The sequence below is a fragment of the Gallinula chloropus genome (genome assembly GCF_964237585.1).
Source record: "Gallinula chloropus genome assembly, chromosome: Z".
NCBI lineage: Eukaryota > Metazoa > Chordata > Aves > Gruiformes > Rallidae > Gallinula > Gallinula chloropus.
Genome location: NC_140089.1, coordinates 53190020 through 53317653, shown reverse-complemented (window position 1 = coordinate 53317653; position 127634 = coordinate 53190020). Strand labels below are relative to the sequence as shown.

The following is a 127634-nucleotide window of genomic DNA, read 5'->3' as shown; positions in this document are numbered from 1 at the left end:
CATTGATCCCTCTGAGATGCTCCTGGACCACCCCCACCTCAAGCAGAGGGAAGCTCAGACAACTGAAAAGAGGCTGGTCATTTCCCACTGTCCCCCACACTTCAGATATTTATAAACATTGATCAGATCCCCTCTCAGTCTTCTTTTCGCAAGACTGAACAGCCCCAGTTCATTCAGGATTTCCTCATAGGGGAGATGCTCCAGGCCCTTCATCATCGTTGTAGCCTGCTGCTGGACTCCTTCCAGGAGATCCCTGTCTTTTTTATACAGTATATTCCTTCATACTTTTAGAAGTTTTTATCATTTGTACTTTTACCATGCTTGCTTCCTCATCAGGAATGATCACACAAGCCAGGATTTGAAATTAGTGGTCCTAAAAAGCAGGTTTTGTTCTTTTTAACCTGAATAGTTAATAAGAAGCTTTGGTTTTATATTTATTTTGTGTGGTAAGGGAATAGAAAAGTGAACATGATTTTCCTATCTGTGCAAAACAATTCAACACAGTTCAGAGCTAAAATGTACGACAAACTGCACTGTAGCTCAGCAAAGACCCGAAATGACTTGCTGAAACAATTCAGCAAATCATTTTATACAGCAAGTAAACTTGAAAAAAACTGCTTATGTGAGCAGCTAAGGAAGTGGCTAAGATAAAATTCATTGAGAAGGCTGTACTTTCAGTTCTGCGTTTTTAGTTGGAATTTGAATTCACCATACCTCCTGGTATTTTCTTACTCATATTCTTCTAGAAGTCCAGGGGTATATTCTTTTTTCCATGTGGATGTGGCAGAGCCAGTGATGAAGCTAGAGGATTTTACCTCCAAGTCTTGCCTGCCACTCGCAGGTCTGTCTGCCAACATATGGAATGGTAAGTAGGACCTGCATTTCATAGGCATAGCTTTCACAACTCAAAGATGGCAGTGGACACCTGGGAATGACACTGTTGATCTTGTGGAAGAGATGATAGTGGATAGTATCTGTTACAGATGCTTTTTGATGGGAAGTTTTAATTTTGGTACTGAATTGGTGAATCACATTAAATTTTCAATTTATGTGGCTGTGACTGCCATAGCTGCCCGAGTTGAAATGGTTTATTAAGAGCTTTTATTGCAGAAGGAAGCCAAAACCTCATGGAGGCAAAGCGAAAGAAGACAATTTGTGTGAGCACTTACATGTTGTACTTCTGCATGCAACATTTTCAGCCATTTTCAGTTTCCCATGGACCAGGAAACACTTCATCTGACCTGTATGTGATTTATGAATGTGGGCACGCACTGGTTCACATTATTTTATTTCCTTTGTACTCTTAAGTGGAGATGGTGATAGAGGACTTAATGCTTTCAGGAGCAGTGTAATTTTTATTTTGTGATGTTTGTTTAAACACGGAGAAAGTTTCTGAGAGTTTTGGAAAATCAAACAGCACAGTACCTGCTCCTTTGCTACAGGGGGCATTTCCCTTGATGAATCACAGCTTTTAGTATCCTTTGGGATGAAGAATGAAACAAGCAAATTTCCTTCTATTTCTGCCTTAAGTCTTTCAGCGTAAATTCCTTCCTCAGAATAGCAGTTTTCAAAAGCACAGGCAAGTGTAAACCCTTACTTGCAATGGCAGTAGGGTTTCCTTCATGCAGTACGGTGCCACTGGTAGGCTTGAGAAAGGTTTGCAATGAGCTGGTTTAGTCCAAGTGTGATACAAGAGGTTTCCACTGTTGTGCTGAGTGCTGCGCTTCCTTCTTGCTTGTTCTGCTGCTGGGTGAGCAAGCAGTAAGTGGTTTCCTAGTTTGCACACAAGGCAACATTCCTGAATGTAATGCAGCCTCTTGGTATGTTCCCAGTAGGCCAGAACATGTAAATATCTTCTGGTTTCCATTCTCTCAGCTGCTCCATATGAAAATCTGAGTAACAGCCTGTCAAACTTGGTATTTTCTTCCCTGTTTTTCCTAGCCAGTTTGCATTCCTTATCTCATGAAAACAATCTGCATTGTATGTAAATATTTATTGTGTGGTGCTGATGAGAATACCTGCAAGAACCAGAGTCATCTCTGTGTTTGCTGGTTGTAAGGGCCATGTTAGTGTTTGTACCCAGGGCCTGAGGACAAGCTTGAACTGGAGGCATGTTCAGGTGCCCTACCAGGCAGTGAATGAGCATTGAGAAAGTTGGGTTCACGCTTTCGCTTTGCTGGAGAAGGAAGTGGGATGGCAACATAGCAGCACGTGATCTCTCTGGGAAGCAGGTCTCTGGTCTGGACTCCAGATTTACAGCAAATGTGTGCTGAGGTTTGACACAGCCCCTGACCACACCAGAGCGAAGTCCATGAGCTGTCTTCACCTGACTAAGAGGGTGCAGCCTTTTAGAGCTGCAGAGCAGGAAGATAAAGGGAGAGCAGGCGCCTGTGGGTTATCTGGAAGAGAACTGGGGAATCTGCTTCGTACTGCTTGATTTTCAAAAATGTTTGGGCCTGAGGTTTGCAGTTGTGACGCCTTGTGTCATTGTTTATATCAACACTAGGAGCAGATAAACTTTACTGTATCAAACGTTCTCCACTTATCTCGCAACTAGATGTAGCACAAATTGGGTAACAGGTCACTAGGTCTGTTTGAATTAAGTTCAAAGAAAACGTTCAGATGTGTTCCCTGTCCTTTCTTTAGAAGATGTGTTTCTTAGGAGCTTGGTGAACAGATTTTTTTCTTTCTTTTTTTTTCCCTGGGAAATCTGTAATGGGTTAATATTCCCAAAGAAGGAACATGTTAAAATGAAATTCCCTAATCATTTTCTGTGTAATAAAATGGTTTTATTACCAACCTCTGATTTTTTTTTTAAACCTTTCCTATCAACAGGCCATTAATATTATATATAAAGCATTTAAACACTATTAATTTCTTGTGGTTGTTACTTGGTCAGTGTAACTGCAGTTGTTCTCCTTAGAAGACCAATGTGGGAGTTTTGAATGATATTTTTAACATCTGAGAGTGAAATACTCCTTCTATTCAATCCCTTTTTAGTTAGTTAGGCAAAAAGTGGATGCTCTGCTTGCATGTTTTCACAGACGGGTTGACATAAGGCAGCTTCTGCCACTGTGGGTATTTCAAGCACAGTAATTCACGTGGAAAGGAGACAACGTGAGTATGCAGATGAACTTTTACATGACAATGACCTAGCTGGGTTCACTTTTCACTTCACCGATACTAGCTAGCTCAATTAACATTTTTGCCAATAAAATTAAGACCTGAAAGGATGCTGGTAAAACAATCAGATCCTCTTTCCTAAGTTAAAATTCTCTACAGCCTTCTCTTAATGTTCTTCTTTTTCCTCTATACAATAAGCTCTCTTCTCAGTGTGCTGAATGAGATTTTTCTCTAGGACTGAGCCAAGGTTGCTCTTGTGTTCTGAACCCAGGTTTGCTTGCAATGGAGTAAAACCCAGGAGCTAAGTATGGCTTTAAGGCAGGCTCTAACTTCTCTAGTATGAAAGCAGGTACAACCAGGTGGCAGAGATCAATCTTTCAAGCCACTCCACCATTCCTTGGGCAGATATTTTACACATAGACATGGACTTGTTTAACTTGGAGAAATCCAGGATTCAGCTGCAGATAGAACAATACTGTGCCTCCTAACCTGTCTGAAGCCATATGTGATTGAGCAGACAAGCGAAAGTGCCCATTGCATCAGAGTTGTATGCAGGAAGATGGAGTCCCAAGAAGACAGCTACCTGAGACAAGCACCTTCTTACCTTGCAGTCCCATCCCAGGCCCAGCCCAGAGGTGGAGAAAAGACCTGGTCCTGGACAGGCATAATAGAAGGGGGGAGGCTCATAGGGACCACTTTCCTTTCTTGGGTGATTTCTTTTACTCTCTGCCACCTTGGATGCCAGGTGAATGCAGGCAGGCCACTCTCAGACAAGTGCATCCTCTCATGTCATTTTGTTGCTGTGCTTGTGACAGAGGGAAGCCCTGACTTAGCAGTTATTGCCATCTCCCCGTGCTGTTCTGCCCAGCCTGACCCCAGCAGTGCCCAATGTAGAAGGGGAGTGCTGTTGATTTTCTATGAATCTGGTTAACCTGGGTGGAGAACCATCAGTGCTGGCACACTGTAAGTATGTAATTCCTAGGTATTTTGTTCTTTATCTTTTTATCTGTGACCCACTCTACTCTTTGGAGGTAGAGGCAGCAAGTCTTGTTGCTCTTTTTTTGTAAGCAAGCTTCTCTGACCTAATTTAACTCCTGAGTTTAAGTCCTGGATGACTTAGTCATCAATGAAAATGCCAAAATAATGAGTGAGATTTCTAAGCAAGACTGAATTACCAACTCTGGTAACTCACTTCTCCTAATTATTGATGCATTATTTAGATAAACATCTCTTTCCTGTAGAAAAACAGTCATGCCCTACTTGCCTGGAAAAATTGTTCCCTCTTCCAGGTCACCATAAATAATGTCTTTCAAGCCTTCCTTTGCCTGGAGTTGTATTGAAATGAATTCTGATAATAGACCTCTGTTTCTGCCTTAGTTGCTCTCCCCTCAAGCCCTAGAAAACTTGCTTTTCTTGGTACTGCAAGATGAGAACTTCCCCTTTTATACAATGTGTCTTGCTAAAGTTTAGGAGGCACTACAGTGCTCTTTAAGGTAATGAGCTGTAGGTCTGCACTAATTACACAAGGGATATTTGCAGCAGTACTTGTCAGCTTTCTCTGATGCTGTCCGTCACAGTGTCATCATCATCTCTGGCCTTCCACGCTGAATTCTGGTGCAGTAAGCACAGCTGAAGCCTGGACTACTTCATCTACCTGTGAGTGAGGTATGGTTAAGACAAGTTGAACGTGCTAAACAGGGTATATAGCTCAGTTAAATAAACCAACAGGCTAAGAAGATGGAGCCTGGAAGCAGAACAGACAAGTTCTGCCACCGTGTTCCTCAAAGCAATCCCTAGAATGGTAGTAGGCAGCAAGAGCTGTGAGGTACACCTCAGCACTCAGCCATCACACAGGAGCAGCTGAATAAACTGGAGATAGACACATATGAAGTTGAGTGGATGTGCAATGTGAAGAATGTTTGCAAGTGGGCTTGGCTCACCTGGAGATTGTAACTTACATCGGTGCCCACTCCCTTCTAGAAAAAAAATACAGGCTTCTTTCTGAATGCTTACAGCACTCCATCTGTGACTCACTCTTTAAACAAAAGAGTAAAAACAAGCAGTGTTGGTGTCTTTTAATATACCCACACCATTTCAGAAAATGCTTTGAAATGGTGCTGTGATTGCTATTATAAAAGGATCCCTCTTATAATTTAATGTATTAAATCCAAAATAAACAAGCCCTTTTAAGTTAGGAAGCCTGTGAACCTGCATGTGAAGCTTTGATAGAGAGTCTCTTGGCCAGTACAACTGAAGGAAAGTGATTGTGTAGGGAGTTATATTCTGGAGGATAAATCTTATCAGTTGGCCTTTGTGTGATTCCATGTGGATCTCTCCTGCAGCGCTAAAAAAATGACAACACAAGCCTGAAACAGAGAGCATTCTGATACTCTTAATCATCTTCTGTCGAGAAGGAGTACACCTACTGTAGAGACAATCCTCCCCGCAGCCTCAGACAGCTTGATACTAGGAAACCTGTGAGCCAGAGCAGTATTAGGCAAATCTGTTTAATCATTCACTCGGAGGGCTTCAAGTATCAGTACTTACCCATGGGATTCCTGGTGTTCTGAAGTCCTGCATGTCCTGACGTTTACCTGGAAGCTACTGATACCCTGGTGGTTTGATGTAGTCACTCATGAAGCCCTTTGATTTTTAAAGACACCTGTGGTGTTTCAGAATAAAATTTTTAAAATAATTTTTAAGAACACCTATCGGCCTGGAAGTCGGCTGTAACAGTGAGCTCTTGCGACAGGCTTCACAACATCTGCACAGCCTCCAACTTTATATTACCTTTGGTCATGCTATGCTAAGTTAAACAAATTGTTGTTTCTAGACCTGTCAAGTGAAGGGGCTGTGAACTGGGATTCAGTTTGCCTAGGACCAGACAGACTGGCAGCAGAACTGGGATTCAGTGTGCCTAGGACCAGACAGACTGGCAGCAGCAGAACTTGGGTTTGAATCTAGGTATTTCTCGCTCCAGGTCACAAAAAATTAACAGACTGGAACATTTTCTTCATGCTTGATAGCGGGTAGCTGCAGGAATCACTGCTCAGCTCTAGTGAGGAAGGTAGTCTGTAGACTTTTGCTTTATCAGGCAGGTAGGCCTATCTCAATACAAACAAGCTACACAGGCGGCAGGACTTGGAAGTAAAGGCTGAACGTAAGCCAAGGGTTGTTTTAATTTAGAGAAGAGGTGACTTGGGGGTCATGTGATCCTTTCACATGTAATTACAGGAGTGCTTCAGAAGAGAAAGGCGTAATCTGTCCTCCCTGCCCATGGTGGATAAGATAAAAGCAGCAGGCTGAAATTACAGGAAGGGAAATTTAGATTAGATGTTTTCCACTTGTTAAGATAGTGAAACATTTGAAAAGCTTGCCTGGGAGAAAGTAGGATATCCAGGCCTGGAAATAATAGGGATGGTTAAAACGGTGTTCATGCACTTGCACAGCTGGTACGGGCTAGAATAGTGTGTTTAACCTGTGGAATATGGACCACAGAGTAACAGTCCATGAGATATGCTGGGTCCATGCAGCACGAAAGGCCCACAGCAGAACAATTTAGGGAAACCCCTCCATCTCTAGCCAGCAGATCTCTGCCCTCTCCTCTGATGGTTTATTTGATATGTTGGGGGCAACCCCCGTAAAAATGCCATTTTGTGAAATGGTAACTCTTTGAACAAATGCTGACTGATGCACTCATGCATCATTATCCCTCCTAATTGTGATCAAGTTCTGAAATGTAAATGGCTCGTAGCCTTTCCTGATCAAAGAATGTTGAGGTATCTTTGACTACCTGGCTGTCTGGGTTCCCCATGACCTCTAAGATAATGTGAATTTCTGAGAACAAATAACTTGCATGTACACCTGGAGATTTGTACAGTGCATTGGTAACAAGCAGCTACTGTGAAGAGCCAGTCCTTTGTCACTGAAGGCCCACAAGAGCCTGCTGCATTTTGAGCACTACATCTCAGGATTAAACACTGCAATGCAGCTCTGCCCCCTCTGTGCCACAAAGAAGTTATTGCTGGGATTGAGACAGGCTTGGGAAAGGGTGGACAATGACAAATACCATGTCACAATTTGGGGCAGATGTTCTCTTCACAATTTCTTCTCTGCCTGTGATGCTGAGGCAGCACCCTGCGTATGTACCAAAGAGTTCTCCTTTGGTAACGAGGAGCCCTTCCCTCTGCCAGCAAAGAAAAGGAAGGAGACCTCTAGTTAGAGCTGGCGGAATTTCAAAGGGACCAGCTGTGTTGCTGTTGAATCACCAAGAAAACTATGGCCTTGTTTGCCTGCTAGCAGGGCACATGAATCACAAGGAACTTCTGCCAATGGTAACAAGAAGCACAATGTTTTGTTAGGTCTCCACTCCTATGGATTCACTCTTTTGGCCCTACCTCATGCCCTTGTATCAGTATTTCCCATCTCTCATTTGTGTGTGCTGCTGGGTACTTCTGGCAGGCAAATAAGTGCCTATATGAGTGGACCACTTGCCAGTGCTGAGTGCTGCACAAAGGGGTGTGCTTCTCCCTGTCTTTACCTTGGAACAAGTGTTTAAAAAGTGCTGATTGCCATTAACCTGATTTTCCCTGAGACCTCTGTCCTACTTTTGTTTGAATTAGCTAATCATTTCAAAAGATATTACAGGAAGCAGATAGATGAACAAACAGATAGCAGCATAGCCCAGTAAGCTCTTGTTTTCTTAGAAAGCCAGGCTAAAATGAGCACTGTTCAATCAAATAGTTGCTGCCTGTGAGTTGGTCATCAGGCACCGAGCTCAGAAGGACTGGGTTTGCACCTCACCAATGATGAAGCTTTCTTTTGGGATTAGAGGGAGAAGTTAAGGCAATGGATTGAAGAGGGGAACTGCAAGAACCTCAGTACAAAGTGTCACCTCCCAAGAACATCTTTATTAGCCTTACTGTCATGTGATTCATAGCAAAACATCACCTTTTTAAAAAGCATCACTCAGGTTGAACTGGGAACTTTTTGGGTAAGAAGTAATGCTTAGAAAGCACTCTGCACAGTTTAGTCTCTCCCACAAGCTACATTAGTAGTTTTGGGTGGTCTGAACTGTACCTTGTTACTGCAATATGCTCTGGTCTTTGAAAGCATTCTACTGTGTTCATCTTCAAGATGGCTTTCATTCCCTGTAGACTCCAAGGTAACAAGTTTTCTCCATAGTTGTCCAGTATGAAACTGCAATATCATTTGATTACGTAGTGCCATACCCTACGGATAATTCCAGTCTGTATGGAGAGATTTGGACTGGTGGCTTATCTTGCCATCTTTAGGGAAGACCTTGGTATCTTGAGAGCCGTTAGTCATAGACAACAGGTTGTGCAGTGTGCATACTAACATATCCCAGACTTTCCGTGGGCTATGATCTATAGGAAAAGCCATGCTTGTGGTGGTGGTTTAAGACAGAGTATGCTGATGTGTTCACTTTCACTACCTTCCTCTACCACATCTCCAGCCATGCACATTAGCCAAAGTAAATTGCTGGAGTATCTGCCCAATCCCTGCCAATTCTTGTAAAGTACCCCTTCGATCACAGATAAATGGCCTTATTATATTCAAACATGGCTTTCTAATGAGAAAAAAAAGGATTAGGTAATCTATTTTTGCCAGGTTACCTCAGTGCATATAGCACAGTACTTCATGTGTTGACTGTTTTATATCCAGAAGAGACCCTTCATGGGGTACCTGCAAACCTTCAGGCTGCATCTACTGCAGCTGCCTTAATACAAATATTGCCTTTGCAGTGTTCATGTTGCATTCAAAACCTGCATTCCCTGCAGGAAATGCAGGGAGGACGCAGGAAATGCAAAAAGGTTTCCGGTTATGCCACCAGATTGATATGCTGGGGTTTTGTCATCATAAGCGTGTGGTATTTGTTTTCTTTGGATATCAAAGTCATTATTTAAGCAAGCCTATTATTTAAGCAAGTTATTTTAGCAATGCTCACATTCCCATTATGGGAAGTGCAAGGGCTTTCCATTGTTCTCTTGGCTGTTGCTAACCTCCAGTGCAAATCCACCTGCCTCCCATAGGTACGTCTAAAGAACTGCCATGTGAGGAGTTCTTTGGAAAACTTGGACCTTTGTATTTTACCTACAGAAAACAGTGATCTTCTGTTGGTATCAAGGGAGTTGCTAACACATTGACAAATACTGGCTTGCAAAATGAGACAAAAATCTCCCATCCAACTCAGATAATCCCCTTGAGCTCAAGTCCAAGACAATGAGTCATGTTTATCAATCTGAGGTCACTGGTGCTCCCCATTCAAGCAGGAGGAGGGAGGAACAAGCCAGAGTGCCTCAGAGTGTCATTCTCTTTTTTTTTTCCACCCAGTTCCAACAGCTCAGGCTCAGGCAACCCAGGGAAATTGAGCCCTCTTTTGAGGGCTCAGTTCAGCAAAGCTCACTCTGGCTGCCTATTCTGTGTGGTAAATACACTGGAGTTCATGCTCCAGCACTGTGCTTGACCAGTGCCTAAAAATGTGCATGTGAACCTAAGATATTTGGGTCACAGATTTATAAAGCATTTGTTTGCCTACCTAATTTCATGTACGTGCCTATCTTCAGTGGGACCAAACCATGTGTTTAGTGGGGACTGAGAGGCGCCAAGCTGAAAGACACCTGGTTCATTGCCATGCAAAGAGCAGCCTTTTCATAGTGAATGGAACGCTCGCTTGCATCTGTGTTTTGATCATGTCATTTAACTTCTCTACCTTGGTTGTTTCACCTGAGAAGCCAGATTGCTAGGGCTTGCCATTTTGACAAGTGATGTAGGAGGATTAATTCATGAGCGTGTGCCCTGGACTTAAGAGAGGTCTGTCAGTATGAAAAACTATAATCAAGAATTGTTTGTCCTGCACTTGAAAACACTTGCACAATAGCCTTATTCTGAGCACAGTGGTCTGTTTGGCACTACTGTTCAAAGCCTTAAAGCTTGAATGTGCTCAGCAGGATCAAAATCAGGCTGAAAATTTACTGTTAAGACAGCCATTGGAAATCCAAATTTTGGGAAGAGCCTAAGGATTTTAGAGCCAAGGGAGACTCCAAAATCCAAAGCAGTCAGTAATAGCTTTCCACCACCTCCAGCAGGCTTTGAACCAAGATTGTATCTCCTACAACTGTCTCAGATGGTTATCACTTCATCACCATACATACCTCTTCATCTTCTGCTTCTCTCAGAAAACAGGAATCCAGCAAGCTCTTCAAGCCAGAAGACAAGTTTTTCTGACATCAAGGAAAGGGAAAAAAGCAGCATGTTGCTTCTGCACCAGCTATCAAAAATATCCTAATTTATAAATATAAATGGAAAAGAATTGCGAAGGATTGGAACACATACTTGTGGGAGTGAGCAGCTTTTTCCCTCAGGCGGAATTTGGACTTGGATTTGATCTTGAGATAGCTGTGGAGTTGTAAAGCTGGTTTCATGGAGTTGTAAAAATTCAGTATGATGCTGAAGTAAAAAACCAACCCACAGGCTTTTGGAAAAAGAAAAAAGGATTTTTGGATTTGAGGGAGCCAGGAGCAGCACATGTGTTTCACCTATAGATGCTGGATCCACATGGAGATGGTGAGTGATAGGGAGTGGGAAATGATAGGCAACACTCACCACCACCCTCAGATAAAACCCGCTTTGCAGGAGATTGGATCTGCATGCTAGAGTATTGTATTGTCCATTTCATGCCTCCTGCATTCCTGGTGAGGATTTCTTGAAAGTGAAGGGAGGAAAAGAGATAGATGCTGCGTAGCCTGATAGTAGTTATCATATAGATAGGCTTTTAGTAGTTATCTGGGGTACAGAGAAAGATGTATGGAAATGGTGAAAACTAATGCTGAGGGCTGTAGGACAGGAGCAATCAGGAGCTCTTTAATCCAGTTGCTGATGAAAAAGTAAGGCTGAGGTAAAGGTAGGGGGGAGCAAATGTGATAGCAATTTATTTGGAGGAAAATATCTAGGAAAAACTCAGATGGAAGGTGATGCTTCTTGGCTAGAGCATTCTAGCCCACCCATTGCATAGGGTGGGCCTGGCTAGATGTGGCATTTGGCACTACTTCCACATGGTGGGCAGGAACAAGAGTGCGGTGCGTGGGAACTTCCTACATCCTTCCTGCTGTGTCAAGTAGTGTTGACAGTCTAGTCTGTGTGCCTGTTTCACTAACAGAAGGTTGGTCTTCGACCAGGGGCAGGGTGGGAATCAATAAGTAGGTGGGGAGAGAGCAATAATAATAAGATAAATGATTGGTGAGTAGGTAGGCAGCACAAGACCGGGATGTATGGCAGTGTGGCTGTGACCCTTTGCTGAGGGAACACCAGTGGTAGCAGGAGGGCAGGAGATTGAGAGCTTCTGAGTTGGGGTCTGGCTTTGAGTGATGTAGGAGGCCAGGGCTGTGAGGAGCAGAAGGTGGAGCTGGTTGTGAAGAAGTGGGGTTGGTATGTGAGAGGGTTGAAACTTAGAGGATACATGCCTAGGCTGACATTTGGGGAGGGAAAAGAGAGAGAGAGTGGAATAGTTTGAAAGGAGGTCGGGGGTTCTCATTTGGAGAGGAGCAGAAAACTGTAGGAGATTCACATGTGAAGAGAGGACAGGAGTCTTCCTCAGTAACCTGTTTTCTACACACAGCTTCAGTGGGTAACAATAGTCCTACACTCACTGTCACCTGATGCACAGCTGGGCCTCTCTTCTCGCTCTGTCCCCACCCCAGCATGGGGTTCTTGCTCTTCTAAGGTTTCCCAGCTCTTCAGATGACCTTTCAAGGCTGATGTTAGCCTAGAAGGCTGTGCAGCTGTCTTGTGCAGCAGGCGACCCTGGGAAACCACATGCAGAAGGAGAAAACACAGAACCTCCCCAAGCCTGGGGATACAGCCTTCCGCGTTGCAAACCGCAGCTGTTGCCATGGTGCTGTGCTGGGAGAGTGGCTGTCTCTGGTGTCACATTCGGGCTGGATATATGATACCTCCAGCTCAAGGCTTTTTCAGCTTTGGCTCCTATTTTCTGCCCTGAGTGTCTTCCTTTGTTTAGAAAATCTGCCAAGGTTTGGTCTGCTGAGACCTTCCACTTCTGACCAAAGTCAGTACCGAGCTGTTCACGTTGGCTGGGTTTGCTCTGCCTGAGTGAAATGCGCCTGATTGTTGACATTTAACCTTCCACTCATCATTTGTGACTGATGCATGTTCACTGCATGGGGAGAGCTGGGGAGGGATATGGATGTGCCCAGGCATTTCCAGATGTTCCGTTGTCCTTACCTGTTGCAGCTTTGTTTAAGCAGGGGCAGCAGATCTTGTTAGTACTACCATCTGCAGTGTTGATTCCCCTCTTGGGCTGCTGTGTCACTGTGAAGGAGTTGCAGGCCTCAATGATCTCAGTTTGGGAAGGACGGTACCGTGAAGTGCCTTATGTTTGCCTGACTCTGAAGGCTGCTTGTTACGTATCAGTGCAGGTATAGTTGTAATTGCAGCAGTTCTCCAAATTTGGCTTTCCAGACACTGGTGGTGCTGTAAAAAGCTGCTATTTACCCAAGTAAAGAAAGGCCATGGGACGAATGTTCCCTTTCCCTCACATCTCACTGGTTTGGTATCTGGCATGCAGTCTCAGTCCAGTCTGAACCATCTGTATCGGGAGAAAGAAGACACACATGAAAGGGGGGGAAACTGTAAAAGGGGACTTTAGAGGAGGATGCCAGTGTAGACGGAAGCCAATAACACAAAGCCACCATATCTTGGCTTGAGATGTATGTATCCCTTGATGATCATTCCATACAGTTGCAGTACTTGGCATCTCCTTCTGGAGGTCAAGACTGGAATGAGTTATGTGAGACTAGCTAAGAAAGGACACCATTCTTTCAAATCACATGTGTTCACAGAATCATAGAATCACAGAACAGTTAGGGCTGGAAGGGACATTAAAGACCATCAAGTTCCAACTCTCCTGCCATGGGCAGGGACACCTCTCACTAGACCAGGTTGCCCAAAGCCCCATCCAACCTGGCCTTGAACACTGACAGGGAGGGGGCAGCCACCGCTTCCCTGGGCAACCTGTTCCAATGTCTCACTACCCTCATAATGAAGGATTTCTTTCTAGTATCCAATCTAAATCTACCCCCTTCCAATTTATAACTGTTCCCCCTTGTCCTATCACCACATGTCCTTCTCAAAAGTCCCTCCCCAGCTTTCTTGTAGGCCCCTTCAGGTACTCAAAGGCTGATATAAGGTTTCCCTGGAGCCTTCTCCAGCCTGAACAATCCCGACTGTCTCAGCCTGTCTTCGTAGGAGAGGTGCTCCAGTGCTCTAATCGTCTTTGTGACCCTCCTCTGGACCCATCCCAACAGTTCCATGTCCTTCTATGTTGGGGACAGAACTGGACACAGTGCTCCAGGTGGGGTGTCATGAGAGTGGAGTAGAGGGGCAGAATCACCTCCCTCTACCTGCTGGCCACTCTCCATTTGATGCAGCCCAGGGCATGGTTGTCCTTCTGGACTGTGAACACACATTGTTGACTCATGTCACACTTCCCATTCACCAACACCCCCAAGTCCTCCTCTGCAGGGCTGCTTTCTACCACATCCACCTCCCAGCATTGCCCCAACCCAGGTGCAGGAGTTATTCCGGAGGGGAAAAAGCCACTTGGAGGATTTCTGTTCTGCTCAGATACAGTATGGTCCCCTCACTGGTCTATTTGATTGAGTGTACTTTTGAACATCTTTGCTTATGTTCATGCGAAAACCTTTCTTCTCATGGTTGTTAGTCTAGATGAGCTGCTAGTGAATCCATTTGATTTCCATACCCAGGCACAAGGCAGAGGAATCCCTGAGTCTAGGGGAATTAGGGTGCTGAGAGGAGGACCGCTAAGAGTACCCATGCTTAGGCAGAGGTTTTTCAGACTTACTTGGAGGTGGTGTGTGGTTGGTTTATCTGACTGAACAAAGCACTGTTGACTTGATTAACATATGGCTGTATGCTTCAGTCTGAGAGAGGAAGGTCTCTCTGTTCCTTTTCTGCTAGGCACTGCATCTTCTGGGACACAGCTGAGGATCTGTGCATGTTGGATTGATTTGTGGGGGTGATGATGCTGGTGTGATGCAAGCTCTGTGTTAGAAGACAGAGAAAAATCCCCTTTCCTCATACCTTCCTAACAGCCAAATCTCACCTTGCTATATGGATGACACTGCAAATAAACCAACCCATGACTGTCTCCTTTGTCCTTTATGTGGTAGGTTGGAGGAAGGGAAAGAGCCTTGGTTTAAGCTCTAGAAAACTCACTCATTAGCACAGATCCAGACACAGAAACTACACAGAGCTCCTGGGAACTGGCTGAAACTTGCTTTTTCCTGCCTCCATTGTTGGTGTTCCTGGTGCTGGAGCATCCTGGAGTCCTAGACCTGGCCTCTTGTCTCCCCGTCAGAAGCAGGATGGAGGGCTTTCCCACACTCAGGAGGGTGTGGATTGCACCTTTCGTGCTGGGGAGCAGCACTGAGAACTCAGTAGGACTTGCCATCTCAGGGTTAACCAACTATTTTTCCATCACTTTTGGAGGGGCTTGGGAAGAACATGTCCAGCTTCAACCTGGCTGAGACCCCTCCTTGGGTTCTTCACTCTGGAGAGCTTTCAGTCCCAGAGTTCAGGTCCCCTAAATGACACCATGAATGCTGCTGCTTTTGGAGGGAGTCCCAAGGAAAAGGTTTAATGACCTGTCCCTGCTGTGGGCTCACCAGTCCCACACTAACTCCCAGGAGCTGTGGCTGCTTGCTGAGGAGGGGATAGTGCTCTTTGGCTGTGCCTGATGTCCTGCTCAGAAGGTACAGACATATGGGCTGATTTCTGAGTCCTACACACTTCTGCTAAAGAGAAAGCCAAAAAGAGAGGTTTGCTAGAGATGGGGAAGGACAAAACTTAAGATTAAGAGGGGGAGTGCCATGAACCTGCCAAAACAGGGACATTCAGCAGGATTGTCCTGGTTCTGGCCAGACCAGAGTCAACCTCCCCAGGCAGCCAGCCCAGGTGAGCTGAGTTGGCCCAGGTGAGCTGAGTTAGACCATCTGTTTTCCACACCACCTGACACCACTTCCCCATAAAAGGGGCTGGTTGGGGAAGCACAGGGGTTTGGTGTTTCCAGGACAGTCTGAGTGTGGCTGGTTGGTCAGTTGGTCCTTGTGTTGTGCAGCAACAGAGTTGGGTTGCTCAGGTACTCTGCTTTTTCACCAGGTGTGGGTGTAATTGGCTGTTACTGTTCCATGTTCATGATGATTTTGTCAGTAAACTGCCCTTATCCTACCCCATGGAGGCTCTGTCCTCCTCTGGGAGTGAGCCAGCAGCGTGTGGTGCTCAGCCCCTGGTTGGGGCTGAACCCCCACAAGGGTTTCTTTCATGTGCCCTTCAGTTTGCTTTGGGCTAACAAGGAGATTTCTAAAGAGTTGCCCACCAGGGGAGGTACCTGTGCTGTGAGGTCCCTGTTTTTTGGATGTAAATATCAAATCAGTCATCCCAAAAGACTGATGGGTGGAATAACAAGTCTCTGAGATTTCTCAAAATACTTTTTTTTTTTTTTCTTCCAGTTACAAGGCTTCTCAGGCAGAGAATTTTGGTTATTTTCTTTCCTCCCAAGGAATGTGTCAGAGGAGGGAGTAAAGCTAAATCTCTGGAGATAAGAGATGAAGGGTCTGAAAAAATTGCTTCCTGGAGTTCTGGGCATGACAAGACTCTTGAGAATTGTCAGGGAGGGAGCAAGGCAAGAGTCAGTTGATCCCTAAAAGGGAAGTTTGCAAGAACTTCAGGTGGGATGCCAAGCCAGCTTGGCAACCTGTGAGGAAAGGGCCACGTGAAGAATGATACTGACGGGCCTTGCAGCATACCCCTCCTCACAGCAATGCCAGCTAACTGTCTCGTGCATGCACTAACCCATTCTTTGCCATGGCTGTCACCTTGGGCATTGCTATAATGATTAGTGCTACCTGACTCTTCTTGAGAAATAATACAAAGGTTACCCTCTTTACAAGCATCCAGTTGTTTCCTAGCCTGTGCCTTCAAATCCGCTGTTCCTCTTGTGCTGTTTTAGGTACTTTTCCTCTCTGAATTCAGAAAGAGAGAGTTGTGATGGGGGCTCTTTTTCCGAGTAAGTTTTCCCAGCTGTGTCCAGTAAAATCCGGACACACAGAGGAAAATCCAACAAATTATGAACTAAGTCTTTCCATCTATGGATAATGGTATTTCTGAATCTTTGGTGGGTTCTTTTTGGTTTGGGTTTGTTGGTTTGGTTTTTTAAACTGTTATTATTGCTAGCCACCTTCTCCCTCATGGAAAAAGAGAATCTGTATTTGATTTGAAATGCAATGTCCTGAGTACCTGGATGATGGCTTATATGTGGTTTTCTGCCTTTTGAATGAGGAGGAGCAAATTGGAAGTGAGTTTCCTGTACTCCTCTCATCTCCCTGTGTGAGAGGAATAATGAGCAAAAGAGCATTTTTAGAGAGTTTATGCACTGGTTGTTCTTTACAGACCACTGATTGTGATAGACCTTTTCTTTTTTTTTTTCCCTGAGGGGGCAGGGTGGTGAGAGAAGGTGTTTTCAGCCATGAAGTTTTGACCCAGATGATTAATGTTAGTTTAGGAAGCTAGTGCCAGCTGCCTGGAACAGGCACCAACACAGCAATGCCACGATGCTCGACCCACGCAGCCACCCAGGTGCAGCCTTCTGGGCCCATGTTGTGACCAGAGGCAGGTTTGATCCATGTGGTACGGTTAGCAAAATGGGTTTGGTTTGCTGCCCTGCTCCACCCTGGGGGTCAGATGCAGGGCTGTTTGATGGGCACACCTCAGCAGCCACTGTATAACTTACCCATTGTTCTGTTTCTTGACCTCCCATTTTTCACTCAACACTCCTTGCAAACAAGCAATCCACCACAATTACTTTTTTGTCTTGGGTCGCACTTCTGCTACGCTCAGACTTTGTATTTTCAGTAGTTAGGCAGCCTCAGCAGTTGGGATTACCAGAGCACCGCTGGCCTTGCAAGGCTCCACTCCCCAAAACATCCCCAAGCCCCTTCTTACACAACTCCTTAAGCGAGCTGTGAGATCCAGACATCCCTTGTGGTGCTTTCACACTATCTGTTGTGGCCAACAACTTCTGACGTCACTGCTGATGGCTGTTTGCCTAACTGAACCTCAGCCCATGACCCAGGCCACAGCCAGGTCACCTGCCTAGTGTGTGAGGTCCCTGATCCCCCATCACTGCCCTTGGCTGAGCTGTTTGCAGCAGCCTAGCCATGGTACCAGGCTGGACATTCCTGCGGGGGTTGACTGTTTGCCATCTTCAGAGAGGTTGACTGATGGGTGCCTGCCTCTCTCTTTCATTTTTAATGCTAGGTTGGGCTGTGTCAAAATATACGTGGTATGCTTGAACTTAAAACCTCAAGCAATTTTGGAGCGCATTGTAGATGTGACAAGCTCTCACAGCTACTTTGCAAGCTTGCCAATTTTTGTATCAGCTTTTGCTGCAATAAATTTTCTCTTACAACTAACTGGAAACTTAAATCAATCCTTTGGACAAAAAAAGTACAGATTTCTTTCATAAATGCATTAAAACTACCCTGTTTCTCTTCTGATTGCCTGTTCATGATAATCTTTTGGGATCTAATAGGGCCATCTTGCATAAAGCAATGATTGATGGTGTAAGGAATTCCACCTGTCCTTGTGCACATCTTGGGGTGGGTGGTGCCCAGCCCCATCACCCTTCTTTGCAGTGGAGGAAACCAACAGCTACGTGCCAGCATGGCAGTGGCTTGCAGGATTGTCCTCCCCCAGGCTAGTGAATGTTGTCATCTCCCAGTCCTGGGGCACAGAGCATATTCCCAGCAGCCTAAATGTCTGTGGGACTCAGGCCAGATGCCTGGATGGGAGACGAAAGGTCAAATACTTCTAAACAGAACACAAATAGGTGGAGAAAAAAACCCCAATTTGGCGTGCAGCTGCCACCTAGGTGCCTGGGACTGGGTGAGGGGCAGCACCAGCCCTTCCTCATGCCCCCCTTAAATCCAGCGTTTGCTCCCAGCTGCCTCCTGCCCTCCAGCAGCATTACCTCAGCCCTGCCTGGGAGCAAGAAGGCAGAGCACATCACCTCCTCAGAGACCCAGGGGCTGGGTGGATTTTTTTTCTGCTGCATTAGGCAGCTCAGATGTGGCACAGATGGAGAATCTGCAGCCTGTGCCCCCGAACCGGCTCCTGGGGCCTCAGAGGGGCCTGAAACAGATGGGACAAAACCCCGCGGGGCCGAAGAGTGCTTGTCATCGCAGCCCTGGCTGGGGGGAGAGGGGTGAAGCCCTCCAGCACATCACCCTGCCCTGCCAGGGCACTGTGGTCCGTGGCATGTGTTGGCCATGGGTGGAATGGCTGTGGTACTGCATCACATGGACATGCTGCTCCTGTGGCTGCCAGACTCAGCCCTGGCGCATGGGGCAGGAGTGGATGAGGTGGTACCTGCGGGCCTGTGCAGGGACCTCTTTGGGACCCATGCCAGCCATTGTGGGGTATGGAAAGACAGGTTTTCATCCAACTGTTCCCGGAGGACAGAAATGATTGGAGTGGAGGGCTGCTGAGCGGGCTGGAGGCAGATCCTGCCTCTTGGGATGCATGGGTAAGCTTGGCTTGAGGTGCTGGGGAGCTGGTTGGGAGGCTTGAGAGGGAGAAAGGAAGCTGTAGGGAAAGAGCAGGATGCCTTCTGGGATACAGGGTACACTGGGGCTGAAGAACCCAGATAACTGAGGCAGTGCAGTCTCCTGCGGGGTGCTGTGGGTGGAAAGCTGGGTCAGCACTGCTTAGGTAAGTATGTGACTGGAGGTGGTGAGAAGAAAGAGTGAGTTTGGGTTAGGAAGAGCAGCATGAGCTGTGTGTGCCATGGACCTCCTGGGAGGAGAGCGGATAGATGGTGCTGGATGGAGCTTCCTGAGGAGCTGGAAGAGCAGAGGGGTGGTGCTGCCACCCCTCCTGCTGCCAAACAGAGAATGCTCCAGGCCAGGGTGCATCATGCTTTATGCCTGAACTTAGTTTTTGCTCCCAGAAGTGGATTTTTGTGCTGTTTTCTTGGTGCTGGAGACTTGAAAGGCTGAGGTCACCCTGAGCTGGCGGGGAACGTGGCTCTGTCCAGGAGCTGGAAGGACAACCAGGAACAAGGCAGGGCTTCGCTTTCCCCTGAGCCGCAGAGGTGCTGCTGTGTATGGGTGTGGTACAGTTATGTCAGCGACTTCATGGTGATGCACTTCCACCACCAGGACTGTCCAAGGCCTTCCATTACAGGAGGGCAGCTTGGAACAAAGAATCAAACTTAAAAGTGTTCAGCAAGTCCTGGTCCTTGCTCCAGATTACTCCCAGAAAGCCTGCCCTCAATTTTGGTAGTTTAGAAAGAAAAGTTTCCAACGGCTACCAAGCAACATGCAAATATGCTGAAACTAACACACCAGAAACTTGTCTCCCATCCGCCAGCCGCTCCTGTAGCTAATCTCTGTAACTGGGCCCCAGGAGATTTGGGGGTGTTTTCTAAGGCGCAGCTTCCGATGGGGAAACCCCTCTCTTTCTGTCATTGAAGAGGCCGGCTTGCAGAATTCCTGGAAGTCCTCAGTGATGTGGCTGCGCACTCAGAAACCTGCTGGAGAAGGAGAGCTTCCAGCGAATGCTGAAAACCTCTGAAGTCTGAATGTTCAAGTGGGGTTACTAGGAAGGCAGCAGCGCACCTTTGCTACTTGCAGGGGGGGGCGGTGCAGCAGGAAAGCCCCGTGGCCTTGGGAAAGGCCTTTCAGTGGAGTCGTGTTGCGTGGTCCGGTCCCCGCGGGCTGCTCACGCCGCTGCTGTGGGCGCCCCGCCTGGGCTGCGCTCCTCCCGCCGCTGCTTTCGCTAATCCCGAAATGACTCCCCTCTCTTTGAGGAACACGTGGCGTACTCCCTCGTACTCCCTCGTACTCCGTTCCCCCTCCCTTTCACTACGGCCCCCGCCCCGCCAGCCTCCCCTTCCCTCCCCTCCCGGACGGCCTTCCCCCGCTCCCGGGCCGAGCCCCGGCCCGCCCCCGCCCCGCCCCCTCCTCCCCCCCCCCCCCGGGCCCGGCCCGGCCCTGCCGCCTGGCCCGCGCCTCTCTCGCTCCCGCCGCGCCCACCGTGCTGGGGCCGCGCTGCCCGGCTCCGCCGCCGGCGCTGCGGGCCGGCAGGGCGCTAGGGGCCGGCCCGCCCGGCCCGGCGCGGCCTCGCAGGAGGGCGGCAGCGATCCGCCGCGGCCGGCGATGGGAGATGGAAGGCGGCGGCGGTGCGGTAAGGGCGGCGGGTGCCGGTGCGGGGGGCGCGCTCAGCCGCGGGCGCTTTCCACCTTTCAGTTACTTCGACCTCTGTGCCATTTGCACTTCTCCCTTTGTATTCCGCTCCCCCCCACCGCCCTTTCCCCCCCCCCCCACCCCGTTCCCTTTTCTCCGCTTTTCTCTCCCATTACCTCTTTACTTTTTTCCTTTTATCCTGTTTTCTCTGTTTCTCCTGGTTTTTCTCCTTCCTATTTTTTTTCCTCCTTCTTTTCACGCTCGCCTAAGGAAAAAGAGAGAAAGCAGGCTGGTAGCCCGCTCCTGTGCTCGTTCCTGCTAGATCCCCGAGACGCGAACTGCGCCAGGGGGGCTGCTCAGGGACCCCCCGCCCCGCGGCTGGGACCCCCAGCCTGCATCCCGTACAGCGGGTGTTACTTCGCTCTCCGCCTAACTTGCCTGTGTAACAGGTCGGTGCTGTTGCCCGCGCTGACCAAGTTTTCTGGATCACACCAAGTTCTCGATTAAACGACACGTTGTGAGAAAAGCGTCCCTGGCTGAGCAGTAGCGCTGTGCTTTCTGCGGGGGAGTGGGGTTGGGGTGAATCCCCCAAAGATGTAAAGTTTTGGAAGGCTAAATGTATTCAGGAGCGCTCCTGCGCAGGTTGAGGTGTTATCTTCATCCTTGCTGCCGGGCTCTGGAAGCTACGCTTCTCAATGGGAACAAAAGCACGGAGGTGTAATGAGCTTGAACTTCACACAAACTCACCAAAGATTCTGACTTCCCAAACAGATGCAGTATTTCCATGCCGTAAACAGCAATTACCTGGCTCCCACAGGGTGCCAGTTAGTACTTTGTCAGGCAGAGAACATCTGTGTGTTATTGAGGTGATTTGGGTGTGTAATAGGCAACTGCAATTACTACTGCTTTTGCAGCTCCAGTCACGCTTTAATTCTGTCTGTGCGTAGCGCCTTTAAAACAGGAAGTCAAACACAGTATTTCTAATGAAACTGGTGGCTGCACACCCAGCATTTGAATCTGCTGTAATGGGCTGCTGAGAATATCCAAGCCTTTCTGGTTTGGCCAGCAGAATGCAACCTCTTTCTGCTCCAAATGCTTTTTCATCAGCCATACCCTTCGTTGATGCGTTCTCAGCAGATGGTACCAGTTTAATGCTAGCCACAGCTCTGGCCTGGCTCTGTTGATTTGCACAGGCTGAGAGTTTAGTGTCAGAGATGTCGGCTTTGGGGTGTGCTGTGGGTGGGAGAAGGGGGTGATGTTAAGCCATGTAGGAACCCCTGTGTAAACACTCTCTTTCAATTACAGCCTTCTTTCTTTGCAGAAAAAGAGTGTAAGAAAATCCCGTGGTGATATTAAAAGCAATTCCAAGAAACTTTTGGTGTTGCTCTCTTCGAAATTCAACGCAACAAAAAAATTTGGACAAATTCTTCATGCATAAACTTTTGCACAACTTGTCTGTGTGAAAGGGGTCCTCTTGTGCTACTGTTACTCAAGCAGATTATCTGGTTTACTGTTTCCATTTCTATGCCATCACATTGAGTGGGAAAAGAGCAGTGAGGATCCTATTGAAGATGCCAGTGTGTTGGGGTTTTTTTCAGCAAGAATTTCTTTGGTGTTGTCAAGCTGCATAGCTTGTCGTTAAGAGTATTTCCCTTTCCCACCTACCCTCAAAATGGTCCTTTCTAGTCTTGCCCATCTTACCAGGAAAGTTTGGCTTTTGGTTTTGCAGCTTTGATTTAAGAAATGGTTTGGGGTTTGATTGCTGTGGGATGAAGAGGCAGCCTGTCTGCGGGAGTATCGTGGACCAGTGCCATGGACCATCTTTGCAGACAAGTGGTTGTTTCCATGGGCATGCTCTGAGCCAAATGCTGGGAGCTTCAGCGTTGGGGCTGGTGGTTGAGGTGGCACAAGTCACACCCCACCTGTTGCTGTCAGTGCAGGGGGAGGATGCTTAGTCTGTGGCTGATAAACTGCCCTAGTGTGTGCAGCACTCTGGTTGCTTGAGACAGTCCCTGCTCCACGGAGAGGTGGACTGTCAGACCTGGGAGCTGGGGTGATTTTTTTCTGAGGCATAGTGTGCATTTCCTTTTGGAGTTCCTCTGTTTAGTTGCAAGGGTCCTGAGAGAAGGGGAGCACCCGGCGTATTGCTGGGTGCTGGCTTAAAGATAATTTGGAAGTAGGATAATGTAGTGGCTTAGGAGAGGGAGCACAAAGGTGGGAGGGAGGGAATAGTGTCTGGAGAGTGAGATTGGGCAGGTCCCCAGGGTACCAGAGAGCCATCTGCCAAGCAGCGGTGCTCCAGCTGAGGTTGGGCAAATGTGTGAACTGCTGCCAAAACTCAAAGGTCAGGGCAGTCAGCCTCCAGCCAGTGTATCCCACTCCCTGTCAGCTCTCTGACATGGGCGCTAGGGATCCCTGTGGGGCAGCAGCTGGTAGAATTGACAGTGCGAGGTTTGTGGGCTTGGATGGAAGAAGTGGGAGCAGTGTCCCTGGGCTCAGCGACATACGATGCCCGTTCTCCATGAAGGAACTCTTCCTTGCAGATGGTTCCTGATGGGAGGTAGTGTCTGGCTTCTGGTGGAGCAGGGATTTCATGGTCTGGCTTTCCCACCCAGACCCATTCCACAGCCTAAGGGTTTCATCACATCCTGGTGGGTTGTAAAGTTGTGTGTGGATCCTTCCTTGCAGAAGTTGTTGGAAAGGGGAATATCTGATACAGAGTTACTCCAGATCGTTGCTATATGGAGGAGTGGGGCTGCAGATGGACATGTTTAGGTCTTGATCAATTTATGTCTTAAAACATAAATATATGAATCTCTTTCTGAAGGGATTCCTGTCTTGCAGCACCCATGGTAGCAGAGGCTGTTTCCAGTCCCTTTTCCTGTTTCCGCTGAGAAAATGTGGGCGGAGAGGAGGTGAGGGTGGCAGAAATTGTAACTTCCATGGGATGAGAAAGCTATTTAAGACCAGCTTTAAGTTTCTGCTCAACACTTTTTGGTCTGACCTCAAGTGTCCTGTTCCTATCAGGAATGGCACTGTCTCAAGTGCACTTCATGTTTCCAGGTACTTTTTCTGAGCACGGCACTCCTTGCTCCTGGATGCCTCTTGCTGTTGTGCCGGCTCTGGTTTGCTCCTGGATGCCTCTTGCTGTTGTGCCAGCTCCGGTCAGAGACCACGGGGATGCTAATGCTTCCAAGCGTTCGTTCTCTGCATTACAGAAATGAGCAGTGTGGGTTGTGGATGGGGTTTAAGAGCAGGGTGGGGTGAGGGTTAGCCCTTTGGGCGCGGGCTAGGTTGCTACAGGGTTGAATAAGGAGGCAGAGTTGCTCAGGTATTATCTATCCCTTCAAACTTGAATTGCTTCTGAATTGACTGCACTTCCTGGATGCTGTGAGCAAACAAACCTGCTTGGGCACTGGATCAAGCTGCCTGTCTGGGATCAAGCTGTCCGTAGGAGCTGGAGCTCTGTATTTCCTCTGTATTTCCACCTCCACCACGTGCCCCAGCCACCGGCTGTAGCTGTGGGAAGTGCGTGGCATTTGTCGTGGCTTGCTTTGCTAACTGTACTGAAAGATTTTCAGTGCTGTGACTGCTGGACTAAGCCCAAGGACACCAAGCTGGAGCTGGCATTTGAGTTTGGGCTGCCAAGGTGAAAGCACAGCGGTCACTGTCACGCTTGCCCAGGGTTTCACGTTGCAGCCACAGCAATTGCTTCTGACACCTGGTGAAAGGAATGAGAAGAGGGCATCGTCTTGAGCCTGTGATACAGTAGCTAAGTAGCAGTAAGAAAACAACCCGGATGGCACAGGTCACACAAGCCTTGCTTTCGGCAGGAGCGATGAATGGGGCTCGTTTTCTCTTCTTAGTGTGAAACAGCACTGTGGAAGAGGTGGCTTGTCTCCAGAGTGTACTCATCATTTTTTTCACAACAGTTTTCAAACAGGAAGTGTCACTGCGGTAACAACTGCATCTCCCAGGCTGAACAAAAGCCAAGTGTGATGGCAAGATGCACTAAACCTCAGATATGGCTGCATTTCAGTGTTAACAGAAGAACCCTTGCCAGGAAAGCCCTTTTCTTTTGAGAAAAGGGCTTCCTCGCTTTTTTGGCGTCTTCTGCCTTCCTGTCATGGCTGAAACTGACTGGTGGCTCCTGATGGGTCGTAGGGCCACAGCAGCCCAAGGATGCTGGTGCTGACACTGCATAGCTCACACTTTCTTAGCAAGCAAAGACTCTGCTCTTGCAGAAACACCTTTTCATCTCCCCAGCGCTTGCACAGCAAGAGGTGTACATGAAATTTGTTAGTGTGACTTCTAGCTTTTGTCTCAGTTGTGCCAGCGAGAAGACAGCTCAGATCAAGCTTCAATCAAATTTCTGATCCAAAAAACTTCAGATAAATCAGTTAAGACTCAGAACCATTCAGGTGAAAGCTGTAAAAATAAACCTGCAGGGTCAATGAGCTATGTCCAAGTTAGAAGGAGATATACATGCACCTTCTTGCGTGCTTTGTTGCTGTATTGTAGCTCAGCAGTTTACCCTTGCTCTTGTGTAGATTAGCTTGGGTTTGGGTGTAGATTGGGGATTTTGGGGTGGGTTTTTTTTTAGTGTTCAATGAAACTGAGGTGCAAAGAATATTTTAATCACTTTGGGATGCTATCTTTAACCATTTTTAAATTGGAAGATGAATTCTCCCAACATCTTGTTTTTCTTCTGTCTATAAAACCAGTGCTTACTTAGCTGGACATAGTGAATGTGTAGCACATGGAAAGGATGCACCCTGAAAGTTCTCAGGACTCAGTGGATGTTGGCCTGGGTTTTGAAAAGAACTTAGCTGCCCAAAGATACAGAGGTAACGTCTGGTAGGCTTGTGAGACACTTAGGCATATCCAAATTTTAGCTTCCACGGAGTTGAAACCCATGTGAGGCAGACCTGTAACCTGCTTAAATACTGTTCTGCTGTCTGAGACCTAAAAACGATGGAAGCTCACTACCTGCTGAAAAGAAGCGGTTTGTCAGTTCGCTAAATATACTCAGAGCAGCTTGAACAAAAAAAAAGTAACTGCAAGATGTCTAATACATACACCACTGAATTTTCTGAATAAAAGATGCGTGCAGTTTTCCTTAAATCAGGTACCCGTCGCAATGCTGTTTGACATAACTCAAGAAAAATACTCAAGAAAAATACTTGCACAGCAACCTTTCACTTTGCTCTCTCCAGCCTGACCACTTCGTGGGAGGCTACTCCTGGTGAACACATCCTGTGGCACTGGGAGCAGCACAGAAAGCCTGCAGTGCCTCGATGCGTTTTGGTGAATCCCTAGGGTGAAGGTATGGGTCATGTTGCAGCCAAAATTGAGGACCAATGCTGGCTGGGCAGTACTGAGCCTGTTCTGCCTGGTCCAGGGCCGTGCCAAAGCTCGGTGAGCAGATAAGAGTGGCTGACTGCACCCATTTAGACCCAAGGTCAGTTTAACCCAGGAGCACGTTATGTGGTCATGGATGTCAGCAGATGCCTGGGAAGAGTTTGGATTGGAGCTTCATGAGATGAATGTCATTTCTACATATGTTGTGGATTTGTATCCCTTGAGCTTGTTTGTCCTTCTTTTCAGCTCCTGTAGGGTTTTGGTTTCCATGACATTGCTTTGCAGGGAGGTTTGTGGTTTTGACTACAAACCATCTTCTGTTGGTGTAGTGCTGACTCCTAATAGCTGTTTCTGATGTCCTCTGGGTGTTGTATGAAAGGAGGTGTTTAATAACCAACTGCTCTTTGCCTTGTGACTGCACACATCTCTCAGCTGCCTCTTCCCTTCAGCTGAGAAGTTCTTGCAGAGTTGGTCGTGCCTTCCCTATAATCCAAACTTCTCTGCTGGAGAAGCCCTTTCCTTCCTTACCTACCTTCTGGCTCTCTACACAGCTCTCTGCAACTCCTTTTAGTTAGGAATTAGTTAATTAAGTGTTAATCTATTTTACTAGTGCTGTAATTTAAGAATAGCAAACGTGTTAGGATGTGGGAGTGTGTGTGTGAGGAAAACATAAACATGGTGTATGAGGTCACATGGGAGACCACTGCTAGTGGTCTTTTTGTGAGCACTAGCAGTACTCCCTCTGTGCTGTCAGTGCAGTGCCTTTCACCAGCCAGCAAGTTTGTTTTCATTCCAGCTCTCTGCATTTCATGCTCTCCCTTAGGGAAGTGACTACAGAAAGGCTCAACGGGACCAGTCTTTTCAGAGCGATTAGCATGGTCTGTCAAAAGCTGTGAGGTTTGCTAAGCTCATGCCCACACAGGATTGATTACAGTGCTTAAAAACAAGGGCTGGCCACTGGCTGTGCCAGGCTGTTGGGGAGGTTGTCTGTCCGCCACAGCAGAGGCAGAACTCCCAATGTCCGTTTCCATAAAGACTTGACCGTGGTGTGGCAGTTTGACCCACATGGGCCTTTTGGCCTTCTGGGAACATGCTGGAGAAGGCTGGAAAGCTGTGGAATTCCACAGATTCTTCTATCCCTCATTCATGCTGTTGGTTGGGTTTTTTGTTGTTGGTTGGGTTTTTTTTCCTCCTTTTTATTTTTCATTCTTTTTTTAAGCTAGCTCCATTAACAGTTACTGTATTTCACTCAGTCTCTGGGGAAACTCCTGAGGTGCAGAAGGTAAGATGAAAGTAGATGTTTAAAGTCCTGAGAGCATGAGCTTGCTATGTCAGCCTATATGATAGGCTGCTGAGAAGCATTTGGCTTCTTTGCTGCCAGGGATGTTGGTGGAGCAGTGAGAATGGAACAAGCACAGCCTGGGATTAGAAATGGTCCAGGTGTGGCTGTGGAGCCCTCTGTAGCTGGTCGTGCCTTCCAGGCATCCCGCAGAAGCCTTCTCCTGCCTCCTTGCAGCAGTGCTGGCGGCTCCCTTGCGGCCCGTGCAGGGGCTCTTGCCCAGCTGCAGGGAGCTGGCACCCCCCAGCTGCACAGCTGAGCAGGAAGGCAGCTGGCTCTGGGAGGAGGACCTGTGCTCATGCACAACTGGGGCTCCCCTGAGGCTGCCACATCATATGGCTTAGCTGTAGGGACCCCTACCCCAACTAGCCAGTTCCCTTCTGGTCTTCCAGTAAGCCTAGAAGGATTGGAGTAAAGTTTCTTTCTGAGGGCAAGGTGTCTGGGTTTTATTAAGAAAGCTTGCAGGGATCTCCCTGAAGATGCTTTGACCTCTCTGTCCTGGCTCACAGGCCTTCATAAAGGGCCCTTAGGGCCCCTTCCTGCTGATGTTTTCTTTTAGCATGGCTGGTCTCCTGCTGTCCAGTATTTCAGATGACTCTTGCTCCCTGAAGGCTCAAGCTTGGGCAACCATCCCATTCTGCTTTTTCCAAGGACCATTTTCCCAGCTCTCCTTTGAGGAGTCAGTCTGTCTAGCAGCATCTGTCCTCTTAGGGGGTCTGAGAAACTCCAGACTGACATTTGCCAGTTAATTATCTGCTCCTTTGAACACTTCCTCCTTGTTAGTTTTTCAAAGAAAACACATGTCCTTAAGTGTGAATGCTTTATGGTTCACCCCAGCTCTTTGTGCCCAGACTAGACCCATTCCTTAGCCTAGCAGCCATGGACAGTGTCATCTCCTTCCAGTGAGACCCACAGAGATGGGGCACAACTCTCCTTTTAGCTCAGCTGCAAATGGTGGTGAGAGAACAAGACTTTGATATTTCTCAATTAATGTTCTCTCTGATGTAGGTATCAAAAAAACCCCAAACCAAACAACCCCAAAAATCCCCAGGAACAAAAAATTCTGTCCCCAAAAAGGCCCCTGCCAGAACCTCAGTTAAATTCAAAAGAGGATGCTTTGGTGCTTTCCTTCCATGGAGAAAGGAGAAGCATTTTTTCAGGCTTGGATGACTCACCATGCCTGTCTAAAACCGCTGGGATTTTTGGGGGGAAGTTTATGGGGAGCTGATTCCTGAAGTTGAAATCAAATTCACCCAGAGAGAGGCATTGTGCTTCAGGAAAGGCAGCAGCTCACCCTCCTCAGGAGCCTGCCTAAAGCCACCTCTCAGAGTTGAATTGTGGCAAGGGTTCCTCCTTGCAGCTACTGACCCTGCTCCAAGCAGCGTGTGTGCTTTGTGCTGGGCTGACGTACCTGTCCATGGCAGTTCCTGCTCGAGGAGCAGCATCCCTGAGGTCTTAGCATCCTACTGCTGTTCAGGTCAGTGCTGAGACATGGGTTCAGCAGCTTCACTTCCTGTGCTAGCCTGAAACCACCAGGAGCCCTGTGGGCATGCCCTGAACAACAACCTCTGTTCCCTCTGCAAGGGACAGAAGCTCAGTGTAGGTGAGACCTCTGTTGATCTGTGCTGTGTATGAGGTCAGCAGAAGCTGTCCCAGTGCATTGGCAGGAGGTCTGAGGGGTGAGGACTGCCATATCTAAGCTAACATGATGCCTCGGAAAGCCGGAATCAAAACTCAGCAGCCTTGGTGCCTGTGAAGCAGGTATCCTGTATTGCAGCGCTGGGCACACAGGGGATCGCTCCTCCCAGTGTGTGCACCTATTAAAGCCACATTTCTCATATTGATACAGATTAACTGTACATTTCATTGTCATTTCTAAGAAAAGGCAGAGTTACGCAAATTATTTCTAAGAAGTCATTTATATTAATTCCCCACAGATAGAGCATGCTCAGTGACACCCAGGGGGTCTTCTGCTGATCTTCAGGGATGAAGGCTGAATGCCCTCCTCGCTCTCAGCACACGGTCCCCACGTCTCCTCTCCATGATTCTGGGCTCCCAACACCTGCACCAACTAGTTAGTTTTTTGCTGAAAACTAGATATATTCTGTCTCTTAATTGGTCGTTAGTCTTGTTATGTATGACTCCCCTGTCTCCTACTTCTTCTAGTTTCAAGGCTGTTGCACTACTTTGGTTAAGTTTTGTAGCTGCTTTCATGAAACAGCTTATGTGATTACAGCCAAATTCTGCTAAAATCCAAAACTAATCTATTCCTAAAAACACACAAATTCTTGCTTCTTTATCTTCAAGGCTGATGCTGTTGCACTGTTATGGTTAAGTTTTGCAGCTGCTCTCACAAGCAGCTTACACAGTTACAGCTTTCTCTTAAACTAATCTAGTCTTAAAACCATGAAAATTTTTATATTAAAGTTATATTAATTGTTTCTTAAGCTACACCTATATCAATCTATTCAGCATGATTACATTTAACACAAAATTCACCCAAGTGGCAAATGCAGTCTCCAGAGCCCAACCAAGAACCATGACCCAGAGAAGCAGGCTTCATCAAACATGGTCAAACAGGCAGAAAATGCGACAAGAGTGGTGAACGAATGAACAGGAATTCTGTGTTGCTCTGCCCAGAGTATTATTGGACTGAAAAACAGCGTGTGTATGGCTCAAGAAATGTATGCACAGCTGGGCTGATCGAAGGGGACTGATGCTCTGAGCAAGCATCACCCTCTCCGGCAGTGACCAGCACCAGATACATCAAAGGTGGTGGTTAAAGCCCTCTGAGGGAAGCAATTATGAAATGAGCTGACCTGGGTACAGATTTCTTTGCCCCTGAGCTGAGGGAGAAGGCTTAAGCAAGAGTTTTATATCCCTTCCAATCTTGCTTGGATTTAGTCCTTGCTAATGCAGCTTGCTAAGTGCCGTAAATTTTTGTCCAGCCCTTCTCTGGGCTCCAGTTTTCAGGCTGTGATGACTTCTGTAAGGTTTGGGTGATTGGCAGATCAGGCTGACAGAAAGAAGTAAAGGTGAGCATATGTTCTCTCTTAATTTTGGTTTTGGTTTTGGTGTTTTTTGTTTGGTGGGTTTTTTTCTGTTCAGTGTGTAGGTTTTTTGGGTTTTTGTCTCTAAGGAAGGAGAACAGTAAAGCAATAGTCTTAAAAGCCAGTGCTGACCTCAAGGCATCCTCATTCTCCCCTCCCTTCTTCCTTTTGCTTCTTAGTATTTCGTGTTTAGATGAAATATCAGAAACATATCCTGAAGCCTGGATTGGCAAGCTCTGAACTGCCTTTCTTTTACACGCTATTATAGTGCTCTGACAACCTAAATAGATGTTCAGCTGTTCCCATACACAAACCAGTATCTGTAATTCTCATCAGCACTTCTAAAAATCAAGTTACTCCTTTCAGACGCCAAGACAAAGGTCTTGCAGTCTCCGCTTAGGCACCTAACTCTGATAAATGCTGCCCTGTACACTGAAAACCCATTAATTTAACCATTAATTTCTGCCTGTTATTGGATGATGCAGAGGGTGCTGTGAACTGGACTCTTCTTTCGTGTAGGGTAGAGGCAGATACAGACCCTTGGAAAATGTGTTTGCTGGCAGGGAAGCTCAGTGCAGCAGATGTCTGTGAAGCCTCAAATAGCAGAGCTGAGGGATGGAGATGCTGTGTCCCAGAGGTGTGTAGATCAGAAACTACTGTCTGCTCAGGAGCTGGGCTGCTCTGTCCATGTTATTTTCCATTTAATTCGTCAGAGAGTAGAACTTGGCATCAGCTAGCTGTTTAGGTATCCATTCTTCCACATCCATTTGGGTAGGCTGAATTTTTGTCTGGTTCCAGAAACTACTCCTGTCCAGGCTATTGCAGATTGAGAGCCTTCTCCTGTGTGCTTTCTAGCCCTTCCTGCCCTCCTGCAAATGAATGCAGCCCTGTAAAAAGCAGGGGAGACATTGAGGCTTCTTCCAAGCCTATTTCATCATGCTCATGATAGTCATCTTTGTGCTAGAAAGCCCTTCATCTGTTTCATCACGTTTTCCTCAAAGTATTTGCTAGGCTAGTATTACCAGGTCCATCAAAGTTGGAGCCCTAGTGATAGGCAGTTGGACCAGTGAAGGGGAAAAACATATATCTAAAGTTCCTGTGTAAGATCTACTGCCTGCTTATTACATGTGTGTGTTGGACCTTTTGCTGGGTTGGGGATAAACAGGAAGAATTAGAGGCCTGTATGTGATCACAGGGCCATGATCTTACTGCATGAGTAAGATCATGAGTAAGATCCACTTACAGAGACGTGGAGGGGTAGCTCTCATGACTGGAATGTGGTTATGGATGGCTTTTCAGGAACAACAGACCAGCAAGTTGAGGTGGTGGAGTTGCTCTTTATGTGAGAGCACGATTGAAATGCACTGAGCTCCACACAGGAGTGGAGGAAGAGTGACTTGAGAGCCTATGGGTAGGGATTAAGGAGCAGGCAAATAAGGGTGACATTGTTGTGGGTGCTTGCTACAGGCCACCTGATCAGGAAGAGGAAGCCAATGAGTCCTTCTCCAGACAGCTGGAAGATGCCTCATGATCACAGGCCCTGCTATTCATGTGGAGGACTTCAACCACCCTGATACTTGCTGGAAAGGCAACACAGCCAAGTAGACACACAGTCCAGGAGGTTCCTGCAGAGCACTGATCACACGTTTTTGATGCAGGTGGTGGAGGAGCCCATGAGGAGAAGGGTGATGCTCAACCTTGTACTAACAAACCAAGAAGGATTGGTTGAGGATGTGAAGTCTGGAGGCAGCTTCAGCTGCAGTGACCAAGAGATAGTGGAGTTCAGGATCCTGCTTGGAAGGAGCAGGGCAGTAAGTAGGATTAAGACACAGGACTTCAGGGGCACTAACTTTGGGTTCTTCATAGACTTATTTGGAGTAATCCCATGGTTTAGGGCTCTAGAAAGTCGGGGGTCCAAGAGAGCTGGTCAATATTCAAGCACCACTTTCTCCAAGCTCAAGATTGGTGCATCCTGAAAGATAGGAAACCAAGAAGAGGAGACAGGAGGCAAATTGCTCCTGGAAAAACTTAAAGGGAAGAAGGAAGTTTAGCAACTGTGGAAAAAGGGACTGACCACTTGGAACGAATATGGGGATGTAGCCAGAGAATGTAGGGATGCAACAAGGAAGCTTAAGGCCCACTTATAATTAATACTGGCAAGGGACGCCAAGAACAAGAAGAAGGGCATTTTCAAGTACATCAGCAGCAAAAGAAAGACTGGGGAAAATGTGGCCCCACTGCTGAATGAGGTGGGTGCCTTGGTGATGGATGATGCAGAGAAGGCAGAATTACTGAATGACTTCTTTGCTTCAGTCTTTACAGCTAAGGCCAGCCCACAGGAATCCCAGACCATGGAGGTAGGAGAGAAAGTCTTGTAACAGGAAGATCTTCCCTCAAGAGCTTAGAGAAGCTAAGCAAACTCAACATCCACAGATCTGTGGGCCCTAATGGGGCCCACATCCATGAGTGCTGAAGGACTTGGCAGATGTTATGGCTAGTCTGCTCTCAGTCATCTTTGAGGGACTGTGGAGTACAGGAATGGTGCCTGAGGACTGGAGGAAAGCTCATGTCACTCCAGTCTTCAAAAATGGCAAGAAGGAGGAAACTGTAGGCCAGTCTGCCTCATCTCCATCCCTGGAAAGACGATGGAACAGCTCTTTCTAGGGCTTATTAACAAGCATGAGGAGGTTACATGGATTCACTGAGGGGAGTTCACCTGACCAATCCAATAGCCTTCTATGACGGCATGACTGGCTGTGTGGATGAAAGGAGAACAGTGGATATTGTGTACCCTGTCATCAGCAAGGCTTTTGATGCCATCTCTCAGCGTCCTTGTAAACAAACTTCAAAAGTGTGGATCGGATTGCTGAACAGTGAGGTGTACTGAGATCTGTCTGAATGGTAGAGCTCAGAGGGTTGTGATGAGTGACAGAGTCTAGTCGGAGGCCTGTAGCCAGTGGTGTGCCCCAAAAGTCAGTGTTTGGTCTGGTCTTGTTCAACATATTCATCAGTGACCTGGACAAGGGGACAGAGTGTACCCTCAGTAAGTTTGCTGATAATACAGAATTGGGAGGAGAGACTGACACACCAGAAGGCTGTGGTGCCATTCACAGGCCAGAGAGCTGAGCGGAGAGGAACCTGGAAGTCCAACAAAGGCAAGTGTCAGGTCCTGCACTTGGCGGAGAATAAACTAGTATAGGTTAGGGGTTGACCTGCTGGGATGCAGCTCTGCAGAGAAGGACCTGAAAGTCCTGGTGGACAAGAAGCTCTCCATGAGCCAACAGTGTGCCCTCATGGTGAAGATGGTCAGTGGTGTCCTGGGGTGGGTTAAGAGCAGCATGGCCGGTCATGGGAGGTTCTTTTCTCCATCTACTCTGCCCTAGTGAGGCCGCATCTGGAGTGATGTGTTCATTTCTGGACTCCTCAGTTCAGGAAAGACTGGGAACTACTGGACAGAGCCCAGCAAAGGGTGTCAAGGATGAGGAGGGCACTGGAGCATTTCTTGTGTGAGGGAAAGCAGAGAACATAGTCTGTTTAGCTTGAAGAAGACTGAGAGGGGATCTCATCAACCCTTATCCATCCTCTAGACAACCACCCTTTAGATTCTTCTCACTGGTACACAGTGGCAGGATGAGGGGCAGTAGACACAAGCTAGAACACAGGAAGTTCCATCTCCATGAAAGAAAAACTTCTTTACTTTGGGGGTGTCAAAGCACTGGCACAGGCAGTCCAGAGAGGCTGTGGAGTCTCCTTCTCTGGAGATATTCAAGGCCTGTCTGGACAAAATCCTGTGCAGTGTCCTTTAGGTGAACCTGCTTTGCCAAGGGGTTGGACTAGGTGATCTCCAGAGGTCCCTTCCAACCATTATGTGAACCTATGAATCTCTGACTAGATCCTGCAGAACTGGCACAATGCAAAAATGAGGAAGAAGAAACAGGGGTAAAAGGCCAGGAGAACTTGGAACAAAACAGTTCTAATACATGGGGCATGATAGTTATCTGTCAATATGCTCTTGGAAGAAATTGGAATTATTGGGAAACCTGCTCTTGCAGGAATGTATGGATTTGTGATTCCATCCACCTCTGATTAAAGAGCCTTGACTGCGTGTTCTTGTGAATTATGTGTCTCCTATACTTTGAATTTCTGTTTGTACCTGATGCTTACCCTACGGTATTTGGTAGAGGTGTATAGAAGTTATTTTTGTCCTGGGGGCAGAATGTTCCATCTAGCTTTTTTTTAAAGAGTCATTTTGTAAGCTAAATGTGAGCCATGCAATGACTTGCTGTGCTGCAACAGCTGGCTGCCTCAAACATAGGGTATGAATAAAAAGGTCACCGAAGAATTTATAGAGTTAATAATTTATTTCATGTGTCACTTCAGAGAGAAGAAATACGGGCTCTGTCTTGCCCTGCTGGAAAGAAACTGTATGCTGACTGCAGACATTTTTTGCACTACAGTTTATTGCTTGTGTGTGCTTTATCTGGGAGATTTGATTTGACCAGTTCAGAGAACTAATTTTAATCTCAGTCCTGCAGCCTTTCTCTCCTCTGAGAAACTGGACCTTTCCTGTGTCAAACTGCTTCTTATGGGAAGGAAGCAGAGGGACAGTGCTGGTGGCATCAGGCCTGGTTGGCACCAGGATGCTTCATACATCTGTCCATCCATCTCCTCCATGTGCTCCTTAGCTGGAGAAACCACCCTGTGCCCCCTCCCTGCCTCCTGGCCATGGAAGCGGGTTTGGCTCTTGTGATATGGTCATAAAACCAGGTTGGGCTAATGTCCTGATCTAGAGAGCAGTGTTCAGGTGCGGGCTGCCCAACAGGACCCCTCAGACAGCACTCATCACACATTTACACAGGTTATTACCCTTTTCCCCCATATTTGATCATACTTCTTGAAGACCTTGCTCCTCCCTTGCCCTGCCCCAGTCTTCTCCCAAAGAAACAGCTTGCCCCACTTACAGTTTTCCCATGGTTTCCAGTTCTGTGACATCCACACTCACATTTGCTGTTTCTGATCCTGATCTCCAGACATTTTTAACCCTTGCTAGCATCACTGAAATGGTTGCCCAGTGCTGCTGGCCATGCAGTGGGTAAGCCAGCTAAAGATGTGAGGGGTTGGGTACTTTAACGTCACTGCTTAATACTGAAATGCTTGGGTTCGAAGAGGGAGGTGAGCCCCTCAAAACCACCCTAAGTTGGCCTGTGTCTGTTCTGGTGGAGCTTGGTTGTGGCAAGAGTTAAGTGAATGCTTTGCAAATCCTACCTGACAGCCCACCTGGAAGTATTTCATGTTTCATGTTCCTCCCGCCGCTTTTCCACCAGAAGGTAGATAAGCTTTGTTTATGTCAACTCCACAGGCAGAAGCATTCGTGTGGGATAACGATGTGTCGGCTCACGCCCAGACTGTTGCCAAGGCTAAGTATGAATTTCTATTTGGCGTGGAAGAAGAGAAGCCTCCAGAAATGGGTAAGTGCCGTTTATTACCATTACATAAATAAATAAGTAAATAAATAAAAGGATCTCTTAAGCCACTCAGGAGAGTTCTGCAGAAGCTGCTCTCTGATGACCCAGTGAGGGCTCGCGCTCTGCGCTAAGCTGCCCTTCGCTGAATCACAGTGCAAGTACCAGACCAGAGCAGCCTGCTACTGGTTTCGCCCCAGAAAACAACAGCAGTTCTCTGTCTTGCTCACCCCCACGTTTCTCTTTGGCTCACCTGGGCCACCTCGATGCAGCAGTAGGGAGCTGGTGGAGGGAATCCCAGCACTTCTCTCCGTCGGACATGCTTCAGCCACACGTTCTGCCATTTCGCATTCTGAAACACCGTCCGTCTCTGCCTGGAGGTCCTTCCTGGAACGCCTTTTGTGGCCTGCACACTGCTTCTCCTACAGCTGGAAGTAGATATGATTTTAATTTAGATACTTCAGGTGGTACTTGTTCCTCTGCAGTTAGTAATTCAAGAAATCCAGCTGTGGTTATCTGGTGTTATGCCTAAGGATCAGCCCTGTTTCTGTTCTTTCCCTCCCTTTTTGCAGCCCAAGCTTAGAAGAAAAGCAGTTACTGTACCTATTTCTTGTGCTTTGTAATTATCAACAATCTCTGCCCTCTCTGCAAAAGTATTTCCTCGGGCTGTTCTCTTTGAACCTTGATCCTTTCTAATTGCAAACTTTCTGGCATGTCACTTTTAATTAAAGAAGACTCCCATCTTGGCAGAGAAGGGCAGCACTTTGTAAAGAAACAAGCTGATAGGTTGCTCCACTTCAGTAAGGAAAGGGGAAAAATCAGTGAAAAAAACATGAAAGGATAAAAAAACCCAAATCCAACTAGAATTGAAGTCTGAAAAGTGAGTAAACGGTCCCTCCCTGGATTTTCTAAAGTTTGGTGTTTCCCTTGGGCAATTCTAATTGCAGAATGGAGGGGGAAGATCCAAAACCAACCCAAACGTCCTCATTTAGGAATTCTAAAAACATTTACGAATTCCCACAAAATGTGTCTCAGATTATTACGAGATTCATGATGACCTCATTTCTTGTTTGGAGAGAAATGGTGCGTGAGCACTGTCAGACAGCATTAGTGCATTTCCGGAGATTGGCATTAAATAAAGTATGCCATGTCTAGTAAATAAAAGTGAATCTATTGTTATTACCAACCAAAGCAATTGTCAAATGTGATGGGTATTGTGAGGTGGCTGAGTGCTGAGCCCTAAAATAAAAGGCGGCCAAAACCAAGCTGGATATATTGGCTTATGTGTGTACTTTTCTGTGTTTTTCCTGTGCTGCTTCTTGCTTTCTGAATCTCCTGTTCCATTATTAATCAGAAGCTGCCATTAGGGGCTAACAGTAAGTGAAATGGGAGTGACTTCAAGAGAGAGTTTCCAAATATTTAGTGGTGATTAACGCACAACATTAGCGAATTTTACCTGGAATCTGTGATACTGTACCTACACAGACTGGCTTCATGCTGTCACATGCATGCATTCTCATCCTCCTCCAGGAAGAGGTTTGACCACAATGGATATGTGAGAGTGTTGCTGCCCCTTCTACTTTTTTTCTTCATGCAAGCAGGTTTTTAACTGCTTATTAACTGGAGATGATGAGGATGAGGTGACTGAGGGCAGAGTAGCAGAAACCCAAGGCTCTGTGCACCAAGTCCTGGCTGCTTTTGATTTGATGTATGTCAAATAAGTCTTGCCATACATTTTTGGGGGAAGCAGCTACTCCTGAAACTTCCTCTGACCTGCTCTGTTACATGGGGAGGGAAGAAACACCATCAAAAATCTAAACAAACCGGCTACTTTCTAAAGTGATTTGGTGGGTCCAGGTATGAAAGATTTCAAGATGTCAGCAACAGGGGCAGGGACAGGAGAAGTGGTGTTGCTGAAATTTGGTCAAGAGAATAACTTGTCACTCTGAGCAGCAGAAGTGAATTTTAATTTATCTAACCAAATGCAGTTCACCCACGCCTTGGCTGGTCACAGAAACTGAGGTTATAACATGTAAGCTGCTGGACTGTCTAATAACTTCTACCTCACTGTTCACCCCTTCCCTTTCGGCCACAAACATATTACTGATGCCCAGCTGGATGCTGTTGAGGGTATAAAGTTTTTGGTTGCGTACTAAACTACTTCTGTTGCACAAGCCAGTTCACAGAGAAGGAAGAATAATTGGGGGTGACTGTAGCAAACACCTCCTGTTTGCCTTGGTGGGAAACAGCAGGCTTTGTTTATTAGCTGCCGTGCTAATTTTTTACCTTTTAGGTTGAAGCTTGTGGTCATTTTCACAGGTGAGAAGGGGGTGGAGAAAAGATGCCTGTGGAAGAGATCACAGAATCACAGAATCACAGAATCACAGAATCTTAGGGGTTGGAAGGGACCTCAAGAGATCATCGGGTCCAACCCCCCTGCCAAAGCAGGCTCGCTATCTCATATTACACAGATAGGCATCCAGACGAGACTTGAATATCTCCAGAGAAGGAGACTCAACCACCTCCCTGGGCAGCCTATTCCACTGCTCCGTCACCCTCACTGTGAAAAAGTTCTTCCGCATGTTGGTGCGGAACTTCCTATGCTCCAGCTTACAGCCATTGCCCCTAGTCCTGTCCCCACAGACCACTGAAAAGGGGCTGGCCAAATCCCCCTGCGTCCCAAGTCTAAGATATTTATAAACACTAATTAGGTCTCCCCTAAGCCTTCTTTTCTCCAGGCTGAACAGACCCAGCTTACTCAGCCTTTCCTCATATGGGAGATGTTCCAGGCCCCTAATCATCTTCGTGGCCCTTCTCTGGACTCTCTCCAGGAGATCCCTGTCTTTTTTATACCAGGGAGCCCAGAACTGGACACAGTACTCCAGGTGGGGCCTGACCAACGCAGAGTAGAGGGGGAGGATCACTTCCTTCGACCTGCTGGACATACTCTTCCTGATGCATCCCAGGATCCCATTGGCTCTCTTCGCCACCAGTGCGCACTGCTGGCTCATAGCCAACCTGTCATCAACCAGGACCCCCAGGTCCTTCTCCACAGAGCTCCTTTCCAGCAGGTCATCCCCCAGCCTGTACTGATACAGTCGGTTGTTCCTCCCCAGGTGCAAGACTTTACACTTGCTCTTGTTGAACCTCATCTGTTGTTTCATTGATGATATTCAAATGTTAATAAAGCTGACACATTAAAATCAAATCCTCCTCATTTCTTTCCTCCGCTGCCCCCAGTCTGGTTTTACCTGGTATATTTGTGATCCCTGATGTATTCCTGTGCTTTTATCTTCGTGGTGTGACGTGTTTTGTCTGGTTCCTCTCTGACTGTTGCTTGTCCTGCTGCCCTGCTGCGTCACTTGGAGCAGATCTGGTCTAGCCTACCCCTGCCAGGACCCTCAAGATATCATGGGAGAGCTCGGGACCACACATCTCCTTGCAGGCCCCTGCTCGTGGAGCCACCCTCACTGCTGTGGGAGCAGGATGCGCCCACACATGGCCACATGCCCATGTGCTGCCTCGCCACCTTCCTTGGTGAAAGCCCAGCCTTCCAGCAAAAGAAAATGTTTGTTAAAGACTGGATTTGGCTGGGTTTGGCAAGATGTCTTCTCAGCCTCTTTGACATAAAGGGCGCTTGTTGTATTATGGAAACATGCCCTCCTCTGGAACTGGCTGTGGAAACAGGGATCTCTATTGAGCAACCTTATCTTCAGGGCTGGCTGCACTACAGATTACTGATGGTTATGACTTTGCAATTAATACATTTAAATAATCAAACAACAACAACAAAAAATCCTGCCACTGTGACTTAGTCCTAAAAAGTACTCCCTTTGGGGAAAAAAAGAGGGGAACACTTCAAAATAATTGCTTATGTAAACTTGAAAGCCAAATACCCCAGAATTCCTGTTATATGAAAAAGTAAACCCAAGACAGTTATTAGCAAGAAAATAGTTTCTTAAGGCTCATAAGCAGTCTTTTCTCTTACGCTTCTAGGGGGAAAAAAGCTTTCACCCCCTCCTCTGCAAGAGAGGGTTTAATCTCATCCTTCACAAAAAAGCCCTGTTCAAATAGTCTCTGGGTTGCTATGCAAATCTGGTCTTTCCCAACAGCTGCGGGAAGACGCTTGTTTTTGAATTCCTGGTGAAACAAATAGCTTTTTTGGAAAGCTTGTCACTTGCTGTTTTGTGTACAGTGAGGTGTCATGAGGCAACTGAGCTCATTTAACAGCTTGCTTCTGGCAAAAGGGATGGTCCCAGCCGTACACGGTCGTGGGTTGTCACATGCTAGCTCTTAGCAAGCTCAAGCCAGTAAAAACTGAGTAAGAACAAAAAAAAAAATCACAAAACAATGCCAAAAAAAAGGTTTAAAAAGAAAAAAGTTAATTTTCTCCTGGTGGTGTGTGCCTAATCACCTCTGCAAGGGGTCAGACAGTGCAATGTATCCATTCCTGAATCTCAATCAGTAAAACGATTGATTTTTTTATGTAGAATTTCTTTTAACTAGTTTCAGGAGTGAAGGAAGCCCACACTGGCTGTTTTGTTTGGTTTGTTGGGTTTTTTTTTAAGCAAAACCTTATTTTTTTTTCGTGGTTCTGTGATGCTGATTTAAAGAGCCTTAAAAAAATTTATTCCAGTGAACTTCTTGCAAAATGAGTGTCGCTAACTCAGTAGCTTGTCCTTTGCTCTTCTGCCTTGATTGCTTTTTCTGTGGCTTCAAGTCACACACTTCCAGCTCCACTGCATCCTTCTCGATTGCATGGATGGGTGCCTTCCTGATCCTCACTCTGAATCCTGTCCTTAGATCACAGCTGCTCACACGTGGCATCGTTCTCAGGCTAGCCCAGGCTGCTGGCTGTAGTCTTGCCCAGTGCTTCAACCGCACTGTTTTCCGTTTCATTGCACCACCCTTTGTCATGTTTTCATCTTTCCATCTCCAGGCAATCCTGAAACTCTGGGCTTCCTGGTGTGGTGTCTCCATCTGCTTTCCCGAGAAAGTACAAAACTGCATTTTCTGAGGGTTGAAGGACTGCCTGATTTTCATGTTCATGTTGCTTAATTATGGTGGACAGAGGCTGTGAAAATAGATACATCCGATGCGTGTTTAAGTGTATGTCCAGGAACATTTTCCAGCAACACATGCAAGGCTGGAATCCAGAAAGCTCAGACCTGTGGTGCCCCCTCCCCCCTTAATTAAAATTCCATCTTCATGTTGTGCACACTTGGCTCTATTAGCTTTTTATGTTGTTGTTTCTATTGTCCCAGCGCATTTTCTGACACACTGAAGATTCAGATGAATTTTTAAATGCTTGTGTGTAATCAGTATGTTTTCTTGCTTGTATCCCTGTTGTCTGGTGTTGCTGGTTGGCAGTGGTGAAAAGAGGTTAACTTATTAAATCTGAGTCTCCAGGTGTACTGTATGAAAATATACTTGGTTTGTGCACTCTAAGAAGTGCTTGTCTCTCTGGCACCAGCATGTTGACTGGACATGCTGGATGCTCCTCTTTCACTCCAACACAGAGTAAACCAGGTGATTATGATCTACTCCTTGGATGCTCTGAGGAGCAGCAAGTCTTACAGTGCTGTCAGAAGAACACATCCGACCATGCTTAGGGAACAATTAATACCGATGCAGGAGGACAGGTTGTACTGTGCTCTGCATTTCAGCTGCATGAGGTGGAGTTGTTTTGCTACCTCAGCCTTTGAATTTCTGAGTCCCACTCCCCAGGGCTGGGTGAATCTGAGGCACGCTCTGGAGCTGTCAGGAGTGGTGTGATGGATGCCTGGGTTTCCAGTCCCAAGGAAAGGAGAACTGAAGGGACATGAGGCACTCTTCTAAGTGTTTTGCTCTGCAGGAGGAAATTGGATGTCTTGTGACCCGCAGTTGAAAGCTGGATAGTTCAGTTATAATAACCTACAGCTGCAGGGAGATTACCACATCCTTAACTTGGTGGACAACAGAGTGGTTTGAAGGCCAAGCAATTGTTAAAACATGGGCTCTTTGATTATTGCTTTGGAAAGGTGCAGAAGTAAGCGCTCAGAAGTTTGGAAATGCCATGGTTAAGGCAGTAATTACCTCTGCGTCTGTGGACTGTCAGCCATGCTGACATGAGAGCACAAATATTTGGGGCCCTGGTGATGCTGGCAGCCTGTCCATGGCGTCTGGCCGCCTCAGGTGCTCTGAGCTCATGTGGTGTCAGCTGAGCTTGGCTGTTCAGAAACACTTTCTCAGAGGTGGCTGGGCCCTTCCCTTCATCAGGCAGATGGAAAATGACGCATCCACGTCTGAGCACAACAGGAGGGGCCCAGACAGCTGACCTGGCTGGCTGTCAGTGGGTACCATAGGGCACATCTGCCTTTCTGCTCCTTGCCACGGTCAGCTCCTCTCCTTGACGCCAGCTCCATCACCCAGTGAGAAAGGCCATGCACCAACACAAGCCCTCCGATGTGCTGTAGCCTTGAGTAATCTCTCAGGTCTCCTGAAGGGAGGGATGTGTGTTACCCTGCTGCTGGTGATGGCTTGATGATGAACACGGAGCAGGCATTTAATTAAAATTATGGGATTAGATGCCGCTCTGGCCTGGTATCGCACTGAAAAAGTGTAACACCACAGTAGAGAGTATTTTTCCTGTTTGCAGTTCATTGCTTTAACAAGTGCCTTCTGCTCTAGACCCCCACAATGTTTATTTAACCCTGTCCAGCTTCCTGAGGAAGGGAATCTCAGTCACTGCGTGAGCTTGCTGCAAAGTTACCGTGAGATGTCCAGCTGCGCCTTTAGCAGCAAATACTCCAAAGCCTGGGGGACGCACATGTCCCTCTGTGCCCTGTTTTTGTTTTAGCTGTGCGTGTAACTTGATACCCAGCAGCTGGGGTGCTTTGAGGACTGCTTAGCAATCTTTTTCTCAGCCTGGCTAATTGGTCCCAAACCCTGAAACGTGGTAACATCACATCCTTTTCTGTGGATGTGCCCAGTTTCTTCAGCGGCTTCGGCAAACATCCGGAGTTTCTAAGATCTGTGAGTAGCAAGTAGTGTGGGCTTTTTTAAGCCATTGTTGCTTAAATGGTCTTTTTTTTCTGTCTGAAGAGATCTTTCTATTTGAAGGAATTTGTGAGGGTTTTAGAAAGTTTGTTTTAAAATACAGAGTTTAAAATATGCAACATCAAGTAGACGTGGATTCAGGGAGGCTGTAAAGTCTTTGTAGATGTTGCAAGTGTCAAGGCAGCTCTGGGCTGTCACTGCTTCAGAAGTTTGCTCTTTCAGATGATGGGGAGCTTTTAAAGTCATTCTTGCTATCACTGTGTATATCTACACTTAGAAAATCACCTATTGGCCACTTTTTTTCTAAATCAAGGCAGTGGAAATGTAGAAAAATCCAGGTTCTTTTTGGCTCTGTTATTCGAATTGGGTTTCAGTCTTAAACCAAAACTTGAGATTCTCACAGCCATGTCACTTCCAGGGGCTGAAGCTTTAAAGAATAAAAGTGCATTGAATGCAGCAAAACTCCCCCACGCTTTTACGTCAGGATAAGGAGGCCAGATAACTCCTTTTGTATTCCCTCCTGTTCTGGCTCATGCTAGCAGCTGTATCATTCTTACCCTTTTATTTTCCAGGGTAGTGACTCGTGGGACCAAGCTCTCTCACTGTCCATCTGTGACCTATACAGTGATTTGTAGCAGATAATGCCTCATACTAAATCCTACTAGCACGTGCTGCACGTTAGTTTTGGACTTTGTCCGTTCTGAGCTCACTGTGGGACGTGTGAGCTGCTGTAGCAAAGTGCCATCCTTCCTGCAGCCAAGGGGCAGGTCTGGGAGACTCTTTGTTCACTGGAGTTGGGGTTTGCCACTGGGAAAAAGTTAACATTTGGGGGCAGGGTGGGAGGAAGAGCAGTGGAGTCACAGCATTGCTTACCTGAGGCTTTTCATCAGGAACAGGGTTTGCAGTTGTAAAAAACCCCACCACAGGCACATACACTCCAGCAGACACAGAGTGACCCTGATATTTTACATTGCTTTCTTAATTTCTTTCTCACTCTCTGTTTTTTAAGCCATGGCAATTTGGGCACCACCATCATCACCTGACTCCAGGCGCTGGGACTTGGATAGTGGAGAGATTAGGGATGGATTCACCCAGTGTAGGCATGGCTGTCCTGTGGCAGACTGAAAGTACATCTGACAGCCTCTGTTTCCCCCCAAACCCCAGAATTTAGGGCACTATGCAAGAGCAGCAGCAAGCAATGCTTCTCTGATAATCTCTTCCAGCATGCGAGCTGCGGGTGCAGGGTTACCTGAGCCGAGTTCTGACCCTGGGTGCTCACAGGGGGACTATTTCCTCCCCTGAACTGGTCAGTTTAACTTCTAGGTAATCCTGAGCTGCTGGCTGCCAGACTGCTATCTGGCTGTGTAAGCGAAGGGAGTGCAAGGCACACACACTGCCCGTGCACACTTCTGGATCTGTGTCAAAGCAGGGACCCCTCCCCCTCTGGCTGTCTCTTTTTGGGGTGAGTGAGCTCAGCCAACAAGGTCACTTCTTCTGTGTAGGGTCTGCTGCGTCTCTGGTCCCTTCCACCTTCCCCCCAAGTTTGCTAAGGTAGCAGAGGCAATTCACCAGCACTGATTTTCTAGGCCACTCTCCCCTGCCCCTTCCCTCAGCTCCCTGCCCCCCTGGCCTTCACTCGAGTTTCCCCATTTACGCCGACTTGTTTTTACATACTGCCGATGTAACTTTGCAGGCATGAGGGTCTGGCTCTCCTCCTCTGTGCAAGCAGACTGCCCGAAAGCCTGGAGAGCAAGCTGCAGAAACCCCTCTGCCCAGTCTGGTGCAGTCATTTGCACTCCCAACACAAAACCACAATGCTTGCACTATGCTAATCCCCTGGCTTTGGCTAATGAAGGACCGTAGCTGTCCAGGCAGGATCTATCACAGCATGGAGAATGACATCAGTTGGAAAAAGGGCTGCTGCGCAAGGCTGCCAGTGATTGTGCAGCATCCCTTCCCTCTCAGAGGGGGAGGCTGCTCCGTCTCGGTATGCGCAAGCACCGCTTTATAAATCAGAGCAGTTTAGTTAACCACAGAAGTTGTAACTGGAGGGAGAGCGAGACGAGGAGACATGTGTGACCACCCTCTGGCAGGCCTGCAATAATGACACGGCGCCATAAGTCCTGCAGTTTGTTCGTTAAGCCCCATCATCTAGAAATCCGTTCGCACGCTCTGTTTCCACGTGCACTAATTTGCATCTCACAAATAACGGCGAGAAATGCCGGTACCGGGACAGCATAGCTGGTATGGCGCTGCGGGTGGGCTCACCCACGTGCCGCCTGTGATCGGTTCAAGGCGCTGCGGAGAAATAAAATGCAAGATGACTGGGCTGCTTTGTGAGACCCTCCAGCTCGGCGCTGCCGAAACGCCGTCAGGCACCCCCTGCTCTGAAACCAGCACGCGACTCCCAGCATCGCCATTCTGCCCGTTGCCTCCCTTACTTACGGATGCGGTTGTAACACAGGGCAGCTAAGCACAGGCGTCTCCCTGGCATGCCGTCAGGCAGCCTTGCTGAAGGAAATCTTTTTTTTCTCCCCCCCTGCAAGCTGCCAAGGTGGACTCCTTAGCTCCTGCGATAGACTGAATGAGACTGCAGTTCCCCCATCAGTTTCATAATACTCAGAAAGCATCCATTTACATCATTGTGTGCAGTGCAGGGCAGCAGCTGCCAGGAAATTTGAAACTATTTTGATTCCAGTTGACTAGAACAGCAGCAATTGAATTAGCTGGTATCGCTGTAGATAAACTGATGATCTGTGCATTTTATTTCTTTGACCAATGGGTAACTGCTGGAGCTACAGTAACCTCTGTGAGTAAGGAGACTGTTCAAGCAAATATATCTAATTTCTCGAGCTAGCTTATATAAATATATATATATACTGTATAGAGAGAGACACTCACACCATTCTATTGTAAAATGTACCTGTAAACAAAATGTCTGTCTATGCTTGTAACTTGTGTTTTGCTTCCTAGAATTTCCTTTGATTATGCTGTAGACAAGCTTGCTTGACATGGAATGGTTATTTACCTATGAAATATCATATCTATGCCTGATTTAAGTCATGAATTCTTTCAATGTCTAGTCATCAGAAAGACTGCCAACTGCTATTAGGTTATATTTGCCCAGTCTCAGTTTTCTAGCCACTCACCCCCTTTCTATTTTAACTTTTTCTCTCTCGGTTTAATTTTTTTTTTCTTTTTCCTTTGTTGAAAGAAGCCACGTTCAATGCAAAGTAGAAATTGTGTTACCTGAGAGTGTGTGTCCTTTCTTTGTTTGTTTGGTGATGGGTATTTTTTTTCCCTGCTCATCTTCAGTGCGGTCCTTATATTTTGTTGTTGCCTTTCTAGCCTTGTTTGTAATGCAGTCATATTGGGGGATGGGGTTGGACAGGATATGCCAGTAGCTGCAGCAAGACATGATGCTGTGGTGGTGGATGGGAATAAGGGAGGAGTTTCCCTTAAAGAGCTCAAGCTCCTGGTAAGCTCTGGTACCCAAAATAACTCTCTGAGCAAAGGGAAAGGCTTTGTGTATTTTAGGAGTGGGGGGCAATTGGTGGTGGTTTGCCTGTACAAGGAGTGGAGATCTCAGCAGTCACATGCATGGTGGTGCCTAGCGTAATGGGGACAGGCTGCTGCTTCGGTGCCATATGTGATTATTTGTTTTAATCAGGCAGTGAATTAGGCAATGTTCCTGAAGGATGCCATGAAGGCGAGAATCCTGTCGACTTGTGCTGACATACAGGAGCAGTAGCAGTCCTTCCAGAGCAGGGCTGATGGTGCCTCACTGTAGAAAAGGCCTTAAATTTCTACCGTGAACACGTCCCTCTCTTGCCCAGGTGAAACATGGCTTGCAGGTGGGGCAGAGGGGAGTACCTGTGTGCACGCTCCCTCCTCCTGCATAACTCTTCGTGCGCGTGTATGCTTGTATGTGACTTTTACATGTACCTCTTCTGGAGCCTGCTGGGCTTGCCAAGGGGTAAAGTTTGTTTGGGATGAAGTTCAGAAGGAGAAGTAAACGAGAAACTTGCTTGGGGCTGCTTACCGCCATCGGCAGCAGCCGTTGGTGGCAGATGGGGATGCGCAGCAACGCATTTAGCATTCATCACCAGAAATAAGGCCGCCTCTGTTTCCCTCGTGTTGGTTCAGAAGCTAAGATAGCAATTAGCAGAGATGGGCCGGGCCCCTTGGCAGGGCCTGTGTGCAGTGCCTTGTTAGGGCTTGGCTTCCAGTGCATGTTGGTTGGAACCCACGCCCACCCCGCCCCTCCTTCCCCCACCCCTACGGCTCCATGGGGGGGCTAGGAGGATGATGCTCCGGGCTTCTTTCCAAGGAGGTGGTGTCTGTGGGTTTGGAGGGAAGTGTGGAGGACCCCAGCTGCTGGGGCACTGTGCATTGCCTCCCTTGGGAAGCAGCAGAGCGTGCAGCCCGGGCAGTGGCATGCCCCTGCGGTGCGGGGGGCATGATACAGTCCCAGCTGGACCACTTCCCGCTGGCAGGCCTGCAAGCTGAGCGTTGCCGCAGGTGGACTTGTGTCCACTGAGAAGGGTTTAGGTTAGCATCTACGGTGGCAGGATCCCTGAACTGCCAGCAGATCAGTTCTCTTAAAAAAGCCCATCTCTGGATGCGTGCTAAGAGAGCAGCAAGCACTCATAGTGCAGACCAGGGCTGTGGGTGGGGACCTGGGGTCTTTTGCTGTCTTTGGGCTGGTCCCTGTGCAGGTGTAGGGATGTTGCACTGTGAGGTGGAAGTGGCAGCTGGGTGTCTGTGATGTGAAGTGTGTGGGCTGGAGATGCACCCAAGCACTGTGTGGCTGGAGCACAGGCAGACAGGCCTGTTCGTCTCGGGATTTGGGCACTTTGACAAAGCACCGTGCCTGGAAATGCTCATGTGGGTAGAAGGATCTCAATCTTGCCTTCAGACTCCGCAAGTGCACCCACACCTGTGTGTCAGAAACACTGCCATGAAGGCAGGCTGGTGATGGGAGATGTGGACAGGGCATCCATGGTCCTCACAGCTCCCTGAAACATTGCAGCAAAGGTCCCTGCTTTGTTCTCAGCAGCAAGCAAGTCTTCTAGATGAAACCTGAGCCAGTAAGTTTTATTTATGGAGTGATTAAATCAACAGCATGGGGATATCTGGAAAGCCTACTGGGGGATCTGGAGAGCCTACTGGGGTAGGCTGTGGGTTGGTATGGTCCAAGTCTTGTCACTTTGATCCTGCACCACACACAATGTGCAGCATTTACCCTGTGGCTGGATATGCTGGATAGTGAGCTGGCAGGTATGAGCTGCTGCTCATCTTTACAAACCACTGGCAGGTAGGTAATGAAGTTAGTGCAGTGCTGAGCTCATGTTAAGTTATCCTCCCTTTCACCTTGAACTCAGCCTGTCATTAACCACAGGTACATGGATGGCTTCCTCCTCAGAAATGGCTTTTGGCCAGCCTGCTCTGAGCAGAGATGGGGATCAGCTTGCTATGCAGCACCTAGAGGTGCACCTCAAGCGGGGCAAAGCATCCAAAGACAAGTTGGTGTCTGGTTTCAGAGCTGCCACCCCTGACATTTTTTGAGTAGGTGTTTGGCTCTGGCCCCCTTGTTTGTTTTAAAGTGCTTTTATACTCCAGGCCAGTTTTTTCCAGAAACGTGCAGTGAATGCAGCTGCTCCTATTTTGTTTTTTTCAAGAGCTCAGTTCCTCCTTAGGCTATAATACAAGGTGGCCAAGTATCAATCGTTCTGTCATCTGTGAGGTCCCTCTGAGGACAGCAAGTTCTCTGTTACCCCACAACAATGGGAGCCACTGGGTGCTCGGCGCTTGGAAAATGGGACCATGTATTTTCGCTCCAGCTTTGTTTACATCAGTTGGAAAGGCGGCATGAGGAGGGGAGGGGTAGCAAGCTTTTAGTGCAGCACTGAATTTGCTGCAACGGAACATGTGGACTGCTCGGTATACATACATCACTGCCACACAACCAAACTTCAGTTATCTGAGTTGTTAAAGGAAGAGGGTAGTGCTGGCAGAAAGTTGAATTACTCATTAATTGCACTGTAATTTAGCTAATTGGTTTTGTCAAGGCTGTGGAATATATAGGGTGTGGCTGTTTATCTTCCTGGTGTTTCATCTTTACCAGTGAAAATTACCTAAAACGTTTTTTTTTTAAATAAAACCAACATGTATGGAGCATGCTGTGGATGGATGTCGGACCTCTGAATATCTGCTTTCTTCAGCCCTTGTGCCTGGCCTGTGGACTCAGACTGTTCATGGGCCACTGGGACCCTTTCTGAAGTGTAGCAGACATTTCTTGCATTCCTTCCTCAACAGCGCACACTCCAAAGTAGGGCTGCCCAAAAACTCCTGTGTAGAAGGACCAGCTCTTGGATAAGTGCCATGTGAGAGAGTGCAGAAGTGAGTTGAACTGAACAGTGTTTTCCCTGCAGGGGAGAGCCTAGTTACTCCGTTAGGAGAGGTCCTGGAAGGGAGGTCAGGCTTTTTACTTATGTGTGCAGTGGATAAACCCACACTCTCTTTTTTTTCTTTGCAGGTAGTGGCCATGGAAGCAGCACGTTGCTCCCTCACACCATCATCAATGAATTTCCAGAGTATGGCACCGTAGAGCCAAACAGAGATGTACCGAGGGCTTCACCACCGTGCCAGGCAGGACCTGTGACACGCGGCCCAGAAAGACAGGACAGTCACCACCGTGCACCTGCCAGGCCCCTTCCTCAGCGAGCGGCTCCTGCAGACAATTCGGGACCTGGTGCTGGGGCGGCGCAGCCATGGACCCCAGAGGAAGGTTTGCAACCCGCGGATAACGCACCGGAGAATACGAAAACCTCTCGGCGGCTGGAAGCAGCAAGGGTGCAGGAGAGAGCAAACACTTCTCTTGATTCAGAGATGCAAATGGAAAAAAAGAGCATTACTGGCAGCCAAAACGTGCAGACAGCCAGCGAACCAGTTTCAGCAGGCCAAGAAAAAACCCCCTCAGACATGCCTCTTCCATCTGAACGAACAGCTGAGGAAAAAATGCATTTGATCGTAGAGAAAGATCTGGCTGCAATATGGGCTGAAGAAAAGCAGTCCGAGTCCTTGCGAGCCATTACTAATAAAGCCGAGAAGGTCCATGCAGCACAGGAGACAAGCTGTCACAGACCATCTGTGGCAAACCTGGAAGCAGCCAGCAGAGTGGAGGGGTGGGCCCATTTTCAGGGGTTTTCAGCACACAGTCAAGGCAAAATGCAAATGGGTCCTGAGAGGAGGCTCTCTAAAGAGGCAGCTGTGAGCAAACATGTAGAATTTCAAGGGGTGGAGATTTTATGGCTGCAAAAAGCTGAGGAGCAGAAAAGGCAGAAGCACTCACTGCTGGAGAGTGTGTCTGTAGAGAGGAAGGCATTCCCCAAAACACCCAGCCATCCTGCACCACCAGTGGTCTCCCCAGGATTGGCCTCCTTGCCAGATGTCACTTGGAGTGAGGTCTGTGGGGACCTGAGACCGGAACCCGCTGCCTCTGGAGCCACTCCTCTGGCACTGCTCAATAAAAGTGGGGAGGATGAAGTTTTTGTGAAGGACAAGAAGAGCCATGGCGAGGAGAACACGTCTGTGCTGGCAAAAAGCCAGGGCAGGTGAGATGGCGCTTGTGGGGCGGGGTGGGGGCCAAGTGGATCTTCTCTCATCCCAAGCACAAGGCTTCTGCTTACCCCTTCAGGGGCTAATGGCAAACAATAAATGTTGGCATGGTGGCAATGTAAAGATGTTTGGAGATATAAAGATGTGCTGTGCAGTTTGCGGGGTAATGGCTGTGTTGAAGTGCCTGTAGCAGGTGTAGTAGTTAGGGCATCCCATGCAGTGTGCAGGCCTGGCCATACGCGCCTGGCTGGATTTTCTGGTTTTGGGGCAAGAACAGTGCAATTACATCTGAGAGGCTGGATAATAAAGATTTGTCACCCATGCCTTTCTGTGATATAAGAGAGTAAATGCTGTGATCTGCTTTCTATATTACCTGTTGGTGTTTATATAATTTTAACTGTATGTACTGCAGAAATTATGTGCTGCTTATTAACAGGATCGTCCCGATGTGTTCACTTCTCTTTCCTGACACATAGCAAGGCAACAGGTCCCACGGGTGTGCTCTAAGCAAACTATGCCCGCTCTAACCTGGCGGGTTGTTTGCAGCAGAAACACCAGGACCTCAGCAAGGCAGGTGTTGTTCCTTCCTCTGCACCTGGGGATCTGTGGAGTTTTGCTTTGGCTGCTGCGTGGGATTGCTTGGCACGTGCCATGAGAAACCCCTCAGTGTCTCGTGCAGCAAAGAGGAAAACTCTCTGCAGGGGGATGCTACGTGTTCCCCTGTGCATTCGCAAGCAGGGCAAGTCTTCCTCCTCCAAATCTGGTTCTCTCGGCTCCAGCTTTTTAATTGCATATGCTTCCCTTTGCGTTTTTGAGGGATTTCCTCCAGCCCTAGGACTACGGAGCCAGCAATTTGTCCTCTGAGGGCAGAGAAATCATCTGGGTGTATGTCGTTGACCTGTGGAGCCTCTGGCAAGGCAGTGGTGCTAGTGGAGACCACAGGCATTTCTGGGTGCTCTTTGCACATAAGCAGCTGATGATGGCTGTTCAGCAGTATTAGGCTTTCCCCCACCCCCCTCTTTTACCCAGAAGATTGTTTCTTTTTGCATCCTCTGAGAGAGATGCGGTGCCAGTCATGAAGAAAGGTGGTGCAAGGAGAAACTACCGGTTTACCTGCAGCATTCTCTCCTGGATGAAGCTACTTTGACCTTTCTGTTTGCAAAGGTGGAAGGTGAGGAGGTTCACCCAGAGGTCTAAGCCTTGCTCCTGAGCTGAAACGAGCTGTTTCTGATTAATTTTCAGGATGATGGAGGAGGGAGAAGCAGCCATGGGAGGATATGAAGATGTCCTTGGGCAAAGGCACTCTGATATCTCCACAGATCTGTACAGCTCACAATTCGAAAACATCCTAGACAATGCATCTTTATACTACAGTGCGGAGTCGCTGGAGACGTTGTACTCGGAGCCTGATAGCTACTTCAGCTTTGAGATGCCACTCACTCCCATGATCCAGCAGCGCATAAAGGAGGGCAGCCAGTTTTTAGATCGGACGCCAGCCTTGGGGCAGCCAGAAGTCCTGCAGCTTCCCCCTGACAGGGAGGTGAAGGTCTGTGGTGAAGGCATCGCCAATGGCCTGAGGGTTGTAAGCGAAACACTCTTCAGAGGAGACGTCACAGAAGTCCCTCGTTTGGAAAGGTAAAAGTGGGTGAGCTTTCTGTGTGCATGCTGATTTTGTGCCAGTGTCTGTCATGGAGTGTAGTTTTGACTCTTTCAGCGCTGCGCATTTTCTACCCAGAGTAATTTCCAGTGTAACAGAGTGAGCTGTAGGAGGGGTAAGGCATCCAGACTTGTCCTTCGGTTTAGAAAAGTGCAAATTCACTTTATGAAGGTTTTGGTAGCTGGTACTTGTGTCATTAGAACATTGTCGCATTGCTGGGACCTGTCCCTGGAGGAGTCATTTACCAGTGACAGATGAAACTTGTTCTGCACTGTTACACCTGACAGTTTTAGGAATCGTAACTCCCTGTGCACGTGAGTGAGTTGTCCAAATGCAGCTTGTGATTTGGATGTTAAAAGTATGTCTCTGGGCATAGCTTTTCCTCTCCTGAGGTCAATGCCAGTTAGGTACTTTAGCCCCCACCACATTCATGGGATTTAGGGACCGCTGGTTGCTTCTTTCATTCGTGCACTAGCTACTGCTTGAGAGAGACTGGAGTGTTATAAAATGTTTATTTCTCTTTAGGTAAATGGAGACGTAAGAATACCTATTAAGAGAAGAGTCACGTAAGAAGCAAAAGCTAGGCTAGGTGGTCAGAAAATACTGTGTAATTATAGAAACTCTGTGAGCAAAATTTTCTCATCATGTGTTGTCAAAGAAGCTGGAGAGAGTAAAAGGCAGCAACAGGCAAAGAGGGGGCTTCAGCCAAAAGCAGTAATCCGTGGATGGGTGAGGGACCTTGTGAGTGAGAAAGATCCCAGGTCTCCATCCACTAAGGACAAGGGTGATATCTAGGAGTTCTTAGAGTGTTACCTTAGATGGGACTAGTCTTATCTGAGCTTTCCAGGGACTCAGTGGTGGGAGGTCTTTTTTCAGTTCTATTCCTTTTGTGCTAGTGTGAAAGAATCCTTTGAACAGAAGTAGTTTTGCTAAATTTATGGTTTAATGCAGTTTACCCTTAAAAGAACAGGCAGAAAGAAGGACCTAGCAGTTTAGAATGCTTTTTCCATCAATCCTGCTGAAAAAAAGGTGTTTAAATCTTGCACAACCCTGAGCTGCTTGATGCCAATAGGCAATAAATGACTGCTGATCTGCTACAACCAGTACAGAGCCAGAAACTGAGCAGTCCTGACGCTTGCAGCTCCTTACTTGCACTGAGACCAGAGATTGCTGTAAGACTGGGCAGAGGAGGACAAGCTGCACATACAGACCTTGATTCCATTACCTTGTAGTTGCAGCATTTAGTATCCAAAAAGTACTGTGAAGTAAGGTCTACATCAGCTCATCAACACGGAAGTTACTGTGTACTTAGATAACACTTGGAGACACCCAAGGTGATTGCCTAGTGTGGATTTCATTAGGAATTAAGTAACTTCAGTTTAAATTTGCAGCCATAGTGATAAACAGGATTTTACAGGTGTTCTTTTCCTCCCCCTAATAAAAAAGAACTAAGTGTCCCCAGCAGCCGGTTTGTTAGGAAGCTCTGCTGTGGCAGCCTGCTGTGAGGGACGAGCCCCAAGGGCACACTTCCTTAAGGTAGCTGCTGATAAAAGAGTGTAGCTCTGGCAGTACAGCCAGCCACGGGTGTGCCCAGCAGGGTAATCCTCTAGACAACAATCTCACTACCACCACCAGCACCACCACAACCCCTCCCTATGATATTCTAGCATCGTGTTGTATTGCGCCAGGGTACAGGTCACTGACAGATCCTGTGCGGTGTGTTGTTGGTGCTGGTGACGAGTCACGATTTTCCAGCACGTGGGTGAGGGGCACTGTGATTTGTTAGCAGAGGGGTCGAGGCAACGTGTCTCTGCGATGTGCAGGTGAATCAGAAATAGCCATGAGGGCTGTGGGTACTGTTTCAAAGAGCTTGCAAGCGTGGCCGTGGTGCCTGAAGCAGCCCACGACTTCTTGTTTCAATGGAAAGCCCACGCGTGTCACAGGTGTGTGGCAGCAGCCACGGCAGCACCGTTGTGCCTTCTGCTCCAAGCCCTGTTTTCCTGTGGTGCCAGGAGCTGCCCGTTGCGTCGGGGCCCGAGTTCCCCGTGGTCCCACCTGCCTGGCGCTGCGGAGCATCACGGGGCACCCGCCGAAGTGCCCGAAGCCATCCCGGAGAGCGAGGTGGGGAAGGCGAGCCTACCACCCTGCCAGATTTTCAGGTCGCGGGCAGACGCTGTCGGGCAGCAGCTTGCCTGCGATATATCGCAGAGCCACCGGAGGTCTCTGTGCCCCCTCTGCCGAGCCGCCGGCACTCTCCCTGCAGCCCGGGACTCCCGCAGCTCTCTCTGCCCGCCCGGTGATGGGAAGTGACCGAAGTGTGCGCGCAGGCAGGATAGCAGCTGGAGGACCCCTTCTTGTGGGGTTGAAGGCAGGTCTGGGGTCCCAGCGCGTGAATAGAGGCAAGTGCAAAGTGAAGCGGGACAATTTGGGATGCTGGGGAGGGGCGGAGGGAAGAGAAGTGCAACGTTGCCGTGCAGCACGAGAAGCAGCATAACCTGACCGTGAAACTGTGCTGACAACCCCGGTGAACAAAAACTGAAACCAAAACCTCGGCAGATCCCTATGCCGTGGGATTTCAGTGACATAGAAGAAATGCGCGGGAAAGTGCGTGGGGAGAAAGCACCCTCCCAAGTACCAGCACTAATTTGTGGGGTAATGGAGTGTGAAACACTGGCAGTTCTTCCCTTTACAGAAAGGGAGGGTGAGTGGGAGAGCAAAGGCTTAATGTTTTACACCTGGAAATTAAAAGCTGAGTCCCCATTAGGAAATGAGGAGCAGGTGCTCCTCATGATGATACCTTCTTGATAGCAGGTAGGTGAGCACTGCAGAGCACCTTTTGCATCTCTCTGGAGGGATCCTGAGTGGAACTGACATGTGGACCCTAGGTGGCGTGAAGTTTTAATGTGTAACAGCAAGGAAACCTAGTCTTGTAATGAGTAAGCTGGAGGGGAACATCCTTCTCCGTTCTTAGGAAATCGCTGGCTCTGGGAGGGGTCAGCTCTGGTATGTGAAGGCCAGTCACATGCCTTCAGAATTGAAAAAAAAAGGAGGAAAAGAAAATTATTGGAGGCTCGTGGGCTGCAAGTTCCTATGGACTCTGGTGTGCCTGGATGTTTCTGCTGTCCTCCCTGTTGACTGCTGGCTGTGAACAAACACAGTAAGTCCTACTTAGAGCCCTGTGACCTACAGCTCTGACAGCCACTCCCGCGTTTCCTTAGGGCAGGGGGACATCAACTGGCCTCTGGGTTTTCCTGCAGGACTGATTGGCTTGCTTTTGCAAGTAGTCCTTTCCTAGCACAGTGTGGGTATGCTTTGTGTTGGGCTGGTGAAGGAGGGATGCTTGGGAGAAGAATGCACAGCTTGCCTTCCTTTGGGAACAGTTCTGGTGCTTAGTGTCTTTTGGGGGTGTTTAATCTCTTTCCTAGGAAGGTCAGGATCATCCCTTTGAGGGGAAAACAAATTTCTGCAGGTGAAGTGGCTTCAGGTTTCCCCAGGTGGAGATGGGAGGACTGTGTGAGGTTTCAGAGCTGACGGACAGCCCTGCTGTATTATCAGGGCACCATAGGGTCCCTGTGAAACATGCTGAGCCACAGGTTGCCTCTGTAATGAAGCTTTGCAGTGGCAGTAAAGATGCTGCGTTTGGTTTTGGTCCCCTTGCCTCTGTGTTACCCCTGCAGAGGCTTGCAGTTGCTGCTGTCACACCCGTGTTGCAGGTACAGCACTCCTTGTGCTGCTGGGCTGTGTTGAGATGGAGCAAGGCTCAGGCATGCTGTGCGGGAGTTCAGTCTTGCTTGTAGAGGCTGTAAGAAAGATGGTTTGCAAGGCACTACCTGGTTGTTGACACAAATCAGATTGGGGGAGAGGGATTGTATTTCCAAAGCAGTAAGATATACCTGTGGGAAAAGTGAGTTTTCTTTGTTATGTTGTGGTGGCTTGACCCTGGCTGGAGGCCAGGTGCCCCCCTAAATTGCTTTATCACTGTCCTCAGCTGGACAGGGGGGAGAAGTTATAATGAGAGGGTTGAGATAAGCACAGGGAGAGATCATTCAGCAATTACTGGCACAGACAAAACAGGTGCAACAAGATATAAAAGTCCTGTAATTTCTTACCCAAAAAAACCTAGAGGAGGGTAATGAGAAATAAAGCCACATCTTAACACATTCCTCTACCCCCCTCCCCTTCCCCCTCCCCCGCCCTTTCCTGGACAGCTTAAGCTTCTCCTGATTTCTCTCCCTCTTGCCCTCTAGGCAGCACAGGGGGATGGGAAATGGGGTTGTGGTCAGTTCATCACACATTGTCTCTGCCGCTCCTTCCTCCTCAGGGGAAGGGACTCCTTACACTCTTCCCTTGCTCCAGTGTGGGCTGCCTCCCATAAGAGGTAGTCCTGCACCAACTTCTCCAATGTGAATCCTTCCCATGGGGTGCAGTTCTTCACGAACCTCTTCACTGTGGGTCTCTTCCACGGGGTGCAGACCTGCAGGACCAGACTGCTCCAGTACAGTAACTCAGAGGATCACAGCCCCCCCAGTAAACCTGCTTCAGTGTGAGCCTCTCTCTCTGTGGTCTGCAGGTCCTGCCAGAAGCTTGCTCCAGCACGGGCTTCCCATGGGGTCACAGCTTCGTTCATGTGTCTCTATCTGATCCAGTGTGGGGTCTTCCACAGGCTGCAGGTGGGATCTCTGCTCCCCGTCATCTTCCATGGGCTGCAGAGGGACAGGCGCTTCACCATGGTCTTCTCCACGGGCTGCAGGGGAATGTCTCTCCCCCGTACCTGGGGCGCCTCCTCCCCCCCTTCACTGACCTTTGGTGTCTGCACAGTTTCTCTTGTCTTCTCACTCCTCTCTCTGGCTGCAAAAAACCCTGCCACTGAGATTGCTTTTTTTCCTTCATAACTCTGTTATCCCAGAGGCGCCGCTGCTGCTGGGCTCAGCCTTGGCCAGCAGCAGGTCTGTCTGGGAGCCAGCTGCTATTGGCTCAGTGAGACCTAGAGGAAACTTCTAGCAGTTTCTCACAGAAGCCACCCCTGCACACACCCACTCCCACCCCTCCTGCCACCCTGCTACCACACGAACCCAAAACATATATATACAGTGAGCAACAGAGCACCCAGTGCATCTAAAAGTAAAATATGAAGCTCTGTCAGTGATGATCCCCGTTTTTCTTTTTTACTTTCAGACTTTAAAGACAGAATTCCTTCTTTCCTTGTATGCTGCAGTCAGAACAAGAAATTAAAAGAAACCAACCTACTTGTGGCATTCCTTTTCTTAAATCATCTTGGAAGGTGTGGTCTCTGTTGGTAGGAGGACATCGCCCAAGATTTTTCTAAATCCAGAGAGAAAAGAGATCTGTATTGCAGTTCCTAATCCTCAAAAATGCTAAATATTTGGCACCTGCCATCATCTTCAAAGAACTGCTGCTATTTAGCAAATTCTGCAACTCCTGTTTTGTTTTGTGGTTTGGTTTATTTTTTTCCTGGAGATGCAAACATAAATTTAGTCACATATGTATTCTTTTGTAATTCAGGAGGGAGAGAACACATGCTCCCTGAAACAATCTGGTGATTCTCATAATGAATACACTAGAGTGTAGACTGTCGTTCCCAATGACTGCCAGGTTACTCCTGATGTTTGATCCTCACATAGTTGTATTCTTCCTTCTGTGTATGGGATGCTTCCAGCAGTTTCTTAGCACTCCACTTATTCCTTCTTTGAAACAAGAAACTTTGTTGATTGATAAACCCAGTTTTGATCCCTTTAAGTCTTGTTCCTGCACACCAGTTATACTTCTGATTTTCAGCATGCACTCTGGTATTTTTGTCCAAGACAGCTTGTATTTGATTTTCAATGTAGATACCAGACTTGGTACTTAGATATTTAACATGTAACCTGTATTCATTCCTTTTATTATTCTGTGCAACAGCAGTCTGGCAGAACTTTTTGTGCCCTTTGAAGTCTCACCTTGCACCCTGGTAGCATTTTTTCATTTAGCATGAAGCTAGCTGAGATCTCTCTGCTCCTAAGCAGATGGGTTTTTTTTTTTTGCCTTCAGACATGTCTGAGCTCATGACAAACTCCAAGACCTAGGAGGCTGTCAGAAGGTGGTACTTTACATTCACTGCTATCCATACGCCCAGGATAAGAAAAGTTACTCAGAGGCAAATGCATCTGCAGCTGGTGGGCAAGCAAATGTGTGCTGGAGCTTGTTTGCCTGCACATGGGCTACCGCATCTGTTAGTTGTTGAGCCCTTGGTAAGCATGAAAGGCTAGCATGGGTATGTTAAATCCAGGTAAAGGTGAAGTGACAAAATCTGCAGGGGTTAATTTCTGGAACCAGTGACATTTTGGTGACTGAGGATTTGCTGTTATGCATAGCTTAGTAAATTCAGGAATATTAAGCCACACTGATCACCCTGGTATTCCCTGCAGGAAGGTGGCATCACTTTATCAAGGCTCTGTAAATACAGCCTGTGAGTTTGCTTTTGCTATGGCTAAACGAGGTGATTGCCAGGCCAGTTGAGTCAGAGTTTGTAAAAGTGCCTTTAGTTCCTAAATGAACTGTTGTTTTAGGGGGCAAAAAAAGGCTGCTGACTTTTCGCCTCTTCAGTTCCCAGCCTCCTCTGAAAATAAAATAAACAAAACAAAAATCCAGGAGCTGACAGAGACAGAAAACGAAAGGATAGAAAAAAAACGTGGAACAGCTGATCAGTTCCCTACACAAAAGTGCCTCAGTATAAAGCTGTCAGCAGCTCAGCTTCTAAGCTGGCATCTGTTGGCATATCTCCATTAAAGTCAAAGCCATTTAGGTCAGGAAGCCTTCATTCACTGAAACCGAGGCATCCCTGCCAGCTCCAAGTCGGTCCTGAAGTGCAGCCTGCCGTCTCATCCATGAGCTGTGACTGGCTGCCAGGCAAGCCCCCTTGCATGTTATTACTGGTTAACTCTCCTCTTCCTCCGTCTGTCTGTCTGTCTGTTGGGGTAGAGAGAGGCAGAGCAGAGCCTGGCGGCTGGCCCTGGTGGCGTAGAGTCATGTATAGCTTCGGATGTGATGTGGGAGCACCGCTGGAGAAGAACAGGGCAAGCATAGCGTGCAGACTCCCTGCTAGCACAGCTGGGTGAGCTGTGGGTTGATTGGTGGTTGTTTTTCCTTTATGATGGAAGTCTATATTATTATTATTATTAAGTATTATTTTTGAAGACAGGCGGTTCATTGCACTGCATGGTTGTAATGTAAAGCTGCTGTGTGATACTACTGGCAGCACTGAAACACTCCATCTGCACGTCTGCAGGGGAGCTTAACCGAAAGGCGTAAGCACCCCTACTCTCATGCATTTTTTTATGCATCTGTTTTGCTCCCTGACAGGGAGCTGGACCAGGTGCCCCATTTATAGGTAGTACCTGGGGCCAGTCTCCAAACAGTTAAACTGCTCCCCGAGCATGGCGGGGGGGTGGGGGGGAAGTGCTCTGCTGCCTTCCCAGTTTTACTCCTGTTCCAGAGGATGGTGCAGGAGCCATGCACTGGTCCTGAGTGCAGGCACAGCTCTTGGCATTGCATCTTGTGTGGGGCAGGTGGGCTCAGGGCAGAGAGCCCAATGGCTTCTGAGAAACCCTCGGGGCTGAGTGTTTTCAGAGCTAGGTTATGGGTGTGCAATGCATTTTTGGGTCTGCTTTGTTTTGCTTGTGTTTGGGGGCAGGTGGGGTGGATCCTGGCCTTGGGACTATCCTGATGTAAGAGATTGGTCTACATGTCAGTGCATCTGTCGGAAATAACCACCGTGGGGGAGCCCTTGGGCACCCTCTGCAGTGAGAGCCAGGTTTTCACTTTCTAGGCATGGGGGCATTAGTGTGGTGAGAGTCCCTTTGCAATTGCTAACCCCTGCCAAAGCTTGAAAGGGGATCAAACCTGAAGTATTTTTAGTAAAACATTTGTGTTTCAGCTGGCAACAGGCCAGCATGTCTGTGTAATAAAGGACATGCTGTCTCTCGGGAGGGCTGAAGTCCTGTCCCTGCGTGCGGCGGGACTCCTTGTCCTAATGCTGTGGTCCCATAACCATAGCCTTTTCCTTTGCTGTAATGCAAGCCTATCAGAAATGTCATTTTGTGAATGCCTTAGCTTTTTAGCTCCCTACTTACAATTGGCAGGAATTCTTTTAATCAAAAAGGCAGATGATTACAGGGAGCAAGGGGTTATTTTTAAGCAGCGGCATGCGTTCCAGCCCCTGAAATTGACTTTGTGTGTGCGTTTTATTGGTAACCAATAGGAGATTACAGGGCTTGTTTATTTTTTTACTTTGCTCCTCTTGGTGTGACGTGGCAAGGCTGAGGTACCGTTTAATGGGTCGTCGGTGGGTGCTCTGGGTTGTAGAAACCTTCATGTCTTCCCTTCATGCATCCTGGCTGATGTTGTGCTCTTGAGACTCCCGCTGAATCGAGTTGCAGCACAGTGCAGCTGTGTCAGTCCTCAAAGAGGGATCTACTTCAAAGCATGTCTTTGAAGAGAATCCATACGTAGGACTTCAAAGCCGGTTAAACCATTCGGAGTAAAATAGCACGGTGAGTCATCTGCTAGGAAAGGGCATTATTTTTATTTTTATTATTTTTCTCCCCTTCCTACAGTTGTGTCTTGGAAGAGCCCTGAAGCTGGAGGTAACTGGCAAGGTAAATAGTTGCTTGATGTGTATTTGTGCTCCCTCTCTCCTGGCCCTGAAGAAGCTCATTCAGAGCTGCAGCAAAGCTGCAAGAGAGCTGTTCCCAGCCTGTCTGTGTGGTCAGTCATTTGTAGCAGGAACTGACTCATCACGTCCCACTGCTGCAGGGATTTCTCTGCTTCTCTGGTGGGGCTACTTCTGTCAGAGCCAGGCTGTTTGAGCACAGCTTTTCAGGCTCCCTTGAAACAAAAATCATCCTGTACCACCAGTTGTTTCTGGTGTGCTCTGAAATGTGGAAAGGTTATCACTGGCTGAGCATCCATGTGTCTCTGAAGGGTTGTGGGGCAGAGATTCCCTCCCTTGGGGGAGGACTTTTCATAGAGGCAAGCCTGTTCTTCTCCCTGTTACAGTCTGGGATGGTGTCAGGGACATCTAAGTGCTCTGCCTTTCTGATGCCCCTTGCACACTGCAAGGTGACAGCCGCTGCAGAGGAGCTGTTGAATTAGAAGTAGAGTGCACTTTTCGCAGCCATATTTGATGGTTATGGCTGAGGGGATGGTCTCCTCGGTTTTGCAACCTGGGGGAGAAGGCAGTTCTGAGTGAAGGCACTTAAAACAACAGGGCCAGCACAGCGCTGCAGAGGGTGATTATCATTCCCAGCATGGCTCCCAGCCGATGCTATACCCCTGTTGAAAACTGCGTTTGTTCTGGCCCTAGCTTCAGTGCACTAGAATGCCTCTCCACCCTTCCTTATTTTGAATCATTGGTATGTTTTGCTCTGATGGACTTTGATGGCAAATGCCTGACATAGCTTGCCTTGAAGTCTAGCTGATATTAAAGGCATGCAGATTAGAGATACAAAGTCAGTTTTCGCTCCCTCCTTTTCGCTCCCTCCTTTTCGCTCCCTCCTTTTCGCTCCCTCCTTTTCGCTCCCTCCTTTTCGCTCCCAGTCCTGTCTCATCTGAACACCCCCTGAGATAGATGCATCCAGGGGAGATTATGTGCCCCTGTGCATGTGCTACGCTTTGGTCTGGCAAGAGCTGCAGGCAGTGGCAAGCTGGGCTCGCTGACATGGCTGGACTGAGCACAGCACTTAGGCTGAGTTGCCACCCAGTGTCAGCTCCAAACATCATTTTGTGGCTGGGGTGGTTGCTCCATGCATTTCTTACAGAAAGCAAAATGCTAACACACTTTTCATCCTTGGGAAAGAAGAGAAACAATGCACCTGAAACTGCAGTTACTCATGCCAGAGTGTCCAGTTGCAGCCTAATAGACTGGGACCACCGAGATAGGAGGTGCCTGTAACCTCACCATTATGTTACTGGCCTGGCTCTGGTTTCATTAGGAAGTTGCAACAACCATTCTCCTGCCATGTGCTGCTGTGGAGGATTTCAGTTTTGGTGAAACACAGGATGGTGGGGGAGTGGAATATGTGAATCTAGAATATTCTTAAACAGATGAAGTGTCCTAAGTGCTGAGCATGACATGATTGAGGTAACTAGGCATTGGGAGCTAAATCACTATAGGCCTGGTCAATAGTGGAATAAGTGAAGAAAACAGTATAAAAGTGTTTTAGGCTCTGCCTAGCTGTTACAGTGTGTAATGAGAAACCAGCTTCACAGGTGTTACAGTTTGCTTGTGTTTCATCCCTGAGCACAGAGGGTAACAGCTGTTAGCAGGCACTGAATTTGCCAGAGCAGCTGTTTATCGAATTGCTGTAGTTTCTGCTGGACATGGTGGTCACAGCTTCTGTGCATGCACTGTGAACCTGGGGGTGCTTTGGAAGGAGGAGGGGGCTATGTGTCAGGAGTGCATTGCTGGGCACAGAAGTATCCAAGGACTGGATTTCTGGCCACAGCCCATGCACTGTGAGGCCAAAGAGATTTGGGGTTTTGCAGCTTCTGATTTCTGTCTCTTCTGATAGCAGAGAATAATGCAGGAGTCTCTGGATGAAAATCAGCAGCTGTTGTACAGGCAATTACAATCATACTGCTACAGTCCCTTTTGGCCTTGGATCCAGGATTAGGGGCATTGTAATCTATTACCTTTTCAGCCTGCTTTTGTCAGTGGATGTTTCTCATTTTTGTATGATGAAAAGTAAAACTGCGTGAGAAATCAGTGTCCAGTCTTGTGCTGCATCACAAAGCCCTTTCTTGACCCTGTTTCTGAGTCCATCTTAAACACTTTCCAGAGGGAGGCTAGTATTGCTATCTGTGTTCAGCAACTAGGAAAACAAAGGTGTGGAAGGGAAACGGTGCACTTCAGAGAGACCTGGAGGTAAGAAGAGATGTCAGCATTCCCCCCTCGAGTAACATCCCCCCAGACCCTGCTAAAATAACCTATCTGGAAAGCAGCTTGTGGTATTTATGTACAGGGCATCTGTACTTCCTAAGCCTTCAGTGATGTGGACCTTGGTTTTTGGCTTGATGCATGTCTGTGGCCACTGTGTCAGGGTGAAGTTCTAAATCGGGGAGGTTGGAAAAGAAATCCCCTTGCGCAGTGCCGTCAGGTCTGGCGAACGGGGGAAGAGGATGCCTGCCTTGATGTGTGTTCCTCCTTCGCATCCCAGCCGCTTCTCCGGGAGGCAAAATAGAAGCTGGGAGTTGCCCTACTGTTTATTTCACTAAGTGGCAGATGCTGGCACTTCCTTTCTTTCTAAACTCATGGTGGTTTGCGGTATCATTGACTCTTGTAGTGCACAGTTTCCTAGCGGGGTGCAGATGTTTCTTGTCAGCTTTGGCCATCTTTCAGGGCTATAAATATTGTGTTTAATAAAGAGCAGTGGTGAAGCAGGGCTGTGATTTATGGGTGAGGTTCTGCAAGTTGGCGTGGTTTTCGAGGCAGCATTCGTGCATGGAAGGCTCTGTAGATGTGTTAGCTCACCTGGTTATCATTTGGTCTTATCAGTTCTTAGAGTGGGAGTTTGAAACAAGTCATGTCTGAATGGACAAGGTGTTGCTTGAGGTGTGTATCAGAGTGCTCTGGAGTTTGGAGTACACCAAATTTAGAGAATTTTAGATATTGTGTAGGGTTTTTGGAGTGGGCTGAGAAGACAGCAATATTATCAGGAGGGGCTTTTTTTTGCTTACTAGCATAGCTGGTGGTCAGTGATAATAATGATGTTGGAATTGAATTGATGGTATTAATTCCCTACTGGAGCACTGAATGTGAGTACCTTATTGTTTACACTGAAATAAATGCAAAATCAAATCACTAGTACTCGTAGGAACAGGTTAGATGTCTCTTTTCCCCAGATAGTTGATGAGCAAAGTTGTACCCACAGCGTAGTTGTGTGGTACTTTTGATACTCTAGCAGCACCAGGATGGAAACAGAGATGGGCAATTCACCTTTTGATAGGAGCACTGTATACCTCCTTCTGTTAAACCATGCATGGGAAGAGAGGTAGAGGTGATGATTTGTGTGGAATTGCTTTAAAGGGTTAATGAGTAGCTAGCAGACATTTTGCTACATAGCTAGATAATTGTTACTGGAGTGCAGCAATCGGTTGTTTTAACCATGGCTTGTCAAGCCCAAAGATTACAGTGGTGTGTAAAACCGTGGTATGTTCAAGTGTTATGTTTAAAATCATCTTTAACTCATTCCACTCATATCTGCCCTGTGCATGACCCCTGCTGATCATTCATTAGTAAACGAGGATTTAGTGGAAAGAATTTCTGTATAGTTCTGGGTTTTTTTTTTTTAATAGAAATGCTGTCACACACACACAGAGCTGAGATTTCACAAGAATTTTCATGCCAGTGTTGGAGAAAAGCATTTCTAAAGTTAAAAGCCTGCTTGCATGCAGGGGTGTGTATACGGGGGTGTGCTTCCTGGTGTGGAGGGCTCTTGCCTCTTTGAGTGGAGAAGCAAAGCGGGCGTGTAGCTCAGCCAGAGCTTTCATACTGTAGTAGAGGTGGGAGGAATCTATAAATGCGTGATTTATGCAAAGCGCTCTGGGATTGCCATGCCGAACATCCTGACTTTGAGCAGCTGGTGAGGGAAATTATTGCCACCATGAGGGAGCAGGAGGAAAGTGAGCAGTTTTCTAGGCTGGCCTGGGTGGCTTCTGTCTTTTTCCCATTTCCCCAAACCGGGTTCCTTGTTCCGAGTCCTGTTTTTTTTCTAGCAATGCCTCCTCGTGGTATGCCTGCTCTCATGGGCAACGTGAAAGCTGCTGAGACTTCTGTGGATGTTATTTTAGATTTGGGGAGTTGTATTGTTTCCAGGACAACTAGGGAAGAGCGAGGAAGGGACTTGCACCAATTGAGGTTGGAGCTATTAAACACCCTTGGCTTGCTTGCTGCATTTTCCCTTGGAAAATGGCTAATGGCCTACTTTTACAGGGACCCCTTCAAGCCAACCAAGTGTTGTGTTAAAAAATACTAGTGCAAGAAGCAAATGAGGAGCCAATGCTGTCAGGTACACTTGTAAGCTTTTCTCTGACATGGGCACAAACTGTGGACACTGTGAACTCAGAAGGTGAGTGCAGACCAGAATGTGTTTCTGGGCTGGAAAACCATGTTTAACTCTCTTAACCTCTTTTGGCTGCTGAATGAATGTCCCTGTTCTACACAGCTCCTTCAGTTAAGTGGAATTTGCTATATTGTGTAATTTTGCCTCTGTACCATTAATTGCCTTCTATTCTAAGAGGAATTAAATCCTTCTTGAAACTGTAATGTCATTGTATTTTCCTTCTTACTGTATTCTTTCTGTCTCAGCAATGCTGAACTGCAGAATGTGGTGTTAGACTCCAGCGCTGCCATGGGGAGCAATGAACTTCAGGAGAAAGATGCGACTGGAGCCCTTGGTCATGATTTCAGCAATGGCAGCAGCAGCAATTTGGAAGCAGCCAGGCGCCTGGCTAAGCGCCTCTACCATCTGGACAGATTCAAACGCTCTGATGTGGCAAAGCATTTGGGTAAAAAGTACGTACTGTTAGGAGGCCTCCAGCCACGTTGTTCTCCTTGCTGCTTCTGGAGGGATTCACTCTTGAATTATAACCTCTACTTATTTATTTGTTTAAAGCAATGAATTCAGCAGGCTTGTGGCCGAAGAATACCTGAAGTTTTTTGACTTCACAGGCATGACGCTGGACTACTCACTCAGGTACATGCCCCTTTGCAGACCTGTGTTCCTGTTTTAGTGTTTGCTGTGTTGTCCTGATTGAAGTAGTTGTCCTGTTGGAGCTTAAGAGCATGAAGAGAGGGGCGTGATGTGTTTTTTTGGGACGGAGCTTCTCTCTTCTGTTTGGCTTGGCGTGCTGCCTTACTCCAGAGTGCTGTTGGAGTGATGGCATTTCCTGGAGGGGGAAATATTTGGGTGGACCTGCTTAGAGATGGTCCTTGATGCAGAGAAGGCAGAGAAGAATGACCAGTCATTTAGTCTGCCATGCGCTGCTGGGGAATGAAGGTGTCGCTCACAGCAGGGCCACACAGACTTTTTGGCTGATGCCTTTTGGAGCTTGCTCTGCCTGGCTGCAGCACACAAAGCCATGGCCAAGGTTGATGTGGCTCAGCAACCCCCCTTGCTGTATCCCTCTGAGCATCCAAAAATGTGCAGAACTGCAAAAGCTTCCACGTGGAAAATGCTGTTTAGAGTTTGGTAGCTGCCAGCGTGGGTGTTTGAAAACCCAGCCCTACCATTTTCCTTTCTTTTTACACTGGAATTAGGCCTCAGTGATGTTTGTTTTCAGTGTCTTTTTTTTTTCCTCTTAGGAAGCAAAACACCAAGTTTGTATAGCAGCGGCCTGTTAGCACAGTTACTGGTGAGCTGGTATTTAAAGGGGTTTGAAGTGAGTTTAAATCATCTGGCTGAGGTTACTCAAGTGGGTTATTGCTTTTTGCTAATGGTAGAAAACCAGGAAGCCCACAGGCACTTGTCAGGCCTCTTGCACATGTGTTTCCAGGGTGCTAGCTCCAGGAGGCTGTGGCAGACCCTAAACAAAGCCCAGAGTTCTGCCTGTCAAAGGTGGCAGAAAGGAAAGGCACCCGTGAAGCCTAGGGCAGTAGCAGCTGGGACAGTGGGAGGTCTGCTGCTGGTTCCAGGTTTTAGCAGCCCTGAAGCATGATGCTAAATATACCCGTCTTTAAATTGTGAAATCCAACACCTAATTGCTTTGTGGCACATATTTAGGAGGTCTCTACTCCCAGTAGATCTCCTGTTAATATAAATAGTTATGACCTTCTCTAAAATATGCCCTGGCTCATATGGGACTTAGATGTGCCAGGGGTTTGCTGAGGTTTCAGGGGTAGTTGCAGTGACTGCCAGCTGCACGCCCTGAGCATGCAGCAGAAGCTGGGGACAGAGCATTGTTCTGAAGCCTGGGGGAGCTGAGGCGTGCTGCCTCATGCTTGCAGTGAGTGAGAGGTAACTACCCTGTTGCTACTGGCTTGCTGACAAGCTGTGGTTTGTTATGCGTTTGCAAGCCAGTGGCAGCAACCCAGACCCACGCTACCCCCAGCACTGTGCTATAAGAATGAGGAACCTGCCTTGTTGTTTCATCAGTTGCCTCTCTTAGGGAGCTTCCACGGGGGTAGAGGTACTGAAGAGGAGGAGAGGATATGGGTTGGTCATGTCTGGTGTGGGCACAGGGTGTTGCCAGGAAGAGCCTGAAATGGAGGGTGAGGAAGGATGGATAGTTGTCAGAATGTCTCATGGGGGCATGAGGTAGGAAGAGACGAGAAACCCTGTGAAGACTCAGTTGTATCTGCTTGTGAATTGGGTTATTTGCAGTACATTACATTTGAAATTAAGTTATTATCAGGCAGGTCACACTCCATATGGCTGCGAGATCATTTCAAGTACAGCCTGTCTCTGACCTTACATCAGAGAAAAAAATAACGTCCAGGCTAGCTGGACACGAATGTTCCAGCAACATATTCCGTGCCTTTGAAATCTGGTGCTAGTTTCAGTCCCATGGGGTATTTTAAAAATGTCTATTAGGCACTTATTTTTATGTTGTCTTGCTTTGAATCCAGAAGGTTTGTGTTTTCAGCCTTTTCTTAGAAGCATCCTGACAAATAGGCATAGGCTAGTACCGCTGAGGTCATCTCTTGGCTCCAGGATGATTTTGGGAAGTGCAGAAGTTCTTCGTTGGCTGTGAGGCAATTTTTTTTTCTCTCAGGAAGAGCAGTGGGGTGGTTAAGTGTCAGATGAAGAATGGAAGATGGGTGAGCATGGCATCTCTTGCACAGGCTCACTGGCTGTGTCTGGCAAATGTGTACAGGTGTGCCCTGGACCATCCTGAGCAGGAACCCAGGAGAGCCATGTTGCTTCTCCCACTGTTGAATGTCAGTGGAGATGTTATGATTCTTCTGCCCCTTTCCTCAGATGTTTTCTGTAGGTCAGGTTCTCGCACACTGCCCATCACAAGGTGACTGGTGTGGTCCTGCCTGCTCTAATAGGTGACCTTCCATAAGGAGGACCCCAGCGGTGCACATGCTTGACTTCACCACCTAGATTAGCTTCCCCGACATGGATGGGAATATCAGAGAGCTTGAAGTTGAAAGGTGCAGTGGTGATACCCAATTATAAAAAGGACAGAGAATGTCCTGGATGTCTGTCATGCATAAACAGCTACTGCTCCAGTTCTTCCCCACACAAAAAAGAAAAAAATATTAAAAATAAGAACAGCTCTTTCAAATGGTGCAATTGCTTATTAGTTTGTATATTCCATGGTTGAGACCAGAGGTATTTAACTCCTGCTTCATTTACTGTAATGTTGGGATTAACTGCACATGGGATAGTGGGCCATTTTCCTAGAAAGGTTTCTTGGAATCAAATGTCTGGTGTGCGCTTATGTACTTCTTGCTGTGAAGTGTGCTTTGCTCTGTGTGCAGCAAAAAGATTTATGACTTTAATTTCACCTTTTTCTGCTCTTTCAGGAGTTTCTTCAAAGCCTTTTCACTTATTGGAGAAACCCAGGAACGAGAGAGAGTTTTAATCCACTTCTCCAGCAGATACTACCAGTGCAACCCTAGCACCATTTCTTCTCAAGGTAACTTTGTTTCTGGTATGAAGGTCTTTGGTTGTCTCCCTCTTGCTCTGTTCTTGCCAACAATAGCATCTTTCTGCATGGCTGGGAGCTGAAGGTGTGTAATTTCTGTGCCACACTTTAGAGACTGTCTGTGGTGAGCATTGAAACACTTGATGTTCTGCATGCCTAATCATTGTAGCAGAGTGAAAAATCTGTATTTATCCACAATCAGGATAGGTGTTTAGTCCTCCTCACTGCAAATTCTTAGCTATAGGATCTCCAGATTTGAATGTCCTCATTCAAATGTGGTTTCTGGTGTCACTGAGTTCCTGTACTGTAGCTACGTGCATGTGGATGAGAGTAGGTCCCATCTCAGGTGGAAGAGAAGCTGTACACTTCACATGCTCCATTCAGTGCTTGTGTCTCTGCATGCACTGGCACCAGGCATGCCAGTGCTTGCCAGTTGTGGGGGTGAATTTTGGGTGCTGTATCCAGACCCTGGCATGGTTTCATCTTGACTAGCTAACATCAGTCAGAGTGCTGCCTCATTGCCAATGTTTTCAGTCATTTTGGAAATGGATGGGGGAAACAAGCATACACACGGATCAAACCTGAGAAAGTTGGCATTGGAGAAGAGGAGGAACTGTCCGCTGGCATAGCTGCTGCACTCAGCCAGCTCTGCCAGCAGAGGCGTGCAGCCCGGTGATGGCAGCGCGGGCTGATCACACTCTTGAGAGAGGGAGGGCGGCGAGAAAGAAAGTAAGTATGGGCTAAGATGTGCCTTTAGTCTCAAGTGAGAAGGAGCTGCTGCACTGCCTTACCCCGTGGTTTTGTGACCTTGGCACTGATGTGATGTTTGTCCACGTTGTACCTGTTCAGCTTTACCTGCTGGCAGGCCGAGGAGGGGAATAGGTAGCAGTAAGGCAGGATCTGCTCCCGTGCTGTCTCTGTCCTTTTCCTGATGGCCTTCTTGTTTCAGGACACTGCAGATAGTCAGGTAGAATAGCTTTGTCACACCCAGTCTGAAATGATGACTTATGTATTGTGGTGGCAGCCTTAGTCTAGGCCAGGGTGCAGGAGAGACATGGTCACTTCTGAGCCTGAGTAAGCATTTAGATTAAAGCAAGTCCTGCACAATTTGCCCAGGATTCTACATAGTTCTGATGCTATATTTCTACAGTCAGTAGTCAACTGCAGAAATACAGTGCTTCTTCCTTCAGTGGAAATACAAGATTCTATTTGCCTTTCTCTGTTCCCGTTTTGCTTCTCTGGGTGTGTTTGTGGGCTGAAATGAGAGGACAGGCTATTCCAGAGTAATGTGTAGACATGAGCTGGAGCACCACAGCCTCAGAGTCAAGCTACTTCAGACTTACTATTGCTAGTCATAGTAGTTCTCTTTCATTTCATGCTCTGCTACAGTTGTTTGGGTGCTAGGGTCTGTACAAACATTGTAAGAAAACGTGGTCCTTACCTTGGGGAACATCTTTTGGTAACAGCTGCACCTTGCACAAATGCAAGCCTGTGATAGTCACACTGAGTGTGAGATGTATCTATCATCATCCCACATTCCTCTTCCTTCACAGCACAGGGGGATCTGTATGTGATCATTATCTGAACTCAGCTACAAAGGTTTTTATGTACATGTCCCTGCAATGCATGCATGTCTCTGTGTCTTTGTCCCTGTGAGAAAAGGGAAGGTGGCACCATGTGTTTGTGAGCAAGAAAACAGTGAAAACTTTGTTCCTAATGTTTGCAAGTGGCTAGAGGCATTTAGATTTTCAGAGGCACTATGGGCACAGTCATTTTTGTCTGGATTTGTGCACAGTCAATACATTGTTGGGTTTTGAAAGGGTTACCTGGAAAATGAGGCATATGAAATTGCTGTCCATCCTCACAAATGACAGGCTTCGCTGACTTTTCTTAGGTCTGCCACGGTGTTGCCAAGGATGAATCTAGGGATACAATCTGCCTCTTCTGGCTCATTGTTGATGAGCTACGGGACCTTTGCTACAGAACCACCTTAAAAGTTGCTGGAGTGTTCTCTACCCAATATAGAGCCAAGGCAGCATAAATATCTGACTGAAGTTCTCCCAAATTCAGTATAATTGAGGCCTGAATAAGGAGGGAGCCAGAGGGAAAGGAAGACAGGATACAATGCTGTATCCAATCTGCACACAATAATGCATGTATTTTATGCTTCCCTTTCTGTCCTGAAATAAATGAAGAAAAAGGGACTGATTCAGGCAGTGGTATTAGCCAGCAAAGGGTGATGGCATGGTTTCCTGTCTAGTTTGCCTCATCCATGGATTCTGCAAGATAGTTTTGACAGTCATTAAAAGATGAAAGAAAGGCTGTTCTGGCTTGGCAGCTGCATGATGACCTCACTGTTCATTTATTTAATTATGTATATTTTTTGATAAAACAGATTCTCATTAAGGGAACAGACTCAATTAGGTTATGAGGCTTAGTTTCAGCTGTTCATGAAGGTCCAGTTGTGGACTGTGTGTGATTCTGGTTGTGTCTCTTTCTGCAGATGGAGTTCACTGTCTCACATGTGCCATGATGCTGCTGAACACCGACCTGCATGGCCATGTGAGTATGCACAGCTTTGTGTAGATTGGCTCCTGTTGACGTTGTGCTTGGAGGGGGATAGTCTTCTGGCAGCAGAGTCTCCTGGCTGGTAACTTGCTCCTAAAGCCCCCATGTAGACTGTGCACAGTGAGAAGGCTGCATTCCCAGGCTGTTGTCCCATGTAGGGCCTTCCAGCCTGCCCAGACCAGTCATGTGTAAGCCTGGCATTGTGCCTGGTTTTGCCTTAACGTGAGGATGCTCTTTGTCATCAGGCCCCTGTCTTTCTGGTATTCCCCACCTTTCCCTGGATACAGCAGCTGTCTCTGGCTTGGAAGCTGCAGTTGGGATTGGCTTCCCCTTCCATGTAAACATTTGTGAAGGCAGAAGAAAGGAAGGAGGTGATGAACAGGTGCTCAGAAGGTCACAAGGGGAAAGTGATGTTTGTAGGCATCCGGTTGCAGGGGGTGAGATCTGGTGGGACCAGAGCTCTGCTCAGGCAGGGTAATGACAGGGATGTGCCCAGAGCCGAGATTGTGGAGGGAAGACATGCGTCCTGAATGGGAGCACTGTATTCCCCCTCTGCACACCTCTCCCTGCTGCCTGCCCAGGAGAAACAGTGTTCCAGCTTGATTCCTCTTAGTCACACTGGTACGGGGTGTCAGCAGCCCTAGGGACATGTTTTTCAGCACCTATGGTGCAATATATCTGCTATGCATGATATTTCCATGCTGATGGGAGGTTTCTTCCATCCTGGAGCGGGGATGGAGGGCGAAGCACACAGGGAGTATGGCATGATAACATGCAGGTGCCCTGGCTTCAGCCAGGTGGCTCTAGGGCTTCTCTCTGGCTGAGACCCTCCACTGCATTGCTGAGCAATCTTCTGGGAGTCCCTCATTTGGGGGCTCTTACACAGCAAGGGCATGTGGGGGGCTCTTAATCGGCAAGGGTGGAGGCTTGGGCAGCAGGAGATGGAGGCACCCTGGGTCTGTCTCCCAGGGCTGCTCAGCCCCTGTGGGTGCAGCTCTGCAGTGGGTGTAGATAATGAAGCTGAGGCTTGTGTCTACCTCCCCATGGGTTTTGACACCCACCTCCCATTAATTGAGTGCCTTTGTCTAAAAATAGTAGAAGCGCAAGTGGGAAGGGAGTTGTGTAGATTTTTATTTTTTTTCCTCTCAAGGCAGAGCTTTTCCTGACTGAGGAGCACATCAGGCATGCCAGGGGGGTGTGTGGAAGTACAGGAACGTGCCCCAGTGTGCCTCTTAGCATATGATGCTTCTTTGAGCCCACTTGAGACTGCCTGTGCAGGTTTCCTGCCACCCCACCCAGGGATGAGCACAATGGGGCACCTGCTCTCCAGCCTGTCTGGCCTTGCAGTCCATGGAGGGAGACCAAATGGTTGTGCATCGGCTTGACAGCATTTGCTGTTGCTCCCTGCAATGTTTTAGTGGGCCCCTCTGGCCTTCATTAGGTACTGGAGTAGATGGTCTGGCTCTTGATTCATTGTTGCTGCTGAAGATTTGCAGTTTAAGCTAGGGATGACTCTCTACCTTGCCATGTTGGAGGATTATCCTATTGCTGGTTGTTGGTGTATTGTTACTTATACACAGTTGAAATGTTTGCCAGGCTCCTGTGTGTGTCTACTCTCTCTCTCTCTCTCTCTCTCTCTCTCCCCCTCTCTCTTTCTCTGCGCTTTCCTGTAATTTTGGTCTTCCTCTTAATGCTTTGCATTTTTCCACATAGGTGGTAAGTTGGGCATTTTTGACTTGGAATGCAGCCCCTTGCAGATATACACTAATTGCCTGTTTCCTAACAAAGATAATGCTCTGGCCCATCCTTAGCATGATTCTGCTAGAGCAGGAAGCAAATGAGTCACAGGGCTTGTCTACACTGAGCTCCATTTATTGCTGACATACTGATCCTAAGTGTGGACTCCTATTTCACAACAAGCTGAACTGCTTGTAGGGCTGTAGTGTGGCTGTTCTGTCCCCGGTTCACACTTTCCCTTAACTCTTGTAGACAAACTCTTACTTATCCCTTTACTTACTCCTGTCTTGCCGTATTTAATTCTCTTTGTAACTAACAAAATCATTTTTGCTAGCTGTGTCTTGGAGATGCATGCTCGCTTCTCTGCAGGGAGGTCATCACGTAGACTTTTAGCCTAGAGAAGAGAAGGCTGAGGGGAGACCTGAAGGGAGGTTGTAGAGAGGTGGGAGATGGTCTCTTCAGCCAGGTGACAGGAGATAGAACAAGGGGAAATGGCACAAAGCTGTGCCAGGGCAGGGTCAGATTAGATGTTAGGGAAAAATTTTTCACTGAAAGAGTGGTCAGGGGCAGGAACAGGCTGCCCAGGGAGGGGGTGGAGTCATCTTCCCAGGACACTTTTAAAAAGAGGGTAGATGAGGTACTTAGGGATAAGGTTTAGCTTAGGATGGGAATGGTTGGACTTGATGATCTTCAAGGTCTTTTCCAACCTTGTGATTCTGTGACTGTGATGGTGGAGACTTAGGGTTTCTCTAGATGGCCAGGGGCATCCTCTGGAATCTGAGTGTCACTGTGTGGAGATGTTGGCTTTGGTCCTGGTGCAAAGCAGCCATTCCTCTGCAATGCCAGTTACTGCATGAAATGAGCCGTGCTGCCGCTGGTTTCGGTCAGCATGGGGAAGCTGCAAAGTGCCGCCTGGAGGCAACAAACAGAAGCAGGCTGAAGTCTGTTGCGGGGAGGAAGGAAAGCATTTGCAAGTCTAGTAGAACAGCTTCAGCCTGTACCCAAAGACTGCAATTATGAGCTGTATTCTGCAAGCTTAGCAACCAGAGAACTAGGGTTACAGCCAGAATCTATTGTCAAGAGCCTTCCTGGTGTGGTAAGCAGTGCATTGTGTGCCCCTCCAGAACTGTCTCCTTCCTCTTGCTGGCCACAGGCTGTGGAAATCTTCCTTTGAGGCTAGATGACACTGAAGGTCAAGGTTTTCCATCTCCCCCTCATCATACATTTGTCAGAGGGAAGTAGAAGATATGCAGTCCAAGATGTCACAGAATCACAGAATGTTTTGGGTTGGAAGGGACCTTAAAGCCCATCTAGTTCCTCCCTCCACTAGACCAGGCTGCCCAAAGCCCCATCCAGCCTGGCCTTGAACACTGCCAGGAAGGGGCTCTGTAACTGATAACACTGAATGATGTGTCTGCTGACAGATGCTCTTCTTTGGGCCCTACTCCTGTGTTAATTTCAGCTCTTGCTCCTAACTCAAGTCACTGTCTGCACACAAAACTTTTTCATTGTATTTCTACAGCCATAGCATACCCTAAACACGGACAAGTTGTTTTCACCCCCTTTACTCCTGACTGGCAGTGGTGGCATCCCAAAAGATACCATGGTCATCACAGGACTCTGGTTTCCCTCTGCCTTTACCATGTCTCACAGCTCATGTCAGACTACTACCATTTCCCTAGATCTTTCTGGGCTTCTTTTTCACCAACTCATTGTTGTCCTTGCTGCCTGCTAACAAGGCTCCTTGCATGCCGAGTGTGGGACTTCTAACACCCAAAGGACCAAGTAGGGGACCTTCTCTGAGGGGTGTTAAAGACTGGGATCCAAGAGCAGTTTAGGGCAGCCTCAAGTCTCCAAATGGAGCAGTTCGGGTCCTACATGGACATAGCCATTCCCTTCCTTTTTGTGGCTCAGTTGGCCAACTTTTTGGCCTGAAAATTGCACAGGAAAAGAGAAAAGAGAGCAATCCTATGGGATAGTCAGGGCAGCATCAGCCTGTGAATCAGAGAATGTAATGGCTGCTTCTGGGCATCTTAATCCAGCTCAGGGCAGATGCTACTAGAAGGAAGCATTAGAAATCATATAGGTGAGGTGTGGAAAGGGCCTCAGTTGGCTATTTCCTCACAGCAGGATCAAGTAGAGGTTTTCCATCAAAGGCTGGTAATGCCTTGGGAGACAAGGGAGAGTGAGGTACCAGGGAGCTTCAATATCACCTTCTTCATTACCCTCCAGTGTTTAGCTCCTTTTTGGGTGGATGTGTGTGAGTTGGTGTCCTTCCCTTTTCTAACTCTATTCACACAGGGATGCTTGCCTCTGGGTAATCTTGGGGATGCCTTCTAAGTGCTGGCTGCCTTGGGCTTGTATGAGAGCAGGGAGATGCAGTTCATCTGGCATTGCCTATTTACGTCATTTTGGAAAGTAATGTGAATATGATGTTGTGTTTCTCTGCCATTCCTTCCAGAACATTGGGAAAAAGATGACCTGTCAAGAGTTCATTGCTAACCTTCAGGGCATGAACAATGGCAAAGACTTCCCAAAAGGGCTGCTGAAGGTAAGGAATGAACTGCAGAACCTGTTGTTTGTTTGTTTTGTTTTTTAGGGAGGGATGGTTCGAAACAGAACAGCCTGCTTGCATTTTCTGAATCTTAATTGTCAGACAGGACACGCGATGTGCACGTTTTCCCTCCCAGAAGAGATATATGATCTATAATATATGCGGCGTTTATTCTATTGTTTCCCTTCTTGCTCGGTTGATTGTGTTCCCTCTTGATCACTTGATTGTGACCAAGACTCTTGCAGCGTGGAGAGGTGAGCCTGAGCTCCAGTGGGGCCAGCTCCAGAGCTGGGAGTCGTGTAAGCTCATGCAGTCCTGCTGTCCCCGAGTGCTGTCTCCTGATTAAAGCAGAGAGAAGCTGCCAGTTGGTTCTAACTACTGAATACGTACGGCTGATCCTGAGCTCTGCATATCTGCAAGGCGTGTGTGTTTTTTCATCAGTGGTGCTTTGGGGTTTTCACATCAGAGCAGGAGATGTAATTTCAGATTAGAATGTGTTGTCTGGCACAGTCTGCTTTGCTTCAGGTTTTGTTCATTAAGTTTGTGCCAGGAGTTAAATCTGAAGAAAAGGAATAGAGGGTGAGCAGGACGAATCTTGTTTCATTGTCAATAATAATGAGAATGTTTCATTTCTCTTTTGTCTGATTGTTGGCATGAAACAGCAGTCTGTTTGAATGAACAGATAGAACTGCATACACTAGAGTTCATAATTTATTTTTTTAAATGGAAATAAAAATGAGAGAGGTTGCTGCATCTGAGTGATGACCCAAATCCTACCGAAGTAAATAGAAAGAATTGCCACCTCTTCTGTGTGTTTTGTCAGCCCCATTGTGAAAAGCAGATGTACCTGCATAGTTACAAGTAGCACTGTTTTCTAGTATTGGTAGTTTGTTCAGTTTCTCCAGCCTCCTCAGGGAGCTTTTTGTTGGGCCCTCCTGCTTCAGCTCTTACTAAGGAGTTAGGAATGTAAACTTACCTCTGTTGTTTTTAGATTTAATGTCTATTTTTTTCTTCATGTAGAGAGCATTCATCTTTCATCAGTAATACCTTTTTCTTTTTTTTTTTCCCCCAAGGAATCTTATTTCTTATTCTGCCATAGAGAGATGTGTTCAGATTAATTTGCAGGCTAATTACAGCCCTTATTGAATAAATAGGTCTCCAGACTGTGTTTAAATAACCTTCTGAGTGTACTGATGAGAGACTTCCACTGGTGCTCACCTGCTGTTTATTTTCCTGCTGACAGAATTATGCAGTTGGGGCTGTATCTTGGTACGTAGCACTGACTTGCTAATGCTAAGACTGTCTGGCTCTTCACCACCCCTACCCAGAGCAAAGATCTGGGCTTGGTATATTTTTGGGTGTAGTGAGATGGAGGAAACCCAGTGTCGGTGTCCTGTCTCATTTGAGGCTCGCTGCCCTTTGCTGTATGCTGCACTGGGCTCTTGGGAGCAGAGCGGGCACCTGACCTGGGACTCCCATCTCGCTTGTCTGAAGATCTGCTGATGATCTGCCTTTTTTCAGGGGAGGGGGGCGAGTGGCAGCGTGCAATCCAGCAGCTACTTCCCTGTCAGCAGCAGCCACCCTGCCATTAGATTCCTGATTACGAAGACCGAGCAGAAATTAAGTCCGCATTAGTCTCAAATTAAATCCGCAGACCGGTCCTCCAGGGCAGTGCCGAAGCGGGTCCGCGTGGCTGGTGCATTAGCAGCGTGAGTAACGAGCGCTGGGGAGGCTGCGAGCCGCCTCCCCGCGTCCTCCGCGGCCGCCGGGGAGAGGAAGGGACGTTTCCACAGGGTGGCAGTGTGCCCCTGTGGGAGTGAGGTCCTCGGCACCCGCTGGTGAGCAGAGCGTGCCCGAGTTGGGCCAGTGGGCTCTTCCGCATCCCTCTTCCTTCTGCGTTCCCTAAACGTGGCTCTGCAGACCCCCTGTGTGCAGCTCTGCCGAGGCCTGGAGCAAACCTGGGCGGTGCTAGAGGGGAAAGAAGAGAGGGGAGGTCTTAGCAGGTGCTTACGTCTTTGCAGGTAGTTACAGACAATGCTTATAAATATGTAAAGGGTGAGAGACAGGAGGATGGAGCCAGCTCTTCTAAGTGATGGCCAGCAATAGGGCAAGGGGTGCACGTTGGAGCAGAGGAAGTTCGATGTGAATATAAGGAGGAAATTTCTCACTGTGAGGTGATGGAACACTGGCACAGGCTGCCCAGAGAGGCTGTGGAGTCTCTTCCTCTGGAGACATTCACACCCACCTGGATGCGTTCCTGTGGGATTTAGTTTAAGTAATCCTGCTCTGGCCAGGGGCGACACATGGGGGGACAGTAGGGGGGATGACTAGATGATCTTTCAAGGTCCTTTCCAACTCCTAACATTCTGTTACACTGCAGAGAGCTTTCCAAGCCCTGGTTATCACAGAGTCAGGGGTGCAGATACTGCTTGGCTATCCCCAACAGTCAGCAGACAGGCAGAAATCAAATAGTGCCTTCAGTTAGTCCCATTAACCATAGTGCTGCTGGGTGCAGAGCATGGCCCTGAGTGGGACTTTTTTTTGTCTGGAAAGGAAAACAGCCTTTCAAGAGGCAGACATGTGGGGAGGGACACTGTCTCCTGTGTGAACAGCCTCAGAAAACTTCTGATGAGATCTCATTGCCCTTGTCTACTCCCATGAGGGAGCCATCTCTTTGTTTTATATTTTCCCAACAATGAGAATGGCTTGGTAAACACCATAAGACCCCCAGGATGTGAATCTTGGTGTGGTGCTGATAGTGCTTGGAGAACAGAGATTTTACTCTGGCTAGAGATGGAAGTGAAAAGTGCTAATATGATCTTGCTCACCTTGTGTCTTTCTGTCTGTTCATTAACACTGAAAAGAGTTCTGCTTTTGTACACCCATCTGCACAAAGATTCATCTCTTTTTCTTCTTCGTCCCTTTTGTCAGATCTGAGGTTGCTTTAAAGTTGGGACCCGTAAAGGCAAATAAGCCAAACTGTGATTAAAAGCATGATTCTCCCCATGGGATCTGCTTGCAGTATTCATATATTCAGTACTTTGCCAACCAGGCAGATATATGTACCTTCCCTTTTATTCCATTTTAGCTCTGGTTCGACCGTCTGTCACACGTCCCATTAATCTGCCATCAGCTGCTAGTAAAGACTAGACGTGGAGACAGTAGCCTGATTTCCAGTTACATACTGTCAACGCATGCTGACCTGAGAGTGGTAATTTATACTTACAGCAGGGTTCCTGTATGCCTTCAAACTGGGGCAAATTCCTTGTAAATGAGAACCAGCATCCCAAGCTGTGATTCTCTTCTCTGGTGTAAATCAGGAGCATCTCTCTCTGTGGTCTGGCTGGTGTAGAAGGTCTGTCAGGTCTCTTAAATCCAGACAAATTAAGGTTATTGAAAGTGAAATTTTTCAAAGTCAGGAAGACTTTTTGAAACTCCCATCCTTTGATTCTGCACACCAAGCACACAAATAATTTTATATTGTATCAAGCTGTGACCTGGCAAGGTGATCCCAAATTTCAGCTTTAACCTTAGAGTTCCCTGTAGCAAAGGTCCCTTTGTCTTGGTGAGTTGAAGCCCTGGAAGGAGTGCTAAATACCAGGAGCTGTGACTGCTCGTGTTCTAGTTACTGCAGCAGCACACTGCTGTGTATAAGCTCAGTGCTTGTTCCTAAGGCTGACAGTGAATCACACAGTTACCAGCATTTACCAGTGGTGAGGAGTGACATATTTGCTGAAAGTGAGAGAGACAAAAGGGACCCAGCTGCATCGCTCATCTCCTCAGAGTGGATGGACCTGGCAGCTTGAGTTGGCTGCCTCAGATGCTGGTGTGGATGGTGAGGGAAACTGGAGGAGAGATGTGGCACCACCCTGAGTGAGAGTACAACACATCAGGAACAGTTAAAAAAACGGAGTCCAATTTGTATATTGTTAGCCTAAAAGAAAATAATCATGACTACATTATTCTTCATTTATTCCTGTAAACAGGGAGGCCACAGCTAGGGTCTCCCTAGTTGGAAGGGAAACAGAATTGTTTTGGGGCAATGTCAGGACTTCATGACTACAGTGTAGGAGCAGTTTAGCTGCAGGCTGGTTTGTTCCTCTTGTGGTCACACCAGCTTTAATCTGGTACAGTGATACCATCTTTGCTGATGATACTCCTTGTAGTATCTGACCATAGCCTTCTTCAAAGCTGAACTTTGTGAGACTGATTGGAATGAGGAGAAGAGACTGGCTTGGAAAGAGACAGAATTTTGGCCTCACACACTTGCTTGAATTCCTGGAGGCGGTGTGGTCTCCACAAAGGCCATGCTGGTACAGAACTGGCCACTGCAACTTGCTCATGTCACCTTGTGTCAAGGTGTGTGAGGTGGCGGTGACAAGGCCTTTCTGATGGAAGAAGAGAAACTGTCTGCCTTGGCCTACAGAGAGCCTGCAAGGAGTCACCTCTGAGGAAATGGATCCCTCCTTTTGTTAGGCAGTATCTTGGGAAGGGCACTCTGTCATTATGCAGTGTCCTAAGTCCCACCTGCCCACATTGCATAAGTAAACATCCTGTGCAACTGCAGTGACCAAGGTAGCTCATTCATGGAGCACCACCCAGCCTCTGACATGAGCTAGATTTGGTGTCTGTGTTGTCCTACAACATGTGGTCTGCATATGAGGCAGTCATACCGAGCTGTATGTCTTCTGGTAGGCAGTGGTAGCTCTTCTCTGACCCATTGTGCTGTTAGGAAGATTCTCTGTCATGCTGGAGGGGCCTGGGATGCTCTATGGGGACCTGGCAAGAGCCATCCCAGCAGGGGCTGCTGATGGAGATGTGATAGCAGTCCTGTGTAAAAGGTCTGCTTTTTTCAGAGGCTGTGTTTTGGCTAGGCCTTATCTCCAGGAGAAGCACAGTAATGAAGTGACCAAATCAAGTGGGAGTTGCTGGTGCGGAACTCTTCTGAAGAACCATTCCCCCTAATTTCCTAAATGATCTGAATTCTTGATCAGCATTTCTAGGATATGCAATTTCCAATAGAAGCTGCAAGGTAGGGTTTATTTAATTTTGCTGTCAGTTCCCTGCGCTTTAATTAAGGATTCCCCGCCCCCCAATCTCTCTCTCTGTTTTTCTTCCTTCCCCCCTCCAAGTCCTCCAAAGCAAACATTCAATTTCAAGAGAATTACTGGCATCTTGCTTCATCCATTCCACTCATTTTAGGTATTTAGCAGAGAGAAGGCAGTGAGCATCAGGTGGCAATCCCCTGCCCCCCATTTACGCAGAGGAAATCACACTAGTCAGACTGCTGTGTACACCCTAATTGGTCTCATCTGCAGTCTCCACACTTCCTCCATCTCATAGCTGAGGCTTTGAGTTGGCAAGGAATTCCCACCTTCCTCCTACTGCTGAATGGAACTGGGAGCGTGATGAATTTGGGGAGCATGCGGCAATGTGCCAGAAGGGCCCCAGGAGGATGGTGTTGGCTGATGGAGCACAAGGGCAGATAATGGGGGGCAGGAGGGTGCCAAGTGTCTCTGCTTTCCACTAAAGAAGCCAGAACTCTGCTTAGCGGAAAGAGGACTTGCCTCCTTGCTTCTCTCACAGAGTGAAATTTTCCGTTTTGAAAATACTTCTCTTGGGATCATGTTCCTGGGGCAGCCATTTCTTACCTGTTCGGAATGAAAGATCTGTTACTGAAGGCCAGACAGACACAACGGAGTCTGATTTGGCAGTATAAAAGTCAGGGAATGCAGAATAAAAGCATTAATCCTTGTCTTAAACAGTTGTTTGTGAAAGCATGCTTCTCTTTCACTCTCTGAAAAGCCACAGAGCCTTAGTGACTGAAGGGAACACCTGGCTTGTCTTCACTCTCCTCCATCCCCAACCTTCTTGCTGCTACAGCCTTTGTTTCCTTTGGCTTGTAACTTTTTTGGGTGTTCTTGTTTGTCCTGTCTAAGAGTAATAACCAGTTAAAGCATGCCTGTGAGGAACTGTGAATTAAACCAGATGATGATGGTGTGAGCATTGCTTTGGGTCCCAGGAGTAAAGAGATCCTGACAACTCCCTACCCCATTGAAATGCAAATGTACTTTATTTTTGTGTTCCAGGACCTTGCTTCAATGCATATAAAGAGAAAAATCTGAAATCTATGCACTTTTCTCAAGTGAAATAAGCCCAGGTATTGTGTTGAGGAAAGCAACAGAAGATAATAGCAAAAACCTAATACTTTCTTGCTAACTCTCTGTCCCTGAGCAGGGAATGTAGAGCTTTAGAAAATACTTAAAACATACATTTTTCTAATGGCGATGCAGGAGTAAGGATTCCTCTGCATGGTACTAGGGATAGCTTATCTTGCTAGGAAGCAGCCATTACAGGATGGGTCTGCTTTTGCTTTCATGATCTGTGTTGCTCTGAATTATTTTGGCTCCTACAACCTTTCATCTCTTTGCTTTCCAATTGTAATCCTCAAGATCTCACCTAGCCCACCAGGCTTTTGTGTCAGCAAGGACTGAAACCCAATCAGAGTCAGCTAAGAGTTTCCATTACTACTGGCTGCAATTACGTGGTTCGATACCAGCCTCCTAATGAATGTTTGGGGGTTTAATTTTCATCTGTGGAGGCAAGGTCCAGGTTGATCAGGCAAGTGAATCATTTGATTTTTAGCTTCTCCAGCCTGTCAGATAGCCAAGGCTGTCAGTAGTTCCCTGGTTTAACTGAAATGCTTAGCAGCTTCCAGGGACAAATGTCACTGTTCAGAGCTTCCCATTCCGTGTGCTGTCAGTGTGGAAGCTACAGACCAGGAATGATGTACTCTGCCACTTTAAAGGTGGAATTTCGGTCTCTTTGCAATCTGGGAAATCTCTAATACAATGTCACACATACATTTTGGTCCCTATGACATATTACTCCCACCTCCATGTAGGTAGAAAACAAATTCTGAAAAACATTCTTTGATCTTCCACCCACTGATCTGCTTGAAATTTAAGTTCTGTGCTGCAACTTGAGGGAAGGAGGAGTAGAAATATAATTTATACCATATTTTAAAAAAAAAAAAGGAAAACATTACTTCCACCAGTCTTAGGATTTTTGCTGTATCAGTCTTTGGTATTCCTTCCTTCTGTTTGTCACCACGCTTTTCAAATGACATTGGGCTATTCTGTCTCTGACCGAGTTGCACTGTTTCTTTGAAGCAAGAGCACTATGTTGCTACTCAAATTTTGATTTTTTTTTTTTTTCCTTCTTTCCTGCAATGTTAAGTGGAACATTTAGTTTCCTTCTAAGGTCATGCTTCCTTGGCTTAGGAAGTATTTGTAGGATCCTGGTACAAACATGGGGCAAATGCAAGCCACCTATTTTCTGCCCTGCTGACAGATGGGTTCTGGCAGGCGTCGTGAGGGTTAGGGAGGCTTTCTCCTGCTTTTGGAGCAAGACAGCTGGCCGTGGCTCTATAGGTGGACGCATTTGCGGATGAGAGGGATGTCAAAGGTTATGCCTGTTTTTCTTCCTGGATCTACCCCTTCCATGGTGCAGGGCTTGCAAGTGCAGGTGACGCCCACGTGAAACCTGTTTGGTTCCAAGTGCAGCCTGGATTCTCCTTTTTCTTTTTCTTTTTTTTTTTCTCCACTTCCTCCTCCCCCTTTTTTTTTCCCCTTTTGCTTTTTTGTTGTTTGCTGTCTGAATCAGAGGGAAACATTGAAGGGTGGTTGGTTTGGTTTTTTTTTTTTTATGCATGTCTCTGGGAGGGTGTTGGGTAGTGAGAGGATTATTTCACTGTTGTTGACTCTCAGCATACTCACTGCAGGGACAGAGGCAGGGGCTGGTTGCAGCCAGTCTGAGAGAACTGGTAGGCTTTACATCAGTGCTTGGTTCACCTCCTTCAGCATTTCTGTCATAGACATGCAGGATTTTAGGGTTTTGATGATTTTATGTATTTATTTGAGGTGCTACTGCTTTCTGTAGCTACATTTGGCAGTTTCAACTTAAGAAACTTGGTGTTCTGTGTTAGTTGGTGCCTACTATGTGGGTCACTTAATTTCTGTCAGCCCTGCTGGCAGCAGACAATAGTTCCTAAAAGGAGGAGAAACTTTTTCCCCTGATAATGATAGTGCTTTGCCAGGAAATGCAACAGCTAGTCTGTGTCATAGAGCTGTTTTAGGATATGCCACAAGAAAAATGAAGATGGGTAATGGCATCTCTTCACTTGTAATGCTAATCAGGATGAAGGGGGCATGCTTGTGGATGCGCATTTAGCCTGCTTCCCATATAAAGCAAAACGCACAGACTTGATTTGCCCTCATGGAGTCATGGGAGCAATGCTTGTCTTTTCCTGGTGCTAGAGTTAATGTGCTTTGCTTCATGGTTGAGGAGACCTAAAAGCACATGCTTATGCAGCTACAATAGCCTAGCTGACATGGGATAGCTTTCTGGGCTGTAGTAATCTGACCGCCTTCCATTGTAAGGATTACTTTCCATATTGTAAGAGAAATCAGAGTCATCTCCAGGGATTCCTTCAGAGCCTATAGCACAGGTGTATGTACTACGATGTAAACCATAAGAAAACAAAAGATTCCTTCATGAAGATAGCAACAGATGGTTTTTTGCTGGTAAATTCAGACTGGGACAAAACCCAGCATCTCTGTAAATGTCTGGCAATAAGATACTGTGGTTGGTGGAGAATAGGAGTCTCTCACGGGGAAAGCTAGATAGAGAATTTGGGGTTATGGTTTTGAAATTTTCTGTCATTACCCATCACTGATGCACCATACCTTGTTAGGGTTCCTGTTGACCTGGTCACTCATGCCTGTAGAAATGAAGTGGTTGCTGTAGGATTTCTGCTGCTTACAGAGATGGCAGTTGGAGACATTTAGACTTAATCTTGATTGTCAGCTGCCCTAGTCAGCAGACCTCAGAAATCATTATCTTAATATCACAGGAATGCCAGTTCCATAATGCTACTGTTGATCAGTTGTTGATCTCTAATTCTGTAGATGTCGTCTGTGAGTAGCTTATCTGGCAGAATTAAGTTTCCACCCGCCCTCCATTTTGTGGAGAAGGAAAATACCCCACAAATATCCCAAAACAAAAAAAAACAAGGATGAAGGAAGAAGAAAAGCAATCTTATGAAAGATTGAACATTGTTTATTTAACAAACGGTATTTAGTAGTATTAAATAGTGCTGCTTTTCTGTGCTACACAAATATGTTACGGGCTGTTCAGAATATATTTCAGGTAATTGGTATATGTGTGTTTATGCTTTTTCTTGGCTTTTGTTGGTATTCTTGTCACTGGGATCAGGCTTAAATCATGCTGATGGATTCTTGTGGCTTTGTGTGAGGATGTTGGAGTTCTTTAGACTCAATAATGCAGTCCTTGGGCCTGGTCCCTAAAAGCCAGTATTGATTTTACTTTGAATCCCCCAGCTTTTTTTGTTCTGTTGTTGATTTGCTGAATGACATCAGGAGGACCAAGCAAGGACTGAGTGTGTTTGGCCTCCCAGGGAGACCTGACCAGTGGGAGGAAGAGATGGGAAGGAACTTACTGCACTGCAAGTTGGAATGGTTACCTGTTTCCTCTATGGGGGCTGTAGTCTGCTGTAGTGCCTGTGAGAGGCGAAAATCTATTAGGTTGCTTTAAAAGGGTGAGATGGAAGAAATAGTTGACACTTTTAATTTTGCTTTTTTTCCCCCTCCTGCATCTCTTTTGTCCAAAGTTTAAAATTCTTCTGCTGGTTTATGATTTACTCCTTATAGGTGTTGGTAGGAAAGGTCCATAAAGGGGGTCACTGTACTTTTGGTCACCCCAGCAGTGTCACTGGATTGTTGAGACTCAATACTGACTGCATTCTGCCCCTTTTCCATCGCTTCTTTAATGGCCTGTGATCAAGGGGAAGATCATGACTTCCTGGCACAGCTAAAGGTTCTGTGTGGAAGAGTGTGGACAGCTTTGATTCTTCTGGTATTGCACAGCCACATCAGCCCCTCACAAAAAAAAAAAATATATATATATATATATCCCTTCTATCCTTCTATTTATGGTAACAGCCCACTTCTCCCTCAGAAATCCCTGTTGCTCAGTTACAGACAGAAATCAATCCTGTGTGCATGCTGATTTCCAAAATGGTGGGACTTCTCTAGGGTTGAAGAGTGGTCTTTCCCCAGAAGACGACAGTCACTGTGTGTGGGGGGGCTACAGGCTTAGATGGGAGTACAAGATCGTATTGTCGCTGGCAGACGAGAAACAGGGGCTGAAGACACTTAAGGCTTCAAAAGCATGATCTCAGGAGCCTCTCTCTTTTGGAGGCTGTGAGTTGAGAGAAGTATTTTCCTTACTCCATTGGGGGAAAAAGAAATAACTGGTTGCAGCCTGTCACCCTTGGTGTTTTAGACTGATGCTTGGTTACAGCTGAACTAGACCTTTTCCCTCATGAACTGAGGTGTTTGTCCTGTCTGAGGATCTGCTCACCTCAATTCCAGAGATGCTAGGTGGAGAATGGCAGTGCTTAGGCAGCAGCGATGCTGCTGTGCTGTGGGCAATAGAAGAGAAACATTGCTGTGATTCAGTCTAGCTTGTGCTTAATAATGAAATTGCTCTGTGTAATTCACATTGGCCTAGGTCTGCATGTGATATTTAGGGAATATAATCATTTTGGATGTGTTGAGGGTGCTTGGGGAGGTGACCTTATAAATCTGAGAGCAAGAATAATCTGCTAGGCAGGGGGCTGGTAGGATAGGGAGTGATTTGTGGCCATTTACGTAGCACCTGTCGGGACCTGCTGCTTAGCTCATCTGGAGCTGTTTGATTGCAGTGAAAATTTCCTCTAAGAAGAGATTTTCTTTGAAAAGCTTTTCCACTAGCAGTGGATAATTTCAGATGGGTTAAGTAACATAAAACCTTTTCTGGGAAGTGGCACAAGTAACTTAGAACATGCACTTGCTTGTTGCTAGAGAAAAAGGGTCCTCTGTTCCTTTGGGTACCCCCTAGCAATGACAGATTTGTCTTAAAAGGCTGGAGTGTGTCTGGAATTTGATCTTAAATGTGTGAGGTTGGGGTGGGCTTGCTAGACCTGGCTTTCCTGAAAATGAGAGTGCATTTTGCTTGTTTGCCGGAAGGGAAGAAGTCTGTACCAGAAGAGGGAGAGAGTCAGGCTCTGTTTGGTATCAAAATTTTGTCACCTCAGGAACAGTTTTTATGTTGATATTTAGGTCCCTCATCCCCTGTTCCACTGGCCATTGTCCTTCAGCATGATCCACACCGATTACAACCCGTGGGCAGGATTTGCATCTGTAGCATCCTTAGGGGTGACGCAAGCAAAGAGTGACTGCTGACCAAACGGCTGCTGCATACTGGGAAGGCAGCAATGTCTTTTATGAGCAAAAATGTAACTGGGGCGGTAATGTGGCTCTCTAGCCATTTACCTGCTAAGGACATAAGTCCCTGATTGCAACAGGCTGGGAAGGTGTAACCAGGGGTAAAAAAAACCCACTCAATTAATCTGCTTCTTGTCTATTCCTGGGTGCTGTCACGTGTGTAACGCAGATTGAGCAAACTGTTGCTCTGCCTTACTGTGGCTCAGTTGACACTGAACATGACTTGGGTGTGAGTGGTGGCTGGAGCCCCTTCACCCAGCCTATGGCTGTGCAACATGTTTCAGCACATGACGTTTGTGTTGGTGTAGCAGGACAGCAGCCCCTGATCCCTGTCCACCCACTCAGACTTGTGTCATGAGTGGGACAAGAGGCCCTGGTGTCCTCTCAGACTGTGACCCCACTGCTGCTGGCTTTGCTCTGCCTGGTGAGCTGGTGGCATGGGGCAGGTCACTGAACCCAGTGTTAGCCTGTGGTGAGGACCCCTGTGTTGTGCAGTCTTCCAGCTCCTCGTGCTCCCTCTGCTCAAGCTGTTTGCCTCTTCTGAGATCAGGATGACGTATGTCCCCGTTGTCCACTTCTGCCTTGGTGCTTGCATGAGCTGCTCCACTTGCCCCGGCGCGTGCCGGCAGCTGCCATGACCTCTTGCTGAGCAGAGATCTCTCTCTCTCATCAGAGCAGGTTGCCATGGCAATGCACAGTCTGCTGCGCTCTGGGTCTTCAGGAGCCAGAAATGATGGTGCTTTTGCAACATTGAGGTAAACATCTCTCTTTTCCCTTATATAGTGCTACCACGCCTGGTAAGAGTGCTGGCTGCCACTGGCACCGGCCTTCTCTCGCCCCCTGAGCGGGGGAGAGCAGCTCCAGGCACCAGGAGCGTGCCTGACCCACAGAGCTGGGCTCCTGTGGGTTGGAGCGGTGCCTGTGGCGTGCGTGGGCCATGGCAGTGGCCTTCCTGTCACGGGGCAGTTGTGCATTTCCCACTGGGGAGGAACAGGACATTGCCTCCGGGATCAGCTGCCAGTGTGCAGGGATTGCTCGCAGAGTGGTATCTCCACAGCTCTGCTGGATGCTGAGGGAACAGATGCATCCCCCGCTGCTTGCTCACATCTCTGCCACTCCCTTGTGCTGGTCACCTTGGGAAAGTCACCTCTTTTCCCTTAAGCCCTCTTAGGGAGTGAAGGTGGTTCTGCTCTCCCTTGCCCCCTGGGGAAGGCACCCGAAGCACTCCAGCTAATGGGTGCAAACGCTCAGTCATGGAAATTTGCAGGGGTGTCTCTCTGGGGCTTGTCAGAACTTCGTAAAGGTGCTGTGGGCTTTTGCTTGTTTCTCCAGTGCTTTGGGGAACCATCGGTATTTCTCACATCCAGAAGCCATAGCTGGCAGGTGATTGAAGACTCTTTTTACGGTGTCCTTTGTTATTGCAGGCAGTAATGAGTGTGGCAGGCTGTTGCAGGCAGGGAAGTGTGGCTGTGTGAACTGAAAATGAATCTCTTGCTTGATCTGCTGGCATTTGTTCCAGCATCTTTCTCTCCACCTCTCTTCCTCTCACTGATGGTGTGTGTATGAAGGGGGAGTCAATGCTGAAGAGGGGAGTGGAGCAGGGGAGGAGTTTTTATCAGCCTCTTCTTTTTCTTCTTTTTTCTTTTTTCTTTTTTTTTTCCTCCCCTGTCCAGTGACGTGAGCAATGCCTGGAACAATCAGGCTGGCTCCAAACAGTGTGCCTGAAGATGCTGGAGAAAACAGCCTAGTGCGCTTTAAGCAAACACTGATTGCTTGAGCCTGGGCTCTCCAGTCGTAACCTTTTCCAGTTCCTCTGGAGGGGATTGGGAAGTGTCATTAGCTTTCTTCTCCCCCATCCCATACGCTCACTTTTGGAAATGATCGGAGTTAACAGTGTTCAGAGCACCAGCAAAGTCCGGGTGAGAGCCACAGGTTCGGTGAAATACTCCCGAGAAGAATCTCTCTGGCGTCAGTCCCATCGGTCAAAATCCATGAAAATCTCCAACTCCTCTGAATTTTCTACTAAAGAAAGCAAGGTAAATAACTAAATATTCATAGTGTTTCTCTTTGCTGGGAGTAGAGGTGGTACTATTGAAAAGGTTACACTCTGCAGGAATTAAGGGCTCTGGATGATCTGCAGTGATCCCAGAATTGCTCTCAGGTCGGGGTGGGGGGAAAAAGGCTTTGTGCTTGAGGAGGGAATTGAAGGTGAAAAAGGTCTGGTGTGTGATCGTGATCAGGTCTTAGAGGAATGCCCTGTCACTGAGCTTGGTGCAATAGTAGACAGTGAAAACTTGCTAGTGAGAATGCTAATTGGAGCTCTGCTCTAGGGAAAGGTGCCGGAGTTGGCAAGTAATGTCCTTGGGATTATCTGTTTAATGTAAATGATTTTCCGTGGAAAATAGTTTTTGCTCCTTCTCTGCAGCTCTGTGGTTTAGTAGGTGTGGGTGCTAGGTAAAAATATCATCTCACTTGCATGCATGATTAAATATTGCCATCAAGTATTTATTAGGAGGGCATCACTTGTGCATTCATAGGAATACATTACTGTGTTGTAGCATTCGGTATCACAGGCTATGCCCAGCTGCTACAGAAGCAGTGTGCAGCATCTCCTGTCCTAGCCCAGCCCAGTTGTTAGGTTCCTAGGCAAACAACCCCCACTCCATGCAGTATCGCTTCTTTCCTCATTCCTCACTCCCACTCAGTAACTGTGAGACGCCTGGGGAACCCCTGGCAAGAGCTTTAATACCCTTCTCCCTCGCAAAGGTGCTCCGTGTCTCCAAGGCTTGGATGAACTTTATGCAGTGACCAAATATGCCTCTAATCTCATTCCTGCTGCCAATCGATTCTGCCTCGGGATTAGACGATATATTGGCATAGGTGTGTTGAATGAGGATGAAATATTTCAGAGCAAAAGCCAAAGGCATTTCATTGTATCATGTATCTCTGTGTCTGCAAACAAGCAGGTGCATGCATGAATATTCCTGTGCTATCCCTTCCCTAAATCTCCTATCTGTCCTGAGAGAAACCTCCTCTGCTGTGGTGAAAAGATCCCAGTGCTGCACAGTAGTTGCTAGCTGATCAGACTCTGCCTGCTTGTGGGTTGCATGGTATTTCAGAGCCTCAGCTGCAGAGCTTTAGTCACAGCACAGAGTAATGCAAACAGAAATAAAGGAAGTATTTTATTCACTCTGTTTTCAGGAACCTCTGTTTTGAGGGCCTTATTGACCATAACTAAGAAAATAGTGTACTGCAAGGGCAGTGGCAGAGAAATAGAGTGGCCATCGTTCTCGGGCTGTTGCTGATGCAGTAGCTGCTACTCCAGCAGATGCCGAAGTAAAGGCTGCATCTTGCAGGTGCTCTGGGACCCTGCTCTTGTGATCACTTTCACCCTAGGCGTGGGAATAATAGTGCAGTATTCAGTGGGGGGATTTATGTATTAAAAGTCTCGGCATATAGTGGAAACTCAGGTCTTTTGACATTTTGAGAATCACTTCATCTCTGTACTTCTGTTCCCTCTTCCAGGCTTTGTGTCCACTGTGTGTGCATGGCACACTGCCCTCAGGGCAGGCACTTTCTACCAGGGATGGTATCTGACACGGTTTATTGCAGTTAGTGAATGCTTGGTGCTCTTCCCTCTGTGGGATTCACATTTCTGCCTCCTGAGTGCTGTAGGTAATCGCATGAGTGAGACCTACTTTTCCTCCTGCCTGGCTCAGTAAGTTGGGTGGCATATTTCAGCTTTGTTTGTAGTGTTCTTTCCTTATTTCATACAAAGGTATTTGTGTCTGCGAAGCATCTAAGATCTGTAAAAGCTGTGTTATAGATGGCTAAGAAGATCTCTACGTGTCCATCAGTGATGCCTCACCAGTTGACAAGATGACAGGCAGCTCTGCCACTGATTGGTCTTGTGGTTTTGGGCAACCCTGTTCTTTCCACATGTTAGTTCCCCATTATAGACTTTGTCTGCCCATCTGTTTTGCTAAGAGGTCACTGGTTTAGAGAACTGATTTATATTTGAGCTTTATCTTTTCTGTTGTGTTGGTGGAGGAGACCTGGAAGTTGTTGCCAATGTGTAACATTGCAGAGGAGGTCTTTTCATCGGTGTTAAATCCATATATGTGCTTGTACATCACTTCTCACAAAATGTCTTCTGTTCTAGGCTGAGCTTTCTGAACAGTGGTGCCTTGTCAATACTCTTGGTCTCACGCAGGGATTGATTTGTATACTCCTCATCTTCCGTATTTCTGTGGGTGTGTTCCCCCCTTTGTATCTGGACTGCCTTGTGTTTTACCCGCTCCGCATACAAAGTGATTACAGTGCTCAAGACCTGTTTCTGTGACTGCTTCAGCTTGCTTAGGACAGGAGACAGATTTAACCCATTTGTGTCTCAGAAACAGGCTTCTCTGATACTTCAGATTTAGGTGACTCAGCCTATTTTGCTGAGCTAAAGAATATTACATATCCTCGTGCTCCAGCCAGGATGAACAAGGCAGCAACATGGTGCCTGCATACGAGGTCTGCCAGCTACCAGTGTCCAAGAAGCTAGGTAACCCAAGGACCCACCATCTCAAAAAACATGTAGTGATTCCGTGCACATGCATGTACACACATGTGCCTGTATGTATACAGGTTCCACTAGGTGATGCATCCCAGGACTGTATTATAAACAGGTATCACAGCCTTAGCCAGCAGGAGAACCTGGGGAAATGGGTGCTGTGAATTGATGTACTGTTGTTCCCCAGGAGACTAGGCTCAAACCTAGGCTGCATGCAAGGTGAACCAGAGGACCTTAGGATTGTCTGTGGGACCCAGCATGCTCAGGAGCCTCTCCTCCCAACAGGCTCTGCTTTCCTGCAGCCATGGACTGAATTGCAGAGTGCTTGTGCCTGTCCTGCCTACAAATGCACAGGACCAATAAAACCATTTCTGAAATAGGCTGTGTAGTTGCTCCACTCTCAAGAAAGACTTCTGCAACCTATTCTCTGTTCACCTGTAATAATTCAGTATGCTGCCTTTACCAGTTACACTGATGAAACACTCCAGCAAGTACAGAACAAATCTTTTTTAGCAACCCCCATGTTATCAGTTTTACAGAGGATGTATTTCTTGTGTGGCATTAATTTCTTGGCTTTCAGGAGCCCCAGCTAACCATCCTTTTCTGTTTTATAATGATATATCTGGCACAATCTTTCTTTCCTTTTTTTCTCTCTCCCCTTCCCCCCCTCTTCTCCATATGAACCAGATTTTTAACAGAGGAGTTTCTCTTAGAAATGTTCTCCTCCAGTTGGTGACGCACTTGAAATTCCCTGGGTGAAATGATCTCCTTTCCTTCCCCCTAAAACATTCTTATCAACCCTATCTCCACCCACACCAAAACAACATTCATCAGTTCCATATGCTGCTGAACAGCTCTGTGCTGTTATATGAATAATGTATGCCGGCTTGTTAGAAAAACGTTTGTTGTACAAACCAGTGGAATTTGAAACCGGTATCAGCAGACGTGCCATGCCGTGCACTAACCCATGGGCTTCTTGGGGTACTACTCTGGCATCCTTGCTGCATCCTCATCAGAAGGGAGAAAATGCATGAGACATCAGGGGCATGTGGGCTTTGAGCCTGGCAAGGAGCTACAGGCAGTCAGTCATCAGAGCTCTTATCCTCGTCGTGCCAGGTGTTACAGATCCATGCAAGAGGATGGGAGAAAATTTCAAGATCTGGATTTTGAGGGAGGGTGGCAAATAGGAAATCATGAAGTAGTATAGATCTGTATGCAAGCAGTAGTTCTAGATCCATCAAGTAATCAATCACCTAAACAGAAAACCAGGAGTGGTATATAGGTAAGTGGTGCGCCCCATCCAAACCTGGCAGAAGGCAATGGCACAGAGGCACACACAGATCCAGAGAATGGGCACACTGACACTTACCAGGACTGCATGCACACACCTGCAGTGTCTGGTATCTGTTGCCTGTGTAACCTGTTTTATTTTTGTAGAGCTGTGCTTCTTCTGTTAGTTTTCCTTCCTGTAATAAACCACAGATAGCGGGTGCAGGGGCTGGTGCCTGGCTGACTGCTGTGGTTCCAGGGGCAGAGCTGATGGACTGGCACTGTCCAACAGCATCACTCCCCTAGTGACCTGGGGGGAGATGTTGACTTCTGACTGAGCACTTCTGATTGCAAAGACTGAATGTGTCTTTGCCCAGAGGTGTGGCTGGAGCTTCCTTGGCTGGCTGGGATCAACCGTGCCGCTGCCAGATGCAATTGCAGAAGAAATGTTCCCAAGCAGGGCTGCTTCTGACAGTGGCTTGCAGGGGAAGGGTGGACCTGGGTCAGAGAGCACAAGTGCATACCTGTACCTGAGGACTGCAGAAACCACCTGTAGCATCTCCTGTAATGGTCAGATTCCTCCAACAACAACTACTTCATAGATCAAGGTGGAACTGGGTGGCGAACTGTGAGCAGAGAGTTGGGGAAACAGAAATGGGAGAAGACAGCTGGGTCATCCCTGCTGCCTCTCCAAACTTGTTATTGGTCTTGCTTGTTTCCCTGCTCATGGTGGGTATTTCTGGATTCTTTTGTGTACGGAGCAGGTATAAGAAATACCTGCAGTGTATTTCTTTTCCCTCTGGGAAGGCTTTCCTGGATGGGCTGGTGTGTACAAAAGTCTGCTTCAAGAGCCCGCCCTATGTTGCCTTACAAGGGAGGAGCTTATGCAGTGCCCCAGGACCTATTGCACCCTGCTGGTCAGGCTTTGGAGACCCTGTGCCTACTTGTAACCTAGATGATTTACTGAGTTGACTGCCTGGGTGATTTCTTATGCCTTTGTCCCTGTGTGCACACCTGGTTGTGCCTTTCCTTTGTTCACTGCTTCAGCACACAGAGGCTGAGTCACAGCGTAGCAGGCAGTCGGCAGGTGCCCAGAACAGCCTGTTTAAATGCGTCCAATGGTTTCATGCATGTGACCAGGTTTTCAGAGAGGTGAGGATGGTTAGTGACCTTTTTTTCTTGGCAGCTTTGTAAAGTAAACAGGAGTTCTTAGAAGCACTCCCTGCTTAGTTTTGCTTTTCTTCCCAGTTGGAATAAAAGTACGAACTGGTAAGAGCTTCTGAAAATCTGGATTTTTGGTTGACCTACCTGCTTACCAAAGGGACAGAGCAGCTTCTTACAGAGTTACAGGCCTCCACTTATAAGTGTAAGTTTCTTGCCCAGTTTATGAACAAATACAAACAAATCCCATAAATACATTGAGAAATCCCGTTAGGGTTTTTTTTGTTTTTGTTTAATATTGCATTCTGCTAAGGGTCAAATTGGAAATAGGAAATAGCATTGGAGTTAAAATAATGAAGCTGTCTAGGATGTTGCCTGCTATTTTATTTTATGCAGCAGTTCTCCCTTCAAAACTGCATTTGTTTATCCAGGGAACTTAGAGCAGTGCTGGGCATCAGGTATGGTAGACCCAGAGATCAGCAATTCTCAGAGAAGAGAAAGCTGAAAGGAGTAGGTTTTTGCAGCCTGCATAACAGATCTTAAAAGTTGAAGCAGTGAAGTTGGATATTGCTGAGGAGTTGGTAGCTGGGGGTTTGGATCCTTCCTGCAGTAGCCTTGGATGCCAAAAGAGACAGAAAATGGTATAGGTCCAGCTTGGAAGGTGAGGCCCCATGCAGGTTTCATTCTGGCATTCCCTGCTGTGGTCCAGCCTCTAGTTTTCTGGCTTAGATAGCAAATTTACCAAGCACTTCTCATGCAATCAGGTAAGATGCTGTGATTGTTGTCAAACTGTAAGAGTGCTCTAAATCAGAGCACATTTTTTTTTTTCCCCAGATAGAAAACATGAGTTAATAAAAACTGCCCTTACAGCTAGTTAGGTACAGTGAAAGTCATGTTCCTGCCATAATCTCTGATCAGCTTTGTTGCAATTTAGTGAACCATTTAAGTGCTTGTCTCTAAGTTTGTTTGATTTAATCATACTCCGGAGAAATGTCTGCTGAAAAGAGCTGCTGTCTGAATCAGTGCCTTGGGAAACGGCCATGATATAAATGATACAGCAGGTGCTGAGCTCTACATGTCTGCTACTGGTTGCAAAACATGTGAGGAGGAAATTTTTCCTCTCCACATCGTGCAAGAGCCCAGTAGACATCAGGAAAATCTTAAGGCATAAATTGCTTTGGAGAAGGAATGTAAAACAGCCCTAAAAGGCTGGTGAGTATGGCTGCGCATGTGTGGTCCAGCAGCAGTCTCTGCCAGAGGGGTGGGTTTGGGAGCAGGCCTGAGAACTCATGCATCTTCATCCCTTGAGAGGTCTACTGACTGAGGTCTCTCTGAACACACTCGGTAGACATGCTGAACATGCCCTGTATACAGCTGCCCAGGCTGTGGATACTCTCTAGGGTATTTTCTTTCATTTTTGTAAATAGCAGAGACTTTCTGAGAGGCTATATTTGCTGCTCTATGGGGGACACTGTGTCCTTCGTCAGATGTACGCCATATGACTGGGTTGGTGACTGTTACTCCCTAAAGAAGGAAGATGAAGTCTGGCTCATTAGTAAAGATCGGGACAAACACATGTCACTTTCTGCAAGGCAAAAGCCTGGGGCATTTGTTGTTCCCACACCAATCTGGAGTGCTGCTTTTGTATGTCCTGCTCTTTGGCTGGAGTAATCCCTAGCGACTTTAACAGCAAAATCCCATAAAAAGCAGTACTGCACAGGGCAGGTGTTCATTTTCAGAGGTCATGACCCACTCTTGTAGGCATTTGGGCCAGAGAGCAGCAAAAGGCATTTGTGATACCCCAGGCCAGGTTTTTGCTACATTTAAAAAACTTATCTTACCAGCTGGGATAAAAAAAACGCTGTTTCTGAAAAAATGTGGAGGCAATTAGGGAAAAAATTGCAGCCTCTTTGCATTATATTTGGAAGTAGTTTTCTGGCTCAAAATGCAGGAGAATATTTTAGTTGTAGAAGGAAGAAAAAGAATAAGGAGATGGCGGGGGGGTGGGGCTCTGACCAAATCATTGGAAGTATAGTGGCTTTTAATAGAAAATACTGGGTGACCCCGGGGAATTGATATCAGCATCAACTTGTGTAGAAAAATGGAGGTGCATCTAATTCGCTGGACTGGTGGTTGCACAGCAGGAGAAATGTTAGCCCTTTCTTTTGCTTCCTTCCTGCAGGGTAGTCTTAAAATAATCTCTTGATAGCTCTCACCTGAAAATTAAGCAAAGGGCCTACAAACTGCCAGCAGTACCCTCTCTGTCATCATTGTCTGGCTGTTTGCCTTCAGATCAGAGCTCCTTACACAAGTTTGGAGAAGATAGGATAAATAGAAATAGTGAAAACTCCAGAGTTGGAGATATTTCATCATATTGCTGTGAGTAGTGCTGCAAAGCCCTGTTAGTGGTAGCGACCTCTCTCTGCTAGCTCAGTGTAAGTGGGATGTGGGAGGATTCCTCCTCTTGGCCATATCTGTTCTGTTGCTCTGAGAAACCTACTTTTATGGTGCATGGTGATGAAAACTTGCTGCATGCATTGTATCAGTGTGAGGCAAGTTCTACTGATATGTTTGACCTGCTTGCATGTGGTTCAGCTGAACCAAATTTTCACAGAGCTGAATATCAGGGAACTGCAAATAGTCTGCACAAGATTTAGAAATGAAGCCAGTGGATCACAGGACAAGCAGTTGGGATATGCTCACGGGATTCTCTCTGCAAGTTCAGCTGTGGCATATGACAAGACTAGTTTCAACTCTACAGTTTCCCAAATTATTTTTGTTTTGGGTCAGAGTTAAGGCTCTTTAAATGCTAATGTTTCTGTTGAGCATGTCGTAGCTATTATAGTATATGATTTTCAGACTTGTTCATACTTGATGTGCTACTTTTTGGTAATCATGTGCATCAACAGTTCTTCTACACGTTAACATATTTTGAGGCTGTGTAGGAGTTATATGCCAGAGGGAGTAAATCTAGCTATGTATATAAGGTAAATTACAAATGTGGATTATAAGTGCGAGAATCAGGGACATTCCATACCGAAATACTTCACTTGAGTCAAGTGGCCTATTTGAAGAGCTCCATTAGCTTGTAGTAATAGCAGGCATTTATCCATTGTATGCATCAGCTACTGGATGGCTGAAATCAGACATGTTATCCAAGCGGTGTACATACTTCCTCTCAAAAGAACTCCATCCTGACTTAATATCCGCCCAGCTTAAGTCAGCCTCCAGACGCTTTTCTTTGCAGGGTCATATCAACAGCAGAATTGTGACCCTTGGTGTCAAACCAACCGGCATCTTCCCTGTGAAATGGAAGACTAGTGATCTTAGCAGGCAGCAGTCCAAGACATTGATGTTCAAGCATAACAGCTCCTTATCATTCATTTTCTGTTTTGCACTTAAAAACTGAATGTGTTTATGTTTGGTTATCTGTCTGGGAAAGCATTCAGGTATCTGTGAGGCTCAGGGGCTTTGAATAACCATTCTGGCATAGTTCTACAGCATATGCTGAAGTCTTGGCTTCATGAAAGTCAGTGACAAAAAAATCTCACTGATTATCAGGAGTTAAACTGGAGCTTGAATTTCAAGGTTGTAATCTTGTGGCTTTTGCAAACTTGACAGAGTTGTGTTTTTTTGGTTTTTTGTTTTTTTTTTTAAACAAACAAATGCAAACCAGGAAACCCAAAACCTGCCTGTGAAAATGACTGTAATCTCAAACCCTGCATACTGGTAGTTTTTCCTTAGATGAGATTTCTGCTCAAGATTTTTGTGTTACCATGAGCAGATACGGTACTTCTTCGATCAGAGACAGTTTACTTGCTGGTATTAGGTAACTTTCCTCAGCATATCAGTGGATGTGTAGCAGGGGTCAAACAATAATCCCATCTCATTTCTTTCCCTTTGCAGGCCCTCTACAATTCAATCAAGAATGAGAAGCTGGAATGGGCAGTGTAAGTATCCTGCATAGAAATTAGGAGTTTAAAAATAGTACCTGTGTAGTAATCTGTTTATATGTCCTGTGTCACCATCTGAGTGGACTCCAAAGTAGAAGATAGCCAATGTACATAATTAGTTTGCTTTTCTGTTAATGAATGACCTGGCAATACTGCCTCATCTGTTTCTTTAGCAAGGGGAGTTGTTAATGATAGGAGCCAACTACATTTGTAAGGAAAGAGGACGTTTCATTTAGTAGGAAACTTCAGCCTGAAAAGAGAAATTAAATCCTCCATTGTTCTGTGACTGCATAAATAAAACAGAAGTTCACTTCTCCCCTTTATCTTTTGGTACATTGTGTCAGAACCACTGAATAGAAACACACCTCTTGGATTGAGTTTCCTGCTGTTGGTTTATTGTCGTGGTTTGTCTCCTGATTAGCTATGAATAGCTTGACAACAACCTAATATGAAAGATGATAAATTGGAAAAAAGTCTGGTATCATCCCCTGTCCTTAGCAACTTTCAACAGGCTAACACTTGTTAACTATGGAAATACTGCAGACAAGAAAGAGCTTCAATTTTTGATTGTGTTAAATTGGCATTTCTCTATGTTTAGGTTTTATATGGTCTAGGTATGCCAGCAAAGAGTAGAAGTGTCAGATTCAGATTTTGCTGCTTGCAGAACAGTGGGTTTTGCTGAATAATAAATGAGTTGTGCATATTTTTTTTCTATTTTGGCTGTACTAGATGTTTACTTGTGTGGATTTACGTACCTGAATCCCCATGTTCTTAAGAGCAATCTATGCCTGGGCTGCATGCTTCTGCACCTTTTGTGGCAAAAGTCCAAACAACCACCGTAGGTCTTGTAGGCCCATTGGGTTCTGATCTTCCTTGTTTCAAGTTCGGCATCTGCAACTGAATTTCTTGTCAGGGTATGCATCCTCACTTAAAAGAGCTGCTGGTCCTAACTGGGGTCACAGCCCTTGTTCAGAAGGGTGTTAGATAAGGGAGGATCACCAAGAAGTGCTATCTTTGATAAGCCCCCTCACAGGTATGACAGCGGACATTTCTGAATCTTGCATGTCATAACACCAGAGTTGCTTGCAAGACACTCTCTCACAGGTACTTCAGACCCAGCAGAATCCATTCTGTGACTTTCTTGATGTCAAAATTTTCCTTCAGATCTTGGCAAGAGACCGTACCGCGTCTAATACACTTGGGCAGCCTCCAGGTGGAAACTGGCTCATGCCTGGCTCTGCTCCCATGAGCTTCAGTCAAGGTGATTTATGAGATAGTTACCACTTATACAGGAGTAAGCTTCTTTGGCATTTACATACTTCAGTCTGTATCCCTTGCTAATGAATTGTTTGGGGGAAAATTGCACGCAGGCTGGAGAAGGGAGAAATTTAAATCCTCCTTAAATAAGGCTTTGAGATACCGGTCTAAAGCTGCCTTCTCCTAGCAGAATGTTCTAAGTGGCCAGTTGTTGATTCTGGTCTGACACTCAGCTCAGACTGATGTGACAATCTGACTAATGTGACAAAGCTCATCCTGGGCAGTCTTAAGAGTTTGTGCCTTTACCTTTAGGGCTGAGAGGTCTGGCTGGAAGAGGGAATGTGAAGATATCTGTCCTCACTTTTAGAGATGTATGGTTGGTGTAATCACCCCAAGGAGCTCCAGGACTTGTGAGCTAGAGGAACAGGGCACATCACTCACTTCCTATGCTGTCATGGTCTGCAGAGTAAAGGTTAATAGGAAGTGGACATGGCCAGTTTTGCTCTGATGGGGCTGAGGAAGATTGCCTCTCCTTTCCAAAGAGTATCGCTTTGCTTCCCTGATGTAGTTGGCAGGGGTAGAAGTGAGAGGTAAGGCAAACATGGAAATAGGGCTGCAATAGAGGTAGTGCAAGAGAGGTAGTTTCCTCTCATGAGGAAAGGCTGAATGAACTGGGGTTGTTCAGCCTTGAGAAAAGAAGACTGAAAGGGGATCTGATCAATGTTTATAAATATCTGAAGTGTGGGAGACTAAGGCTAACCTCTTCTCAGTTGTCTGTGGAGACAGGACAAGGGGCAATGGCTGCAAGTTGGAGCACAGGAAGTTCCGCACCGACATGCAGCAGAACTTTTTCACAGTGAGGGTGACAGAGCCCTGGGACAGGCTGCCCAGGGGGGTGTGGAGTCTCCCTCGCTGGAGATATTCAAGACCTTTCTGGATGCCTACCTGTGCGACCTCTCCTAGGGCACCTGATTTTGACAGGGGAGTTGGACTTGATTCTGGAGGTCCCTTCCAATACCTACAATTCTGTGAATCTGTGAAAACCCAGCATAAGCTTCCTTGCAATCCTGGCAAGTTAAAAGAATGTATTTCCTCCAGCCAGTATAGCTTTGAAGTTCTAGGACTCTCTTGTTGAGCTAAGCAACAGTTTAAGAGCTTCTCTGGCAATGCATTGTTTGGTGGACTGATGACTGTCAGCAAGTCCCAAGCAGGGAAGGGTAACAGCAATACCTTGGATGGGGGAAGACTGATCCTTACCTTACTAGCCTAGAGCTAGGAGTGTCATCATTCTAACTGTTTTGCTGTCCATTTCCAGTAGAATTAGAGTTTAATCCAAAACCCACAAGAAAGTAAGTCTACTGTTGATTCTAATTTTGTAGTCAAGAGAAGTGGCAACCTTAATCAGCAGATATGCTGATTTCAGTAGGGAAATATTAATTTATCCTTTATGAACAGGGAAGCATGAGTACATCTCTGAAAGAGATAATTGCATTAGAGTTCTTTTTTTCTGCAGTAGTTCCAGGTTCAATCTCTCCAAAAGGTACCATGATCAGTAAAATAAGCAGATCTGACCGCAAATTTACCCTGAATGGATCCTGAATACACATCCCTACTCTGCACTGCATCCCCCCAATTTTTTGTTACTTTCCACAATAGAACCCCTAGAAAACGTTCTGCCATTTACTTTGCTTGCCTGTTTCCTCTTGCCTGTTTTGTTGTTCAGTGTCCTGAAAGAGATGAGAAACACAGTATGGGAAACCCAAATGTCAGAAATACCATTATACTTTTTTTCCCATTGCTCTCTACTACTTGCAGTTCTAGATCTCTCCTGTCAGTTGGATGGTGTTTCATTTCTCTCAACAGCAGCCGAAGCACTAAGTAGTGCTTCACTACTTCACTTACCTCACTGAAGTAATTGGCAGAAGTTCCTAGTGTCTGCAGTGAAGCTACATACTGTTTCATCCATTTAGTCCAATGCATCATGTTTTCAGTGTGCTGAGGTTACTGGAACCACCCAGGACTGCATGTAGCCCCACTAATTGTGTCCCAAGTTCTCGTGCTGTTTAAATTTCCCTGAGGGACTTGGTATTTCCATGAGAATTTTTTCATCCTCACAAGGTAAACTCTTGTTCTTCTACCATGACATAATCCATAGGTGAAATGTACTCAAGATTGTGTTAACATGAAATGGTGAGGTTAAAAGAGCTGGGTTTGTAGGTAGAAGAGGAGGCACAGAGAGGGACTTGAGTGTATTTTGTTCAGGCTCTTGCACAAGAGAAGGGTGTGAGTTATTTTTCACACCCATTGTGGTTGGGCTTAAATTTGAAACAAGGAAATTTTGGGTTGAACATTAAAAAATAACTTTCTGGCAATAAGCCTTTTTAAAACAGGGCCTCTGTTTGCCTGGATGAGCTAAGTGCTTTCACTGGTGGTTTTTATGAACTGATTATTCTCTTAGGAAGAATGGATCTGGTCTTAGAGTTAAAGAGATGGACTAGCTGACCTCTTAACATCCTGTTGTCTATAATACTATGGTCTGAGTTTTGCACAGACCATTGTCAGTTTTAAGCTGAAGAAGAAAAATTGATTTCAAGTATGATGGGACAGCTCATTCTGAATGCATGTGGAGGAAAAGGTTATCGAGAAAGGTCAACATGGATTCACCCGGGGGAAATCATGCTTGATCGATCCAATAGTTGCCTATGATGTCATGACTGGCTGGGTATATGAGGGAAGAGTGGTGCATGTTTTCTACCTTGATTTCAGCAAGGCTTTTGACACGATCTTCCATAATGTCCTCATAGTTACCTATGGAATCTATGGATGTGTGGGATAGATGAGGTGGAATAAGAACTGGCTGAACTACAGAACTCAGAGGGTTGTGATGAGTGACACAGAGTCTAGTTGGAGGTCTGTAGCCAGTGGTGTGCCCCAAGGGTCAGTACTGGTTCCAGTCTTAGTCAACATATTGTCAGTGACCTGGACAAGGGGACAGAGTGTACCCTCAGCAAGTTTGCTGGTGCTATAAAACAGGGAGGAGTGGCCAATGCACCTGAAGGCTGCAGTACCATTCAGCAAGACCTGGACAGACTAGAGAATTGGACAGAGATGAACCTGATGAAGTTCAACAAGGGCAAGTATATAGGGTTTTGCACCTAGGGAGGAATAACCTCAGTCACCAGTACAGATTAGAGGTTGATCTGCTGGGAAGCAGCTCTGTAGAGAAGGACCTGGGAGTCCTGGTGGACAGGCAAATCTCCATGAGCCAGCAGTGTGCCCTTATGGCCAAGAAGGCCAATGGTGACATGGGGTGCATTGAGAAAACCATGGTCAGCAGGTTGAGGGAGGTTCTCCTCCCCCTCTACGCTGCCCTGGTGAGGCCACATCTGGAGTGCTGTGTCCATTTCTGGGCTCCCCAGTTCAGGAAAGATGGGGAACTACTGGATAGAGCCCAGCAAAGGGTGGCAAGGATGAAGAGGGGACTGGAGCATCGCTTATATGAGAACAGGCTGAGACAGCCAGGTCTGTTTAGCCTGGAGAAGACTGAGGGGTTGTCATCAATGCTTATAGATATCTAAAGGGTAGCTGTCTAGAGGATGGGGCTGGACTCTTCTCAGTGGTGCCCAGTGACAGGATGAGGGGCAGTGGGCACAAGCCAGAACACAGGAAGTTCCATCTCCATATGATAAAAAACTTCTTTACTCTGATAGTGACAGAGCACAGGAGCAGGCTGCCAAGAGATTGTGGAGTCCCCTTCTCTGGGGATAGTCAAGATCTACCTGGATGAAGTCCTGTGCAACCTGCCCTAGGTAAATCTGCTTTAGCAGTGAGGTTTGGACTAGCTGATCTTCAGGGATCACTTTCATCCCCTACCAGTCTGTGAAAGATCAGTTTTCAGGTGCATGTATCCAAAGGCGAATTGAATTTTCTGCAGCTCGTCCTTCTTGCAGTCCTATCCTAAAGTCCAGTGAGGATTAAGTTTGGATTGTTACATCCTTGATAAAGCCTATTCAGGTCATATCTATTCAGCAACATTTGGAGGAGATCTAAGGAAAGCCTAAACCCCAAACTGTTCTACTGCTTGGAAACTTCTCCCAATTGTCCAGCTTTCTTCTTCCGCTTCACCACGAAGCAATACGGAGTATTTGTAGAAGTGAGTCTAACATTCTCTGGTCTATTTCCATTGGCGTTTGTTGTGGTTTTGCATGGTGAGGTTTGGGTGGTGAGCTACAGAGGTGGCTTCTGCAAGAAGCAGCTAGAAGCTCTCTGCACAAGCTGGGCTCAAGGATGAACTTGTTGCTGACCAAGGCCGAGCCCATCAGCGATGGTCACAACGCTACTGTAAACCACATTTAAGAGGAAAAAAAAAAAAACCAACCCACATGCAGACACTTTTTGCCACCAGAGAAGGGAGTGAAAAGATTTCATAAACTCTGCAGACACCAAGGTCAATGAAGAAGTGGGGGGAGGCGTCCCAAGTGCCAGACAGAGAGATTCCCCTGCAGCCCATGGAGAAGACCATGATGGAGTGGGTTGTTCCTTTGCAGCCCATGGAAGATGATGGGGACCAGAGACCCCATGTGCAGACTCTGGAGAGGCCCCACACTGGAGCAGGTGGAGACACTTTGACCCATGCTGGAGTAAGCTCCTGGAAAAACCTACAGTCCATGGAGAGAGCTAGAGAGATACAGAGAGAGGTCCATGCTGGAGCAGGTTTGCTGGGGGGCAGCGCTTGTGACTCCATGGTGGACCAGGCTCAGCATTCTGGGACTGAGAGACGTTCTATGACTGCACTCCATAGCAGTGACCCATGCTGGGGCAACTGGTGAAGAGATGAAGCCCTGTGAAAAGGACTCATGCTGCAGAAGTCCGTTAAGGACTGTCTCCCCATGGGTGGGACCCCATGCTGGAGCAGGGGAAGGATGTGAGGAATGGCCCCCACCCCCAAAAAAGAAAATAGCTCGTGAGGAACTGACCAAAACCCCCATTCCCACTGCCTTCCTCCCCACCCCTCCCCCCATCCCTGGGGGAAGAAGGGAACGAAATCATGGAAAGAGGTGCTTTAAGATCTGGTCGCACTTCTCATTATCCAACTCTGGTTTCACTGTGTAGTGAAATTAGAGTTTTCTTTCCTTCACTCTGTGTTGAGTCTGTTTTGCCCACAATGGTGATTACAGGATGATCTCTCCCTGTCCTTATCTCGACTCCTAAGGCTCTCAATACATATTTTCTCCCCTGTCCAGATGAAAAGGGAAGTGATAGATTTGCTTTGGTGGGCGTCTGGCCTCCAGCCATGGCCAAACCACCACAGTATTTCATATTCAAGATCAGGCAAGACATTTTGTCTTTGTCTGTCTGTATTTGCCTTTTGAAGAATTCCTGTTGAGTAGCTGCCCCAGAGATGCTGAGTTCAAGAGCACTACCCACACCAGTAGTGATGTCCAGTTTCGCAGGATTGCTCATCACATCATCTGTGGCCGCATGTTTAAAGACACTGGTATGTTCCCAAGATACAATTGATCAGTAGAAGATAATTTGATCCCATGACTCCAAAGAGAATAGTTTATTAAAAAAAAAAAAAAAAAAGCTAAGCCATTTATTGCAGCAGGTCTCTGATGGCAAGGAGAAATCCACTGTGTCCTTGGCAAAGATCCCAGAATTCACAAGGTACTTCTATGTGATAAATCAGCCCAAGTGTTTGTGCCCTATGAGAGGTTTTAGTCTGCATTAGATATCACAGACTTGTGTTGAGTGAATTTGCTCCTGGAACGGACACATGTTTAAGAAACATGTGTCATGCAATGCTCCAGACATGCTAGTAAATGTGATCAGTACAGGGAGGGGCCGTGCAAGACAACACTGTCATGGTATGGTGCACCATATTGTCTGTATCTCTACAACTAAATCAAGCGTCACTACCGTGACTGTCAGACCGAGTGTTAATGTGTAGTATCTGTATCCATACTGGTGAAAAGTCTTGCCCTCCGAAAGAAGATGCCTGCCTCTGTGCAGCCTGTTAGGGTGATCCTTGACTGCTGATTCCTAATCTGTGTCTGGAAGTTCTTTGGGAGTGGGCAGGGCTGAGACCATGCCAAGCACAAAGTAATACAGGTTGATCAAATGCCTGGGAATATTGCCTGGCATTGCTGGACTCACTGTATTAAGCCTCCCTCTGTCTGGATTTGGTTTCCTTATTGTCAGACTGGTCTATTATCCTTGTACCTCCTCAGACTAAGTTATTCCCCCAAAGGCGATTTCAGCTGATTGCTACTCTAGCCTACAGTTCTTGGAAGACATCTCTTCGGTTGGCCATTCCTGTAGGCAGACATGGTTGCACTGTGTGCCCCAAAGGGAGATTTTGTACGGATGTACGCCTTGGTTCCTCATCGGATACGTGCCTTTGAATATGTGCATATGGTTGCAAGGTCTGCCTGAGCTTGCTCTCTCTGCTGATGATCTGGCTCCAGTGCGATACAGCAGCTGGAAGTCCAGTCCCTCTACTGTTACTCTCAAGCGATAGTGATTTCTATTTTTTTTAATCAGGTCCTGGTCTTAGGAGGAGCATTGCTACCATGAGAGGAGGAGGCTGAGAGGAGACCTTGTAGCTGCCTATAATTATCTGAAAGGAGTTTGTAGAGAGGTGGGCAATGGTCTCTTCAGCCAGGTGGCAGGAGATAGGACAAGGGGAAATGGCACAAAGCTGTGCCAGGGCAGGGCCTGGAACAGCCTGCCCAGGGAGGTGGTTGAGTCACCATTCCTGAGTGTGTTTGAAAAAAGGGTAGATCAGGTACTTAGGGATATGGTTTAGCATTCGACTGGAACGGTTGGACTCGATGATCTTAGAGGTCTTTTCCAACCTTGTGATTCTGTGTGATTCTGTGACTTTCTAATGGCAGCCTTCGTTCTCCCTGATGCACCTTTTCCAGTCACCTGGAGGGGAATGTATTGGTCTTCAAAGGACACAGGGCTGCTCTGTAATCTGACACTGTGGTTCCTCCAAATACACCATCCACCCAGATTCTGTGGCCTGCTGTTCACTGAAAACCATAATCCTACTCTTGTGATGGACACCCTTTGTTTTTGATGTTGCCAGGTCCTTTTTGCCTTTGGCTGTGATAAGCAAAAAGGCATTTATTAGTCAGGCAATGCTTGTGACTTGCTGAAATGGGTTGCATTGTTGTCCCCAAGAGCTGTGTTGAATGCATTGCCCTAATAAGTAACATTTTGAGCAGCATTTTGTTTCTAAAATACAGGTAACGTAATTCACCTAGTATAGTTTTTATTTTTAAATTACTACTTTTATGCCAGTCTGCAGAGGAAAATAAAGAAAAGTGGGTAGAGCCTGTGTTTCATATGTTAAGGGGTAAGACGCAGTCATCTCTAGTAATCTAATCCCTTTTCATATACACGTGAACTCAGGAAGAAACTGGAGGTTTTTCAGGAGAGCCCAGCAGGAAAATATCTCCCATTTTAGCACTCAAGTAAGTAGAATTAAAAATAGGTGAAGTTAGAAGACACGGAACGCTCTTGAAATCTGCCTTTTGAGACTGTAAATGGGAATCGGATTTTCTTGAAAATCCTGCCCCTGTGTCCTGTGCTAGTGAAGCAGGTGAACTGAAGCTTTGCTATAACCTATGTTTCAGTACATGTCTGTGTTTCTCTTTAAACATAGGGTCCCCTCTCTAAACAGACCTCTGTCTTTATAGGGTCTCTCCCGCCTATAAAGACAGAGGTGTGTTTTGACAAGGAGCGTGCAAAAATTACTGAAATGAAACTTTGCTGGTCAGTCCCTCATTTATGCTTGTTTTTCACTGCTTTTGAAGGGATGAAGAAGAGAAAAAAAAGTCTCATTCAGATGGTACAGATGAAAAAGATAATGGGAGCCAGACGAAGGCTGTCAGTCGAATTGGCAACTCCAATAACCCATTCTTGGACATCCCTCATGACCCCAATGCTGCCGTGTATAAAACTGGATTTCTGGCTCGGAAAAGCCATGCAGATATGGATGGAAAGAAAAGTGAGTATCTTCCATTCTTAACGTCTCATTTTCTTGTTATCTCTGCACAATGCCACTTATGATGAGTCCATGTGCTTCTCAAGGCAAATAGTGCTGCTTCATTAGGGGAAATTGCAGCAATAACAAACAACGCAGCAATTGGATTATCACACTCTCACTATTAGGCCAGGATTTACGATGTTCAGTCGCATTTGCAGAATCTCTAATGCATGAGCATAATGAGTAATGTGATACAGCAAAGCAATGTGAATCTTTTGTGCTAAAAGAAAATGAATCTCATGGTTTGCAGAGAGAAAACAATTTCAAGTGAATTACAGTAGCTGTTCTGTAGAAGTTTGGTAATTCTCCTCTTCCTTATGCGACACCAGATTGCTTCGAGTCTCTCCTTCCCCCCTGTGACTGTCTTTAAAGGAAGGCTGTTCTTTATCTCTGCTTGGAAGGTGCTGTAGTTGTTCCTTTTCCTATTTTCCCAGCCATGGGTCACATACCCAGTGAAGGTCAGCAGTTTTGCTAACTTTATGCCATTTACGCAGTTTCTCCCTGCTCCTTCTTTATAATAATAATGGCGTGTCTCTTTCTTATGTTATTCATCCTCTTTCCTTCTTGTCCTGCTTCATTTGTGGTGCACTAATTATCGAAGGCTTCTGATTCACCTGTGTGTGTTTTATTTGGACATCTTCATTTGTTTCTTTTCTACTGATGTTCTTGGAGACAGCAGAGGCTACTCAGAGCATCTGTATTTTCCCCAGTTGTTGCTGGCGGTCACCTAATCATGGTTCACGCTGTTGGGCTGCATCCTGAAGGCAGGGTCTGACTTTGTAATGGGTTTCCAGTCACTGCAAGTCTGTCCTAGCTGGGATAAGCTCTCTGGTGTTTATGTGTTTTGCTAGCATGTTTTAGAAGGTACAATTACAGGTCAGTATTTTCAAGCTGGAGGCTGACAGCTGGACAACTAAATTCAAGCAGAGATGTCGAAATCAAACTGACCTCATTCTTTGTGATGACCGGATGCTGTGAATAGGTTCTTCTTTATTAAACTTCTGTTTAACCTTAATAAATAATTGTATCTAGTTGCCTTTATTAAATTATCTATTTAATTATAAGTAAGTAGAATTCAGCACATTGGATGCTGGCATTTTGGGAATAATCCGTGTATGAGTAACCAAGGCTGTGTTTTTGGAAGTTTCTGTAGATATTAGAGGTCTGTCTCTCATTGTCATGCAGCTCTTGAAAAAGTTACATTTTGACTTTCAAGTTGCAAATAAAAGGAAACTTTTAAAAAAAAAAATAGTTAGACCTTATTATATTTAGTTTCCTAATGGGATTGTTGCAGGGCAGAGATGAGCTTGTGCATGATTGCTAATGAAGTGATGTGCTAGCGTGCCATGTGCATCTTATCAGGAAAGAAGTACTGAGGGCTAAAGCACTTAGGCAGTCTAGAGGAGGATGTAACAGGGGCCAATGGCGGGAAGCTGAACCGAACAAATGCCAGTTAGAAATAAGGCCTGTCATGTGAGATGAGAATGATTAACCTCTGGAGCAAGGGACTAATAACCTCTTCAGTATTGCTTGCTGTCTTCAAATAAGAATTGGATGCCTTTCTGAGGGCGATGCTTTAGTTGTGCACGGGTTATTAATTTCAGTATAGAGGCAAGTAGATGCTGGTCAGTGGGGCGTACTTGTTGGAGACTGAGCTTAAATGCAGGCTTCTGGTCTCCTGCACTGTGATCATACTGCCTGTGCCTTCTCTCTTTAGGTGTTTTTTTCCCCTCAAGTGCTTGTTTCTTGGAATTTGTGGGCTGGCTATGTTGTCTGTGCCTTCAACCTCTAACTGACTTCAGGTTTCTTGAGGGGTGATTTTTTTAATTCTTCAGGATTTTGTTTGGCTCCTCTTCTTTTCTCCAGCTTGTTCTGAGGTTGCAGGAAGTCGGGGGCGACGGCGACCAAGAAGCCATCTGACTACTTTGGTACCAAGTTGGGTATGCAGCAGAAGCAAGAGGGAAGGATGTTCTTGAGAGGTGCTGCTTTCTGAGCAATGTCCTATTGGTCCTGAGCAGCGCCTGCTGGCCTGATGTGACATGGAGAAAGGGTGGTTCCTTCTGTAAAATCTGCCATGGTGTAGAGCTCAGACCTAACTGTGTAGGGAAGGTGTCCACTTACCTGCAAGAGCACAAAGACGGGATCTCTCTGACCTGCTTTCTGCATCTCTGCTGTTCCCTCCTGATCCAGTCCAGGGCTGGCATCAGGGTTCTTTCATTACTCTCTCACACAGCAGGTATGCGCAGGCACTGTGCTGAGTTGCATTGTCCTTTGAAAAGGAGAGTACAAAGGAGGTTTAACACAGGACTAATGTAGCTCTCCTGTTGCCTAGACAAAGTGTAAAAATGGATCTGAGTTAAACGGGTTTTCATTTGTTTTCTTTGCAGCTCCCCGAGGAAGGCGAGGCTGGAAAACCTTTTATGCTGTGCTGAAGGGAACCGTCCTGTACTTGCAGAAGGTAGTGGAAATCGCTATCTTTTGGAAACTAATTAAAGAAGGATAAAGCAGCAGGCATCCTCTCTGCTCTCACAGCCCACAGGCTTTTTTCCCCTCCGACACAGAGTGTAGCCGTCTCTCTGCCCCCCACCCTGTTTACACACACATTCAGGCATGAATCTTTTTAGTGACACCCTCTCCCTTTTCACACTTTGAAGTTCAGTTCCATTGTCCCCATCCACATGTGCACCCTATCAACTCCAGTTTATACCACTGCTGTTACTCACAGCTGAAAACATAGCCAGCTTCACCAGCAGAGACAGCAGCATCTCTCTGTCTTGCACGCATTCCTCCAGGCTGGTTTTAACACTGCGGTTCATATGTGTGACTTCTCCTCCTGTAAGGTTGTCCTCCTTTCCCATCTTTTCATAGTATACTTTTTCTGCAATGCCTGCAAAGTCTAGCTGCGAAACAATTGAATGGCAGCTTGGGATTGGTAGGAATCTGAGGCTTCTGCTCCATAGCAAAATTGAAAAGGATACTAGGATCCTTTTCTTTTTTTTCTCCAAAGCAAGATGAGACACTGGTTTCTAACAGACTTTGCTCCCTGACAGCAAGTAGTCTAAAAAAAAAAAAGTCAGCTGAAACCCTTCAAGTCTTTTGGCACAAGCTTTAATGGATTATAGCACAGCTTTAACTATTATTTTGGAATGTGAAATGCAACATATGAGTGAGAATTGTCAAACTCAAATAAATGGTAGCAGCTAATTAGATTGTTAAGGCTTTTTTGCTACCCCTAGCATAGGTGAAATGTTCATGAAATAAGTGGTGTTTGTCCAGACTGTCTTGCATTGTAGAAGTATGTTCTTTTGAAAGCCTTTTTACATTTCCACTGTGTTTTGCAACTATCAGGAGCGCAAGTTCAAGTGCATACTGCTGTTTCCTCCTCCCTTGCTGTGTTTTTTTAAAATTGTTGGTTTCATTGAAGCCAATCCGCATAATCTGTGAGAAGAGAGAGACAGGTTTGGATCAAATTCTTAGAGCATGAAGTTTACAAGGTGGATGCTCTATGTGCAGTACCTTTTTGAGAGGCTGAAATCCTGTAATGGACAAAACAATCTGCAGTCAGGAGAAAAGATTTGGGCTGAAAGTTGGATGTGACAGGCTCAAAGCCAGTGCAAGAGACTAGAACCAAGTCTATTGAATAGCATCTTAGCCTTCCCTCTGGTCGTCTTGTTGCCAGCAGGTTCAGATTTTACTAAATTGGCCTTCAGGACAGGTTTGCCTTTGTCCTTAACTGGGTGGAATGGAGTCATCTGCCTTGATTTCTGAAATAAGCCATCTTCAGTGTTCACCTGAAAAGACTGCGTGGTTTCCTGAGAAGTAAGAATGCTCCTTGTCCATAACATGTTAATTAATTTCTTATTTGATCTTTGAGGGGGGTTTAGTAAGCTTTCAAGGGGAGAAGTTGATATGCTATCTATTTTAGAGTCTCAATTACGTACTTCTATGAGCATCACTGTCATACTAGTTTAAAATGCCTTCTCTTTGACAAAATGTAGAGATGCTGATGTAGCATGCAAATTTTTCTACCCAGCGTTGCTCTTCCCACTCTCACTCTCCATCCTTTGGAAAGCAAGAGAGTAATTTCACATCTGACTGCATCTTTGCAGAATTAAATGCATTGCTGGAGTTCTTGTTCTTACTTGTTTGCTATTTGTGCATCTTGCACTTGTCACAGCACTTGAATTCAGTCATTACAGGGTGGTTACTCCACAAAGCTGGACTCTCCTTGCGGTCCTGAAGGCACTTGCACTGAAGCCATCTTACTTGTAGCACAGTGACAAGCAAGACTTTTATGTTAGTGCTGTCAAAGGTTGACAGAGGATCCTGATGGGAAGTGAGTCATTCCCAAAGTGATGGGCAGCTGCAAGCCTCCCCAGGATGCCTTCAGCCCCTGCTAGCCACAGTGCCTCACACTGCAGCTGTGAGACATCCCCTGATGTTCAGCTCCAGAAGGTCTGGCAGTCATGTGCTTCACCCCTGAAATAAACTTTGCTCTGCTAGGGACATGGTATTGCAGAAGTTGAGGGTGCCAGGGTTTTAAAATACACAGTTAGACCAAGCTGTTACAGTAAAAGTTGCTGAGCTGTTGTTTCCTTTTGCTATATACCAGGAGAATGAAGTTGTCCTTATATTAGAAAGTTCAGGACCATTTTAGAACAGCTTTATTTTTTTTGTAAAAATGCATAGCTCTGGCAGTAGTCATGGTCAAAGGATTTCCTTGTTCTCTGTTTACCCTCTCTCATGATTATGCAGTGCTGTAGGTAGGGCAGGGTGCATTGATATAGGGAGACACACATTACCTGTATATTACCTATATATTTGTGGAGGTAACAGCTGTGATGATGGTTTCATTGCACTGAATGCTGTTCAAGCAGCAGAGAGAAATCTCACTGTTCTAGGGGCTGTATACACATAAACACATATACAAACTTCTGCACTATTGCTTTCTGTGTTTATCTGTAACTCAGCTGTTCCCTCATGACACTACTGTAATATAAATATTAATTGTTTGTAGCAGCTGTGATTCCCCCAGTGGGCACTGTGATCCCAATTCTCCTGCCATTCTGCACACCAGTTCAGTTCTCCTTGTTTTGATGTCAGAGTCCATGTACGAGAGTGGCTTGTGATGGTCACTTTAGATTTACTCCGTGCCCGCATATATAAATTTATTTAATTATTTATTTGGTTTTCTATTGGAACTGTTCCAGTGCTAGTTCCTGTGCTGCATGTTGTTTTATTTTTAAAGGAGTGTTGTAAGAGAAAGTTTCTGAATGAGTGAGCACAGAGGCCACTGGAGGGGCTCAGTGGAAGCATTTGCAATTAGCCAGCTAAACATACCTGTACCATATTACATAAAATGAGAGGTTTGACATGTTTGGGATGTTGGCCCTGTCTCTGGGCATCCTCAGGCCAAGGTTAATTTTCTGCCCTCTCTTCATAGCAAGAGGAAATTGCAAAGTAGGATTTTGACAGAATGTCTCTTCACTAGACTGACATGTGATGTGATGTGCATACAGAAGAGAGGTGTATACGGAGAGGGCATAAGGCTGACCTCACTTCCTTGCTAGAAATTGCTTCTGGGCTAGCAGTGCAGGACATGGACGTTTGTGTTTTGTTTGGGCCCTTCTGCAAGGTTCGCAACATCTTTGCTTTTTGGTGTGGCACTTTATAGTCTTGTAAGCTTTCAGGTATTTTTATGTAACTTTTCTCAGATGTCTTTATTAAAATATTGAAAAAAGAAAAAGAGAGCGAGAAAGGACAGAATGATGAAAAGTGTTGGGTGATGAGGCTTTCTGAAAGACAGTCTTGCAGCCATCACATGCAACTAAGCAGAGATATCCACCCACAGTGCACTGACTGATAAAGAGCCAAATGCCATTCTCTGGTCTATCAAATACACATTTAGAAACACGCTGACTCCGGGTCAGCAGGATGTGGGAAAGTCATTCTCCAGGAGTCAGAGAAGGATGAATTCAGCATGTCGTTGCGTTGTGTGCAGCACTCACATCAGCCTTCAGCTGACAGAAAGGTCACAGTTTCTTTCTGGCTCCTCATATATTTCTTGCCACTGTCTTGGTCTAACTTTAGTGAACTGCCTTCCATTCCAGCTCAACCTCCACACTGACACCAGCACATCAGAGCACTTGCTGTCCTTGATGGCATAGGAGATACGGATGTTCCCGCTCCCCTGACATTCCCTGCCAGTTGAAAAGCTTTGGAGGAATTTTGAACAGCACATTCATGTCCTTCCAGCTTTCTCTGAGGCTGGCCAACTACGTGGAGACATTTCCGGTATGCTGGTCAGTGCCTCTGGAGAAGCTGGCAGAGCCCCAGCTGTCAAGGTAGATAGCAGCCAGCTGATCTGGTGGGATTAGCGAGGATTAATGTGAATGCTGCCTTGTCAGTAAGGAAGGGTTCTCAGCTAGGACTGCTTCTGGGACTGCCCAAATGTGGAGTTGTGTTGGAACAGCTTTAGACACCAGAGCAGGTTGTGGATGTTGGATGTATCTCACAGAAGAAGCTAGGAGGCAGCAGGCAAGGCAATAGCTGACACTGTCTCTAGGCAGTAACTTGAGAAAAAACAGAATATCATGTTTCTGAGGCCTGCCTAAGTTCATTTCCTGCCCCTGAAGTTTTTCCAGTTTCCCTGGACAGTTGAGCCAGTCATTTACCCCAAAACTACTACCAAATAAATCACCTTTTGAACCTGTGAAGGAAACAGCTTGACCTGGGGGGTTGTTTCCTCCGTCTTCAAAGTGGGGCTGAGCCAGATGTTGAGCAACCTCCCCCATTTCTTTTCCTTCAGCTAGGGACTTTGCCAGATCTTCCTTGAAGAAGGTTTAGAAAGTGTCCTAAAGTGTATGTAAGCAAAGTCCATCTTGATATGGAGATATCTCCAAAGCTTGCTGGCACTCGGGCTGTGAGAGGGGAAGGACATTAGGCTTCACTTGCTTCCAGATGTTTAGGTTGAAGGCTATTCTTTGGTCTGTGCAGCAGTGCTCTGCCTTTCTGCTAGGCCTGCAAGACCTGTGGCGTGTTATGCCCTTGTCTGTCCCCAAATGGAGGTGGTGCTGAGACAGTAGTGCTGGGTAAGTGTGTCTCCCCTGGTGAAGTTTTTGAGCAGCAGCAAGTTCTGTGCCTGCACTAGCTGGACCTCTGTGAGGAAGGATGAGAACACGGCACAGAGGAGCAGATGCTGTTTCCTCCCTTCTGAGAGGTGGTCAGCCCAACTGGTGGCTCCCCATCCATTGAAATTTGTTGTGGAGAGCCCTGACCTGACCAAGAGCACAGGTGGCAGCAGTGTAGTTGCCACTGGCTGTGACCCTGTCTGTGTGCTGACAGAGAAGCCCTGGTTTACCAATTCATCCACATTAACCATCTGTGCTCCAGGGTGGGTGTCTCCCTCAGTGTTTAAGCCAGTGCTGTCCCTGCACATGCTCTGTGTCATGCACTCTGTTGCCCATCTCGTAACAATTCTGTTCAAGTGGAGGTATTGATAATTATTGTGCCTGCAGAGAATTATTATTCTGGTTTGCAGCCTTCACACCCCTCCCTTGGTGAGTGTTTTGGATGAGACTGACTGATTTTTGTGATGTACTAAGAGGAAGAAATGGAGTCGGTTGCAGAGTACTTTGGCCTCTCCTTCAGAAACTTTGCATGCGGAGTGTTCCTGGCAAGTGACTTTTCATTGGAAAAGCTCCTGGCTTTTCCAAGCCTTTTAGAGTCAAGTGGGCTTTAAACAGAACTTGTGGCTACACCATGACGGTGCCCTCATCCAGGATCTGCCATTCAGGAGATCAAAGACTGCTGCCAGGCTGACACTTGCAACACAGAGAAGTTTGACTCCCTGCTTTTGTTATTTGGTGTTGGAAGCGGTACTGTTGTTGTGTCAGAAACCTGGAAGGTCCTGTGCTTGCCACTCGAAGACCCTGAGCAGAGAGATTTAAAGGAGGTTGCTAAGGAGGTTTCTCCACTGTGTGAGGGCCTGTCTAGGAGGAGATACTAAGGTAGTTGTTTGAGAAAAATTAAATTCGAGCAGTGGAGGTTGAAAAACCTAAGCAGGAACCATGAACTGAGCCATGGAAGTGGGGAGCTGGACATGGAGGAATACTGAAATGAGACAAATAGTTCACAGCTGTTGTTATAGTCATATATTTCTTGTTTACCCCTCTTCCTGTCAAGCAGGTATCGAAATTACTTCTCTCCCTTGTAAAGAGATGAAAAAGAAAGATAAAGGAAAAGATGTTAAAGGTAGTGGAAACTGCAAGTGCTCAAGACGTTGCATTCAGTTCATATGCTTTTAATACCAATCATGACTATGGAACAAGATTTTTCCCTAGGTTGAGGAAAAAGGAGAGTAGAGTATAGAGAAATAAGACACCATTTTCCTCCTATTAACTCCTGCAGGATGAATATAAGCCAGAAAAGGCTTTGTCGGAGGAAGATCTGAAGAATGCAGTTAGTGTGCATCATGCGCTGGCATCCAAGGCAACAGACTATGAGAAGAAACCCAATGTCCTCAAGCTTAAAACAGCAGATTGGAGGGTCCTGCTTTTCCAAGCCCAGTAAGTGCTTCCTTCTGATTTGTGCCAATCGTTGAGGAAAGCAAGCAGTGCTGAAGGGAGGGGTAAATTCATGCCTGGACAGGTTAAAGCACAGGCTTAAGAGGTTCAATCTGTTTATTTGATCAGAAATAAGATTAAGTACTGATTTGATTAGTGTGCACAAGTAGCTCATGAGAAAGAAACATCAGGTTTTAAGAGGCTTTTTAATCTAGCTGAGAAAGGCGTAACAAGATGCAGCAGCTGGAAGCTGAAGCTGCAGAGAATTCAATTTGGAAACAAGGCACAAACTTCTAACAGTCAGGGTGATTTATCATTGAAATAAATGACCAAAGGCAGCCTTGGATTGTCTGTCTCCTGATGTCATCAGGTCCTAGCTGGTTGTCTTTCTAGAAGGTACGCCTTGGTCAGAAACAAAGTTACTACTTAATGCAAGAATAATTTGATTAAGTTCTTCAGGCTGTGATACCCAGACAGAAGAGATGACCAGCCTTTTGCTTCTGACATTAAAAACCTTTGCATCAGTCTTGCTCGTAAGCCCCATTCTACTGAGATCCATATGAAACCTCCTAGAGATCTGTGGTGTCCAGCACATCTGAGACGCTGGGATATGTCTGAATCAGATCATTGGTTGGCTGTGTTGCCTGTGTTATTTGAATTGGATTAGGAAAACATGTGCAAGGGTGAGTTATGGACCTAATCACCAGTCAGCTTGTGACCAAGATACCTGACACAAACTACTTGCAAAGATAGACCAGAAGACTGAGCAGACTTTAAGACTTGTCCAGTTCTGGTTATTTTCACTTTTAAAATGCTATTGAAGGGGTGGGAAAGAGGTAGAGGACCCTCAGTCAACAGGTCTTTAATATGTGTTTCTTCCCCAGGAGCCAAGAAGAAATGCAGACCTGGATCAACAAGATTAACTGTGTGGCTGCTGTCTTCTCTGCACCACCATTTCCAGCGGCAATTGGCTCTCAGAAGAAGTTCAGTCGCCCACTCCTGCCAGCCACCACAACAAAGCTATCTCAGGTGAGCTGTTTTTATATAGAGGGCAGGTGATGGCAATTTCTCTGTTGGCTGGAGACTGGTCAGTGGTCTTTGGCATTCTTTTGTGGCTGTTGCTACTAAAATTCCTATGAGAAGGAGGCTTGCATGGTTAAATCTCTGCTTGTTTTTTGATGCAAGTGAGGGGAGAGAAGGAGCAGGCTTGAATACAATTTTTTTATATTTTTGGGGGAAAAAAACCCCACCAGTGTTCCTAGTACCAGATATAGAATTTTCATCCTGTGGTTATGGCTCTGCAGAGAACACTTCACATACTGACTGGTGGGGGGTTTTGAGATTTGAGTGTTTATTGCCACTCATTTCAGAAGAAATTGACATATTTCTGGTGTTTGGCTTATTGGGGTCATAAAAGGTGAAAGCTGATACAGCAGGCAAGCATCAATTATATTTATCCTGCAACAATTTTCTGGAGCCCAGCCCTTATCAGCTCTGGGATTTCCTGTTTAATGTATATTTATAAACTGAGCCTTACATGAATATCCTTGGTCTCCTCTTGTGATCACATAAGCATTTAGCTTCCCCAGCATCCTGTGGCAGGGAGTTTCACAGCTCTACTACTTCTTGCATGAAAATACACCTGCTTGTTTCCAACCCGCTGCGTCAGATGCTTTTGCACATAGCTGTGTGTACTTTGGGAGCTGTGGTGCATGCCTGCAGTTCCTCCTGCACTGGCACAAACACGATGTTGGTCACATTCGTCAGGTTAAGAGTGGTGGAGGTGACAGATCCCAATCCAAGGTGTATACTTTACAAGTAACCCCCTGTAGCTTTTAAAGTCATCTGCCCGTGCTGCATTGCTTCTTAAATGCAGGGTTTTTTATGCCATCTTCATAGCTTAGCAACGCTCCTTAGAAACCACTATCTCATAATCTACATTTCTCTATGGGGGTGGGCTTTTTTTATGTCACCCCTGCTTTTTTTCCTCTCTGTGGCAGTAGCCTTTCTTCTTACGATGTGGTGACCGACTTTCCATCTTCTATTCTGGGTTAAAGTTTGAAACATATCTCATACAGAGTAATGCTAACTTGTCTCATCCTGGTGGTTTTACCTTTTGCTTGTGCATACCTTTTTAAAAATACCTTCAATAATTTACCCTTAGTCACCAAAAAAAAAAAAAAGCCTTTTTACTCATCGTTGTTCTGGGTAATTGTTCCATTTAGGACGCTGTTTCCTGGTCTCATTGTTTCCGTTTAATCTGGAAAGGAAAATTAAGAACACAGCCCTGTGGTTTGTGTCTCAAAAGAAGGGGAGACACGAAAAGTGGAATAAGATAAACTGTTTTAGCTAAAGGCAGAAGAATGTTAAGTGTTCAAAGCAGATAAATTCAAAGGCAAGCAGAAACATGTCCGCTTTTATCTGTCAATGTGGAAAAGCTGCCAGCAGGCTGCTTCTCATTTGGCAGGCAAAAAATACGAATTGTCAAATCCCTGTGGTTGCTGTTGAGGATTTTGTGAGCTGAATCATGATGGACAGTACTTCTTCAAAGGGCATGTTCCTGGTCAGGCAGAAGTCGGGGTGCAGTGAGAACTTAACACAGGCAAGGGAGAGAGGTTGGACATGACAGGTTGTGCGAGATCATTGTACCAAGTTTGCTTTCAGAAGCACATCAGTGTCTGATCTTGGGTAGTCCAACCAGATAGGGATGTGACAAAACTATATGTAAAGGAACAGTCTAGAAAAGATCTACTAGGGTTTTGTTGGTTTTTTTTTTCCTTTTATCTGAGAATGTGCATGCACACACAAAAGCTCCCAAGGGCTGCTGCCCTGGAAATTACAAGTGCCAAATTAATAGCTGCTCAAAGACCTCTGGTCACCAAGCTGTAGAACTCACCACAGCAGGATGTCACTGGGACCTGGCATTCAGCACAACGTAAAGAGTGACAGGGGAACTAATAGAGAGAGCAAGCAGATCCAGGGTAGTTACTAAGAGTAACAGGAATTTTTGGCAGCCAATAGCAAATGGTTTGAGTCTTACCATGCATAGATGGAGGCAAATTATCCCACATTTCTTTCTTAAGTCTTTTGCAAAAGAGTTGAAAAATGAGATTAGCTGGGGCTCAGCTATCGTCCCCTGTAGAAGTTTTCCCCTTTCTGTGTTTTCCACAGCTCCAGCTTAGTGAGCTGAGAGCGACTCACAGAGCAGTGCAGACACGTCCAAGCTGGACTTGAACCTTCAAGCTGTGCAGCCATGCCACTGGGGGACAACTACTGGCAGCTGTCCCCTCCTCTGAGTCTAGGTACACTGGTTCCTACCTGCTGTTACAACTTTTGCTAAGTCACTGAGATCTGCATGATCATTTCTATATTTTGGACTTACCTAATTCAAACATCATTTCAGATCCGTGGCCAGAAGGCCATGCTGCAGGAGCTGGAAACCTTCTGAGCTGAGGGAAGGTTAGCTGACAGATGGACTGGAGGAAGTGAGTGGGCCTGGGATTATGATAAAGGAAATTGCCTAGGAAGGGGGAGTAGCAGCTCCTCACTTTCTCCAACTGCACAGTGGGATAAGAGCTGGTAGCAGCTTAGCAAAATGAGATACTTTTTGGAGATTGGACAGCTCTTCCTCTTCTGAATGCATTTTATTGTTCTGAACAAATGGAAACTGCAGAACAGAGTGTTTGTTAGTGCAGAAATGGAAGGAGGGGCCCTGACGCCATGTCTTTTCTATCCTGAAAGGAACTACTTTTACATTGCAGAGACTTCAGGCAAGGTCTTTGCCTGTCTTGTTCTGCCGTTGGTCTGACTGCATACACAACAGCCTTAATTAATTAGCAAAAAAATGTATTAGAGCAGAAGTGTCATGTTGTCAGTAATGCTCTGCAGCAAGCTGCTTCCGTTGCTCTCAGCAAGGCGAGGGATGACAGGTTTGCTATCCTTCCCGGTGGCATCTGCTAGCTGCTGAGTTTTTCTGCAGACTTGGCCACTTTGCTTGGGTGCCTTTGAGATAGCTCTTGGGGACAGAGCTCTGGGATAACACACCTTATCAATCTAATTAAAGGTAGTTAAAGGAAAGAAGGAGAGAAAGAGTGAAGGCGAGGAAGAGAGTGAGGAAGGCAGGCAGAAAGAAAGAGAAAAAGAAAGAAACTGAGAAACTACTTGGTATTATTGCATAGGGATCTCTTTATTTTCCTTTGCTTATTGAATATTTTAGATTCTGTCACTTAAGTGCCTAATGTGTTTCTGAAGGATGAACAACTGAAGTCCCATGAAGCTAAGCTGAAGCAGATCTCCACTGAGCTTGCTGAACATCGCTCCTATCCTCCTGACAAGAAGCTCAAGGGCAAGGAGGTAGATGATTACAAACTGAAGGACCACTACCTGGAGTTTGAGGTATGTTTAAGAAATGTTATTACTTCTACTTTCTGGGTATGGATGGGGCAGCTGGTTTTGGGGTACAGTCCTAAAGTTCTGTGTTTTTCACCTTACTTCACCAAGGAGTGTGTTCTTGTTAGGCAGTTACGTCACAGCAATCCCAGAAGCTGGGATGTGGCTCCTCTTTCTGCTAAGGACTTCCTGAGACCTTAGGCATGAATTTAGCTCCTCATCTGTAAAAAGAATATGTGTGCCCTGGCCTGATGTATCTACTGGAAGAGACAAAGTCTTCAGGCAGGAACTGTCTTGAATTACGAGGCTGGCTGTGCCTCGTTTGTTGGCACGTCAGTCTTTATGGAATGCATTCTGGAGTTACACAGATCATGATAATTGTCTTCCATTGGTATGTTCCAGAGGAACTGCACTTCTAAAAGTATTCTCATCAGAGCCCTTTGTGCTGGGTACCAGTGAGCTGGATGTCAGGACAAGCAGGAAAGGAGTAGAATTAAAGATCTCAGGATTGAGTGATGCAGCTTAGGCAGCTGCATTAGGAGATTTTTCTGAGTGTCTGACAGCAGCTTTTATCCATGATGGTGTCTGCGACATTGTAGGACTAGGTGGGAGGGCTACCCAGCAGATGCCTGCTATTTTTCATTGCTAAAGCTTTGAGCTTTTTCCCCCAGAACTGCGAGTTGCTTCAGATCTGAAAAGATCAACTCTAGGTAGGCACTGCCTGGCAAGGAAAATCCGTAGTCTGAAGGAGAGAAAGAGCAAAAAAGACGTAAGTCAGAGACACCACCCAGGGGAGATGCTCGAGGCAACACAAGCCTCCAGAACTGAAATAAGCTTCCTGCCATGTGTTGTATGAGCTTTTTGGAGGAAATCCTTTTATTCCTGAGCATGACTGTTGTGTATTTTAGGCTTTTGCAGAAGGTTGTAACCACTGTGTTGGGTTTGACTTTGCTGTAGCTCTGGGGTGCGTTGCATTTGGTGAGGTTGAGATGTTTTGTATAGATACTTTGCTACTGTTTTGTATAGGGAACACAGTTGGACAGTTTCTTCTTCCACGTCCCACATACCTGAAATCATCTGACCAGCAATCAGATGAGAAAGTGGTGGAGAGGAGTAGCAAGCAGAGGGATGCAATGATGTGAACAGAAGAGACAACATGAATTGAACAAACAGGGCTCAAGTGAGATGATGGGATAGCTCACATGACCTGAGTGCTGCTATGAATGGATATAAGCTTTTAGAGATGACAGAGAGAGATGTGAGTAAGTAGCAGGCACACATCAAACTTTGCTTAGGTAAACGTCACCATGGTGGCTGTCTGTTAGGTCTTTTTCAAAAAACTGGAACAAGCCTTGTGTTTACAGGCTCTCTTCCTCATGGGGAACTTTAGCCACCCTTATAACTGCTGGAAGGACATCACAGAAGTGCACAAGCAATCCAGGACATAACTGGAGTGCACTGGCAACAACTTCCTAACACAGATGGCTAAGGACCAGACAAGGAGTGTAACTTTGCTGTACAAACTAGGAAAAACTGTTGGGGATAATAAGGTCAGGGCAACCATGGGAGCAGCAGTGTCCATGAGATGTTGGACTTCATGATCCTGAAAGGAGGAGTCAAAGTGAAAGTTAGGATCACAGTCCTGCACTCCAGGAGAGCTGACTTTGTCCTGGTCAGGGAACGGCTTGAAAGAAGCCCATTAGATAGGTCTTTCAGGGGAACAGGACTTCAGGAGAGCTGGTCACTTTTCAAGGATTACCTCCTTTAAGCACAGGAGTAGTTCACCCTGACAAGCAAGAAACCAGGCAAAGATGATTGAATACCTTCATGAATGATCAGGTTGCTCCTGGCCAGACTCTAAAGAGGAAGTGTGCAGGAGGTGTAAGCAATGGCAGGTGACACTGGGGAAACAGAGATACTGTACAACCATGTAGGATTGCATTTAGGAGAGCCAAAACCCATCTGGAGTTGAATGTGGCAAAAGATATAAAGGACGAGAAGAAAGGTTTCTACAGGTATGTTAACATCAAGGCAGCTAGGAAAAGTACAGACTCTAGTTGGGGCCAGTAATGGGACCTGGTCACAAAGAACAGGGAAAGTCCAGTATACTCAATGTCTGTGTCTCTACTGGTAAGACAGCCTTTAGCAGTCACAAATACATAAGCCCAGTGGGAAAACCTGGAGGAAGGCTTACTTACCCTTGGTGAAGATGATAAGGTTGGGAATATTTAAAGCAGACACATGCAAGTCCATGGGATCTGATAGGATGCAGTGCTGAATGCTGAGGGAGCTGGATGATGTCATTGCAAGGCCGCTCTTGACTATCTTTAAAAGACCTTGGTGATCAGGGGAGGTTCCTGAGGATTGGAGGAAAGTAAATGTCATTAGCGCCTTCAAGAAAGGCAAGGAGGAAGGTCAAGGGAACTACAGATTGGTCTCCTGATTTTTCAATCTATGGGAAGGTGATGGAGGAATTTCTGCTAGAAATCACTTTGAAATACATTAAAGACAAGAAAGGTGATTGTGAGTAACCAGCATGACTTTATGAAGGGAAACTCCTGCCTGACCAACAGGATAGCCTTTTAGAATGAGTTGCCTGGGGTGATGGATGAGGAGTGTGTAGTGGATGTTGTATGGTCTTGAATAACAAGGATTGTGACCCAGTCTTCAAGGACGTCAGAGGAGGCAAGCTGATGAAGCGTGGGCTAGGAAATTGACAGTAAGGTTTAGAAACTGGCTGAATGACCAGAATCAAAGGGTTGTGACCAATGGCACATTATCAGTTTTGAACACATCACTCAGATGTACAGAGCGAGCTACTCACTTCCACTCTGTAGGGGCTTTTGTGCAACTTGGAAGAGCAAAGAGTTTCTTGGCTTTGGGTCCTTGACATGAAGTTTATTTTCTGTCACTTCTAGAAGCATGACGAGTTAGGATAAAATGTAGGCTGGAGTGTTAGATTATTTTAGAAAGATTGATGGAGAAGGAGATTGTTGTGGGGTTTTTCTGTTTTGTGACAATTTGTTCGTGATGTTCTGTAGAGAAGTATTCCTCAAGTACCTCAGTACAAAGCTGAACCAGTACAGCCCAGGAAACAAAAGATGTCCTCTCTCCCAGCACAAGCCTTGAGCAGCAATTGAACTGTGCAATTCAGATGTGTGATCAGCACGGCAGGAACGTCTGCCTGAGCAGTTGTGCGCAAGAAATGGTGATTCAAGGTGCTGCTATGCGATGCTGTGTTACCTTCACACTTGGTGTAGATTTCACAGGCCATGTTGAACTATCAACAGGCAATTAAAAAAAAAAGAAAGAAAAGGAAAAAAAAGAAAAAGAAAAAAAAAAGACAAGCTATATGAAAATCCTGAATGGAAACTTACCCCCGGTTTTGGGGTTTCCTCACCTCCCCTGTCAGTGTCAGGCAGGAGCTGGTACAGACCTCGCTGCGTGGTATCAAAGCACGAGGGCAAGAGGTCCTGGTCCTTGTTCAGGGATGCAGGTGGGAGCATTTCTTCTTGGTGTTGTATTTGCTTGTAGACACCAAGGAAGGAACATTTCCTCTTTGGTTGCTGTCTGAGGAAGTGCTGCTCCAGGTCATGGTTGTTCATTGCAGCACATTTGTGTTTTTCAGTGCTGTCAGGTGAGAGATGAAGTCTGAAATCTGATGGGTGGCTATCTCATCTTCTTATATGCATTTATTCTTCAGAAGCAATGTTGTGGAAGCTTTCAAATGGTTTGAATTTATGTATTTTAACTTTCCTGACAGAACTTTCTGGATTTATTTATTTTAAGCAAATAAATTCCACCAGCTTTAGTACCTAGCTTTAAATGTCAGATCACTAAAAGAGCAAGTTTATTGCAGTTGAAATCAAAAGAGAAACTTCCAAATGCATTGCTTAATTGTGGGAGAAATCATAGGCCTACAGAGCCCGGGGCCAAATCGCCATTGGCAGACATGCAGGGCAGAAACTGGCCCCGGATTTCCATTCCGATTGCCAGGTCTTGTCACTCTGGTGGTGTTTACTGGACCAGCAACAGCAGAAGTCTGTACGGCAGTAAAGTCTCTCTCTCCCTTGATGAATATTAAGCTGATCCCAGGCTCAGAGCACTGGCTTGCCTTCTCTTTTGCAGAGGTGTCCCCTTCGCTGCGTGGTGAATCATTCATCAGCCCAGTGCATCATCGTCACGGTTCTGCTTGCTGTTTCTCCATTTCGCTTTTTATTGAATGACACATCTTACCTGCTTCGTATGTTTGTCTCTCGCATTCTGAAACTGGAGCTCCAGATAGGGGATTGATAAGAGTGCTTTCTTATTTAATTTTTCGCTGGATTCTTTTATCATCCTCTTCTATGAGGTTTTGTTTATTCAGAGGAGTCTTTGGAAACCCAGTCATGTTCTCTTCTTTTTTTTTTTTTTTTTTTCCCCTTTATATTCCACACTTCAAAACAGCTGTGGAGCTGCTTGACTTCCTCGACTCAAATAAGTGTTAGTACCAGAATTTTATTATTTTATTATAAATTGGGAGGATTTTTCCTAAACACTTTTTCCTCTGTCGAGAACATAGTAGTTTGGCAACTGTTTTGCCTCTTTGAAATATAAATTAATAATCAGTACAGATGTTTATGTCCTCCTTCCCTGGTCCTCAGCACACTGAGATCACCTTAATTACAATGCCTGTACCATGTCTTTAGTGGATCTGTCAGGGGCAGGTTATTAAACAAATCCCAGGAAGTGGGTTCCTCTGTTCTCAGGACCTCCTGCCGCAGCTTCTGGGTTTTTTTAGGCCCTGCAGGGATCTTCTGTTAATATACCCTCATTTTGTTGTTTGCCAACATGTTCTGTGCTGAAAGATGTTACTGTAGCACACAGAGCGAAATCTTGCTGTTGGGCAGGGGAAGCTCTGCTCCAGGCAACAAACAGAACAAGTGAGCATGGGGCGCAGTAAAATGTTTTCCAGCTGAAAAAAATACAGGTGTCTGGACAGAGAGCAACCTTCATTATTCACCATGAGTGTCCCTGTCAAGGGAACATGCCCTGCTGCTGTCATAGCCCTCTCATTTGCGACTTTATGTTAAGGCCTGGCCTTGCAGAGCATCCTCTCATGGGCTTAGTGGTGGCCAAGCTGGTACAGTCTGAGCTTAGCAGGACTGTGCTTCGGTTTGTTTCCCTACGGACTGAAGCAATGAAAGCAGGACCCTCTGATGGGAGCAAAGCATTGCAGGGGAGAGCTGTAGCCAAACATGGCAGGCCTTTTTGTCCCATAGTTCACTGACCTTTATGTCCACGCCTGCGTGGGGTACACAGCATCTTAGAGTGTGTGTGAGCACAGAATATGAGTCAGCATGACTAAGGTCAGTAAGCTCTAGCTTGGTGGTGTCACTTGGAAATCACAATATGCTCTTGCTAGCTAGGAGCCACCATTCAGCAAAGCACCGGGATTTGTGTGCTGCAGCACTGAGTGAGTTTAATTGCACAGCACCCCGGGCTCAGCCTGCCTGAAATCCTTTTTGTACAATGTAATTTACATTAGCAGCCATTGTTCATGTCCACATCAGGCACCATTGTTCGCATCCGTATTAGGCTCCTGGCTTTCAAGGCCAGCAGAAACCATTAAGTTACATAGATGATGGTCTCTCAAGTGCTTCTGCACAATTACTCCTGGACTGATTTGGGTCTTTTCATTTTTCAGAAAAATCGTTATGAGATCTACGTTGGCCTCCTGAAAGAAGGGGTGAAGGAGCTGCTGAGCGGAGGAGAGAACGATGCACCCGGACTGAAGAAATCTCACTCAAGTCCCTCATTGAATCAGGAGTCTCCAGTTAGTGCCAAGGTGAAACGCAACGTCTCGGAAAGGAAGGACTACAGGCCAGAAACACCCAGCATTAAGCAGAAGGTCACTTAGGATGGAAATGACAACTAGGGGAACAGCCATGCAGCAAAGTACCGGTGGTCAAAATTTTTTTCATTTAATAACCTGTCATTCACAAAAAATAAGTGCATCTGCCTGAATGGGGTGTTAGTGACATTTTCTATTGTATATTTTGCTGTTTCTGTGCAGATTGTGGGAGATGTCTTTGCTCCTGCTTTGCTTTGCTTTAATTTATCATTTAGCAATTGAAGCATCGGGACTTTTTTGTGTTGTTCTGTTTCTAAAGGAGCTGGGGGAGGGGTAGAGCGCTGTGACGTATATTCTGTCTCTTCCCCGTTTATCTCCTCCCATCGGCACGTGGCTTTCATCTCTCAAGTCACTTGTCACTTTATTTACATGGTGGGTGGGAAAGTAACTGGACAAATGCTGCAGTGCTGTGAATGTGAGCTGTAGCTGTGAGAAGAGCTTTGCAGATGGCCAGCTGCAGAAGGCTGGTTGGAGCCTAGGGTGCTGGGAACAGTGGTTTCCTGATGATGCAGAGCTTGTTGGTACTGACACGTAGCAGCGGGTGCTACAGTAAATAGTCATGGTTGCTTCTGGTTATTGCATTGACCCTGGACCCACATGCACAAAGGAGTGAAACCTGGAAACCTCTGGCAATCCCGGGATGACAGCATTGAAATAATTATTTTTCTTTTTCCAAGCAAAAGAGTCTTCTCCTGAGTTAACAGGTTGGGGGTATCTAAACCCATGCTGTCTCTGTGATCAGGGAGATTAGGGATTACCCAGTCAGAATGAACCTGGGCTTTAAATTTATTTGTGGAGGAGGCTGCTGTAGATGTCTGCCATTAGCATTATATTTAAAGACAAAGGGCCTCTGTGTAGTTTTTAACTATACGCTCTCACTTAGCTGCTATATAGAGCCTTATGATATATTATACCCCAGAGCTACCCCTTGCAGGAGTTTCCTTGTTGGTGTGCACAGATAGTTGTTTGCAATTTCTCTGCTAGTGACAAAGCACTTTGCCTTTTCTCTTCAGGAAGAGATTCTCCTCAACTCTCCTTTATCCTGCTCACATACAGGTGGAAGAGGCTGGTACAGACCAGAGGAGGGGACAGACCTGTCCTTGCAGCCCAGAGCCTGATGCCATCCTGGCTAGTCAATGCCTGGAGGCCAGTGCAAGGTGGATCTGCCAAACCGCAGGGTACCAGCCTGCCTTGCAGCTCCTGCATACACCCAGCACCAGGCTTTCAGGGCAGAAGCATGAGACAGGGAGAGACCATGATGGCTAGAGCTTTCCGTACCTGAAAAAGCCCCTTTTTTGTGCCACTGACCATCGGGATGGCCAAGCACTCTTCAGGCACAGGGAGCAGAAAGATGATGTGGAAAACATTTTCCTGCTTCCCAGCCCCTCCGCCTGGTGGCACTGCAGACAGTGCTGGATGTTACTTAACACCATGGGTTTTAATCTCGAGTTTAATACTGGCACACTGGGTGAGCTTGGACAGGTCTCTCCCATCTTGCCTCACCCTTCTGTGCAGAGTAGGACAAACAAACAGGCCTTTCTTGCTGAGGACCTTGGGAGATAATTTTAAGGGCCGGCTGAAAATTGTTTGTTGCTGTTATTTTTGTTGTGCCAGGGCAGCCTTCTTGATGGATGTAATTCTTAATGCGTAAGGAAATGTCAAGATCAATGCAAGGACTGTTTAAAAATGCGCTAGTGTTTCCAGCCCAAGTAGACAAAGGGCCACGT

At 46.6% G+C, this 127634-nt stretch overlaps 1 protein-coding gene across 2 annotated transcripts; it reads left to right on the top strand.

Moving 5' to 3' along the window:
• Positions 1–20326: 20326 nt before the first annotated feature.
• PSD3 (pleckstrin and Sec7 domain containing 3) lies at positions 20327–125913 on the top strand (the record flags this gene model as incomplete). 2 transcript variants are annotated; one of them, XM_084278578.1, is made up of 16 exons in its annotated part: positions 20327–20424; positions 35533–35645; positions 49216–50289; positions 51536–51928; positions 65314–65520; positions 65621–65701; positions 68479–68591; positions 71104–71162; positions 75367–75456; positions 97702–97745; positions 106829–107022; positions 109449–109519; positions 115471–115628; positions 116510–116654; positions 119877–120020; positions 125701–125913. In XM_084278578.1, 16 exons carry the CDS (start codon positions 20404–20406, stop codon positions 125911–125913), a joined length of 3120 nt encoding a protein of 1039 aa, XP_084134704.1. The 2 variants fall into 2 exon arrangements, with proteins under 2 accessions (XP_084134704.1, XP_084134705.1); XM_084278579.1 differs by lacking the exons at positions 20327–20424; positions 35533–35645; positions 49216–50289; ... (4 more) ...; positions 71104–71162; positions 75367–75456 and adding an exon at positions 88685–88843.
• Positions 125914–127634: the final 1721 nt, after the last annotated feature.